The sequence below is a fragment of the Balearica regulorum genome, chromosome 6 (assembly GCF_011004875.1).
Source record: "Balearica regulorum gibbericeps isolate bBalReg1 chromosome 6, bBalReg1.pri, whole genome shotgun sequence".
NCBI classification, from domain to species: domain Eukaryota; kingdom Metazoa; phylum Chordata; class Aves; order Gruiformes; family Gruidae; genus Balearica; species Balearica regulorum.
Window position 1 is genome coordinate 6,439,949 of NC_046189.1, and position 144,179 is coordinate 6,584,127.

The following is a 144,179-nucleotide window of genomic DNA, read 5'->3' on the forward strand; positions in this document are numbered from 1 at the left end:
TATTATACCATAACGTTCAAATGCAGGTTACCGTCTTGTTGCTATGGTTTCCCTCTGAGCTTTTACTAGATAAAAGTTCACGTTTTTTCTTGGCATTGGAACAAGAATTGTTAGGAAACGAGCGGTGCAGTTCATCTCCCCAGTAGAGTTACCTCTAAAGCAACTGTCACAGGCTCAGCCCATTCTCTCAGCTGCTTTTCGGCCCTTTGAAGTGCTTTGTCACCCAAAACAATGAACGGCCGAGATGAACTCTTTCACTTACCTGATCTCATTGTAACATGAACCATCATTCCTGACATCTTCCACTTCAAAGACAGGAATGGAACCAAATCCAACAGCACAGACTGTCTCCGGTGTTTCGCTGTACCAGGCACCGAAACGTTCCCATCCGGTCCTGCTGACTCCGCTTGCGCCGGGATGCCTCCGAGTTTTACGCTTTGCAGCATCCTTTATTTACACGTGATGCCGCAGCTGGACGAGTTTGCTTCACATACAGAGTGGAAAACAGGTGACACCTCGGATGGAATTTTTAAATGCAGTTCTGAAGTGTGCGAAATACGATCTAAATTTAATCCCTGAAGTGTCAAATAAGAACTCAGTTACAAAACGGCCTCAGAGTACCTGAGGAACGTCTTTCCCACTTTGCTGAGCGCTCTGTGATCACCGCTTTCAACTCCTCTTACCTCACTTTTCTTTTCACTCCTCTTTTGTATCATCACCATTAGCATAAGATTAATTTACAAGTGCATTCTTAGTTTTACTTCTCTTTCCTTTGCGTGCCTATGCAAGGAATGATTTCACTGTTGCTATCGTGTCCCTGCTGTTATTAAACAGATCATAATTTAATTCGTATTCAGAGATAATACCGCTCTCGCCAAACGCGAGTCTTCTGTTCTCTGTGCTGGCTGCCCATCGAGTTTACCTCGAGTTTAGCCAACCTCAAAGGCTAAGGACAAGGGCAGGGAGGGCAAGAGCAGAAGACCTTGCAGGTAACGGGCCATCACGCCTTCCCCACCTTCCGGCTGCAACCCGGAGTACCGACAAGACGTGAAATCACGGTGTTCATGGCCAACGCACTGGATTTCCTAGCGTCGGGGGCTGAAACGTTCAGCTGTAATAGCTCTGCAGCTCGCATCCGTACCCAGGCGGGTGCGGGTATTCGTTATTTGTGAGCAGGCACTTTTTAAAGATTACTATTATCACGAATGAGGCAAGGGCCTGACAGGCTACACAAGAAACGATGCAAAGCCCCTCGCTTTACGCTAAGCTCAACTTACGCTTTTGATTCCAGTACCAACATTTTCTGTTACTGAATTGCGAAAGACACGCTGATGCTCTATCCAGCGAGCAGGTCGTTTTGACCTAGTAGTACTAGAAACAGCATGACTAATAGCAAATTAGATAAGGTTTTGGACATGGGTCAGGGGGCCAGTTTGATGTTGTTAGTACAAATATTTACAGACTTTACAACATGACAAATAGCAAAAGCACAGCGGTCAATTCAAGTAAACAAAACAACTTCTGCCATTTCAGGGGAAGATTTACCTTTATCATAAAAATGCTTCAAAAATTGTACTCAAAGAGAAAAATGGACAGAACTTTAGTATTTTTGAAAACTGGTTATGTGACAACCTCATCCACGAAACTAAATCAAATGTGCGTAGCTGTCATTTAAATTGCCTTGCTTTGCACAGCCAGCCGTGTCGGCGTTTCAGGGCGAGCCACGAGGATTGAAATGAAAGCAGTTTCCCCTGTATTTGTCCTTCATTTATCAGCCCAGTTTTGTAGTGAATGCAACTACAATAAATTACCTCTACAGTATCCAAAATGTATTACAGAGTTAAAAGATCCTTGAATTTGAATGCAAAAACAATTTAAAGCCTACGTGTAACAACCTCTTTTATTGATTCAACAGGATGATTGGCTACACTTAGAACCTAGCTTTATGTTTGGTTCAGCTTGACGGAGCGATTCACCTAAAAGTTACAGCATTAGTTCAGACTTACCCGTTCTTACAGAATTTATAATAGTTACTGGTAAGTAACTGAGCGTTCGCTCTTTAATATGAACCACAATGCTGAATCCCAGGATCAGGGAAACTTTTGGCAAAAAACCAGTTTCGAGGCAAGGCTTATTTACTTATGATCGAGCATTCTTGAATCTGGAATGAGTAAGCTCTGAAGTCACACAAGCCCACAATGACCTGCTGAAGGCGGCTCGTATCTTTCCTCAAATCACCGGCCCCATTTCAGCATTTCCTGGGGTGAATGCCATTCTCCAGTGCATCAAAACTAGTATGCTCCAAGTGTCACAGTTTGGTTTCCAACTTCTTTTCCTATCTAGAAAACAAACTGCTACAGCAAAAAAAGGTTTAACAGTAGCCATTATTCTCAATGGTAATCTTTTGTCCTAATGGAGACAATTTTTAAATTAAAAAACCCCAAAACAATAGTTTTCTGGGCAGCAACAGGACATTTTTCTTCCATGCTTTCTCCCTCTCACGAGGCAGAGCCCTCCTCCGCAGATTAGGTATTTCCTCCAAGCTGGCTCCATATGGGACCAGCTCAGCCGTCTGCGCTTCATCCTCCAGGAATGACAAACGCTTCCAGACACTCACAAAGCGCCACTTGAGATGACTCAACATACAACGTTAACAGTTGAGCTTACTAAGTTGTGGACATGGGTGTTGCCAGCTCCAGAGGAGGAATTCCTTCTCTACCTTCTTCCCCGCCAAACTCTTCGACAGGCTTATACTTACGGTTTGCGTCGTACACGGGCACAGGTTGCCTTGAGGACCACGCTTGATGTGCTCTGCCTTCCACAAGCAGGCTGAACCCTACAGAGCTTTGTGATAGCTCAGCTGAAACCAGAAGTAATAGAAATACAACAAAGAACAAAGCAAGGACACCCTCCCACTCCCACCCAAAACAACCCACTCCAAAATCCAATCAATACATGGACGAGTCCGCGTAATTCCTGCCCGATTTCCCCGTTGTTTGGTTTGGTTCTGAGGTTGCTCTGAGTTCTGGCAGGAAGGGTGGTTAGGAAGGCACCAGCTCAGGCATTTGGGTGCCAAACAGCACGGCACAATCATGTCAGACTCAAACTGCTGAATCTGAAAGGTTCGTGACTAAATCTAATCCCGCTGCATCGGAAGTAGCTTCTTGCAGAGATAATGCACTCGTTAGCTGTTTGTCAGAGATCACCCATTTTCTAGGCTTAGTGCAGTAACACCTCAGACAGCGGAAAGCTGACAGGGATCCGAGGTGAACTGCCAAATATGATTGCTTCGTACTTAAAAAGATTAAAGACACAACATAGGTTATTTCTTAAACTTGAGTGTTTCAAGAGTCAGTCTTGAAAATAGGCATTGTTCTTCCAGAAAAGGCTACTTTACAATCAAAACCTTCATTAAAATCAAGCCATTTGAACGTATTTGATTACAAATATTACAGAACAGAACTCTTAAGTCTCACAATTGCCCTAACTTCTTTATGAACAAACTTAACCGTTACGGTACTAAATTATCCACTTAAAACCAGTTCCATGGTTATAACGTAAAATGCCTAATGAGGAAAAATATAGATGTACTGTCTTACTTCCTTAGGACAATTTTATTCCAGTACTTTCTTCCTCTGGACAGAGGAAGCTATTGTAACTGAGCACACAACAGCTCTTTCATAATAGAAAAAGTTACCAGCGTGCACATAAGTTGCATCGAGAACAGGGGCTCTATACAATGTCCAGAGCCTGTTAAGAAACACATAGCTTTTATACGCTGTGGATTAAAGAGCACAACCATCTGGTCAGCTTTCAGGCTAAATGAGCCAACGCTATCCTGCACGCCAATTTGCACGACTGATAAAAAAAGGCCTATTATATATCTGTCTCAGTAATGTCTGATGTTACGGTTTTAGCAACACTCTCCTGTTTTATGATTATTTCGAGTTTTATACTTTAACAACATGCTTATTTCTATGGGTACAACTGGCATTGCTACGTACTACATAAACGCTTTTCTGGTTGAATTACGTAAAATTAAGATTTAAAGGATAATGGCACTGAACTGACACTTTTTACATTGTTTTTAATTCCTTCTTCCAACTTTTTACAAGATTCACTATCGCAGAAGCCAAAAGGTGAAGGATTAAAAGAAGTCTTCACATAAAAGCTCTAAGGATTGATATTTAATGAACTGTGAGATGTAAATCAATGCACAACAGCACAGTTTAAGCTTAAAATACTAGGATAACATTTATATTAAAAATAAATTCACCTACAGATAATACAGTCTAGTGTTTATTGTATGTTATGGAAGGTACACTTGAATTTCAAAAATTTAAAACATATAAAAAGTGGTTAAGGGCTAACATTTTATCAACATGTGATAAATGTGTAAGAATGTTTATTATACAGCAGGGTACAATGGTAGTGTTAATGCCAACAGGGCACCACAGAAGTTAGTTTAAAAAAAATTTCCACTATGCTTTATACAAACAACACCACTTGCTGTTGTTTAAGAGTATCGGGAGAGGATCGCTGTCTGAAGGATAAGCAGTCCTATAACATTTTTAATGTTAGATAGTGTCATAGTATGTAGATCGGTGAATGTTTCAAAATAAAACTAGAAATGCTGTAATTACTTCACAGAAATGCACATCCAATATTTGTTTTCAATAAGAACAATAGGTACAAGATTATAACTCTCCCTATATGAAATAATTTACACACAGATGAAAGCTACACTATCTAAAATAATCACTAAATACATTTTTTTTCTTCTGGGAAATAAACAAGCAATTTTTGTTTTGCATGATCAATATCAAAAAACATATAGCAGAAGTAGTAATTTTTAAACATAACTGATGCTCTAAAGTAAAAAATAAAATTAAAAAAAAAGGAAGAAATGAGAAAAAAAGATTTTTCCATGAATGTGCAACCTAAAATCAACCAAGCTTATATTGTAGTACAACCATATTAAGAAACCACTGATCAGAAATACAACTTTATGGAAAAAGTTTAGAATCCACAAAACTGTTCATCAGGCCATAAAGTAAAAGAGCTCCACAGTTTACAGATAAAACTGAGGCCACATAGATGCGTGCTATGTCTTATCTCCAGTAAGTAGATACTTAGGCAGAGGATGTGACACTTTGTTTGTAGACAGCATGGTATGCATTTCTCAGCAAGACGTAAGGGAAACAAGACTCCAAGAGATCCATCGTCAGGAATGGAGACTCCTGCACAATCTGAAAAATACCAGAAACACAAGGTTTTGCAGAACACCACCTACTGCCCGCTGCTGCTAATCTATTCTGTGGAGATACTTCTGGTCTGCACCACCACCACACTCACAGATTTCCTAACAAAAAGAAGTAATGCCAAGTTTAAACATTGGGGAGAAACACGTTTAAACTCACCGCTTCTCAAAGCCAGTTATTTAGCTTTCCTATATATAGCCATATAGCAGTCCTACTGCTTCCAAAAGATACAGAATACTGAAAAAACCCCTCTGAGCAGAGGGGTTTCCTCACACGCACACTCTGAACAGTGCTGCTTTAAAGTGAAATTCCATTTTAATATGGCACATACTAAATGATCAATGAAAGTGATCTGAACAAAGTGATACAATGTTCTAGGCAACGAAGGACAATGGTACAAAATGCACGTATGTCTTTGGGGAATGAAAATAATTAATTTCTGACATTAGAATGCCAGGAAGGATGACAAAAATTATTTCCACTGGTTGATGAGCTACAACACACAAGGCGTCACCCAAAACCCCCTCGTTGAATGACGCAACGTGAAGCCTATTCCTTAAGTTAGTGACACATAAAATAGACAAAAGCTTACCATGTCTAGTAGTAGGTAAACAGATTCTCTGTTCCTTGTAGTAGTTTTGTCCGTCTCCTGGCCAATCTTCAGTAGACTAGATGATGCAAGCTACATAAAAATGAATATTTCAAAGCAATAAATAAAACAATGCATCGATCGACTTCTATTTTGTTGTACACGCACACAAAACCCTTCTGAAGGAATCAATATCCCAAGGCAACAGACACTGCGGTGCACTCAGAACGACACAGGAAAGCCAGTAATCCGGAACACACGAACCATCACTGGGCTTTAGTCTCAGTGAGCCATTTGTGGTTATTTCTAGTAGTGTTTTATAAGCAGTATGTGCTGTTTTAATACAAAAAGTAAATTAATTTATTGCAAAGAACTTTTGGCTGTAATTATTGGTTGACCATTATAAAATCTACTGAAAATGACGACAGAACTTCCCTGGGCTCAAGATCTTACTTTCTCTGTCCTTCCCAAAACACATATAAACTTAATGTATTTTGGTAAGATTGAAAGCGATTGGAGTTTTTATTGTTTGAAATTATACCCATTTTGCAATAGAAGGACAAATTAAGTTTTACTTCCTAAACCATATTTTTAATTGCAAAAGTGTCATCCTAAATGCAAATGAATAGTATTTTATCATACCATGAGCAACCCCACAAGTTTTAAAAGGTACCCTAGGAAACTTGTAACACATACTTAGGTTTTTACAAGCTCAGGATGACAGAACACAGTAAAATACTTAATTTGCAGATGCAGTGATAACCCATGTTGTCATGCCTTACAGAAGTTTGAAAAACAACACCTCTTTTCAACTTTCAGATGTACAGTCATCACTTACGCCCTCACACCAAGCAATAACAATGTGCATAACGCACGTTTACCAGAGACAGATTTTAACTTAAAATGTTAGCTTTAAAATCTAAATCAAGATTCCTCCTGAACAAATTCCATCATTAATCAATTTGTAATATAAAATGAATGTGCATACTTCAAAATAATTTTAGCACATACTCATCAGTATTAAACAACCTAGTAAGTTTTTTCCGTATTTAACTAACTTTGACCGGAAAGCAGATCATCCCCAGCAGTACATTTTCTTCTTAAGAGAAATGTTTTTCTTTCGGGCTAAAACTAAGTGATATATAAAAGGTGTTAGAGAAGAAAAGATTAACAAAATATCCGAACCATCAAGTCATGGTCTGTGCAGTAACAGCAATGGTCTGAAACCAGTTCATAAACACTGAAAAAATGCAACCCTCATACCAAAAGTGGTTTTATCACATGAAACCATACTGGTTTCCTTCACTTGTCAAGTGTATGCAACTTGACACAACCATTTCTCTTTCATCTTTTACAGCCAGCAGTTGCATTAGACAAGGTCAACGGCCAAAGGTTTTTTTCTGTTTTACAAAATGCGATGAACTTCCAGAAGTGAAAGATCCTTTTAAGGAAAAAAAAATAGAAATTGTTTCTGTGGATTTCCAGTTGCAGAAAGTTCCCATTATCCCACCCCCATAAGTGTGTAAGGCACCTAAAAGAAGGGGGAAGGGGGATATATTTTTTCACGTTTCAAGGCCAAACAGCAAAAATCAAGAATCACTCAAAACCGGTACTAATTTTTAGAAATTAAAGCTGCCGTTTTAGCCTTTAGTTTCCCTTCAAATATTGGCTAATTAAGAGCCACTTTAAAAATTCTATTTCTACTCAAGCAGCCCAACAAAAATGTATTTCAAATGCATCACCACCACCTAAGGGCTTTTGATTTTTTTCTAAGCATCACTAAGGATTCGAGAAGCTTTGATCTTCAACCTACTCTGCAGCATAAAACTTCCTCTTCCCAAACATCTCTGCAGCACAGCACTATCAGGCAGTTACTGTTTAAGAAAGACAGGCATGTCAAAAGGTACAACTCGAAAGCCACTCTGGAGTTACCTCCTTTGAAAAGATAAACTAAGGAGTCCAACACATCATGGGAAAAGTCCGCTAGACAGATTCTTGGCTTTATATACATTGCACATTTCTTTTTCCAGTCATGGATATGTGCTAAAATACTAAGGATTATACTGAAAAAACAATTACAACATGTGTACTGATTTACTACTGTTACTTTCCAACGTCACACAGAGCTGACTATTGCTAAAGGACTACTACTAATTTTGATCTACATATAGACTTGTATTAACAATATGCTTTTCTCTCTCGGCACCAAAACCAGATTTATACGGAATCAATTGCATTGCATCCCAAATTAAGATTACATTTTCCACCTGAATTTGAAAATACTTCCTGAGGTCAATCAATATTTTTCTTGTTAAAGACATGAATTTTAACATATTGCTAGACTTCAAAAAGTAACTAACCCACACCTGATTTTCTCCTAATCAAAATCAACACTGTATTATACAATAACTTTAGTGTCTCTGCAATCTATAGCTACAGGAAAGTAAGTAACATTACAAGCATTATGAAGCAATATTGCTATTGGAATAAGTCTTGGTTAATCAATACTCATCCATACTGATCTAAATCTCTATAGTATGCCCTCATGATTAAGATTACTCATGGCTGATTGGCACCGCAAAAGGTAATGCAATGACAAACACATTGATAATTTCATGACAGCACTGCACAAGATACACTGTATATCAAACGGATTGAGGGGCATTAGGGGGTGAGAGTTCCCCTCTTTTTAGAGGCTAAAAGACTCTAGAAATGAAGTTATACATACGGCCAAAAATTCTTTAAGACGGTCTTCAATGCTTCCCTTGTGGATGGTAAATAAAGCTGCAGCAATCTGGTTGATAGCTTTTGCCAAGCAATGAATGTTGTTGCAATGCCCTAAATAAAAACATACAAATTACCTCAGCATCATCTTTGAAAATGACAGTATTCTTTGGAAAGTATCACCAAAGAGTAAACAGACTTGTCACAATAAAAGATCAACTTTTAGCATCTTACACAAGGGGAGCAAAGCACTCTTTCCCACTGAACTAGGTATCAGGGAAGCCACCAGAAGTACAGATGTCCCTTCCGAATGCTGTAATGGTCACAACAACCCGACAAAGATCCCTGTGGCTTTTGGAAATAAGGAAAAAGAATATACTGGAAGTTTATTTGGTTTCTACAAAACTCGAGAATATTCCCACTTGACCAGGCTAAAAAGACACGCGCAAGCAGGATTTTTTTCAAGCTATTTGGCTGTTTTTCTCTTCTCTGAGTAAACAAACAAGTCATCACGCCCAGACAACATTCACCCGAGACATCTACAGGAACTCAAGAACAAGTAATTGCTGTACATAACATCTTGCCTGAAATTCACCTAGGCTTCAGGGGCCTGGAAGGTGATTAAACGACACCAGTCTGCAAAGAGAGCAGAAGAACTGCTGCTCAGTAAGCCTGATATCTCTTCTAGGCAAATTAACTCAAATGGACCACTTTAAAATTAATAGACACGTGGGGAAATACTCTGGGAAAGCGCTAGCATACGAAAAGGAGGTGGTCTTTGAAGGCGTTGGCAAGCATTCAAGCACGCAAACACTGCAGATTCTTACTGATTCTTTTTGCCCATTGCTGAGCACTGAGGTAATTTTTTCAGTCATTTATCATAACTCCAAGATCATGCCTGAATAATGAGGTCAGCTAGACCCCATCACTTCACACGAGAAAAATTACTTTCCCCTCATTTCTTACTTAAAATGAATTTTCTCTGTCACTTTATTGCCCAATTTACTCAGTGTCATGATACCTATCTGGAGTTCTTTACTCCTCTGATACCCCCAATAACTTTGCATGATCTGAACATTTTCTCACCTCACTCTTCACTCCTCCATCTGGGTGGTCTATGAATATACTGACTAGTAGGTCCCAGCAAAGATCCCTGTGGATCTCCACCAGCAGGCCCCCCCAGAGCTGATCCTCCACCTCTTTTTTTTTTTAATTAGATATTGTTGCATGAATATGCTTGTCCAAAAAAAAAAAAATCACCACTTTTCTTGAACACCAGTCAAGAACAGCTGTTCTGCTTAATTCTGCTGATTTAAGTTTATACTTGTTTTTGAAGTGACTTCATTTTTATGTCTCAGAGACTCGAGAAAGCATCAGCAAGGGAATTCAACTAAGCAATTATCTTCCAGCCTATGACGGCTTTCAACTATTTCAACGTCTCTTGCAGACTAGTCTTCTATTCTAGCCTCTAGACAATAAATCAGTCCTCTAGCCTGATATTTGACTAGCAGTTCAGATTTCTTGCTGGGAACAAAAGTAAAGGCCTGTGAGAGTCTGAGCCTTTATCTGGAGCTAGTGGAAGGAACAGGCTTGATCTTGCAGTGGGCAGAGAGAATGCAGACATTGCTACAGCTGTCCAAGAACTGTCTGTATTTGGCAGGTATGTCTTGCCAGATTAGAAAGCTGAAACTCCTTCAAATCTGTTACTTGTTGACGGATAAATTCAGGATTTGTCCAAGGAATTTACTTCATAAAAAAATAGTATTTATTAAGTTCTCATTCTGGAAATAGTATCTATATTAAGCGTCTAAAGCCAGATGTTCTACAATAAGGACAGAACACAAGGAAAAAGTAATATTATGCAAGGATTGACAAAGTCTATTCTGTTTGTTCAGTTATTTTTGTAGAGTGAACACATTTTATGTATTCGTTTTGCCAGACTCTCTTCCTCTCAATAAAAAAGAGCCCACTCAGTAAAGAATTACATAATACAGAGGCCACATCTCATAAAATCCGTAGCAACTCCTAATACGGGCTTGAGTTCTAGATGTAATTTCTCTCCAGTCACAGTTTTAAGAGATTAACTGTACTTACTTTAAGAACCCACTTTGAAACAAGGCTTTGCCTGGCTTCACTTTAAGGGTTACTGAACGTAAATGAATTCACAGAAACTGGAATATTTAAGCTACATGATATAGAACAGGCAGAACATAAGAATTATCTGTTGCTTCAGCTTGCTGAGTACCTAAGGACTTAAGAGGGTCTTTGGAAGAGAGGAGAGTTCTAGAAAGGCAAACCTGCAGGAGATCTAACGTGGAGAACCTCTAGCTAGCCTCACTCATGTTCTCAAAAATAAACGTGCAGAGGGGTGAATGTGAAAATATAATCACTGTTAAAAACTTTTAGTACCGTCCCCCTGGCAAACAGTATGAGTTTTGAGACTCTACAGTAGGTAAGATGCTTTTGAAGGAGAAAATGGTACCAGAAAGTTCTTCCAGAGTTTCTTTTACAAAACTATAAACAAGTAATATTTAAGAGATGTGGTCTTAAGCACACACAAGCAAGTTCATTTGGACTGAGTTAAGAGAACCATCCTGATTGTCCTTTAACAAACAAGGTTCTACCCATGCCCCTCACCAATCACCTTGGATATTCCCTGCTCTTGCCTATATTCTGAGATTTTCATTCAGCCATCATGACTTTGAAAAAGCTTGCAAAAAGCTGTAGAAATGCTATGAGAGCAGATAACACGAAACAACTCTGCAGGTTACAGATTGTTCTCCCTAGTCATCAGAAAAAGCTGTTAACATTAAAATTCATAACTTTTCAAATCAATGTTCAAGTTCTACTCATTGCATCAGAGATTTATCCAACTTTTTCACAATTGGCAAAAGGCTACACTATTAGTTTAGAATGAAACTAGAGTTAACAAATCCCTAATCTCTCAAAACTGAAGAAAACGTTAATTAACCCAATTTAAAACAACAATCTTAAGTCTCTTAAAAAGATGTGATCTGCATGCTACACTAAATGACATAGAAGACTTTCAGAATCTTTGGTCTTTTCCTAGGACTTTAATTTTTCAGAAGTCAGTTTAGACATTCTTTGTGAGTTAATTTTTGACTGGGTTAAAAATAATGCAACTTTAAAAAAAAACCAAAACACAAAAACCCCAGTGTGACCAGTAAACGGACCAGTAAATGGATACAGAATAAACACGGTCTTTTATATGAGCCATGCTACACTTCACAAAGGGAATAGCTTGAACAGCTGAAAGGTGACTTTTGTGTGTATTGGAACAGTTTTGTCAGTCTTTTTTTTTTTTTTTCAACTTAATTTTGTCTGAAAGGAACTTTTTTTTGGTGGATTACATGCAAAGAATTTCCTTGAGGCAAAGATTTTTTTTTTTTTTAAATAAGTTCAGCTACTGCGTAGGATATAATTCTGTTCACAGCTTACACCTTCCAGATTCTGTTTTCAAAATTTTATGCTTAGTAACATAAACAGCGTGTTAAATATAGAAAAGACACCTTGTATGTGTGGCCCAAAGCCAATGTAAAGATTACTAAAACATCTATACTATTAGATAAGTCTTTCACTAATTAATGTAAATGTATGCTCTAACAATTCCACATACTAGGACAAGATTGCCCCCTACAGTATCTGAGCTGTTATGAAAATCTCAAGTAGAAGATTCATTTTTCACAGAAAATTATCTGAACAAGAGTTAAGTAAATGCTTTTTAAAGTAACTAACTTTCAGAAGAACTTTCCTGGATTAGGACTAACTGATTTTTAAATTTTGTCCACTAGAAAAAAGTAAATAAATGTTTAAAGCAAAAGTATTCAAGGAACTACCAGGACTATTATGAAGAAAGCATTCACAGCAAATATTTAGGTGACTTTACATTACCTTCAATGGCGGGGCTATACTGAGACATCACATTGCTAGCCAAAGTCGGCAAGGAGACTGCCACGAAGACCATGAGAAGGCAAGCAATTTTATATTCTTCCTCTGGACTTATGTTTTCTAAAAAACAAAACCAAAGTTCTTTAATTAAAAAGAAGTCATCTTAAAGTATCTCCTTTCAACTGCAGGTAGCTTAGAATATAAAGTGTTTGACCAAACCGAAATTTAAACCCATCAATAACAAAGTCAATGTCTGTATTGTGAAAGGAGGAATATTATGTCAGTCCTTGCCAGAAGACACAGGGTGGAGCTTCAAAATACCCAGCTTGTTATCCACAAAAATGAAGGTGAGCCGCTGCCACCCTATTTAGTAACTAAGACTTTAATATGCTGAGCAGAATAGTATTTTTACGTGGTGGTGTAAATCCAGTTCTTGCTCTGAGGTGAGGAGAGCTTCTCTTGCACTCGCCCTTTGGTAAATGAGCAGAAGGCAACGGGCACTCACCTCAATTCACACTAAACCCTTGCGTTTTCAAAAACAGCGGCATCACCACACCTTAGCGTAAGATTAGTTTAAAAACAAGTCAAAAGTTGGTGAAATACAGTACTTACATCTGTGCAAAATGAATTACTAAAAGCAAAATACTTCAAAACACAAGGATAAGGATCAAAATACAAGATCCTAACCAATCATGAAAATAGACAAAAATTCCCTGTCTTGTTCACCCAGCTTAAACATTTCACAGCTGTACCACATGATAATCATCTATTTAAAATGCCATTTCAGATAGTAGCTATTGTCCAAAGATATACCAACGTATATTATACATATAATGCCTATAAAACAAATACACTTTTTTTTTTTTTAAGGTACATAAAGAAATTGTGCTTGACCTTTAAGTTTGAATATTAGAATGCCCCTTGGAATTAACTATTTTCTGCTCCCAAAATAACTACTATTAAAGCAAGAAAAAAAAACGTAGGTAGCATTTAAAGTATTCACAATCTGATTATAACATTAACTACCCATTACACACAGGGAAAAAAGAAAGGGCAATGAAGCACTCAGTAAGGAAGATGGGGAATAAAGCTGAAGACTGTCAAAAAGCACAGAAGAGTCCTAATTCATGCCTTCAAACCTGCCAGAGTAAACAAAGTGAAAACCTTAGACAGCGGTGCTTTAAAGCACATAAGACGAAGCACTATACATTCTAGAACATTAACATGTTTATTTTACCATGTTTCCCCTTGTAAGCTCCACATTAACACTTGTATAACACACTGGTAACACAATGTTGTGAAATTCATGATGAAGTGCTTTATTCAGCTGGCGTTTCAGCTGCTCACGCCTACTTACGTGGCACAGGTTCGTTACAGACCTGTACAGCAGAACCGATCCTGTCCGCAGTCGTTCACAATCCACTCCTATTTTCATTGTCCTCAAATTACAGCAGTTTTCACCATTAGCTATTAAAGTACTCCAACATCTAGTTATTCTTTTCTGAGTCAACAAGTAATTCAGATGTGGTTGAAAAGATTCTCAAGCTAACACATCAGTAGGCAGCAGGCATAAATAATTCACGTTCTTATGCCATTTATGAAGTTCATTGAAGGAATACAAAGGACTCAAGATACAGAAGTCTCCTAGCACTTTAAACACTTTCATGCCTGGGTGCATTTATTTTTTTGCTCCCTTTAGGGCTTTTTGGTTGGGGTTTTTTGTTGTTTTGTGGGTTTTTTCGGTTTTGCTTGGTGGTTGTTTTGGTGTTGGTTTTTTTTTTTTTAACACTTACATTTTTTAAGTTGTAACTTCTTACCTGACTTTTGGGAAGACAGTGCTACGACCAAGGCAGGATCAATCTCACAAGGCAATCCAGCAGCTGATGACAGTTCATATACATTCATTGCCACCTGAGGACCAGAAGAAAGGCAATTACAAAAAAGACAACATTGAATGCTTTTTGTGCCAGCATGATGAAGCGCATTTTTGCTGTCATGTTTAAAATGTTCATATTAGAGTTTGAGGCGCTAAGGAATTTCAGAGACTTGGCTAAAACAAGATAAAGAGACTAGATTTTTGTTTGTTTCTAACCTCCATTGAACAGCTGGGTCAGTACTTTGTGTGCTAGATTATAATTTCTTTTTGTCAAGCCAAACAGAGCTTGTATACTTTTCTACATTACCTCCAAAGCAAACATCCTGGCTTCCAATTAGCTGTTTCTACATTCTTCTTTACAGCTCAAAATAAACCAACAGATTTTCTCTACCAGCTCTACAGTATCAGCTAACATCTGCAAACAGCATTTTTAGACAAAAGCCAAAAGTCATGAAATATTAGAGTAAGGCAGAAGAGAAATCTTACAACAGTCAGATTTGATACAGATTCAGTGTGCAGTGATTCCAAGTGCCAAGAATTAGACTTTAAGTTCCCTCACGCTTGCAGGAACTAAGAACATCTTGAAATATATTCCATTTTCCAGCCTGTCCCAGGCTGTACCTTCTATTGCCATTAAAAAATTTCCAACAAGGTTGTCCTCTCTTTTCCCAGTTTACATTTTGGACAACATATCTGAAGCTGTAGTTCAGATGAATGTCTGCAAAAGCAGGTTTATATCAAATACAGAGGACTACAGGAAATGCTAAAATGTGTCTTACTGCCATTAAAAATTGAGGAGTTTCACACTTCGCCCATAAATTCTCACATATAGCTGCTCAGCTGCACATAGGGGATATCGTGCAGATTATTCTTATTCGTGTGCTCCAGCCTGGCTACCCGATGGCAAGTTCTGATATGAAAAGCATACATTTTGTTTGCAAAGTGCCATGTCGTCAGCAGGACAGATGACAGTAGCTTCTGTACAGTCCTGCATGAAAAGAATTACAGTGCCTCTGGATGGGAGCTGGTTCACTACAAACTGGTTAAGGTGCAACAGTGGAACAAATGCAAGCCTGTTTTTAAAAGCCTGTATAGACATCCCAACAATTTAATATTAAAAAATAACCAAATAAAATAAGAACAATTCCCCATTTTGCCAGTCATCCTAAATCCTAAGTTTCAGGGACACTAAAATAAAAATAACATTTCATAACAAGTATTTATTTCATCAGCAGCTTTAAAGCTATTTATGCTTTGCTTGGTAAATTCAGTATAGAGGAAATTACTATGTTGTTATGCCCTAAAATATGGCCAATTGGACAACTGCACAAAGCCTTGTAAAATCCATCTGTTGACATGCCTTCATTTAAGAAAAAGAAGTCTACCTTATTGTCCCTGTCCTGGTTTTTGGAGAGATAGAGTTAATTCTCTTCCTAGCAGCTGGCACAGTGCTGTGGTTTGGATTTAGGATGAGAATAACGTTGATAGCACACTGATGTTTTTAGCTGATGCTGGGTAGTTGTGGTGCCTCCACTAAGTCAAGGACTGTTCAGCCTCTCATGCCCGGCCACGTGCAGAAGAAGCCGGAGAGCACAGCCAGGACAGCTGGCCCAGGCTGGCCAAGGGATATTCCCCGCCATGGAATGTCGTGGTCCGGATGGAACCGGGGAAGCCAGCCGGGAGGTGGGATCGCTGCTTGGAAACAGACTTGGGCATTGGGGTTTTTCACGTGTGGTGACCAATTGCAGTGGTGCATCACTTGTTTGCTATATATTTTATATATCTTATTACTGTATATATAGAATTTTATTATTATTATTCTTTTCCTTTGTTATCCTATTAAACTGTCTGGGGTGAGCGAGTGGCTGCCTGGTGCTCAGTTCCCCGCGGGGGTTAAACAGTCCCAAGAGAAGCCCTTGTTGCCTGTAATTGCACTGCTGTATGTGACAAGGCCAGGAGAAAGCTCAGACAATGAGCTGCTGATTGTCCACAGGGCTTAATTGTTAGCAGGCTCATAGCACAGTTCTGGCCCTTCCAACAAGCTGTTTCAAGACAAAGCTCTGGCAGAGTTGCAGGGTAGCACATGCCAGAGTTCCCAGTATTCCCAGTAGGCACTATGGGCAAGACTACACAGGTTTGGCTCCTTCTCCACGCACAGTCCTCCAACATCATCCATGAGAGCTATGTGCTCTAAAACAAGCCTACATGGCATCATGCCACACCACAAGACGTGACATCTATGGTTGGCTTCACGCAAGCACCAGCATGGTGGACAGTACCACAGCACTTAGAATTTATTTCAGACACTTTGAGCTAGGAAAAACACACACAAAACAGGTATATTTAAGAATCACAGCAGAACTACAGTAGGCCCAGAGAAGGCCAACAGCCAAATATTAGGTGAAGCTCATGGAACTAGGTGGTGCTACGTGGCATGAGCCAGAGAACAGTCCTCAGCATAGTTCTATTTAGCAGCAAATAGCTTTTTTTGCCATCCAATTATTCCAGTGACTACAAATTACTCCAGTGACTTCCAGAAGAGAAGCAGCAAATACTATGCTTCACTGTATCTGTTGACACAAACAAGTTCAGTGATGTCTTTTGAGATCCATTGAGATGTTTAAAATGATCCGTTATCATCAGCTTAAAAAATATCAGTGGTAAAATACTGCTGCAGCCTTGATCCTACCCTATTTTTCAGCACCCCTCAGATACCAGAGGCTGTAGGATGCTTTCTGAAAAGATCAGGCAAAGTAAGTGGTGAACTTCCCTCCTCATCTGTGTGCTGATTTCTCAAGTTCAATAATGGAACATGATACTTTCATGATCAACGATTTTCTCTAACTATTGGTGAGACTTTTAGAAAGGCTTTTCTTGAGAAGCGCTAAGGCAACATACATAATTTTTACACAATTTTTATCATGAGCCAGTATTCTTAAAGTTAATTTTCCATAGCATTTCCATAGAATTCCTCTATTGTGGTATGAATGTCAATGTTTTCTGGGACATCAAACATTCATGGCTGGCTTCTCAGCATTGCAAGTTTCAGAGAGCATGTGATTATATTTTGGAATGAAATAGCATACATATGAAATTTCAGTAATTTATGTTCTTCATGCAACCTCTGACGCATTGTTAGACACTGCTAAACCACGTCTTCTGAAATCATGAAGCCCACCATAACGGACTCTGAACTGTTCTTGCAACGTACTTTTAAAAAGAGGAAGGATATTTTTATTTATATAGTGAATCTTTATACACAACAGAACTTAAGTTTCTTTTTCCTCAAGAGTAAACAGCAAAATGTAAACTTCAAATTCAGAAACAATGTATTCCAGCCCTCAAAAACCATACTTTGCTCAAGAGCAGATTTCTAAAAAATTGTTTCTGTAAAAGTGAATTCAGAGTTGTGCAGTGTATATCCCCCTACACATTTTGTGCAAATCAAATTGCCACAACATTATTAAGAAGCTTGCAAATCTTTATGGGCTCCAAGCTGCAACAAGAGATTAAAAAAACAGCTATGCTGCAGCTACTGCGCCTATGTGCCCAGAAGCCACATGATGTACCGACAAGGGGTTTTGGGTGGAACCATACTGCCATTGAGAAGCAAGACACCTTACTTAAGCTGCTAACTTTTTTCCAAGCATTTCAGATGGTGGGTTCACGAGAATTCTCAATTTAAGGTAAAAATCAACCTCGTAGCTATTACATACATAGAGTTCCAACCACGTACACAGAGTGGTTGAAACATTTAGTTCTACCAGTTATGCTGCTCACACAATGAAGCAGCTCAGTATTCTTCCCTTCATCACTTATTCTTAACACTTGATAAAACATCAGAAGGCTGCAGATGTACACCTACTTAGCTCTTCGAAAAAAAAACAACCCTGCAAAAAAGGGTGTTGTTTCTGGATTTTTCACACTATGAAAGTCTTGCCCTTACATATTTTCAGCAAACTCCAAAAATTACTCCATCACCTTTTGGGCCAAACATTACCTTCATGTCAGTCTCTCGCGGAATGTGATCTTTAAAGTCCTCGATGGAACTTACAAGGAAAGGAATGTGGTAGGATAAGACCTAAGACACACAAACACATACAAAATGAGAAAAAATACTTCCCATTATTTTACTGGACTTACAGAGTTTTTATTTTATGCATATGATTTTTTTTGCAGATTTAAGACATTAGAGCCTAATATACTCAAAATCAAGCTGTTTACCAAGTGAAATGTAAGCTTTTAAAATGTACTAAACACAGAAAACATTGAGAGGCATGCTCAAATTAAAACCTGTATGTTTTATTCTAACATTTCTCTGAACAGTACTCAAGAGAAGTAGATCCCCCCCCCCAACTTGCAATTCAAACTTCAGTTATGACTGAGTATTGCCATTTCATCCATATGCCAACCTTTCAAGAGGTAGCGTTTCTAAACAGTGAAGCTTCAAATACCTTATAGTTCCATTAAACTAAATACAAAGAAAATTATTTAGAAGATATTCAGTTATTTCTTACATCTCTAAGCGCTTCCTGTGCCAATGACCGAAAAGACAAGATAACACCAATAATCGTCATTCTCTTCAAAACACTGTCAACGGCTGAAGAGAAAGGAGAAGAGCAATAATGAACAAGAACCTGTTTACAAGCTCAATTCTTCAAAAAAGAGAAAGAAAACAATCAACAAAATACTGCAAAAACAAGGTACTGAACCAATGGCATTCCTTAAAAGAGCCAAAATAAACAGTGCTGAAGCAGGTTTTTATATCTAAGCTGACAACAGGATTTCCAGTAGAAGTAGTATCCTGTTAACCACTTAGTGGAATGAACCCTGTTAGCATCCAGTATTGTCAGTTGTGTGTAATACTAGTACTGTGTTTTCTTAAGGCCACAAGTGTGTCTCTATAATAATTATTTTTGTTAAAAACAAATTCTTATGCTAGTTACACGTAAAAATCCTTTTGAAGAATGCAGTAATTTACACTATGATGGAATCAAATCAGAAATGTGCATCAAAAGAGCCTGTATTTTCTATTCTACAGCTACGCACCCAGTTTGCAGATTACTGTTGCTATAGCTGTGTGTTATCATCCCTGAAAAGATGCACAAAACTCATCACCACTATAGTGCCCTGAAACACTGAAATCTCATTCTGCCTGTACATGAGAAGACTGTAAACTTTTGAAAAGATGCATCAGTTTATACGAGCTCACATATATTTTCCTGCTTCTGTATACTTAACATAAAGAAATTATTTTTTCCCCATTTTCTTTACAATAATGAAGTTAAAAAACAATTCTATATATTTAGTAGGACCTTGCTAGTTACTCACATGATAATCTTTTAAAGAGTGCTGCCATCTGGTCTGGCTTGTCAAAGCTGGTCCTCATTTGCGTTAGAACTTCAACGTTCTCCACCACAAGTTTCTAAAAAGAAGCAAGGAGTCAGGTCAGCTATTGATTTCAGTATGTTAACAGGATAAACGCACGGCTTAGGATATTTCAGTCCCGCAGAGAGGCAATTAAACTCATGGAATACAGATGTACACACTGTGTTCTTCATGGGACTACAGTATCAGTATTATCATTGGGCCTACTCTACCCAGAAGCGAGCTCTGAGTCAAAAAGCAGAGGGTTAGATACCACTTGGAAAATGATTTTTATATGGAACATGATTTTTATATTTGGCAATGTGTACAACTTCTTAAAACAAGGGAATGAAACTCAGCAAAACCAAACAATAGCTCTTCATGGTATTTAGCTTTTTTTTCAGAAAAGTATACATATATAAATAAAAATGGAGATTCACAAAGTAATCCATTCTTTTGGGTTGTTCCTTTCACTAGTTATGCTGTAAGGATTAGAAATTTAACGTTGGTAAAATTGAAAAATGGAACAAAGAGTGTAAGAGTCAGACTGTGAAACCTCGGTGCAGTTTACTTGAAATTTTCTTCCATTACAATATAAAATAAAACCAAAGACATTCATTCAAGTCCCAACACCTTAGCCTGAAATAGTTGAACTCAAGTTCAGTATTTTTCATGTCAGTTTGAAAAAAAAAAAAAAAGAAAATGTGTGTCTGTTTCTGTGTTTCTAATTCGTAACAGCTCTCATACATGCAACTTGCAGCATTAGGGTAAATGTAATAACTTTCCTGCAATCATTCTCCAAGTATGTATCAGATTTAAATTACAGAGATTGCATAATCATCTCTATGAAATGTCAAATTCTAAAAGTGTTTCTTGCTAGCTGAGGAACTTAGGTTGTGCCAAGTAGTATTTTTAAACTCTCTTCCAGCAAGAAATAGGTACTTCACTCTTACAAAAAAAAAATTTTTTTTGCAGTCTGAGTGCAAAGTACCCTATTTCAGAAATGGAAAATATGATTATTATCTCTCTTCAGGTAGACGACACCCAGTAGTTAAGAAAATTTAGATTATCTTGTGTGCTTCTGAACATTAAATGAAGGAGAGTTTCCCTTCTTTTAAAGAAGACTTTAGTGCTTCGTATACTAAACAATATCAAGGTAGAAAAGATGAAAGATGGAGGAAGAAAACAAGATATTCTGGATAGGGGGTGGTCTTCCAAAGTGATTATTAATTGCTCTATTTTTCAAGTGGATGCATTCCAATCCACCTTAACTACTAGGCAGCACAAACAAAAGGAGCAATGAGGAGGGAGCAGGAAGAACTACTATTCATCAGATGCAGAGGCCATTATAAGCCTGGAACATAATTTAAGATATAACATATAAAAAAAAAAATCTAAGAGACATACCTTCAGGAATCTACTGCTAAGGATCTGAGAACATTTGGCCTTTGACAGTTTTGCTAACTGCTTTAGTAGTTTTACTTTATTTTGCTTCAGCTCACACTGAAAACAGGGCAAAACATAGCAACTGGCAAGCAGGGAATTTAAATTTCAGAGTAAGTATTCCTGTGACCACAGGAGGAGAAAAAACCCAACACAACTTAAACTACAATGCTGCTATGAAATAAGCGGTGGTCTGCATTTACTCCCACCTCCTAGTCAAATATCCTGCGCAAAGCGGATCTGCCCAACAGCTCAGACCTCTCAGATTCAATTACATTGTGTCATGGTCGTGCTATTTCCATAGCCTCAAGTCTATCCATAATCCACCCCGTCTTCCCACTTTCTTTCTTCTCATCTTCAGTGAGAAGCAAGAAAGAAATAAGCTGTCCAAGATGTAGCCAACTAACCACCTCCAAGAACGCGTGCTCACACATAGGCACACAAGATGTACTTGCATGCTGAAAGCCAACGCAAGATTGGTTTGCACTGAAATAGAGATGGGCGATTTTAAACCGACTGATGTATCAGAACTTGGCAGATGTGTGACATTTTCATTTAAATCCCTCAAAGCTCTCCAGAATGCAAGACTGAAGGCAATAGCCCACGCACATTGTTATTGAGTCAAACTTTCAGCTTTACAAAAAATAACCAGCATATTAGTTTAAGATTTAAAAGGAACAGGCTGGAATACAGTTCAAATAGTTGCTTAGATGAGGCCAACTTCCCCTCCTCGCCCCAACCTTAAACTTCAGATATAAAACCACCACCTGGTCCCACTGCGGGAAGCAGAGCAAGTGTGTTGAACCCTACTCTTAATAAATTCCCCATTCTATCCCTCTTGTTGCTTCCTTCCCCCAAACACAGATGTTTCTTAGTGCTCTCTCGCTAAGCCAACTGCATCTCAGCCAAAGAGATGAACATTTTATTACTTTCTTTCCTCCAAATATGCGGTCATGTGCATGTGGATCTACGTTATGTTCTGCTCATCCTTAGCAGTATCAGCAAACAACAAATCTCAGAGACAATTTGAAGTTGCTTTGTAAAAAAATACACAGAGCTACAATAGCAACGGTGCTGATTTTGAGGAAGTATGGCAACTCCACAGTCAGCGGACAAAGACAGCCGCGACCAACAAACATCTGCCCAATGGCTTTATGTTTTACTTGAAATGTGACAGATGTCACTTTGTGCATAGCCAGCAGTTGCAGAATTTAACCTTAAAATCATAGCGTTCTCACCTGGAAAGGCTCGTCCTAAAACTCAAAAACTGGCACGGGCATAAGGAATCAATTACCCTGCCCAGCTGCTCACTCAGGTTTTGCTGCGGCAGCTTGGAAAGCAGGAGCAGCCCCTCTCCTTGAGCTGCCACACTGAGTAAAGGCTTCATATCTTTTAGGGCATCGTACAGCCTCGCAACTCAGTAGCACCAGAATTCACAATGTTTACAGAGAGAACAAGATCTTTGAAATTGTACCATGGAATATATTAAAAACACACACTTTTAAAGGCCTAGTATGCTAATAATAGTAAAAATTTGTTGTTTCAGGAAAAAAAAAAGAAAGTTCCTTAGATCTCTTAAGTATTCATGTGCATTTTTAAAAACACAGCATACATGAATAGTTACAAACCCCTCCTTATTGTAATTAGAGATTAAATAAATTGAAGATGATGAGATGTATTAACAACTTGGAATTAAATTTGGAAATGACACTAAAAGAGTAAAAGCATATGAAAAGCAAATATATGCCAATTAGTGGCATTTTAATAGTATGACTACCCTGGGAAAGTAATACACCTTATTAAATTTATTAAAACCTCTTTCCAGAAAGAGTTAATTACACAGGCACACCAAGTGTTCGATGTTTTGAATATACATGCAACTCTTTCCTTGACATGCCCACATTTCCAATTTTTTTTCATGACATCAACTTTATGGTTTGTTTGTGCTGCTGTAGTTATCAGGTTTATTCATCAGAATACAAACATTTACAATAAACGGATACTGTTCAGCTAGAGGAAAAGATATGCCTAAAAATGAGGAAAACTAACAAAGAAAAAAGACCTGAGGTCTTCCATCCATGTAAACTGAACAATAGACGCTAACACACATGGTAAAGAAAGTAAGTCCTTATAGACGACTAAGATACATTTGAGATTTTCATGCTGAGTTTTGAGAGTCAACAGACTTGGGTAAGCGCCTCGCAAGCATCCGGAGACCTTGAAAAACATTTCTTCTCCCATTGATGATAAAGAGAGACTTGATTCCTTACTTAGGGTATCTAACATAGCAATCAACAGAGCCTGCATAAAGTCCTGCCTGTTCAGCTGTCGAAGAATGTGGGATACACACGTACTACGCGTGCAAATGTGCTACAAAATAAGAGTAAAATTTGAGCTTTATCAGTTTGTTTGATGCAGTCATTTCAAAAAGACGGCATACAGAAGCATGGTTATTAAATATCCTAAGGGAAGCTTCAACAGAAAACTACCCGCCTTCCCACCCACGTGTTTCCCAAGGCTACCTTAAGCTCAGCAACCTGTGAAGAAATGTGCCACATCAGACTTTCACTTAGGAACTTCATGCCATATGGTCCCAAAAGTTCAGAAAGGGCTCTCATTTCTGAGAAGAAAAAAAAAAAAGTTGTTCTACTTCAAACATTCCTTCTTCAGTTATTTGATGCCCATCATGTATCTAGCAATAGCGTTTTAATTGCAAAAATATTTTACCACAAAATGGAATTTTAGCTATGAGAACTTGTACTTAAAATACTACTGAAAGTTAACAAATGCTGTCTACAATAGAACACTCTAAGACTTGCTGTTATTCCAATTACTCAAGCATACAATAACTACCCCTCACAAACACTCAGCAGAAACATCAATGGTTACCTGATATGTCAGAGTATTCCTCAGCATTAAATGTCAATTCATTTTCTGTAGGCAAATTCACAAATGCCTTCATGGCTGGAAAATAGGCTATGTGACCATTGCTGACTTGCCGTAGCAAAGTTTCCAAATACCTTATCAGAAAGAGAAAAAGGTTTAGATGAAAAGACACGTGTTCATAGGTACTCTATACCTATGAAGTATACTTGTGTGACAAGGGACAGCAAAGCCTATAGACTAAAGTTTTACTTTCGTAGTTCAACTGATATCTGTGTCTTACTCTACAGCTCCATCTCCTCCCTATAAAAAGAGAATTTCACAATAGGCAAACCTTAAATTGCTTTTAACAGGTACTGGGAGAAGTAAACTAGTGAAGTCAGAAACTTAAAAAAATTGCAAACAACTACACTTCTCCAGTTTCAGATTTTTAAATAAATAAAAAACAATATAAAAATCTTGTCACAAACGTTCATGTAATTACTTACCAATTTGTGTACAGACTGGTAATGGTTGGCTCACCATGACTATCTAAATGCTGAGTTTGCTGAAGCAGAACATTGTTAAATACTCGTGTAATGTCAATCTGTACATAATTTTCTATTGACTGGAGGACTGTCATATAGGCTCTTACACTGGTTAACAGCTCTGAAGGCTTTGCAATCTCTTGTGTCGCTTGGTTATACATAGTCATTCCAACAATTGACCTTTTAGGGGAAAAAAAAATTGAAAACAAATAAATTGCATTTATTAGTAAAATTAAAAACAGAGACAAAGATGCAGCTATAAAGATGATTTTATATTCAAAGCTTTTATCTGAATACTTCTGCAATCTGCAAGTATAAAACTCTCATCAATGCACATGCTACACCAGCACTTTTAAAAATAGTTCTAGATGCCAAAGACAACTGTATTCACGGTTCCAGGAAAAATATCATGAGACTGTAAGATTACTCACCAAACATTTTCAAAATAAAGCATTTTTCCCCTCATATATAAGGGCAATCCACAATGCGGAGGACTAACGTTAATTTATTTACCAAAATAGTTGCAATATAAAAGTCTTTTTAAAATGCAAAACTTCTGGGGAATGCAAGAGCAGTGATGTATTAAAAGTGTTCAAAGCATATTAACTAAGACAAAAATTCTTTGAACAAAAGGTGCTGTCATAGTTTAAGTTTGAAATCTCTGTAAAAAAGATCACAGAGCTATAATTAAGTATGAATTGAAAATATTCAAAGTAAAACTTCTATTCTGTGTTGCTTTGCTTAAGAATCTAAAGTCATACCTGATTATCTTGTGATATTAACTATCCCTACTGTACTCAAGTGCATAAATTTTGTAAGACACAGACCATACCATTTAGTGTCTCTTCCTTCTGCCTCAGCTCACGCAGTATTAAAAAAATCTCAAAGTTATCTTGAAAGATCTCATCTCTCTTGCAAAACAGATAGCTTTCCTAGAGCATACTTTAAAAATTACATTTTAACTGTTTTAAATAACTTTGCAAGTTATCAGAAGCTCTGCTTTCAACAGGTAATGCCTCTCAGTAACTATTGTGTAAGTAGATAAAAGAAAATATTTTTATATCATTTAGTAGGTAAACTTCAGTTACATTTCTAGACACAAATTTAAAAAAATGGGTATATGTTAAGTAAATAAATAAATACGAATCTTACCAATGAAAAGCAAATCTCCCTTTAGCTGTCACAGTGATTTCTATCTTTAATCAAAAAGTCAAGAAATTGCAGGACATACTTTGCTTTGTTCAAATTCTCGCTATAAATAAAACCAGGCTTCTAACAATAGATGTCCTATACATCAGGCTCGCTTTCAAGCGGGATGAGAACCGCACAAAGGAATGTATATTCCCTTTTAACACAAATGGATGTGGACTTGACTCGGATTCTCACGGACACCAGGCCCTCAAGCAAACTGTATCAGGGGGTCCTTAAAGCAAAGTATTCTTAGTGAACAAGTACTTGGTGTTGTATTCATTTTAGGCTCTAACGGTCTCAGACTTTCAGAGCTAAGCTTTTGAGTGGTATGTACTTTTCAAAGGCAGAACAGCAACAAAAAAAAACCCCAAAGAAAGAAATTGGTAGATTACTACCTTCATCAGAGGTGAATGGAATGAGTTATTCTGGAGAAGAACATCAGCTTAAGTAACTTTGTTGTTGTTGCTTGGAAATGTGTAAATAAGCCCATTTTCACAACTTTACTTCTGAGGCAGTCTCTTTTTTGTTTTAAAACCAATTCAAATTTGGTATTACTACAAGTGACAATAATAAGCTCCAGTCTAATCATACACGAAACAGGGCAGGTTAAAACAGTAAACAAAAAACCTCCTATCACCGAAACACCAACACTTTAAATAAAGTTAAACTGCAAACCTCTGGAAGAAATACCACTTAAATATCTGAAAAAATAATTCTAAATTGAATATTTATTCCATTTGGCTAACAAGTCTCATTTCTTTCGTGAGGCAAGGAAAAGGAAAGCAGACACTGAAAGTCATCTGCCTGTGGCTTCAGCTCCAATACAGAAGCCAAACCTCCCCAAAATAAAATAAAATTAAAAAAAAAAAAAAAGACAACTATGACCTGCATTGGTCTAGGTTCATAAACCCGAAGATTACAGCTGATTCCCTATAAAGTCATGAAGTTATCTTTACTTTTATACCACCTTGTCTTACTTTAAAGATGGAGGGCTCCAGAGACCTAATATTATGTCTTGATGAGTAAAAGTTTTATTAAGTCTTTAGACCTTGTATGGAATATATAATTAGCAATCCTTGGCACAAAACACAACCAGGATACCTGGCTGTTTTAATATGAAGTCCTCTCCCAAAGTTGCCATCTGCCTGTTTCTGTAAACAACGACGGGAAGATCAAGGCAGGGACACACATGAATATCAAGTGGCAATACTTTTTATTTTAAGAAAAAAGATAATTAAAATATCTTTTCAATTGGCTTTGTCAGGTCTTGAGTTCTGATTTTTAGATTTCCCTTTCAGCAAGCCAGCAAACTCCAACACTTGAAACAATCCAGCTCTGTGCAAAAGAACAGTGGGAAGACAGTCTTTATACATGCCTAAAAATAGGCATCACCAACTCCTACAAAATACACAGGACTAGGAATGCACGATTAGGCTATTATATAGGTGATATTCATTTCTAATAGATTTTCTTTTAAAGTAGGAATGAACAATTGTGTATGTCTGCATATATAACTTGTCATTTCAGTCAGAATTTGACTTACGAGTTTCGCAATCCATCCTTTTAAAAACTAGTTTTCCGTAGTAAGTACACAATACTTCCAGTGTCAAATCAATAAAGGCTTATCTTGTATATGAATACATCTATCTTTACAATATTTCTTACTTGGTAAAGCGGATTTCCAGGTGAGACGTTAAATATTCTCTTGGGGTAAACGTATGTTCCCAAACCACCATGTTTGGTACGTAATTGATTGAGAAGCAGAGCTCAGAAAGTGCAGTGTGCAGTTTGTCCAGGCTTTAAGAACAGTCAACAAGAAATTTTAAGAACAGTCAACAAGAAATTAAGAAAAACATTTAATGTAATATAAATACATATTATCATGGAAAGCATACACTGGATGGAAGATGCCTCAGGAGCAGGTACAGCTCTAACTCTTCATTATCTTTTTCTGCTTTGAGACACTTTTCTAGCTTATTTAAAAAAAACAGTATTTTGGGTAAGAACACATCCTACAACTGCATACTGAACTGCATCACACACAGTGATGCGACAGATAGATCTATTTATATATATACATATACTTTCTTTTTTCCCCTTGGACAGTCTTAAGGAAGTTCTTTCCTAGCTGAACTAAGCAACACAAGTAATGTTTGTTACTAGTCAGTATTAAAAGAGAAAAAATATTGGGGAAGGAATCTTAAGCTACGAGTACGTTCTTTGGCCTCAACTTCTCTAATCTTTACCACATTCTGTGATGTTCGGTTGTTGCAATTGTAGCAAACCCACTTCCCTTTCAGCAGCGTGTGTTTAGCCACTCAAGCCACAACGCATTTATTGTTTCCTTCGCTTAGCTTCCTTCCTCCTCCTCCTTTTATCACTACCCTCTTTTGTCCTGTGATCTTTCCTAACAATTACCTGTTTTCCTCCTCTATCATCTCTTACACCCCAAAGTGTATTTATTAATCTTCCCCTCATATCTCTTTCAAGGGGGTTTTTAGGTTTGATTTTTATTTGCATTCAATATGTAAAATGCACGTTTTGACTCGGGATTCAAGGTGAAAGGAACAGAAAAGGCAGCTTACTTTGTCACAACCAATCTGTTTTTCCTCATGCTTTCTACTCCTGGTTTCTCCCTTTCAGGTTCTCCTTTCTTTCCAGTCTGTTTTTTTGACTTTTTGTTCACTGCTTGACTGATGGTTTTGGCACAATGCTTTGGCAGCAACTAGTAAACGAAAAGAAATAGCCCCTCCAAATTAAAATCCAACTTTTTAGCATCCATGAGATACAAAAGAAGCTTATGGTCCAGGTGGAGACTTCATCACGCAAGTAACACATTCTTCCTTTGACTGCTAAGTCAGTATTAACAAGTCTTCTTCAAATCACCTTCCATTTAATAAACAGAAAAGTTCTCCAAAACAGGGGAAGCGGGGTGGGGAAGGTGAACAGGATTAGAACCGTAAAAATTCAGAAAGCTGAACAGATAAAAATCTCAAAGGAGAATTACAACAGACACAACCACACTCACCTGATCGCTCAGCGTACATTGTTCTGTGCAAATGTCTGTGATAAGATTTCGAGCTTGCTTAGCCATTTCATCCAAGAACATGTTACACAAGGAAAGACTACGATCTCCAATATGATGTCGCTGTTAAAGAGCAAAAAAACCCCAAGTCTTACTTTCAATTTCCTGTTAGTCTTACAATATTCAGACAACACACACACTGTACTGCAGTTAACAGTTCACTAAATCATAGAACTGGGGTATGAGAAATAATAAATTCATTGGTCTTTAATAGTCTCAGCTCCAGGGTTATATTTTTTTTGGTTTTTTTTTTCGGAAGCAACTTGAACCATGAAATGTTCAAAGTCAAAATGGCATATTATAATTAAAAATATTTTGCAAAACATCTTCTGTAAAAGGAGGCAAAAATTTTAAAAAGTAGGTTTTCATGTTTAATTCTGGAATAAATCTACTTTAAAGTGCCCAATTCCCTAGGTTTCTGTGAATCTCCTCTTCCTTCCTTTGTACCACTACTAAATCTAAGAAAAAAAGAGCATGCAACTCGAGCTATAGAGAAAGCACGGTGTCATTCATACCACTGCCAAAGCCAATAATGAAGCTCTGCTGCATTAATTTCTGGATTCAGCCCCTTTGTCACTGGATCTGCAGAAGCACAGCCTTCTGTCTCAATGAAATCCTTCTTTCACCACTAACGTTTACTTTCTAACAGACACACTACCACACATTGTACACAGTACAGCAAAGATTATTTTTCCAAAATGATAACAGTTAACGAGTCATCCAGTTCAGATGTTGAATCCAAAGTTCTGCTGGCTGTGGCAAAATGTGCTCGCTGCAGCTGAATTCACAGTAACTACTGTACAGCGGACTTTGGCTACTGATTCCTTACTGTTACTATAATTGTTCTGAAAGACATCTCTTGTCCTGAAATCAGCTTTCCAGCTTTCCTGGAAGCTTTTTGGTGTTTGTCTAGTATAAATAGAGTTTGCAGCTGTTTAAAGTAAAGTATATACAGGGAAAATAATGATATAGATATACTGAGATGAAGTTTAGCAGAAAAGGATTTAATGTTTAAGTAAGAAAAACCCGCATTGTACATATTACAATAGGTCTTATTCATCTAATTGTTTCAGATGAGCACTGTTAAGAATGAAAATACACTTTCATGAGCACTACACAAAGTTGACCAAGTTAACCCCCGGAGTAATTCCGAAGTCAATGGATGCACAGGAAATGTACTGAAGGATCTATTTCATTACAACAAAAACAGAAAGAATTTGCTCAGAATCAAACTACTCCCTTTAACAAAGGGTCCATTTCTTTAAGCAACATTCTGCATTTTTTTCATTTCTAATTCTAACCAAAGAGGGCTTGCATTACCCAGTTCTGACCAAAACAAATGGCTGCATTATACTGTGTATCACTTCGGATTTTTTTTTTTAATCTTACTGAAGAAGCACTATTTCTAACAAGCCACACAGAACTCCCAACTTCCTACTTTCTTTTTTTTTGTTTTTTTTTTTTTTTTTTAAGACTATGAGTTCATAAACCATTTGAAAGAAACACTGCTGCTTGTAAATTTTAATAGGCATACAGGCCTTATTAGCATCTAAGCCTGAATGACCCTGGAAAAGTCATCTAATCTTTGTACCTTAGTTTAATCCCTCTTTAAAACAAAGATAATAATATTTACTTCAGAAAAGGATTTTGAGATCTATGGGTGAAGAATCCCCTAAGAAGGTATCTATTTGTTTTACTTCCCTTTTTACCACTCTCCTCCCTCGAATCCTACGTGCTATAATAAACACCTTGCAGCGTTCAGCTCTAGTCTTCTTTACTTTAAATGAGAGACAAAAATAATTAAGACAATGTATTTAAAAATTACCTCTTCTGGGCATAGTTCATGGGTGCAGCTCATAAAATGAGTACAAAGCAGTGGGAATGCAATTGAGTATCTTGACTGAGAGGGAAGCTCCAAACACTGCTGAAACATCTTCTCAAAAGCACGACTATAAAAACTGATTAGAAATAGACATTTAAATAGAATACATACATAATTTCACTGCAAATAAAGTCTACTTCACACAAATCAAATACGCTGTTAGTGTCAGTAGGTATAACTTATACCAAAAGTTGCATCATGCTTTCAAAAGAAGTTTGTTTTCTGCATTCACTTCTTATGCATTTTATTTGCATCTATTATTATTATTACTGTATTTTAACTCTGATGTTTGCCACCTAGGCACTGCAAAAACTTGCACCTTTTGCAAAAAATGCATTGAGGAAAATCAATTGTGTGACTGCTTGAAGAATCCCTCTGACAGATCTTCAGAAATACTTTTATCAAACTAATTCAGATATAAACCTGAAATTCTCATTGATTCTCCCACTGGAGAATCCTACAAAGGATTCTTCCTACAAAGTTTGCCATTTAAAAATTACACTTGCAAGGACAAATCAAACAAATAATAAAAAGCTTCTACAGTCAGGTTAGTAACTTACCAAAATATAGAAAGATCTGAGGTTTCAACCAACATCTCCACCAAAGAATCTACCATTTTTGTGTGGAAAATGATTGTGTTCATCATTTTTCCTAGTTCTCTATGGTCTGCAAGACTAAGTGAAGCTTTAGAAACACTGGTGTAAGCCTGGAAAGACACAGGAAAGAAATTATTTTGTATCTACGGCTGCTTTTTTGTGAATTCCATTGCTATTGCCCAGTATAAAGGTTCAATACTGATTATGCTACGTGGAGGACACCTGTGGGGCTTAAAGACTGTGGATAGACGATTTTATCTTTCCACTGTAGCTTAAGAAAAGCAAACTGCCTTTCAGTGAAGTCTCTAAATGTCATTTGAATACGACACCAATTCACAGATAAACCGTAGAACAAATGCACTGACAAAACACAAACACGCACTTGTGAGCCTCCCCTTTGATAATCAAGTTTTGGAAAGCAAGAAAAAGAATGTGGATTTTGAAAATATAAAAATAAGATGTCTGTCTAATCTTGAGACAATTGATTTACTGTCTAACCAGTACTCTCGCCTTTATTAAGTCAATTATTAAGGATACTAATATTGCAACGCACAGAAGTGACCTCACTGAGCATTATTTTCCCACTGAACAGTTCCTACCTTCCCTGGCTGGGCAGGCTGAATCACACTCCGGACAGTTCACAGCCGCCAACAAACTGCTCATCCTCAACATACTCTACTTCCCAACTGTTACCAACACCCCAAAGAATGATTTGCAGAAAGCATGCAATGCAGACAAAGTTACATCAAAACATGGCAAATTATCTGCTTAAGTATTTGCCTGATTCTAAGAGAGTAGGTTATCCTTAGATAGCCTGTCATCCATTTACAGTGTGAGAGTAATCCAGAAGTAATTTACTAAGTATTTTGGTTTTAAGTTAGCATCACACATATTTACAAAGTCTTACCTGCAATCTAAACCAATCTAATCTCATTCCTCTGAAGTCAAACACCTCTCCATCTTCAACTGCATCAGGGAAAAATACAGAACATAAACCCTTTAGTTAAACAACTACATGTTCAGATATACTATATCACACCTTCTAAAAAATCCCAAAGTAATCAAGAATTACTTGGGTACTGAACCTCATGCTTTTACCTAACAATTTCAATCCAGCACAGCCTTGCCAACAGGAATTAAAATATCTAGATGAAAATATGGATAATATGCTTTCTAAATTAAAAGGTAGAATTACTTCCCAATAGCATTCTTCAAAAGCTCTACCTGTATAGAGCCGCCCTGGAAAAAGGACACAAGAAGACGCAGATACCGTAACAAAAGAAAAGCAAGGGAACAAATTCAGATTATGCAAGTTATCTGCTTCTACTGATTGCATGAAACAAAAAGCAATGAAGCTTTCTAGAGGAATCTGTCATTCTGTAACCATTTTCCCAAGTTCATTTAAACTTACCTTGTTTCACACTTAGTGAAGTCATTGTGTTTACAAAAGATGACATGATGATTGATTCATCCTCTGGGCACACTGAAAGATTCTAAAATAAATGTTGTTGCTATTATTATTTCAAATTTGATTTATAAACCAATGTCAATACCCAAGCCCAATTATCAGCTATACTCTGAAAGGTACAAAAATTTACAAAAGGTAACTTAATCGATGGAAAATTTCAAATAGTGCTATTTAACAGCTTTCACTTTTTAGTTCATTGGTTGGTGACAGATACCTAGAAAAGCTTGCTTCCAAACCAACATCTGCTCAATACGGAAAAATCTGTCAGCAAACGTGCCCATGCATTTTCAGGCTGTAGTCATTTACAAAATGGACACCAAGTATTTCTCTGTTATACAACAGACATCAAACATTTTTCTGACCTCTACAGGCATCTGATCTATCTGCATGGAAAAGCTGACCATGACAGGATATAATGGAGCCCACATCAGCATCGCTTTGCAGCCCACAAAACCCTCTCTCAGTAGTTTTTTTACTAATGTTGACTTCAACGATTGATACCACCTGGACGATGGGCTATGGAGTTTTCGAATTTTACAAAACGCAACAGTTCACGAAAAAACAGTTTCAGCAACTGATAAGATCATATTTCTATTAAATAATACAACACAGAAGTTTCTCGTATTTCCACCTATGACTGACATTTTAACCTAAAGGCTCAAAAAATCCAAATTCTCGCTCAATCATTTGTCTAGTCTTGTGCTTGATATTTGCTATGAATTAATTAAAATTCAGGTCAACTTATTTTGTCCTCATTTCAGTTTGATCCTAAGGATTATCCTATCTAAACACAGAATGTTTGTGCCACTTGTACAGCATTCAGAAGTCATCTAGGAAATAATTTCCCAGGAATCGATGACAAATGGCAAAAAATATTTAATTCTGTCACCAAAAAAAAAAAAAAATCTGTTAAAATGTAAGTACATAGAGTTATAAGCAAAAAGCCCTAAATACAGGTACTCTGGTATTGAAAGTAAACCCAAGGACTCAGTTACATTTAATAATTTAACCAGTGATACAAACAAGTATTTAAACTGTTTAAATAGTTCATTTAAACAAACAGTAGAGTATGTAAGTTCCACCTTCTGGTAATTGATGTAATGCTTGAAGTGTGAAATTAATTTTTTTGAACATGACAAAAAAGCCTTCAGTACAGACTTGCCAAGCTTGAGGAGCTGACCTAGGCACAAAATTTGGGCTCCATCTAGTGGTCACTAGGGAATAAAACCAAAGCAGTTCAGGAAGCCTATCATCTCTTTCTCAGGCTAAAAAAGAAAAAGGTTTCTGTAACACCCCTTCAGTGGCAGTACTCGTTTTACTGTCTCCAAACAGAACATCGCTTAATAACACTTAAGTATGCATATAACAACCAAAAGTACAACTCTAAATCCCAGAGTTAAACAGCAAGTTAAGTTAATTTGCCTTATTCTGTAATGTTCATCAAAATCCTCAAAACAGGATGCATTTCATAAGACATTTTAGACAAAAAGGCCTTTTTAAAGTTTGCATTTGAGAACTCAAAACCACAGTCTTGCCATACCTGAACAAGCTCATTTAAGACCACTGCATCAAAGCCGGAGAGATACTGTACATAATATCTCTGCATCACCGGTCCATATTTTCGCACGTGTGCTCTGAGCTCCTCCATGTAGAATATTAGCTCTGCTATGTGTCTAGGCAAGAGGACAAGGAAAAACTTATAAATAAGAAAGCATCCAAAAATAGTAAAAACAATTTCTACCAATGCGTCTCAAGGGGACTTCTTCTGATACCTTCCTTTTAAAAGTATTATTAACAGGTAGTTTTTGTATGAAAATATTTGTTCACATTGTAAAATGAGTTTACACACGTAATTTCCTCTGCAAGGTAAAATCCACTGAGCAGGAGATAAATTAGCAGGATGCCCTCACGGCAGTCCTCAAGGGTTTGTATAACCAGCCACTTATTTTTTGAAGAAGCCCTTCTACAATGCTCAATTTGAAGAAAAAAATTCTCAAAAAGTGGTTAAATCTGAAAAATATAATTGTAATAACTGCTTTTCTGTCGGGATGGTTTTGGTTTGTTTTTTAAAACCGTAAGGACAGTTAAATACTTGCTCAGGTTGTTTCAGAGAGGGAGTGGGACCTCCACATGCCTAGCACCTAGTCCAGTGAAGAAAACCCCAGCTTTTCCTACTCCAGCTGTACTCCAGCTTGTGATTGTCACTTCTTATTTAAACTCCTGCAGTCAATACAGACTTTCAGCTCAATCTTGCGTTTAATAAACTTGAGAACATCTCAAAGACAACTAGCACCCTTCTGCCTATCCATATTCATAAAGCTCTTAAACCCATTTCTCATTTTTAACTTCTGTTTATGTTGACACTAACGCTGTGTTATATAAACAAATCTTAGCTGATTTAAAAGACAGTGTTGCTATAATACAGGAGACATTCTATAGATCAACAAATCAAGCTCTTCGACAGTTTCCTCACCCCCACTGATTTGTTCAATGCAAACCAGTAACACTGAAGAGACAATAAAGCTTTTTTTGTTTTGCTTTCTCAAAGGAAAAAATACCTAGAAATTTTATAAATTTATTTTTTTTTAGAAGTTCATTTTCTATAGAAAACAAACTTTCACTGGTATGTTTCAGTTTCTGGGATTCCCAGGTAAAGATTTTCTGAACAGTCCCAAATCTTTCATGTAGCCATCCTTTCCCAAGATTCCCTTGCCTTCCAATGCATTTCATCTGTGAAATTCTCATAAACACTGAAGGTATCACACTAAAAATTGTTAACATACTTATCTATGAAGTCATCTGCGCTCTTCTTTGGCATATTATCCGCATGACGAAGAAGCCAAATAATTTCATCACGAGCAAAGGATAACGCCATAAATACAAAAAGTGCCTGAAAAAGAAAAAGTTGTTCACAAGCTTATAAACATATACAACAGCTGGACATCTTGTGCACTCAAAGAGGCAACTATTGTCTTAAACCAAAGAATTTTAAAACTTAAGTAGGTTTTATCTCAAAGTAAAGTGTAGGGTTTTTCCCCCCTAAACAAACTAAATGGCACATTACAACTGAGAAACAAAAAGTAAGATTGCATAAATGCAAAATGTAAGAAAAGTAATTACCTTGGGACCCAACAGGCCTGGCTGATCAGACAGGACAGTAGCCAGTTCTTTGAGTGCAGAACGTAAAAACTTGCGCCTCTCTCTATGCATTGAGCCACTGCATCAAAAGAACAAACCGAAACATCATCCACTGTGCTAACCACAGAACATTTGATTTTTCCAAACACTTAAGTCCAAGCAGAGGCAGCTGATGTCATACCAACTTCAGTATCTTGAAGAATGTGGTTCAATTACAACTGGCATCCCCATCACCGATGCTGCGTATTCCTGAAATACGGTTAAGTTTAAAACCCAAGTTCTCTGCCCCTGTTCTGTGATTTGCATTTGACTCCACTAAAACATTCACATTAAGTAATTAGACAAAAAGAAACTGGAGAGTAAACTAAATGCTTCCATCTGGAAGATTTGAAAAATAATCTAAGATCTGGGAAGTTAAATTGATAACGGCATTAAGCACATCCAGATTTAAAAGAACAATCACTATATGATCTCATTTGAAAATGCACAACTAATTCAGGATTCAACAAATGCTGTTTATACAGTCTTTATAACTTTGTTAAGAAAACCAACACTAAAATCTGCCAGCAAAACTTTGCAAGACACTTACGCGTGTGAAACAGCAGCTTCTTTGCACTCTCTGATGTCATTAATACGCTTGTTGTACCTGCAAGCAAAAAACAATCCAATATGGTAAGAAGTACCAGTAGGAGAGTTTAGCAAGAGCTGAGCAGGACTTGCCACAGCAAGCAGGAGACAGCCAAAAGCTCACGCAAGACTTATTCCCCTGATCAGAGCTAAATACTAAAACTGGCTACCCAAACCGAAAATACTCGCTACTGAAGTGCTCTGGTGTTCGCTGGTAGAGGTCTCAACTTTGTTTCTGTCTGAGTTTTCACACGATATATTGCAGAAACAGTGGCAGACAGATGCAACTTTTCAAGCAAACTCTGCATTCATGACATCATTTCTCTTCCCTAGATTAAGATTTGTGGGCGAGATCATTAATTTTAACTTTTGCCATTTGAAAGACTGATTCACCAGACTTTTTCAGAACTGAGATAAAAAAAGGCACGATGGTTATGAAATCAAGCTCCTGGAAGTTATACACTAAAGAAACAGTCAAGATACTAAGCAAAAATGTTTGTGCACTGACTTTCCTTGAGTAGAATTTATATGAAGTAGTAACATTTTCAAAACAGTCCTTCAAGAAATTCAACATTTTTAACAGAGGTTCTGAAAGGAGAAAAAAGAGAACCAAAACTTACCCTCGTATGTTTACAAACAAGTCTTCTGCAGCTTTGTGAATATGGAATACTTCATCCCGAAACAGAGCCAAACAAGAGCTGCTTTGAAGTGCAAGCTTCCAAAGGTTCAAAGCCGTAGCATCACTATTGAGGATTCCATGGCACAAAATAAACCCAACTTCAAAAGTCCACATTGATGTATGTCACCAAGCAGATGCACAAAGACAGTAAGAAAATAGTGGGATTATTATGCATTTTCTCTTAAATTAGTTCAAATAGTTCATTGATAAACTGTTTAATGAAGAACAGTTTCATATACAAAAAAATACCCCACTGTTCTAGAGAAGGTATTTTCATAATATTTTTGTAAGCTGAATTATTTAGTCCTGATACTACTCAGTTATTTTCATCAGAGTTACTAAATCTCCCACTTTTAGTCCAAGTCTGGAATAAAATGGTGACAAACTCCATTCCAGCACATGCTGAATTCTAACTTCGCTGCATCTAAAAGTATGATACATAGAAATGAGATTTAACCAAGTTCTCTAGCATCTAAAATCTGAATACAACAGCTTTTGTACAGTGCAGAAAAGCAAGTAGTCTTTTAAATGTTAACTAGTTTGGTTTTTTAATAAAACCACGAGCTGTTTCAGAATATTTTACTCACAAATGATCCATTTTTCCATTGCATCCAGAGAGAGGTATTCACATGGCATCTGTTGAAAAAAACAGTAATCTGTAGCAAACTATAAAAGACAATACATTTCATAAGAAGTACTTTTTAGAAAAAGGGACAAATAAAGCCTCGAACGCTGATGAGTCATGGAAGACTGCTGCTGATTACTAACAGGACATTGTTTCATCCCTCTAGAAACGGAGGGTTTGAACATTAAATGAGCTTCTACACCCTCCAATACCTTGAACAAAACAGTGAAAAAACATTTGACAAATGTTTAGATTTGACAGAGATTGTATTTAAGAAAATTAAAGAACTAAAGGCTTTTGATATACACTAATCACAACCTGACAGCTGTTAACCCCTGAGTTTTTTTAGGAAGATTCGTATCACAACTGAGGGAGCGAATGCAAACAGTAAGCATTTTAAAGGAAGTATCAGTTCTGATTTCCAGTCTGTGGCCCACAAACATCTAAGACCATACACATGATTCCTTCCTTCTACACTGCAGAAGTTAACATTGCTTCCCTTCATCTTTTCAAACCTGGAAATGAAGGCATGAGCTAACCCAAGAGAAGCTTCAATTAACACAAGAAAACTTTTCCCCTGTACTAAAGTATTCAGCTCTCCCAAGCAGCCTATTTACTTCTCTGATTAAAAGCCTCATAGAGGTAATCAAATAGAGAATGAAACACCCCTACCCTATCTTACGGAAAAGCTTGCTTAACCTTAAAATAGAACGCAAATTAAAAGGCCGTACTGTGTCAGACTGTGCAGGATTAAGCATTGTACTGGGGGCACTGATGAGGCTCAGTAGTTGTGCGTTTCTCCACTGGTCAGCTGAGAGATTTCTTCGAGGATAGACCATCTGGAGTGAAATCAGAGCGTCTGAAAGGGACTAAAAAGGAGACCAATGATCAGTTTGAAGATGTCCTTGAGGCTCAGTCTTGGATAAATACCCGAGTTTTTTCCTTCATTTTGTGAACTGTGTATTGACACTGTCATACTCCAAGCACAAGAGACACTAAGTACTATTTTATCAGTAGTGCTGTTTTCTCTTATTACTAACAATAACAAACATTTTACTGAACTAGTTCCGAAATTAAACTTGAGGTTAAAATGCATTGCATCTAGTTTACTTCACATACATAACACTATTCCAGGCTAAGGGAGGGATGAAGAGAAGCATGAGGTTTTGATTTTTTTAAATGATTTTTTAATTAGAGTTATAAAACTCTGAGTTCAGAATTAGAGGACATGAAAAAAAAAATCAATAGGGGACAACAAATCTGTCACGTACAACTGAAAGTTGTTCATTATTTATTCAAGCATCCCAATTATTGTGTTATTCCCTTCTCTGCCACTTCGTTTAGTATGTCCTTCCCTCTTTGCTAGCAAATTATGATTATTTTGAGCAGATACTGTTTACAGGAGCATCTTCTTGCAGGTTAAGCTTATCTGAGTAAGTGCTGTCCCACACCTCCCTGTCTTTTGCATCAATACTGGTGCTTATATGAGTCCTCAGGGAGTCAGGTCTAAGCTTTATGCCAGCAAAGAAGGTCACTCCAGCAAAAAAAACCCAAAGTCATCTGCTGAAGCTAATTTAAAGGACTAAACAACTGCTAGGTCTACTGCAAAGTAGAGAGATGATAGAAGGACAACTTAAGTGTGCGGTTCCATGAGTGTAACCTAAGTATCTGTTTCTATAGCATGGTGCCTGAAGGGATCCCTGACCCCAATTTATACCTCTAGCACAGAATAAAATAGAGGTATAAGCAAGCAGAAAGCATAAGCAGAAGAGCAAAAATCAGAGTGAAAAATGGCTTTACAAAACGTTTCAATAGAAAGCATTGGTCCACTGATACGAAAGCATAAAAAAACAAACCTGAAAAGTAAAGCATCTTCGCTAAAATGTGTCCAAGAAAAGGTTAATTGCAACTGAGATTCTTAGCTAAGTAAGTCTTAACAAGACAGGAATCGTGCAGAAGAAAGTATAACAAAAATAAGATTACAGATTATGCAGACATACGAGAAGTATTAAAAACTATTTCACTTCAGAGCACTTTGAGGAGTAGCTGAAAAACTCTGAACTTCTGGTGACGATCTTCAAAATTTTAAGGAAATTAAGAAAAATCTCAAGAGGCTTGGAGAAGGAAAACATAACCAGTATCTAGACTTCAAAGAGCAAAAAAACCCCTGCCAAAGATTCCAAAATAAGTAGACAGGCAATCAAATTGCAAGTGCTGAGAAAATAACACCTTTATAAATAACAGTCAGTCAGTATTGATCAAGCAAATCTAGTTGCCTTTGTCAGAGCAGCAAGACTAGTGGACCAACTGGAAGTGATAAACAGGATATACATTGACTTGGATGAGGCTTCCGTCACTTTTCCAAGGTAGTCTTATATGAAAATACAGCCTAGATGAATCTTCACAGAACTGGCGCACAATCAGCTGCATAAGGATGCAAGCTTAAAAGCATTGGTACAGAAAAGGCTTCAGGAAGTGGGTTCATTTAAGTTAGTGAAGTCAGCCAAGCAGGGTACAGAGTGTCAGCTTTTGAGGACAGAAGCTATTATTAAAGAGGCAGTGGGTATCTCCAGGATCTCCAGTTTAAGGACAAGCCAAAGCAAAACCCTTCAGGTTACAAAATAGAAAAAAAAAATCTAGGATGGTAAACCAGTAAAAAACTGGTTTCATAGAAACATTAGCCATCTCTTTATTTCAAGCTACAAACCAAACCAGAACACAGATGTAGCTATTCTCACATGATCCACAACTGATTTTTAATCAATTTCTAATCCTTAGTGAATAAAATGGAACCTTACCAATGGGTCTTAGCATTCCTGTATTTCTATAGGTTCTGTTATCTAACATCAATCCCCAGCCCATATATCCATTGTAAGTAAAATCTCCTGTAAAATTTATACCTAATGGCTTTTGACAAAACAAACCCTTGTATATTTTCTTTTTCATCTCTGCTTCTCCAAATTAAGGTTACTGTGTGCCTGTGAAAAGTAGTTACATACTTTACTGTGAGGTACAAATTCCTCCATCATTTTCTTTAAAGGATTTTCATAATCCACAATCATCTGGCCAAGGCGTGGATATTCTCTGTCACTAAAAGCAACAACAAACAATTCACTCAGGTATAACTGTTATTATTATTATTATTATCGTACACATTTCTTGTATGACAGATTTTTACCTTGCTCCATGTGTCATTTCATGGGCATAGTTATACAATCCAATGATAGCCTTCCTTTCTTCAATTCGAGACAGCAATATCATTAGAGTTGTGTAGGTTATAATCAAATCTAGGTAGTTCTTTGTTAAATCGAAGTTTACAGTCTAGAGAGAAAAAACCCAGTAAATTATCTATCTAAAACTTTTAGAAACAAGCACAAAACTTTTTCCTTACCTTTCCACCAACTTTCACCATTTTTAAAATACAATGGACTCTCTTGATTAAAGTTATTGTTCTGGTTGCATGCAGACTTTGTATAATCTGAATTTATTCACTTGAATCCCCAGAACTGTTCACATTCATGAAAGCAAGCACGCAAATAAACCTTTCCAGACTTAACTGTCACAGGTTAGTTGACAGATAGGAAAACTATTCTTGGATGTTACTAAGTGATCAGCAAGTGCTTTGCCTATAAATTATATTTTAATAAGACTCTGTGATGTAAAAAGCTAGCACATATCCAACTGGCCTGGTAACATCATTCCATAGGATATATACCTACTCCTCTTTCATATTATGAACCTTTGTCAGCCAAGCTGAATTTAGAGTCATGACTAAAACTAGCAAGATGACATTATGAACATTAAGAAAGCAAGCTGAAACCAAGAGGAAAAGGTGTTTGAGGTTTTCATTTGGGGGGGTGGGTGTGTGTGGGTGTGGGTGGGTGTGTGTGTGTTCGGTGTTTGGTTGTGAAGTTTTGGGGTTTCGTTGGTGTTTGTTTTTTTTTTTTTTTTTAATATAACACCTTTAGCTGCTTTTGTACATGTTTTAGCCAGCACCAGAAGTGACCTCCTCAGATATCTTAGGTGGACACCAGCAATATTCCTGTTTTGTAAGCTTACAAGGCTTAACCACGTAGATGACAGTGAACCTCTAAGAATAAACTTGCAGATGCAATACAGCAAGAGTTACAGAAAGATTTGTATGCCTGGTAACGGACAATGCTGTTACTGCTGTGCAGAAGTAGACTGTTGAAAATAGTCTGTCTTTTGATTTCAAGCTATTTATAAAGTCAGGGATCTGAAGACTACAGTATTTTTATTTCTCTTGCATTTGTAACTAGGGATGTCATATTTCTTGGGCTAACACGAACAATTCCTTCTAGGACTCTTTTTAGAAACACTAAGTAGCATTTGAAAGTTTAAATACAGAAACTTACAATATCAAAGAAGACTTGGCAGACATCAATAGTGTTCAGCAGCTCACAAACATGGTCCTTGAAAAACAAAGCAGTAATTTCAGTTTAAAAAGACATAAGTAAATCACTTTACTATGCTTAGTGATGGAGACTGATTTTATGATTTTTTTAAAAAACAGAGCCACGAGTTCAGCTGTTTCATTACATAGCATTATTTCTTAAATAAAGAAACAGAAACCTAATGTGAGAACTGACATATTTGCAATACCTTACCTTAAATTCCATAACATCGACAAACGTGAAGTAGTATAATGCCAGGTTCTTCAGAATCTCCGATTTTTCTTTCTGGAGCTGAGCAAGCTGTTGCTAAAAGAGAAACATAAACATGCACACTGTTTTGAAAAGATCTTGAGAAGACTGCTGAAAAATAATACCTCTGAAGCGCAGAGTAACCATCGGACTATGCAAAGAAGCCTTAACACGGTTTTCTAAGACTGAGGTTCTGTGCATCTCAATACACACAGAGTTCTCAAAACAGATGGTTTTAACAGCTGCCGACTATACTTTGAAGATAAAAGTCAAATTAGTACACATTAGTACCAAAGTCATATTGCTTAGCTCAGCTAGAGATGAAAATGGGCAGTTGTTAGGAAAACAGCGTTATCATGTGTATAATTAGCAAAAGCAGAACAGTACGTGAGCACAAATCAGTACGACAAAAAAATAATGACGTTACTTGAGGTGGGAGAAAAGAAGGTGGCAGGTTACAAACTTTACTACAGAAAAACATTATGCTTTTAAATTCTGAACTTACCAAAAAGAATATCCAGGCAAAGCCACGTTAAGCATGCAAAATAAAATGTAGATACAAACATAAAATACAGTAACGGTTCTTTGACCAGTTCCATATAAACACAATAATACATTCAAACAAAAGCAACAAAATAAAGAAACAAAAAAGAAGCAAAACACTAGCATTAGACACTGGTGGAAAAAATGGAAGAGGCAAATGTGAATACAAAGGCATAAAATAGTTCACATGGATTTTTTTTTTAAAAAAATCAATGAAATATCACTTAATTTCCATATTTTTCAAGATTTTCTGGAGGAACAAGACAGATCACTTTAACTGTAATTAAGAACACCAAAAAAAGAAGCTGTTACTGAACAGCCATTCTGTTTATCTATGTATTACAGTTTCACAGCACTGCAAGGATCCAATTATTTAACTTGCAATATTCACTTACTCATTAAGTCTCTTTCGTGATATACGAATTGAGTTAAAGCAGTCATAGCACTCAATATAAAAAAGTGCCCTCCGAGAAGCTGCAAGATTTTAAATTAAAGACTGATCAAGTTAAATAGGATTTTCTTCTCAGCAGGAACAATCAATTATAAGAAAGATGAAATTAATTATTTCAAATTGGTTAGCTTATTTTCATGAGAGGTTAGAATTGAATACGCTGCTTTATCTCACGGTGTTTATAAAGCTGTTCTGTGTCCTCAGCTTTAGGTAAAGCACTAAAATTCCTCTAAATTCTAAAAACAGATTGCCTGGACCAGTGCTCCATGTCACACGCAGATAATTTTTGCTTCTTTCCTCTGCATTTTTAGAGGTGATTACGATTTTTAGAAGACCTGAGCCATGAGACTCCCAATACAGCCAAGATGACAGGCACATAGAGAGTTATGAGCAAACTGGAAGGGCTACATTATAAAATACTCCTGCCTGCTCTTAAACCAGAGCAAAGGATTTAACTTTCAAGGTCTGAATTTGAATGCCTGCCCTATATAACATTTAAGCGTCTTTCACATAGTCATCAGCTGGGACTTAAATGAAAAACGGGTGTAAGCACATGTTTATTTTGTAACTCCGGATCATCTCATGCACTAGGAAATAGGTTATTTCCCTTTAAACTACTGCATACAAAATCAGTTTTCAAATCTAAATCCTATGAGCTGTATTCTGACCGTCAGCGTGAATTTGCTTTCCCAGTGTATGCCTTTAACTGCCCCGTGCTCAGAGAATGACGCATCCAGCATCATCCCACGCGGAGGCTGGAGCTCTTGCAGGTACGCATGGCTCCAGCCAGCCTTCGGGCCAACTTGCATCTATACTCGGGATCTCCCCGGAGGAAAGAGCGCTGCGTACGCTTCGGGCTGCTTTGTCACTCAACTGTTGTTACATGATGAAAATTCATCACCAAAGAGGCTTGGTTTTAACCTTCGCCCTGGCCCTATCATTTCAAGTACTTATGGCAAGTGATGTAACGCACGAAGCAGAAACAGGGTTTGTTTCTGTGCAACTAACACAAGCATGAATTGGATGAACTTGAGGACTTGTTTCACGAATTTTCAGGAAAAGACCACGATACCATTCAGAAATAAGACTAATTCTAGTGCAAAGAGAAGACAAAACCAAAGCTCACATTACAACTGCACACAAGCCTTAACAACGTTTTCCAATTGCAATCCTAACTCCTGCTAAGCAAGGTGCAATACTAAGGGAGAGTACCAAGATTACAGGCTGTTGTACACCACACGCGTTTTGTGTAAAAAAATAGCAGTAGCATCCACTTCTGGAGGACAGGACAAGTTCAAGTATATGAAGTGGGGAGATATGGCAAAAAAAGGAGATGATGCTGGGAACTATGCTTGCAAAAGAAATAATCTTTTCTATTCTGTGAAGCTGTACATTAGAGAATATATGGAGGTATTAGTTACACTCAACCAAGAATTAAGGAGTCACTGCTGTGCATTGTTAACTAGTTACCCATCTTCCCAGAAATATTTAGACTTAAATGATGCTAACGCTTTCACATGGAGTTAAGGTGATCATTCTTTGAACTCCAAGTGTTAGCAAACTGTTATTTAAAATATTCCTATCAAAGTAAAACAACATATCAACTGTAATCACTGTTAAATCGGTATGGTGCAAACAGTTCAATGCGTACAGCACTGCCGGAACAGCGATGTTTAAAGTACAGCTTACAGCATGTAGGGTCTTGGATGTTTATTTGCATTTTTATCACTCAGGAATGTGGGCGTAGCTCTTTCCACACCCACTGCAACAACACTTTCCATTACTAACTTCCTAACAGCTGTTTAGAAAGAGCTGGTGCTGTATCATTTTGTGTTTGGTTTGAGGCTGTCTTCCTCAGCCTGCAATCCTCATTGAATAGCAAACATTTTTGCTTCCAATAGTCAAGGAAAGTTTTATAATAGGGTAAGCTGAAGAAATAACTCTTAAACTATTACTAACATCAAAAGATTGTTTTCACTATAGCTAACCATGCCTCGTGGATTGGTTAGACATAAGCGTTCTATTTATTCTTAAACAATTTGAAGTACAAATTATACCAAAGAGAACAACAGGATTTTTACTGAACAAGATAAGTTGAATTTAAGATATATGAAAAGCTGTAGAAATTTTAGCATAATATTGCAAAATTAAAAAAAAAAAAACCTGAAGTAATTTAGTCTATTAAAAAATACATCTCCAAACATATTTGAATATTATTTATAAATTAGGATTTTAAGGACCACAGAGTGAAGCTGACACTTTATCAAGTATGTTATCTACAAGAGAAGGAACTGACCTTTACCAAGTTGTCTTGTGCCTTTCATATTAAACCCCCAAAATTTTTACATGACTGATAACGTACACAGAGAAAGTACATTAAAAGAAGTGAAAAACAAATCAGAAAGTGAAAGACAGTCTCACTTAAAGCTTACATGAACACAATGGCTCAGAGACAAGAGAATGACGACACAGACGCTGGCATATTAACAATGTGAATAAATACAAATTTAATATGAAGGCACAGGAAAAATATGAGACAACTAGAAAAAGTTGCTCAGAGTTTTATGTGTGGAAAACCAGAGGATAACTGCAGTTCTCTACTTCATCATATTTATTGGACTGGCAGCAGTAGTGTGTGAATAAGTGTCTTATTTCATGATCCAGGAATAGATGGTAGGTAGAGGAATTTTCTCCTTCTTCTATCAGTGCAGTATTTTTCCTGCAAGTATGATCATTAAACACTCGTATTCGTTTTCTACAATCCAACACCATAGATACTACAATGTCCTCAGAGAAAACATCATCAAGTTAATCTTACTAGATGGAATGTAAGCTCCCAAAAGCAGTATTACAAATTCTGACTGTTAAAATTCTGAGGTAGGGGTAAATAATCACCGTCAGTATTCTTACTGTTGTTTATTACACTCACTATGCTTGCCTCCTGTAGAGGCTTTAGAGGAAGATTTTAAAAATTCAACTCATGTGAACAAAGTTCTGTGCCTACAAAATCCATAGCAGAATGGTGGGGAGAAAGTTCTAATCAAATGAAGAAAATTAGTTTTAAATTCTGTGAACTAACTGTAGAATGATGGATGTGTTTTCTTATTTCCAATTAAAAGCAGCCTCTGAAGCGACATGCTGCAAATAAAAAGATGTAATGGAATATTTAACATGTTTACTAAGGTATTTCTACTGCAAGATCTAGTTTTGGTTTGTTTTCAAGTTTCTAGCACTAAGTTAACTCTCTTGAAAAGGAAATGGGCACCCACGACCCTCCGCAACTGTTTCTGTCCCCAGGGTTGACCATATTATTAATAGTGGCAGGTATCTACTTTCGGAGCAGCGAGGCTCCTCTTTAAGAGCTGATCTGCCAGCCAGTCATAGGGAACAGTTTCCCCATGCTCTCACTTTCTTTTACATAAATTCATGCAGTAATTCCTACAATAAGCTCATTACATACTACCATATCACCCAAGCCTTGGCCATGGATCTTGACATCTCTGGGGCAATGATTTACAGAACAAAAGTCTGTGCTATTCTACAGATAAAAATGTTTTGGACATATGTCTCTAGGTGCTTGCATACTTACATTTATGTCACAAAATCATGAAAGAACTATTCATTTTAAAACGCATGAAAATTAATTTGGAATTGCTGTCTCCGTAACAGCGCTTAACTAAAATACCTTTTAGGTATTAACGAGTGGGGGTTCTTCTTTCTTTCTTTGTTTTGGGGTTTGTTTTTTTCTTTGTTTTAAATTGCCAAGCTCTTAAGTTGTCGATCATTGTATCAGAAGAGGATTTCTACCTTAACAGACGAAGCAAACAGGTTAAGTATTACACACATTCACTCCTTTGCAGGTACTACATACACTATTCAGCAACAAGAGTGAGCAGTGACTAGTTCGGTTTACCTTGGCAAGTGATTTCACTTATAGCAGTATAATACAATGTTTAATTACAAATAATAAAATGATATTTGGATCCTTCTCCATCCCAAAATCATATGCAATCAAGGGTTAAGCCATAAGTATAAACATCACTGCTGACTGCATTTAAGATTTTAAAAAAAGGTAATTTACACTATGACAGTTCTGTTTGGTGAAACGTTTTAAAGATATTTCAAGATTTCACATTAACTTTTGGAATTGCTATGAAAAAAATAAAAATGCACAATTTCAAATGATTGTTAGGTTGAAAACTTTTACAGACTATTCTCTGATTATATCATAGCCTAAGTCGTTTTAAGCTGCGACGTCAGTCTTATGCAGGTAACAGCTGAAGACATCAGACCTGCTACTGCGTACAAAATCAGAACAGTAGGTATAGCTGTTTCAGAGCAAGGCATTAGCAGAGCAATTTCAACTCTGAATGATTTTTAGCAAAAACGTAGATAAATTTTTATTTGTTGCAGATATTTTGCAGTTCCTTCTGTAATAAACTATCATTAGTGCATCCTATTCTCAAACATAAGAAACCTCAACTGCTCGTACAAAGCTGAACAGAGAGTAGTTACTCATTGGCTGGCTTTACTCATGCAGGGGAACTCCTGTATATTAAATTATTGCCTCAGTGAGCTCTGAGGAAAACCAATCTCATTTGCAGTCCCTTCAGCACTGTAAGTTCCTTGAGCGGCAGCGAGAAGAGCTGAATGGGCAACCCTGCGAAGAAAGCACGGCATCCTCTTACCTGGAAAAGATTTCAGTCTTCATGGCCACCAACCCAGTTAATTTTGTGGTGGAATATGAAGAGTTGGGGTCTTGTTGTTTAAGTAAGCAATAAGATATCTGAAAAAAATCGAGTCTCCCAGACAAGAGATCTAGAACTCCAGAAAGCTGGGGAAAAATATTTAAGTTTATTGAATTTGGGGGCTTAAGTTACTTTGCTTAAGATTAAGAAATCTGCTGCCATAGGCGTTAATTACTCTATCATTTCCTCAAAAGTTTTTTAGAGAAAAAGAATTACCAACACACGAGGCAGCACAGCTGAGACCCCAATTTTTCCTTGGAAGAGAATTTCTAAATTATCTTTGCTAGCACTATGCAAACTGCAATATTAACAGCTTCATTAGAAACAAGCAAACAAATGAGTTTTCCCTTTTGGCACTGTACCCCTTGCAGGGGCTGAAAGTACTTCAAAAAGCAAATGATTATTTGTATTTAATGTAAAGTGAACTATTTCATATCTACAGATGCTAATCCAGGTAGGCTGAAAATACTCGCACTGCTTCTAGTCTACTCTCACATGATTTTATTTCCAGTCTCTGCTGACATAATACAGTAGAAAATTATTACAATTAAATCAGGGAAATAACCTCCAAAAATACTGTCTCCTAAGAAACTGAATGTGTAGTCAATACAAAACACAATGGGATTGATAAGAACAATACTAGGAAGACAGCTAGTAAAAGATGAAGATTAGCAGCATGTGGAAAACATGGACGGTTCTCCCACTAACCACACACTCACAAACTTCTGAGTAATACTGCACTGGCCTGCTTACTGCTAGGCAATGACTAAGCCTCAACTTCTCCAGTAGACATGTAAAAATATAGTTTTTCTACAGTGAAGTTGCTGAGGAGCAATCTGAGTAAAAGGAAAACATATGTTCAAGAACAAAGGCAGGTATTATCACTACTTCCCATATGTGGTGTTTTGGAAAGCAGAAAGGAGGCTAGCTCCATCACACAAAGACACAGAGCTTTACCTGTGCAGACAGCAGGTTTTTTCAGACCCTACCCACAATCGACAGAAAATCTACATCTTTTCTCCCTGCATCTCCAGTTCCTCATCATGAAGTATTTTATGCTGGTTTTACAATGGCATTAAACATTAGCGTTGACTGAGAAGAGGGTAATTTTTAGGTCCCACTACAATTTTTTTCAGAGTTTGGTATGTTCCCTTTTGACTTCTCTGCAGTGAGAACCTTGCCAGTATGCCTTGTTAGAGGATGAGGGCTAAAACACCCTCAGAAAAATCAGGCTGCTTCTGCATCCCTTACTTTGGAACTTTTCTTTTGAAACTAGTCAAAGAAATTCAGTAAAAATAAATGTTATCCTGCATCAATACCAGCATAATCAGATCACTGATCTGACCAAGAATGTTGGTGCTATAAAGCTTTTTGGAAGGCTTTTCCAACTTAGAAGGCTTTTTCAAAACAAAGCTTTAGTTAGTCATTTTAAAATAAATATAAATACTAAACTTTCCCAAACACAGAAGATACTTTTTATTATTATAGTATAGTTTCATTTTCAAATAGGACTCTGAAATGTTTTGTTTCTCACTCTGTAAATCCCTCATTTTTTTTGTTTACATACACTCCCTCCTTTGCAGGCATTTCATACGCTATTAGGCAATACTACACTACTTGCCAACATCACTAACAGGTGATTTAAGAGCTCAGTCTTCAAACTGCACATTTTCAAGGTTGTATGGTTCATGATGGTGATCGGAGAAGAAAGGGCAGGTGTAAGAGATCACAAGGACTGCCCTCAGGCAACAGGAGAGAGTGAGTTATGAACTGATGAGGTCCAGAGTTATCTATAATCGATCCTTTGGAAGATGAACTACTCCATTTTCTCTTTCAGCCCGGTCAGCAAAGATTCATCAGGCACTTCATTCTTTGAACTGCTCATAAATTTCACTCTCTGTACAATATTGAAAATCAGCGATTGTCACACATTGCTCTAGTCTGACTCAGCATGCCAAACATTGAAGGAGGAACAAAACCAAGACCTATATTTTTTTGTGAATAAAGATGTAAAAGCTATCAATAGCAAACATAGCAGAATCACTTGTTTCGAAAGAATAACAATGCAGGCTTTTCAAGTTCAGGCACCCATCTGATTATGGTAGACACTGCTCAGTAAAAATAATTCAATAAAATGAGGTGTTCACTTCTGAGACACAATGCACTGTATGTAAATGATGTCACCTGAGAAAAACAAACTAGCAGCTAAGAATAGGCCAAAAAAAAAAATCCAAAAAGCAGGCACTACCGATTCCCTAATGGAATGCAAGCTTGTTCGGCAATACCTACTGACAGGCCAAGAGTAATTACTGTGTAGATGCACAACGGTAAGCAATGGCGACTGCTGCAGCTGAAGGTACAAAATCCAAAACCCCTCCCTGGAAGGCCGTCCTGGAATTTCCCCTGCCATAATCCTTTGTAATATTTCATTAACTGATACGTCCCTGTTCCAATAAGCTTCTTGCCCTTTCAAATCTCTCGTGACCCATTTCCCCACTGAAGGAACTCACTGGTGTGCCCTCCTAACACATGGCGAGCTGGTTGTTGGCCAGCACGAGGAGGGAGACAAAGAGCAAGGAGGAGAACGTCTTCCTGACCATGAGCTAGATGCTTACACCTTTTTGAAGCTAAGGTTTACAACCCAAAATTTATCTTACATCAAACTAGAACTTCCTCTGCACATGATGTGGCTTTTGTCTTGTCAGATATCTGATATGGGCAAAGGTTTCTTTTGGAAGACACACCACTCTACAGGAAAACATCTGTAAATAACTAAGACAAGCAAACTGCCATCAGCTCTGACCACAGGGAGGGAAACCCCAGCTGCCTATTGCTATAACTCAGAATCCCTCCTTTAAACTGTGCTCATACATAAGGAGGATAGGCTTTTGATAACTGTGCTTAATAAACACAGGCCTGGCTGCTCATGGTAAATAAACACAAGGCAATGACAAAACATTGTCAGTATGTCCTGTTTTAGAAACTGTGATTGTCAAAATATATCAAGTTAGCTTTGATCTCTTTCCATAAACTTCACAGTACCAAATCCTTAAGTATCTATCATTAGTTAAGCTCCAAATTCGTAGTCAACAACCAGAAGATGTATAGAGCATATGTGCAACTCTGCATGAAACAAATTCTATGTACATCATCTTTTACTTTTAATAGATCTACCACTGAAGTTTAGAGAATACAGAAGCACTTACCAAACATGGTTTAAAGGGATAACTATTTTCACATAAATTTGATAAAGAATTTGCCATATTTGTTACTAACACAATCAAATTCAACACAAGGATGAGCAATACTAAACAATACAAAACATGTGCAAGTTTTAAAGTAAGAAAGCACAGTGTTACTGAGATTGTTTCCTCCATAAGGGAAAGTTTCTCTCTTTTTTTTTTTTCATTGCTATTACTGAAGACATTACACAGAAACTTTAATGGCATTGCAAAGGAAAATTATTCCCACTGCTACTACTGCTACCATTCTGCAGAAACCTGAATGCTTAAAGCAAGCCTAAACCTCTCAAGCATACATGCATGTAGTTGCATGCAGGGAACATGCAAACCCAACACCTACCTCCACTTTCCACCTTTGGAAAGAAATATAAGCAGGTAAACCAAAAATCTTTCCCTTGACTTTCATATTGAAATAGAGAAACAATTGTACATCAGCTGCCAAAACACCTACCTGTAATCTAACAATCTTAATTACCTCTACAATGCTACAAAGTCAAATTCAGCAATACTGGGTGAAAAATAATTTCCTATTGCAACTGAACCCACTGCATCCAAAGAAGAAACAATTATATTTCTGTATCTTTGTACTTCACAAGGTTTCTCCTCACATACTAAAGCACTCTTTATTCCCACAGGGATGACGCCATAGGCAAGGGCACCTGCAAGGTATGAACACCTTGCAAAAGTACAAACACATTTTGCCTCATTGCAGTCAGATGCCTTTTACTGTGATGAGGCCTGACCGGCAGATCAAAGTTATGCAACTTTCATCTTCTGCAATTGGTCTGGTCACCAAGAATTTCTGCTATCAAAGTGTAGCGTGATTCTTTGAGGATTATTTCCTATTGTTAATTCTTTGAAATGGAACAGAAGAGAGTAGGCAAAAAGAAAACCAGAAAGCGTCCTACCCTAACAAAACCGATCCAGAATTACAGTATAGCATTCTCTCTTTGGAGATGGTTCTTTCTAAAGTATCCTCTCAGAGATTTGACTCAACAACTATATTCCGACTGCAACTGTTGGAATCAGAAGCTTTATAAGAATGCATAAAACCTCACAGATTTGGGCAACAAGTGCCGAAGGGTATTGAGAAAAATACTTACATAGCCACTTGGTTACTTACATTGTTGTTGCGTGTTTCTACTGCTGGAAACTTCCTGACTATGAATTTGACAGCAGATTCCAGGTTTTTGTCAATAAGATAGGATGGTTTGGCTTTGGGGTCACCGCATGCCTATAAAAAAATACAATAAAAAATGAAGTAAAAACACAATCATCCATCTAAAGCTAAGCGATAGTTGCAAATCTGAAGACAAACTAGAAAGACTCTTTGTTTGTTTGTTTTTAGTGAGCAGGTGACAAAATGAAAGGCAAAGTGCAGGGACTGTCACAGCTGAAATATGCAATGGCAAACAGTACAGAGATGCTCTTCTACTGAAAAAGATGCATGGAAGTATCAAAGCAGTTAGTGCAGAACAGCAGTGAGGGAAAAAACTCAATCCTAAAAGGAGGAGAAAAAAAATAGTTTCCTTTTAATGCTATTCCTGGTTTGAGGTAGTGTTGTGTTCATCTGGAGTTAATAAACTGTTAGAAAATTCAATCATGTCATCATCTGTGGAGGACAGTGCTGGACATGTTAAATGATTCAACTATCCTTTGTGAAACAAAACTAAAAGCCCCACCACCAATCTGCATTTAATTTTTGTTTAAATTGTTAACTGCAACACAATTTTCTATACCACAATAAAACCACCAGTACTCGCCTAGAGTATCCTATTTCCTTAGATTAAGAACTCAAGTTTTGCTCATTTTTTTTACTCCTACAGTAGCCTAGGCTGTGCTTTAAAAGCAGCAATCAAGAAGCATAATTCCATTTTGATTTGAACAGAAGTCGCAACTAAGCATTAGATCTCTTAAACAACTTACATAGACACATCGGAACAGCTTCTGTGGACGAACGACTGACGAAGCACCTACTTTTGCCAGCTACAGTGCATGCTGTCAGACACACGACTTCAACTACTCTGAGTAGCGAGCCATGCTATACCATTTAGTTTGGAGAAACATACTAAAAGCAGTGTTACTTACATGACAAAATTTGTGCTCAAATTGTATTTTCTCTCATTTAGCTTTATAGCACTCATAGGGATTTGCAAAGGAGTTTCGTGTCTCATGCAAAACTAAATTACATGCTAGGCGTTTCTACGCAACATAGCGAACTCGAATGACAGCTCATTTAAAAACTTTTCCACACTGATTTCTATGACTGAGTTGTGGACTGTAGAGACAGAAGTCATGGAGTATGAGACCGATTCTGAAAGCGGGCAAGCGGGCAAAGGGAAGGTGAAAAGCTTTGCAAACCTTCCAAACTTGTCCTTGCTGGGAAAGCAGTGTAATAAAAAGAGAGAAAAATTACATATAAACAAATTACTCTTAAACTCTAAAATATGTTACATTTAAGCGAACTAATACACTATTACCTACATCCAAGAGAATGTTATGAGCATCTGTTACTCTAGGCAGCATACCTTCTACTGGATGGGGATTACTCTAATACCCACAAACCACTTTACATGTACTTATTATTAGATTTTTACTATCGTGCAAAGGGCTGCGTATATACCGAGACATGTAACTTAATAGTATTTCCAAACTAAGTTCAGGTAGGGAGAGAAAAAAGGAGTTAACAAACATCACATGCAACTACAGGGGAAAAAAGGAGAGAAACTCAGTGAAGTTTTACATACCTGAAAAAGAAACGGTAGCCAAGAAAAAAAAACAAAAGAGTCATTATTGTAAGTTTCTAAAACTCCTACCAGCAGTACATGACCATCAAGATGTATGCTAATGTACTACTCTAATACCAAAACTCTCACATTTGCTAATTTTCCCCACAAAAATACTAAATTTTATTAAAATATCACATCTATAACACTACAAGAGGAATTCATAATGAAAATAAATTCGGCAACATGCCCAGTATCCGTTGGAGATTAAACAGTTGCTTCGATATTCTTACAGCAGCAAACAACACGTGCCACAGAATAGATATTCTGTACACACTGGAAAGTCTTTACACCGTTTCAAAAGTAAAAATTACACTGTAAATAGGTGTCAAAACATTAAACAATGCACGCTTCAAACTTATGAAGTCTTAATTAACTAGATGTCATGGGTTTGTCAGAATCTGTGTCAGTTTGTTTCAATTTGCTGCCCCTGCCACACATTATATAACCTTCTCTACTAAAAGGAGGATTACAAACTAGGAGAATAGCTTACCAGACAACATATATTTGTGGCCTGTTAAATTCCAGTATGGTTGCTTTTATATAGGAGACAAGAAATCTGCCACTCTGGACTTCCTGAATTTTTCAGCCTGAATTCAAACACTACTTCCACGTACACTCCTTATTTTTCCTAGCAACAGATGTTTTCCCGCCTATAATCAGCTCTCCAAAATATTTACTAAAAATGATGTGCTACCCAAGCCCTTACACGCAGATCATTCACGTGGAAACAGATGCCTGAAAACACTAACGTGCACATCCTCGCGTGGCTTCAGGAACTCGAGTCCCAGAGACGACGAATATTATCCTCCGTCTAATGGGCTATCCCCCCGATATATCTGAATATGCGAGAGCGCTTTGCTCCTCCCCGTTGTTTCTTTACTAACATCGAGCAACTGTAATTCTTCCTACTAATAAACTACACAAGACTGAAGCATAGATAAAGAAAATTGCTGCAAGATATAAAAAGTTAAAGGTATCCTTCATACATTTCAAAATTCCAGCTTCTAAGCAGCTGCACAAGCAGCCTACCTACGCGGACTGAATAGAACGAGGTCAGACACCACCGAATGAGTGGGTCAATGTTCTTTTCCTTCCCTCGCCCATATGCCACAGCAGCTCAGCTCCTTTCTAAGAACTAGTCTTATTCGATTACTAGCTGTTGTTGCATCAATACAGTTTTCATCCACAGCGTTACCTGCATTCAGCATCACATGTAAAGCAGTCTACGTACACTAAACCTCTCCTCAAATGGCAAACAGACCTACAAAGCTCAAGCTCACCATGGTTTACTCCAGAAAGCATAAAAGAATGAAAATACATCGCCCAACCCTAGCACTTCTGCATCAAGTACCAAGTGTAAAAGTGCGGTAAGGCACAAAACCGCACTTTTACACTGTAGAAAGAACAAAGACATCGAGGGCAATGGGCTTAGAATATAGATGAGAAAGGTAGCTTTTGCTTTTAATAGTTGTATTAGTCAAGACGAAATCCCTTGTCAGTACTGTAACAGACAGGAACATCGTGGTACGCCATACACAGCTCTCTGGCATTCAAACAGAATTCTGAGAATTAGCCAAATGCAGTAGCCCTTTTGCAATCAGCCTTAGATATCACTTATTCCCCTAAGTGGGCTGCAATAACCTTTCTTCACTTCTTATCTTTAAAAAAAACCCAACAAAAAACCCAAAACAAAGGCTACATTTTTTTTTTTTGCATTAAGAAGATATTCAAGATTTTGAAATGTTCTTACTAGTGCAGCATTCATGGAATACAGCTCTGAGAAGCTGTGGGATTCCAGCTGCTTCAGCCTCGAAATACTATACTGAAAGAATCTCTCAGCAGTCATCTCAATTCCTTTGTACATTACTAAACAGCTGCCAAGCAGTTATGCCGAAAAAGATGATGCAAAGCTACCGTTAGAGACTAATCTAAGTAATTTAAAAAAATAAAAAGGACTCAGGCGCTGCATTTCTATCCAGTTACAAAGCATTTCTTTCCACAGCACTTTAGAATGGTACCCTGCTATGAAAAGCTCTCAACTAGGTAAGCCTATTTTACTGATCTGATTCTGTGCATCCAACTCTTAACAAGAACAACATGATTTCTATAGCTAAGAGATTCATTATTCAGAATACTCATTTGCTATCATACGCACAGGTCATCAAAATTCAGAGAGATCAGACTGCCTGTACTGTTTAGAGATGCTTCACTATGCCATACGTTTGGAATTAAAGCAGTGTTTTCCCACCTAGCCTAATAATCTAGATAACTAGTTTATTATTATTAAACAAAATTCAGACTTCACTTCTTCACTTGATGCTATTAGGTTCTTCTATACTATTTTCACTTTGAAAATGAAGACAACTATACAGCTTCACTTTCTAGGTTGTCCTCATTCAGAAGTGGCCAACAAAAAAAACATCCGGTAACAAAAACCCGCTTAAGGTCTACATTTAATACAAGGAGCCTCTGAAGAACACAGAATCCAGTACAACTAACTGCCTTTGGCTCAGAACACACCAACATTAAGAGATACAGCAAAGAGACCTTCTGCCCCAATATAGTTTCAGCTATCACTGCAAAAACCAAAGCCTAACATTTTACTTCCTACTTAAGGGCAGAGGATGTTGGAGAACAAAAAAACCCATCTATCAACAAAATTACTACATACATCCAGCTGACGTGACATGAACAAAGGGAAGTTTAGGTTCAGGTACAATCGTTGTCAGGAGTCAGTGCCATGGCACAGTATATAGGGTGCAAACTTGCACTTAGAACACCTTAACTTCACTCGTGCCTTTTACATTAACCTGCCGTGCGTCCTTGAGTAAGAACGTTGGGAAGTATTACCTGAGTTTTATCACCAACAGTGTAGGATGACAAAAAAAAGCCTAAATATGTTAACATCTTTTTTATATCCTTCTTTTTGTTGTTAAGCCCAACCTATTCGAAATGATTAGCAGGGCTGTTTCCCAATAAAAGAGAAACCGGGCCATTTAAATCAATAATTTCCTATTTTCATCCCCCAAACCTCCTACATCAGCAGATGATTGTAAAACAAGTCATATTTTGCAGCAATTTAACATGTTTTTATTACTTAGGGATCTTGATTTACTGTTACTGCAGACATGAGATAAAACACTGCTAAGCACAGTTCCACTGGACTGTGACAACATATACTGAAATAATCTTAGTCAACAAATCACCTCACCTTCACGTTTCATTTACAAATGAATCTGTACTAAAAAACTCTGCAAATTTAACGAGCAAATTGATGGAATTTCAACGTCAGCAAAAAATATGCCACCTCCTGAGTTAGTAACTTCCATTAGTAAATGGAAAGACACTAAGATTTCTCGTACTAAAAAATGGGAACAGCTCCTGTACGTACCATTTACGGTTTACTACAGTACATTCTCTTGACAGGCAAGAAAGGCACACGCCGTAAAACTGTTCTTCTTCCCTTGTCATAGCTGCTGGCATTGAAGACTTCACCCTAAAATGGACCTGTAAGTTTGAAGGCCTGGTTTGCAGCTATGCATCCTACTAAATAATACATGGCAAAGAAACATTCAAAGAGACAGGTTCATCATTAACTCTGGATTTCTGTAGGATAAAACGTATTATTTATCCTTTGTTTCTGTCAAGCATCGAAAATAATGAGATTACCAGCTGACAATCTCCAATTTTGAAAAAGCAAAACTACTGAGAAGGAGAAAAAGGTGAATAACCAATAAAGAGCTGCTTTGAATGATGAATCCGTAAGGAAACGGTTCACACTACATTTGCCTTGACAGCTCTGATGAAGCCTACCACAACTGCTTTGCTGTATTTTAGGTTTTATGGAAGCCGAAGTTTAATAATAAACAGGCTGGTCCCAGACACGCTTTGTGAGTGAAGCCTTGTCCCTCTTAATAACTACGCAAGCAGATGCAAGAATTAGTTGGTCACACGTGGACAAATTATTAGTGTATAGTTTAATACTTTTGATGGCTAAAATGTAACTGTCCTACACCAGTATCACTTGGATAATCTCGTGCCAAGTAAGTTACATTACTGGTGTTTGCACTTACATAAATGATAGTCGTACAAAAGGTAAACCTGTATTTTGATATGTAAACTATGCTAGTAGATTCATTCAGAACTGTATTGATCCTGTGAACCAACCACGATCTGGAATGAGAAGAAAGTCTGTATTTAACTAATTTTCAGACAGTCTCTGTAGGCCGTGGACTTATTCAAAATATGGCTCAAAATTATTATAAATTTAACAGTTATTGCACTTTTCACGGAGGTTGAAAAGTTTGAGAGATAATGTCAAAATTTTGTCAGTCCAACGTTTCCTAGAACTAAGCAAGACATCTTCCCCACCATTACTCATTATTTGGTGTGTCTTGAACCCCAGTGTATATGCTTTATTTTAAATCCTAGTGTATCTCTACGCAGAGGTCCAACCCATTAAAATGTAAATTCATGTGAAATCAGAAGAAAAGGCTAGAAAGGACGTTGAGAAATCGTCTACCCTATTTTCCTGTTCCAAAGTGGGATCAACTGTATTTATGTTGCTCCTGGGAGATGTCTGCCAAATCATTACTTACAAGCTACATTCAAAAACATTCTCACAGTCTTTTCCAGTATTTAACAATCTTTTTCATTAGAAAGTTCTAAGATCTAAACTGAACCTTTTTTCGCTACCATTTAATCCATCACTTCTTGATCTCTGTGGCCATACTGAATTGTACAAACTATTCCCCTTCTCTCTACAGCAGTCCTAAATACTTAAAATACTTGTACCACTTATTAATTTACTTAAAAAAAAAAATTCTTCCCATTTTCTTAAGGGGTAAAGTTTTTTGCATCACTGATCTTTCTTACTATTCTGCTCTGGACTTTCTCCATTTTACCCACATCTCTCTTGAAAAGAGTGTCAAATCAGATACATTTTGGATGCGTCTCAACGCATGCCACGTAGAGCAAAAACAACTACTCCCCTTGTCTTCAGACTATCTCGCTCGCACATCTATAAAACTTCGTGTCGTCCCTGGTTTTTTGCACCGAAACTTAGATGGCTCATGTTTGCCCTGGCACGTCCCTAACCCTTCCCGGCTATTTTCTGCAGAGTTACTATCTCATTACTTTTCATTTTGTATTCTAAATTTCACCAAGCACAAAATAGCTTACAATCATACTCTCTCAGCCACCTTCACGTTTGTTAGAACATATCTACAATTTGTTATGCGTAAACTGAATTCCAATCAGCTTCTTCATTATTTCTGTAGCTTCTCCCAGTTTCCTACCTACAAATTTCTTAAACACGCTGTAGTCATCACCTAGGTTGTTACCACCCAGAGTGACTGGAACCAGAGGTAAGACACAATCCAACAAGACCCTGCTGAACCTCGTCTGGCAATGAGATCTTCATAACCGTTCCCTAATATGGTTATCCTTCTGCTTTCATCGCCACTACTTCATCCAGAGCGTACTTCCTTAGATTGTTCGTGAGAACAATCAGATGATGTAACGTCAGCAGCCTTGCTAAGGTCAACGTGTAAAATTTCTACTACGTTGTCCATACTAGGGTGACCTGTCACCTCGCCGATGAAAGAAATATGCTTGGTTTGACACTATCGGTACAGTGATAAATTCACATTGCCCTCCTGTGTTTGTAGCACCTGTTTAGTAAGCACTTGGTTCCATTAATCAAATACAGGGCACGTGAGACAGAAAGGAAAAAAAATGAAGAGAAGTTTCACTGCCACAAAACTTTCCCTAAAGATAATTTATAAAGTAACATCTTAATAAAAGAAAGCAAAGCAATGGGAACGCCCTGCCTAATCTGAATCTGAAATGGAAAACTGTTATGACTTTTTAGCTGTATCTCCTCCTCACATGATCTTAAAAATCTCTTGCAACTAAAACTGGATTTGTTTTTATGTCAACACACGGCAGGGCAAATGAACAGTAATCGGCAAGGCAGGTAATTTGCATTTGTAAACAAAGAAAAAATGCAAGATAATTCTGGGCATCTACACTTGATGCAAAAGGATAAATGCTTGTGTTTATTTTAGAAGATATCATGGGATATTTTTATATTGTATTAGAAAGTCTTACTGGTTTTTTTACAAAATTGGCTGCTTTTCTGAGTTAAAAAAATAATGTGACATGGTATCATCAGTTTGTGGTTGTGTCCTGAGCAAAAGATTTATTTTTTTTTATTTTTTTTTTATTGCCAGCACTGACAGTGAGTTTGTTCGGGGCTTCCTCTTCTTCTTATCAGTGGGACAGTACTCTGAGCCATTCCTCCAAGATCACAGACACAAACAGACAAACATATACTGCATTTTAACCTTTAAAGAACTGCTGACATCTGTCTAGCACTGGAAGTACTACTGCCCCACCCTAAGACACTTCCTGATGACCTGAAGACATTATCTGTTCGTTCCAATGCCAGCCTTACTATTCAAACCCAGGCTATTTGTGAGCTTTTCCTCTCAGCTCTGCACTCCAGGACAGAGCTCAGCATCAAAAGGGTAATCAAACCTTACACCCTTCCAAACTTCAGAGCTCTGCAGCTTGGAAACTTCTCCACGTTCTCACCTAAAATCTCTCCTTTTTCCAGAAGAACCACTCTAGTGCCTAAGCAAAACAGTAGACTTTATCGACTGGTTCTATTAACCAATTGACTGGCTTGTACAAATGTCCTCTGCAATGTTTAGACTTTGGCAAGTCCTCTCCAGCCCAGTTTTGGAGCTTTCAGGATCTTTGTCTTCATCCCAATCTCAAAGCAGCATAAAAGGCTGGCAAAGAAAGATATGAGCTCTATTCAGCCTTGGCTGATCTGGCAAACTTGCCGTTGTTTCACCACGGGAGACTTGATGCACTCCTCCTTTTTCCCTCACAGCATACGCCTTCTCTTGCTCTTTTGAAAAGAGTACGTACTTTAACTGCTGCAGAAGAGAAAATAAATAGGGAAAACAAAAAATACTCAGTTTTTAAAATGGCTAACAAGTAACATCCTCCATACAGGTAAAAATCCAATATTCCCACTATTGCATCTTTAAAGAACTAACTGGCAATTAATCACCTGCTAAATTATTTTAAAACTGGCTTCATACTAAGCTACGTGGTGCTCACAATAGGATTGGGACCACATTTTTAGTTTGGAACAGTAAAGATAAAGTCAGCTACAGCCCCTGCAAATATTTCTTCTGTTCCTTATCTATGACTTCAGTTTGGTTACGCAGTTCATATCTAAGAATTGGTTGAGGATTCTCATTTTTTAGATGCTGTGTAATCATCACAGTTGTGAAAGTCAAAAGAATTTGTTTTGCTAATGACATTTTAAGAAAAAATCTTGCATACAAATGTAAAACCTGCACCGTGAAGAACAACAGAATATTGCTAGCAAAGCAATTAATGCTAAATAAGAGACTCATTGTGTTTGAATAACATATACTCTAAATAATTCAAAACCTTAACTTTTAATCCCTAGCAGTTCTGTGGACAGTATACTGCTTCATTCATCAAAAAAATCACACTCTTGATTTGCTCTGGACAAATCTATACTTCAGGTATTTTAAGATTAAATCTCTTATTGTAAATACTTCCCAGTATCCAAGGGTTTTATAAACAAACAAAAGATGGGCCCACAGAAAACAAGATTATTTCTCTGCCACCACTCTTGAACAATACACTTATTTGACAGTACCGGCAGGATTACACAAAGGTTACCAACACAGTCTCAGTCCGCTCTGAAAGGCAACCACAAAATCCAAGCTTCACCTGAGCCAGGATGGCATGAAAAACCCCTGCTGCCCTTGACTCACAGAGCTTTAGTTGTAGACAAGTAGTGACAAAAGAGCTACATGGAAAACAACACTACGACTGCTAGCCTGGATAACTGAGGATAAATTCTTAAAATGTAGATGGAACAAATCAGGAGAGAAACCTGATGGTAACGGTAATGGTAAGATTTCCCAGGACTAATAACTGGTCCTAATAAATAAGACAGCTGAAGCTAGCAAAGGGTCTTATGTCAAAATAACAACAGCACCAAAAAAATCCACCTCTACACAGATCAAATGTGACTTTTGTCTCATCATCCACTATTACCTCAGTAAGCCCACTTTTCATATTTTCCATGTCACTCTCAAAGGCAAGAAAACATACATTCAGATACTCCGTTTTAAAAACAACACACTTCCAACTACTTCAGAAGACTACAACACAGAAGGTCAGTAAACAGGAAACGAGGAACATTTAACAGCTATAAGCACAATGACGTCGAAACTTAAATTTATAGAGCAAGATAAAGTGTAAACATCAAGTTTCTAACTGCTTTTAACAGCCTCTGTGACTCCCTGGGAAGTAAAATTTTCCTGCTTTGTTTCTAACAGTCGAGAAAACTCTTAATCATTTAAAATCTCTACGCCCTAGACAGCATCTACAGCAATCTGTAAGGCAGCTACGAATACTTCACCTCTCACTTCCTCTTATTAAAAAAGGCTTAACCATTTCCTTTAACCGCAAAAACCGCAGATTGTGTGGTTCTCTCTAGTAACTTCAGTTTTGATATCATTTCAATGCAGGAAGCTATGAGAATCTTAAATAGTAGTTTTGGAATCAACTGTTTTCAAAAAGGGAAAAAGTAAAAAAAAAAAAAAAAAAGAGGAAATATAGAAAAATAGAGGGTTGAAAAGAGATCCACAAAAAAAATACCGTAATCAACCCCAAGGCTTCTGGGGCTCACCATCAGAGCCAGCCAGCTACCACTGTCCAGCAGTACTGTATGCAGCTTAAGAAAACTACTATTTGAATCCCAAATCACTGTGTGAATACACAGATATGTGTCTGGGACATCTCCAGATATGCAAAACTACACGTCACACAGTAATCAAGCCGCTTGGTCACGCCTCCTCTCTCTCTGCATGTAAGACCTACGCAATTTTGGACTCGGTTCATGGCATTTGCAGGAAAAACTGGTGTCACCTCTAGTGCTGATGCTCCCCTACCGACAACCCATCCACTTGCATCACTTCACTAAGACAAGTAACAGCAGAAGCTACCACCATATGGGCAAACGTGCTCAGGCCTCTGCCATCTAGACGTGCCAGCAGAAACGCGTCCGTAGGCGCTGGACCGCTTCGCATGAGTTCGGCGCGTCCCCAAATCAGAACACGGGTAATGAAAACAGAGTCCGCGCTCACAATGGTGAATGCACAGCTGTACGTCAAGACGAGGTTTAATTTTTCCTGTCTCGTTTCCGGCCTTCTCCCCCCAAAGCATGGCTATGCTCAGCCGAAATTCCCCTAGCCCGTTTTTCACCTGGTGCATTTCCCTCAAAGCATAACAAGCGCACCCACAAATGACTTCCCCATTTTGCGGCTTTTCCCCATAAATAGGGAATTTCTGTTTTGCGTTAAAAGTGTGATTACATCGTTACCAAGTTGAAGCAATTTTCCCACGTACGAAACTGCAAACTACAAGGAACTTCACTTCTATTTCAGAAAGATAGGAATTTGCAACAGTTTAGTTGTAACACTTTTACTTATGTCAGTGAATATTTTCAGAAACATTCAAGTGCACGTTACCTACTGACACTGCTTTGGATCAACGCTGACTCCTGAACAGTTCCAGTTAAATAAACAAGTGACTGAAGTAACACCTTAATTAAAATCAGCATTGCACCTGGTACAGTCAAGCCACCCTTACCACTTCTGGAGTACACATCTCCCATACGAGCAAAACGAGTTGACAGAACGCATCCTTCAGCTCACATCCGTTCAGCAGAACCACTGCTGACAGAAACCTGGGTTCTGAAGTCAGAGCGATCCAGAAAGCACCTAAAACTCTCAAGCTCCCTCTGCGATTGCTGCAGAGCAGGCCAGCTGAACCCAGCACGCAGAACGGCACAGAAATTTTAACACGCGAAACCTGCAAAGGTATGCTCCTTGCTTGAATGTAATAACCAACGTTTTCGTCAAAATAATTAAAACTTCTCTCAGAAATAATTGTGTTGGAAGCAAAGCAAGATAATCTTAACTAATATTCATTACTGGAAGGGGATTGAGCAGCCGTGCACATTCAGACGCTATATCTAGTGCACGTCAGGAAAATTAACCTGAGGCGACGGCACACGAAGCACCCGGAGCAGGAGATGGCCAGGAACCACGCTCTGCCATCCAGGAAGGCGCAAGGATTTCCTCCAGAAGCGAAATCGGCTCCGCACGGAGGCGTAACCCGTCCTTTCCCTCGATACCTACCGGGAGCTGCAGCTTCCTGCACGGCCGAGCCACCTCACCTGTGCAAACACCGACACTTATTTCGTTTCGGGAAGGCGGGGAGCAGCCTCAGCACCCACGACAGCTTCACACATCTGCTCCACGGGAGCTGCTAAGCAACCGCGCGCCTCGAACTTATTGAAATTAAACTTACTAATTTTACCCCAAACCCTTCCCTTCGGTAGCGACAGGTTTCGCAACTCGGCGTGGGAAAGCCCGTGCGGAGCGGCCCACTCCCGGCTCCCGTGACTCACGCACGGCGGGGCGGGAGCGGCTCCGGGCGGCACCGGCTGCCGCGGGGGCCGCGCCGGGCCTAGGCCCCGCGGCGGGGGGCGCCGGGCCTGCGGGCGCCGCGCAGCACCGGGCCTCCTCCCCTCCTCCCTGCCTCCCTCCAGGTAGCGAGGCGGCGGCTGCCGCCCGGGAAACCCCGGCCCCCCACTCCGCCCCCGGGCCCACAAGCGGGCGCAGCGCCGGGCCGGGCCGGGCCGGGCCCGGCCGGAGCGCCCGACCGCGGCGGCGACGCGGCTCCCGCCGCCTCCCCGCCCTGCCTCTCGGGCCCCGCAGCTAGGCCGCAGCGCGGCCGGGGGAGCCGCAAGCCGCGCGGCGGCGGCGGAGCGCCGGGCCGGGCCCGGTCGGGCAGCAGCGGGGATCGCTCCGGGGCGGTTCCTCCCCCCGCCTCCCCGCCGGGGCCCCCGCACCTTCTTGATGTTGTAGAGCCGGGTGAGCATGCCGACGCCCCGGTCGTTCAGGATGGTGAGCTTCTCCGCCAGCTTTTGCTGGCTCGGCTGCAGCACCGACCGAGACATCCTGCCCCGCTGCGCTCCGCGCCCCCGGCTCGGGCCCCGCCGTTCCCAGCCCCGCCGTGGCGCGGCCGCCGGCCCGGCGCTGCTGCCTCTGCCGCCTCCTCCTCCTCCTCCTCCTGCCGCCGCCGCCGGCCTCGCTCGCCGCTGCCTCCGCGGGGCGTGGCCACGGCGCCGCGTCACGTGGCGCGGCTCGCGGCCGCCCCCTGCGGGCCGGCGGCGGGGCTGAGGAGGGGGGTCCCGGGGCTAGGGAAGGGGGTCCCGGGGCTGAGGAGGGGGGTCCCGGGCTGGGGAAAGGGGGTCCCGGGGCTGAGGAGGGGAGTCCCGGGGCTAGGGAAGGGGGTCCCGGGGCTGAGGAGGGGGGTCCCGGGCTGGGGAAAGGGGGTCCCGGGGCTAGGGAGGGGGGTCCCGGGCTAGGGAAAGAGGGTCCCCAGGCTGAGGCCCCGCTCCCCGCCGGGCTGTCACCGCGGGAGGCGGCTCCGCGTTCGGGTGCGGAGGGCAGCCCCCCCCACCGCGGCCACCCCGCTGGAAGCCGCGGGGTGTCGGCGTTAGGTCCGCTTACACATGGTGGTGGGTCCTGCTTTTGCTGTCGTTCTGAATGTCGGACCCCTTGGGCTGTGTTTTGGGTAGAATCCCAAGGTGTGCTTCAAAACCATGAGGAACATTCAGTTTTCGTCAAGGCTTATAACAAAACCCGTTTTTTTTTTTTTTTTTACTTAATCACCTGAAGTGAAGAACAGAGGCTCAGAAAAGCGTCGCACGGCGTATATTGACACCCTTATCATCGCCGTGACCCTCATTTTCTGAGGGCACTTCTGGCGGCACCACAGAAGCGCACCTGCGATGGGATCCGGGGAGCAGAAAGCAGCCGGGGCCACCCGGGGAGCGGGGGCCGCGAGGGAGCCAGCCACCCCCAGCCACCCCCAGCGCTCTCGCCAGCCCTCTGAGCCGCTGCTCTAGACCGACGCACAGCAAATTCAGAGAAATACCATTTCGCCAATTAGATGAGTCACATCGCTGCTATTTTTTTTCTTCTCTTGAAGCCACGGGAATTAAAAGCGTATATTTTTAAGGAATAGCGAGATTTCCACGCCATGAATGTCAACGAGAGGCTTCCACGAGAGCTCTCCCTCACTGCAACCTGTTACTGGGAGGGTTGCGCTGCGGAGCGGCCAGCACAACCAGCTGGGATGCAGGGCTCCCAAGGCTAGTTAATGGGAGATAGGCTTAAGAATTAACCTTCCAATCTTTTTTTTTTTTTTCTCCCCATAATGGCACTACCATCTGTGCCTTTTTTGCATATTAATGTTTCTATTTCATTTTCAGTTTGCATTTTCGCATCAGAAATCAGAATCAGATGATCTCAGTCTTTTAGTGGTTTTAAACGAATAGATTTTAGAAAGAATAGAAATGAATGCGAGAAGCCTAAATGTAATTAAATTGTTACTGACCTCCATCTTCACTTTAGCAGTTACAAGATAATTTATGATTCAGAATGAAACCGGGAAGCGAGAACTTAGAGTTCCAATCTTAAGTCTGCTATTGACTCATTCTTTGGCCTTTATCAGATGATTTTCTGCCTCAGCTTTGTGTCCAAGAGTTGGGAATACCTAGCAACGATGTTGTAATGATTAATTAGGTTAGACCTGACCTTTCACTGCTGGAGTCTATGGAAAATATCAGAAACATTCAAGTCGGTATTTAAATTTGTAAAGCATAAGATTCTATGTAATTTCAAAGTATTTAATGGATAATATCTATAGTAATATTTTTACACAAAGTATCTTCCTTCTATTATCGAGTAATTTTTAAAAATATCAAAGAATATTTCTAGTTGCAATAAAGATGTTTTCTCATGTACAGCTAAAACAACAGCAGCCAATTTTTAATTCCATATTCAATTCCCTTTCAGTCCTATTCAGTCTTCTGGAAGTTTCAAACATTAACAATCACAGAATTTGTAATTTACATGTAGCCAAACAAGTGGAATATCATCAACATTGTGACAGTTCGTTGGGAGTTTTGTGCATCATATTGAAAAATCTATGATCTAATAACGCAATCTTTCTTCTTCTGGAATTAGTAGAAAAACTATGGATTACAATGGAGTCAAAGTCACTTGGTTTTGATAAAGTCTGCGCTTATAGAGCTCGCTGGAGAACTTTCAGGCTCTCTGTAACTACTAATGTAGTTTTCAACAGGAAAGCAATCGCAGCCACTTCCACGCCGCGCAGATAACAGGTTGAGGCACAGAAGGGAAAAACGCCTGGCGCTCTCCTTCGTAGTAATGGCAGAGCATCCTGGTTTTAAACTCCCACACTATTCCTGAGGCTGTTTACAAGATCCTATTATAAGGAGCACCTCTAGTTGCTATAATTTTTTTAAATGCAAATGGTGCTGTTAGCTGCATTTCTATAAAACATATTTAATATTAGAATAGAGAAAGGATCAATATCAGTAAACAAGAATTTCTAATACAAGGAATTTTTACTACCGTGCAGACATACAGACCTAATATTAAATAGAATATTATCCAAATTATCAGCATAATGTGGTTAGTCAGACTTTTAACAATATTCTTCTAACACGGAAGCAGCTACATTAAAATGAAAAATAATCTCCCCTTGAAGTAGAGCCTGCCAAAGTCGACCAGACATTTTCAAGTACCACCCTCTGCAAAACGAGGGTTTTTCAGCAAAGGTATCAGCGAGGTGCCAATACCTGATTAGGGAAAGAAGGTATCTCAACTCAGAGAAAGACTTGAAAGGAAAGTACAAAACTCAGTGACAGAAGATGTTACTGCCCACGCAGGCAGAAGATGCTGCTGATCACATAACTGGCAGCATCTCGCTAATCTGAGCGTCAGGACTGGTGTAGAGTTTGGAACTCCAAAGCATGCATTTTTTCCTCTGGCTTTTAAACACTTACTGCTTATTAGAAAGAGAAAACATGCACATCTAGGGAAGATACAGTATAGCTGAAAAGTTAGGTTTCATAGAAACCACATCAAAACCACTTGGAAACCTTTGCTACACGTGACTGAAGAAGTCACAGTAACAGAAAGCAGACGTCACCAAGATCAAACTTGGTTAACATGAATGCATGTACTTAAGCAGTCAACAGCGCGCCATCGCTTTTAATGGCTGCAGGGTAAAGCCCACGTTGTCATAGTACTTTTGCTGCAACTTTATATAGAAACTACAGAAATATGTATAGGTTTGACAGGAAGATTTATTGCATATTAGAATATAAAAATGTCTGCATTGTACAATCTGAGTTCACCAGTCTGGCAGCAAGCATAACAATAAAGTGGAAATACAAGCTTTGTCAGTAACAGCATAGCTCTTACAGGTGTGGCAAAATTAAACGAAGGGAAGAATTAGGCTAACAATTCTTTTTAAAAACATGCAACTATTTGCTTGATGATTTATTAATGATTAACATTTACACAGCTTTCTATATTTATTCCAAAAGTACGAGTTATGGGGAAGTTTCAAACAGCACTTCAGATTTGGCTTGAGCTCAGCTCTGGTCCTTTTAAAGTCAACCTTCTGTTCACTTCAGGGTTTAATTCACTATGGGGCTTTCAGACAGTAATGAAAGCGTTGTTTGAGAAGCTTCAAAACAACAATCACCAAGTAGCTCCGTATATATCAACTCCACCTGGGGTTCAATGAAGTACGTAAAGAGTATGCATACTTTGCTAGCATTGCTACTTTAAACATGTAACAGTTTACTACTGCAGAGCAGACTGTATTGCCACCTACATCTTTGCGAGACTCCTAACGTACATTTCTGTAGAAGTATTTCTATACCTTGATTTTCTTTCCTGCCTGCATTTTATTCCTTGGTTTAACGTCTTCTGACTTAGAGATTATTCAAAACTCCATGAGCAGGAGTTTCAGCGAAACCGCAGCTGTCAGGAGCTGCGGTCTCCACAAGTGATCCAGCACTGCCCGCTGCATGACTTCTGCCCGTTTGGCCAACAGAAGCCAAGAAGCAATTTTGACAGACTAATTTCATTCAGTATTTCCTTTTCACGTAGAAACAATTCAAAACACAAAGCCAAACTGTTATTTCAACCAACCAGAATTTTTAAGCTGTCATCATAATCCGAATTATTTGGGTCATGCCATAGTATTTATTTGTTAATAATACATAAATATTTATTGCATTTTTAAACCTGCATGTAAAGGCACACAAGCTGAACACTTTACGATACTAAGGCTATACTATGGTTTAAATCACCTGTAAAAATAATAAATAGCATCAGAGTTGCCTTTATCTGACAGACTTTTATCTGAAGAAGCAACAGGTTCAAAAGACCTATCATCCTCACTAAATCAAGCTGACAGATTCCCTATGTTTTAATCTATAATTTTCTTAATGAAGCCAAACCTTTTTCATTATTTAATCCGTCATGAAGCCAACAGGTCTGCAATTTCCCATGTTCTCTTTTCTTCTTCTCTTTAAAGGTATTTGGGCATTATTTTAATCTATTCTCTCATAACACGCAAGTTGATGCACATGCCAGATCCTTGTTCAATTTTGTGCATGTGCCTAAGTCCTTCTGGCCGAGGTTGTATACAACACACAGCAGTTGCTCAGAGGTACTAGGCCTTGGGGCTTACAAGAACATGAACATTGGATAGGGAGGACGTAAGAGGCATGCAAAGCCAGTTTGAAACAGATGATGAATACTATAGCAGCTATTCTCTCACGTGCTGCAGAAACCTGCCAGTTTGAGAACGCATGAGCACTTCTGCTCATACTGGAGGGACAAGCATGATGACCCTGCTCCAGAACTTCTACTCTGACACTATGTGAAGGAGCCTTAATGAGTAGAAAAGCAGGTTGTTACCAACATTTGAGAGCTAGCTTTCTCAGGGGGTCCCAGGTCCATGACTAACTGGTAGTGCTTAACTGGCAAACCAAATGTCAGCCTGGTGGCTATGGAAGTTTGTGACAGCAGGAAGAAAATTAGTTATGTGTGAGCTATCAGCACGGCTAAACACAATGAGCTTAGAAAGTATTGGTGGGCTAAGATTTGCCTTGCTTCAACCTGAAGCACTGATTACTTTTAGAACAGAGATGGAATCAAGATGGTAGGTTAGATCCTATTGTATGCATGCAGAGTTAGAATTACAGTTAACTCTTGCAGAAACCATTGAACAAATAGATTAAAGAGTTTTCTTGCTGGTTATCAAACAGAGCTTTGGAGGGCTGTCAGAATGAGTCACCCAACTAAATTAAGGTCTTGAACTACTATGGGTGCAGACCTGGAGTTAAGTTTCTAGGCAGGGGTTACATCACCAGCTTTAAAAACATCCTGGTAAAAACTGAAATCAGAAAGGGTGCTGGATTAGGAGTCCACCTAGATTAGATAAGGCATTTTATTTGCTGTTTCCTTACAGGCTGAAGAGTCAAGAAGAACCAGCAGTGATCTCCAAGATGTCTGAGGCCACTAAATAGAGACAGAATGCCTAATGGGCTTGCAGATCTTTACCATAAAGATGAGTTAGCCTATGCTAACAGCCCACTGACTGGAATAAATCACGAGTGATCGGTTTGCAAAGAATGATCTCTGTCCTCTTTGAAACTGGATGTGGTCATAGAGTTGTGCATTGACACTGGAATACAGATGCTAGCTAGTCAAACAGGACCCATTGAGGTGGTCCTGCACACAGAAAGATTGTGGGGCTTCTGTTAACCCCACATTTTTCAGTATCTTCACTTACCTACAGAGCGTTCTTCAACAGGCACGTTCAAGCTCACGTGCTCTGACCTACATTCTTTTGCCTCTGTTTACACTTCTCCTGTCCCAGATAAATGGGGTAGCACCAGGGACTAATATGTGGCTACAGTTATAAATGTACAAAAATAACCTATTGGACATTTCTTTGTCTCCTCCCTTACCCTGATTAGAATCCAGGGGAATAGCACACACCTCTTTAAATACTATAGCTTTTACAGACCATCCAGCAAAGACTAAGAAAGAAGCCCTCTGCCTTAAACTTACCCTGCATTTAGGGGAAGAAAATTTTAGCCAAGGAACACCCAAAGAAAGAAGGGTTTTCTCCCACTGTTTCTAGGAATCACATTTACCAGTCAGTGGAAATCTTGAATGCTGATTATAGTAAATACTAAGCTAGAATGTTCCTTTTAAAAGTTTGGAGGTTTACATATGACAGAATAGTCCAACTCTAGCTTTTATAGATAAAAGTCTGTGGAGAAAAGCACACTAGTGGAGAAGGATGACAAGCATCACTCAAACTGTCACACCAGTGAGCTACAATCAGACTGGGGAAAAAGCCTGAAAAACTACTAGTTATCTTCCACATGCCCATCTAATGTTTTCTCCATTTGACAAAAAAAAAAAAAATAGGAGTCATTTGAGGGTATAAAACCCCCCAGTTTAAGTTGTATATTTCTGTGCTGTGTGAAAACAGAAATGGAAATAATACTGTGATAGATGTGATAAAAGTCTATCTCCAGTATGCAGTGTGAATCCCTATGTGTAGAGAAGGGTAGCAGGACAGGATAAGGCTGTGAACACTGAGGAGTGCTCATACTTCAAATAATTGTAGCTCAGAACTAAAATTCAGTGGTTAAGATTGCTACAATAAGAATTATACATGGTCATCACTCCAAGTTTACATTACTAAAAAAAACCAGACAGGATGACTCTGCATGTTAACATTTGCCATTCAAATAGCCTAGTTTGTTGAGCTGCTCTTTGAAATAAGATGCAGAAAATTCTGCTTATGAGTAAACCAGGTATGGTAATTTTACTACAGGGAGCATAAGTACTTTGAAAGTACTTATTTCCGAATGGTTTGTTCTCTAAGGAAACACTGCATGATTACCTTCACTGAATTAGAGGACTAGATATCAAAGAATCTGCTTGTATAGATTAGTTGAACAACTAATAATTTGTGTATTTTAAAATATTTTTTCATTTTAAGTAATACTTAAGAGTTATAAAGCAGAACATGAAATACAATTTTAAGGATGTCTAAAAGGTGATAAAATCATTAAGGATAAGACCCATACCAATTATTCCTAGCAGATCTCCTTAGACAGGTTAGTTCTACTTCATTTAGAGCTTTTCACATACATTTCTTCGGTGATAAAATTTTCAGGGTTTTTTGTTGTTGTTGTAGTGTTTAGGGGTTTTTAATTTTATTATTTTTTAAAGGATGTTCCCCTAAATACCTTTTAACATGTTTGAAAAAGGTTTGGCTTTAGGTATAACTCATTCTATCTTCCTTTTGGTTTTGTTTTCCCTGCAATATTTTGTGACATTGATAATGAAACTGTTAATGATCTAGCATGTGCTACTCAAAAATAATCATCTCTAATCCAGGAAAATCTTTTCCCTTCATAGATAGCGCTCATGTCAGAAATAGCCTCTTGTTCAACTTGCTGAATTATGTTCTAGTAACAAGGGATGGCATTAGCAAACCAGCATCAGAGACTTCATCTGCTTGAATTAATGAAGCTCATTGTTTAGGGTTGGACAGAAAACAGCCTTTCCATCTTATGAAAAATGGTGATTTTTTTTTTAAATTAAGGTGAAGCCAAGAACTCTCAGTGCTGCTCAAGTCATCATTGACTGGTACTCTAAATACTGAGTAGCCTTTTTGGTAGGACACTTGTCCTGACAGTCAAACTTGAATGGAAATGTTTCACATGCAAGGACAATGTTATTCAGTAAACTTTCAGTAATTTTGAAATGTGGTTAAAACATGTGGGGGGAAAGCAAAGTGCTGGTCATGACTTGTTTTGACAAGATAGGAAGATTTCTTGCCTTTGGGACTAATTAAGATGTTATCAAACTTCTAAATTAATTACATCAAATGTATTCATATTGACATCCAAATTTGTCATTTTCTACCATTAGTCTATGCATAATTACACTTTTTTTCTGAAGTAAATCAGAAAATATTGCTACATCATCTTGAACTTAATCTACATGTAAAAAGAATTCCATATAAAAAATCAAATAGTTATTTTTATAAGCAAACAGAATGGAAGCTTTTGGCCTCTTTGAAAGTAATGTTTAGATAAAATAAAGTTAGAAGTAACTTTTGAGTTGAAGCAAAAGGGTTCTGTACTTTCTCCTCACTGAAATATTCAAAGGGAAGACAGTTAAAAACCCCTGACCTTCCAGTCTGTCTGCTTATTGAAGAATAAAAGAAAAGTATTAAACACTAAGAGACAATTTAGGTCAATCTGGGTCATTCTTTGACTCTGCAGTATACCAAAACCAATTAGTTTTTAAGAGTGACTGTGCACCTATGTGTATATTCTAGGATGTCACCTTTTTCTAGAAATGTCTTTCCTTTAAGTTATCAGTTTTCTTCTTGTTTTTGAAGCCCTTGTTTTCAAATACTTTCAGCTATCCCCCAAATATTCACAGGCACATCTATCTTGGTCCTCACAACAAAAACGCATCCCAGCAGTATCACTGTTTTTGCTGACACATGCAGTATCACATCAAAAACTTAGTTACAATGGTATATTCCATCAACACTATTGACTAGTTAGGCTTTACTCTGTCACCTGCAATTTGTATTCTCTTGTATATTCTCACAGATATGGCCTCCGGGGTCAGGGACTTCATGTAATTAAAGTATGAAGTGATTTTATGGAATGTTTAAACTTTCTAATCCTAAACTTACTCATTTTTATTATGTGTTTATTTTCTTTCTGGTCAAGTGAACAAGAACTTAGACCAAAAGCCCATCCAGCTAAGTATCCCATCTCTACCCCATGGCCAAAGAACAGAGCACTAACAAAGAGTATCAGAACACACTAAGCACGTACCACCGCTTCTGCGGAATACACTCCCAGACTCCAACAGGTTGTGGCTTGGGGACATTGTGAGCCAGATCTACTTCTCTACGACCATGCCCATCACCTTCTGAACCCATGCAAACTTTCAGGATTCTGTAGCAAAGGCTCACTTAGCTTTACTGTGTCTTGTGTACAGCAATTAAAAAAATAATGTAGGCCAGCTCCTGCCTCAATATATTTGTATTTTGAGAGGGAAAAGCAAGTTAGATGTCTCCTTGTTAGTGGGACGGAAGTTATTAGGAAGCTCTGGGCTGGGTGGATCAAGCTATAGACATAGAATGAGATAGGGCAGAGAGCATCATTTTCCTTCTCTGCCTGCAGGGAACTTCTTCCCACACACAAGCATGCAAGCACAAGGCAATATTAGCAATATGCTAAGGCAAGAAAAAGGCATGCAGAGAAACTGTTTGGTTTTTTTTTTTTTTTTTCAGGAAGTGAGATGCTATGCTTATGCATGTTCCCTTTCACCTTAACCCCTACTTACAGAAGGCATCTCTTCATGGTAAACAGTAAGAATAAGTCCTACTTCCATGTCTGATTAAGCTAATCTACCAAATAATTCTCCTACTGTATTTGGTTTGTGATCCTGACTAGAAGCTATAATGGTTTCCTTCTTGAACTCTGTGAAGCTAGAAAAACTTGCTACACATCCTGGTACAAATTGTAATATTACTATTTTATTATGCTTGTGGAAGCTACACATAGGCAAAAGCTACACATAAGATGCTACAAGAAGTCTGAGATAAATTTTGATTTTACCTTCTTTAATTGTAACTTGCCAGGCTGTAGGCTTGGTCTTTGCTGCAAGAGAAACTTTTGTTCTAAAGTAGTTCTCATGTCTTTGACCACTGAAATAAACCTGTAGAGAAACAGGAAAGTTGGGAGACAGATTAATTGCATTTATGCAGACGTAGGCTGCTACAAGCTGAGGTGCAGAATGGAAATTGCTCTTTTGAGTGTTCTGATAAAAAAAACAAAAACAATCTTGAGTAGTCATAACAGTCAGCCATTAAAAAAATAATTTTACCTTTTATTTCACCCCTGCCCCTTAAAATGCAGAAAAACCCCCATGCTTTGGGTTTCAAAGGATGTGAAAACATTACAGAAACTCACCTAAGTTAACATTATCTCTCTCGAAAAGCTCAGATTTTCTCTTCTCTTTTTGAAGGTCCTGACCCTTACACGTTCTTTTCATGCCTTACTGCAGAGGTATTCTTGAAATAACACACAAATGGTGAAGACCAACTGCCTTGGTGACTGATGGGCTGCGCTAACTGTATAGTTAACCATCACTCCTTTGCAGAGCAGCTAGCCTGGATGGAAGGTGTTTTGTTTGTGTACATTTTTGCTACTATGGTCACATTTTTGTAGTCTCTTAATAGACTGTTCCTTTCCCCGATTAACTTTGTGTCTCTACGACAGAGCTGACATACCTGGTTTTACACCAAGGTTCATGAACACACGAACATCTTCACTCATACATGACTGCACTGAAGCAAGGTGAAATGCTCCTGAAGAAGAAACATGAGGACAAATGGGAGTAGAATTCAAATCCTACTCATGTAACACAGACATGGGTTGTGCTAGATCTTCCTTACACCAACAGGTCCCCAGGAATACTCCCTATGGCTATTAAACATGTCAGCTTTGCCTTCTACCCTATTCCTCAGCACTCATTATTCAGTATAATCCATGACACTACAAAAATATACATCTGTAGATCAGTGAATCAGCCTGCTCATTTGCATGGATTGCTCACAAAGCACGGTGGAAGCAGAGAGGAATGCCCTGATAAGTGTTTATAGGGCTGTGCCTTTGGTCACGGGCATGGCTTTGCTTCTGGGGAAGTTTCCCTGCAGCAATCTGAGGAGATACACCAGTGGAAACACGACTGCCCAGCTGCATAAAAACCAGCAAACAATACTGCTTGAAATAAATCAATAAAATAAAGAGAAGCTGCCTACCCTTCAGGTCAGGGATAGAAGGTAGTGTCTGAAGGAGGTCCACAGACTTACCTATGTTATTAGGAGCAACCCCACAGCCTCTAATTATTCACAGTCTTTTGCAACATGGACTCTGCTTTCATATGCATGTTGACAAAGTCACATCACCAACTCAGTCTCCCAGGCTACAGACACAAAGACTTGAGGAACTGGCTCTATTTCCAGGCTGGACCAACACGCATCCTTTGCTCTCACCTGAGGAAACACTACATAGGTAAAGCTGGTCAAAAATGATGTAGCATCCATTAGAAGCACAGCTTTAATGCATGGTTTGATTTGTATGTTAAAGGGCTATAAGAAGAGAGGATATGTAAATGTGTGCTTAGGATATTACTACCCCTTATAACAGGAAACCCTCCGCAGCAGTAAACGTGCACCACAATTATGTAGAACCAGAGCACAAAAAAATTTCAGGATGACTCCCACCACCTCTGTCCTCACCCCATTCCCACTCACAAGTAACTGCACATTGTTTACCCAATCATGTCTAGTGCTTCTACCGCCTTACAAACTGGCAGAGCCAGAAATCCAGAAACAAACTAACACCTTACACTGAAGCTTGGCTCGCTAACAATCAGGTCACAGTATGTGTAACTGCAGCAATATGTGTGGGAATGCCCTGTCAACTTTCTGTTTTGATAACTTTCTGTACACAGCCTTCAGCATGGTCCTGCTTCCCATAACTTCCCCACTTGGACCAACTACTACTGCAACACTTATTTTAAAATGCCATATACTTAACAATCTGCCCCTACCTTCACCCCTTCTTCCTGCCATCCTAGAAGAAAAAAACCCTACAATAACTGGCAAACTTACAGTTTCTTAGGCTTATATGACTCACCTCAGCAGTGTAGTGATGTCACTACACAAAACTGAGAATCCTTGTGGACTTTTCACTCTTCACTATATTCGGTTACAGACACATGCCAAAGCAAACGCCTCTGAAAGGAAAAGTGGGTTTTTCCCCCCCTCTAGCATGTTGTGCTCCAGCCATCCTCCCATGTCGCATCTTGCCCTGTTGCTTGGGGTGTGAACGACCATGAGCTTGTGCCTCCAAACTGCTCGCTTCTTCAGAAACAGGAAAGACAACAGGAATAGGCATCATGTCAACAACTTTGCAGAAACTGAGACTCTGCGTCAGGTAAGGGCCTCCAGGCTGTGTGGGGCACACCATGCTGGAGCATAGGAGGCAGACAAGTCCTAGCTACAAACGCTTGTATGTGCATTGGCACAAGTGGTGGTGAAATAGTTACTATGCCGGGGGCTAGTCCTGCCTAAGTACGGACAGGAGCTGCCTCTCCCAAGGGGTCCAAGTACCACGGACAGCTTTGATGAGAGCCTAACATATATAGTGCGATTTAAGCTTTAAGCTATTCTTTACACTTGTTTCAAATATGAGATCATCTTTCTTGAATACAGTCATCCCCAAATAGCACATGCACTTCAGAAAAGCCTTACTAGAACTTTATACAATAGCATTATTATTTCCCACTCCCTGTTTTAAATACCTCCTGATGTATTCTAATGGTCACGCTCGCCTTTCTCATCACCACACTACGTTCATGATTCACAGTCATCCTGTGACCAACTGGTACACACAGTTATTTTCAACTTCTCAGTTATTTTCAACTAATGAATGTACAATCTGCAGCAGAGGCTTGTATTATTAGTTAGAAAAATGGGGCAAAAATCAGCTAATATCTTATTCCTCAAAGTCATCTGTTTATTTCAGTTTGAAATGTGATGTAATTAGTGTGCTAATTAGGGTTTGATTCTCTGCTTCAGTTACATTACTGACATAAGCAATCGACTCAATCTTGGGTGCATTTTACAATCAAGTTCAAACCTCTAAGATATGCATTCTTCAGAGTGCAAGGCTGGTTTCTCAAAGTCAGCTATCTGGAATGTCTGGTTATCATTTCTCTGATAGAAGCTAGCTCTCTTGCATTGATAAGTCCGGGCAGTGCCTAGACCAAAATGACTACTGGAGGGAAACATATACATCAGAGATGATGTATTGTCTTATGAGCTGTCTGAATAGATACAAGCTGCTTTCTGTAATAGTTAGTGTCTATGTTACACATTTTTTAGTTTATACCCACTAGAGCAGGTTCTACTGAGTTTCTTGACAGACAAAACCAGAAGAACCATGAACTTAAAAATGACTTAGAACTCCACTGCATTTGCATTGGTAGGTAGCTTATTCAAAACCTGAAGATCCAGCAATACCATAAATGCATTCAACCAGTGGAGACAGCACCCAGCTCCTGCCGTATCTTTAGAGAAGTCTTCTGCCCTCAGCAAAGCGTGCACAACGAAGTGTTCACCTATGAACTGAGATCCCAATTTTAAACTCTAATCTCACAATGATCTTCTATCTTGTAATGGAGATTATGTTTGAACAATTTGACAGCAGCATGTAAATGCAAGCATCACAAAAAATAGCGTCTGAACATTCAGGTTAGATCTAATGCTTATATGGACACACTAATTAAATAATAACATACTATTTCTGCATATAATCATCTGCAAAATATTTGTATTTCAGAGCATTAGTAGAGATTTAATGTCCAGTAGTGACCCCTGGTGTTTAAGGTAGTTATAACAACAATAAACATTCTTAGTAGAAAATGACTATTACTTGGGAATCAGCCGCCTTTCTGCGCCACACATATTGCAGACTCTTCCTCAGAGGTTAAGGAAGAACGTGTAGTTGTATGAAGTTTAACTGTAAGTATCTTACAGATCTGTCACAGCTCAGCCTTACAAACGCTTATGCAACATGCCCCATACTTGTACAGGGCAGAAGTTGGTTACAAAGCACACCCTACAGCCTCGCTACTCTAACAGCAGGCTTCTGGGTCTGGACTGCAAGCAAATTTTGCTCAGGCCTTGGCAAATTTCTTAACACGTGAGACTCTCTGCATTCTTGCGGGGTACCCTACTGTTCTTGGCCTTTCACAGAGGCAGCTGCAGCAAGCCAATGCAGCTTGAAAAGCAGTCATGAAATACTGTGCAATTGCTGGCTTAACCCCCAGATCTAGAGCTCTCCATTGCTTTCTTCTGATCAATTGCATCAAAATTATTGATTGGACCTTAAAAATGAATCAACTTCTACATTGCTATTGTTTTAAGTTAACTATGAGCCACAGTACACTTTCAGAGAAGCTACTGAATACACATCTACCATGGAGAATGCTACAGAACCTCCTACTTGTATTTAAAATTTAATTTTTGTTACAGAAAGTGACTGCTGAGAATTATATTTTGTCCTGGAACCTTCTGTTTGGCACCTTTGTTACCTTGATCTCTGATCCAGCACAGATCTCTGTTCTGCTCCTTTCCCTATCATAAGCATCTTTATCTTCCTGGTTTAGACTCTTGCTTTCCCAGACAGTGTGTGGGGTTTTCCACCTTTTTCAGACAAACTTGATTTTATGTCTTATTCCTGTCAGAAGATTGCCTCTGTCATTCCTAGGGAAAAACAAACACTTATGCTCTTGCAGTTCCTAACAGCATTCTCTGTTTCTTGAATTGACAAGGCATTTGTAGAGCTCTTTGTCTAGAACTAAGTTACTTTTGTTCTGTACTGCATTCTAGGGAACTACCAGTAAGATCTTTTCAGAGTCATTGTATCCTGCCAGCATAGGTTAGAGGAATACCATAACAGCAGAAAGGAAGTACTGCAGTAATACATCCTTATTCTACAAACCAGCACAGAAGATTATTAAAAAACTGAAATGTATTTCTGGCACAATTTAACAGTATTGCCATTTAACTTCACAAACAAAACCATCATATACTTATGTACTAGCTGCATAACACTATTAGGAGTACTCTATAGAGAATGCATGAAAACATGGACATAGGACAAAAGACAGCCTCACACTTGCTTCCTTTTTCTTCCTATTTTGCCTCTTTGGTAATAAGAAATAAATAGATTTTGTTTAGCCTTTGGTCACTAGCCCAATGACTCAGAGAAAAAACCCATATGTAATTCTAACATTTTCCATTGTATTGCTTACAGCATTTTCCCATCCTTCCCACAAAACAGGTCACGGTTACAGCCAGCCAGGCTTTGCTGCCTGATTTGCTGTTTGAAACGGGAACAATTACATTGACAACAGGCAGTTTCAGTCGAAAGGCTGCTTTGCTTACACTTGCTCCAGTCTTCACTAGCAGACCAAAAAGAAGACCCTCAAAAAAAAAAAAAAATCCCCAAACACCAAGATTTTAGGTGCTGCCAAACCCTCTCCTAGGCTGTGAACACTGAAGAAGCCGCTCTGGGAAATCACCCGTGACCGCCCCACGGGCCGCTGTGGGGACCGAGCAGCCCTCACAGACGCGCCGCCACAGCCGCCTCAGGGCGCAGGGCAACCTTTAAAGCGACTGCGCGCCGAGGCACCGCCCCCGCGGGGCCGGCGGCCAATGGCGGGAGGCCTGGCGCAGCGGCCGGAGGAAGGCGAGGGGCGGGCGGCAGTCGCGGGGCGAGCGGCGGTGTCCGGGCCATGCACTCCCTCACCCAGGAGATCCGCGGCTTCTCCAGGGCCAACCTGCGGAAGCAGCGCACACGCGTGACGACGCTGACGGGCAGGAGGATCATCGAGACGTGGCGCGGCGCCTGCCTGCAGGTAGAGGAGGAGGAGGAGGCGGCGGCGCCCGGCGGCGGCTACGTGCAGGACCTCAGCGCCGACCTCCAGGTCGGCGTCGTGAAGCCCTGGCTGCTGCTGGGTGAGTGGGGCCGGCGGGCGGCGGGAGGCCCCGGGGCGGGCGGTGGCCGTGTGCCGTGTGCCGCCTCGCCGCCGGGAACGCGAGAGGCCGCGGTTGGTCCCGCAGGGGAAGCGGTTGCGGGGGCGGGGAGGGGGGGGGGAAGCGGGTCCCGGAGCCTCCCGCGGCGGCAGAGCTGCCGTGGCAACCGGCTGGCTTTCCCCTCAGGGTCGCAGGATGCTGCTCACGACCTGGAGACGTTGAGAAAGTATAAGGTAACGTTACACGGCAATAAAAACGCGTCTTGCGTAGCGCTTGCTGGTGGCTTTCTTTTTTAAGTTAAAAAGGCTGAAGTACTCTCGAGTAACTTTACGAAAAATTATATGACGTTTGCATTTTTAAAAGGCTGCTCCATGGATGCCTGCGAGCTTCGCAAGAAGCCGAAACACCGTGCTGCAAGACTCACGGTTGTTGAGAGGCGTTGCGTGGAAGGGGCTGCTGCGTTGTTGCCGTACGCGTTTCAGTCTCAGGCGCTAAGCTGCGCTCCCTTGCCTTACGGGGACCGGTGAAACGAGAAAAACAGAGCAGCAGCTCTAAGTCTGTCCCAAACTTTGGTCTTTTTACTCTTCTCTGTTACAGTAATGGGGTGATAAGGCCTTCGGACAGTGGTGCTTCTGCAGGACAGGGAGTGCACCAGTCTGGCATCTGGTGCCATCTAAATGTCACTGCACTGTAAGTTAAAATAACCCACGACCTGGCCGTAGCCTGAAGAGAGCAAAGATGGCAGGAGGCCAGACGTGGTCTCGCCTGCTGCCACGGGCAGGTATAGTTTTACTCTGAAATCCTTCTGCTCCAGTAAATGGCACCGGTAACTCGGTAGAAGGAACGTTAAGCTGATGGGTTAGGGCAGGCTTGAAATTTGGGGGATTGTCGGGTGGTCTGTGCTCTCGTTCCTGTTGCTTTCTCTTTTATTCTTTATCTGCTGAATTTCTGTTGAAAATCCTTACTTTAGTCTGTGTTTGGCTGAGCACAGATCTTTTCATTTCCTCTCAAAAAAAAAAAAGAAGAAGAAAACTGAAATTTATCACAGTATATTTTAACACGCAGTAAAATTTTGCTTGGAGAGTAGCACGCCGTAGACAGCATATGTATGCAGAACTGAACAATGCAGTTGTGTAAGTTACAATCCGTGTATACGTAAAGAATAATTCACCTTTGCTACTGCCTATTTTGCTTGCTCGCTTCAGAAAATGCCTTTTTTTTTTTCTTCTTTTTTTTTTTTTTTTTTTAAACTTAGGTTACTCATGTTCTAAATGTGGCCTACGGAGTCCAAAATGCCTTCCTCAATGACTTTATATACAAGACCATTTCTATTCTGGACCTCCCAGAAACTGACATTACTTCCTATTTCCCAGAATGTTTTGAGTTTATTGAGAAAGCCAAGATCCAGGTACAGTATATCAATAATTAATGCTACTTGTTATCCTGTTTCGATTAGTTATTACCCTGTGCTTTAGAGAAATGCTTAATACAGCCGGACCAGTGGCTGACTTTGGATAAAGAAATCCCATCGTAAGTCCAAGTCAGTACATCTGACAGACGGAAACTTTCTTACTTTCTATAATTTATCCATCAGGGATGTTGTTTTGGATTAGAAGAAAGCCTGCCAAGGCTTTGACAGATCTGTGTGCTTTGTCAGCAGCTGCCCACCATCCTGGTGCTTTTCCTTGATCATCCATTGAAGGTGCAGCATACTGAGCTCTGCGTCCACGTGCAGTTATGTACCAAGACTGTCAGAGAATGCGTTAGTAATCTTGGAGCCAGCCAGTGATTTAACTGCTAACAAAATCCTGAAAAGACATGACATAGGAAACAAGGTGAAGGGACTCCTTCTGGGGTCGCTTCGCAGACTTGAGTGTAACCAAGATCATCCCTGACTCATATTTGTTAAATTCAGACTTACTATATAATTTATGACGACCACTGCTTTCGTATCATAACTATGACATGACAACCAAACATTACCGCATGTTATTCCACCATATCTACCATATGCATTATTTACGTAGATTGGGATAAAAGAAGGTGATCTTGCCCCAGCTTTCTTTGTGTCACGCAACGTTCTTTCCTTCTCTCATTTATCATTTACAAGCTATGTGATACGCGTTGTCACTTAATGACCTTTTCAAGGTTTCTAGTTACAGTTCCCACTTCATTTCTAAATGAGACTTGTCATTCATAACTGCGTGGTGTTGCTTTCCGCCTCTGGTGTTTTACATTCCAGTTACTATTTTGTAAGCTAAGGAGCTTTCCTGAAAGCTTTTACAGCAATATTAATAGTTTTCTAATGGGAGAGTTGGGTGAAAGAGCAGGTCATTGGTGGAACAGATGTTCTCTAGGATCAGTTCACGAAGCATGTGATAGTAGTATGCGGAGACAGAGCTCTGGATGGTTTGAATCACTTTATTTGCTTTGTCTAAATAGTGTTAAAAGAGCGTATGATAAATCGTATCATGAAGTGCTCTTCTGCTTGAGTAATCACAAAGAGATACTACTGTTTCATCTCCTAACGTGGAGGAGGGAGAGATGCTCACTGGTGAGAGAGCATGATACATGAGAAATTATTACTAGAACGTGGTTAACTTAATGAAGGAGTATGAAAGTGCTTGAGTTTGGGAATGGAAGTAAAGCCTGCACTGTGCACTAAGTTGCTGCCAGCTGGTACTTGTAACAGGATTGGCTTTTCTAAAACTAACTGTTCCAGTCTGCAGGCACTGCATTACAAAGTCTGATACTGATCAGAGCTCACCTTTTCTTCTAGGCTCCAAATTGGCAGGAGATTTTCCATGACATGTTAGGTGACCCATGTCGGATCATACAGCTATGAATGAAGGATTTTTTTTTTTTTTAATCTTTCTGTTTAATATCTAATTATATAAAACCCTCTAAAATCTTGTTGTTCCAGGGAGGAAATCTTAGCTCATGCATGAACATCTCTCCTTATTTCTCCCTCCGTCCCTCTGAAAGAGAAAGCCCTGGCACCACTGCAAAGTAAAGTGGATCCCTAAGGAAATACGTTAGCCTGTGGCTCTTCACCAAAAGCTTTATGCTTCTTTTTCATTTCTTTCCTCAGTCAGGCTTTCTTACCTACTGTGTATAACCACTGTATAATCACCATTTCTCTTGATGGGAGGGGGTTCTTTTGCTTCTCCCTGTATAAAAAACAATAAAACACCCCCCTTGTTCTTGATTCTTAAGAGGTTCTTGCACGACCATGGACCATTTCTGGGCAGGCGAAGGTTAGACTATGAGGATCATAGCAGGGAGTTCTTAGTAAATAAAGATTAACTTCATACCTGCAGTCTGTTTTTCACTTTTCTTCTGTATTCGTATCTAATACAAATTCAGTTAAGAATTACATGCCAAATTTGTCTTTGTATAAAGAAACAACAGGGTTTAGCAAGGAAAGATAAATGTTCTCAGTATTAAATTTGATTTAATGTTACTGCCCATGCTCACTCATGATCAGTAGTTTTCAAGTCTATTCCGTGGATATCACTATATAATTTTTAGCAGTGTACAACAGAACAGTCGTTAAAAAAAACCTTAAAAGAAATGTGAAAGAGGAAAATAAAGCATGAACTCAAAGGAAAAAAAAAAAAATCACTTTCCTCACTTTTTACCCTCAGTGCCACTGCTAGATATTGATCTCAGTTATGGTACGTTATGTCTGAAAAAACTTCCATTAAACCAGTAAGAACTACTCCAGATCTACAGTGGATAAGCTTCAGCAATTGCTTCATTAGCAGTGGCATAAATATAATTTTTAACATCATCATTTTAATGTCATTTTTATAAAGGAGATAATGGATTTACAGATCACCACTGGCACTTCCTCAGTGAGTTGAAATACATGTACAAGTGTGCTTTACGCTCTGTGATCAGGAAACATGCTCCTGTGAATGGGAGAAAGAGAATGAAGATCACAATTTCCAGCAGACAATGCAAAGGGGATGTGATTTCTATCGCCAAAAAGGGTGGTATTGTGATTCATTGTGCTGGGATGCGGGAGCTTAGATTCAGTTCCTAGCTCTGCTGTAATCTTGTTGTGTTAACTTGATCAAGTCATTCTTCTAGTCTCAGCTTGGCATTTCTTCAACGAGGATAACGACACTAAATTTCATACCTCTTTGTCTTACTTAAACTGGAAGGGTTTTGGAGCAGGAACCATTTTCCGCTCTGTGCGTTGATTAACATACCGGATAATTGCAACTCCCAGGCCTGTAACGTAAGTCATCATGTTCCTGGAAAGGAACCCTGGTGGTTATAAGCTCTTTTTTTTTCCTCTGGGTAAAATGCCCGTTGAGTAATTTGTGCTTGTTAAGGGCAGATGGAGCAGGCTGTTTGTATCTAGAATATATTTGTTTAGCCTCAAATATCTGAGCACATTGTGTTGTGTTTCAGTATCTTTATTCAGCATGTGGAGATGCTAGGGTCTTTTTTTTGGTGAAAGTGGCATTTGGCAGACAGTTTGGACCGAGCTTTTTCCAGATCATAGTCTGACGTACAAACGTCACAACATCGCAAAGCCTGGGCGTTGCAAATGCTGCCTAAGCCACGCTGGCTTGTTTAGTTGTCTTTGTGTTAACTCACACTCTTTATTTCTTAACAAAACTTGCAGTTTCTTTTTAAAGAGTCATTCAGGTGTCTCACTGCTTTTACGGGAAATATGTAAGCAGGATAAACCCATTAATTTTAAATATAATTCAGGATGAGCCTGAATTTAACCCCCACAAGTCACATTTTTGAATTTACAGGAGGTTCAGTAGTTTAGGGTTTTGCACCTTTGTCCCCCAGTGAAAGGATCTGAGTTTGTCCTGGTTCTGGCAGCGTGCTGGGGAGGTAGAGATTTGTTGCGAATCACGCGATATCTTTTCTGATTTTTCTGTTCGTATGCATGATCCTGCTTACCCAGGATCTTCACTGAAGAACTCCAGACTACGCAAGAAGCGTGCGACTGAAACTACAAGATGTTCTAAAATCCGCCTCTGTGCCTAGCTGTTTGGTGCCTTGCTATGTTTTTAACCTGGTAACAAGATAGAGTCAGTTTCCTTTCCATATAGCAAATAAAAAGTATTCTAAAATTGGCACCCGATTAGATCAGATATCTTAGTATCCCAGATGTCTGTGACGTTGGTTTTTACGTGAGGGGGCTGCTGCAGGGTCTTGGGGAAACGGACAGCGGAACATTTTTTAGTTCTAAGGTATGAGTTAGGATTGAAGTATTTAGTAATTATAAAGTGGCTTTGGTGAGAAAAATATTTAATTTGGGGCATATTTATCTGTGTTTGGAGTTACTTATATGTGAAAATACTTGCTTTGAGCTTAGCAAGGATCTTTTAATAACTCTTATAGATTTGTATATAAGGTTTCTAATACTTGTTGCTATCTAGTTAATGAATATCCCAACTAACGTTTCCTTTGTTTCTTGAAGGATGGTGTGGTACTGGTCCACTGTAATGCAGGAGTCTCACGTGCAGCAGCAGTAGTCACCGGTTTTCTAATGAATTCAGAAAGACTGAGTTTTGCCAGAGCCTTTTCCTTGGTGAAAAATGCAAGGCCTGCAGCTTGTCCAAATCCTGGCTTCATGGAGCAGCTTCACAAGTACCAAGAACAGAATATAAAGGCAAATGGAAGCATAAACGATCACGACTGATCAAAAGGGAGAAGTGAAACAATCTGTTTTGACTGTACAGTAATGGATGTTGGATGTACTTTAATCTGTCATTTTGCAGTCCCCTTTCACATGTGCATTTTGACATCTCTCTATACACAGCTTTTTGCCGTGTCCCGCCCCCGCCCTTGACTCCCTTTTTTCCGTATGTAGTGTAAAGGCCAAATGGTATTCCACTGACTTCAGAGATTATTCTGCCCAAGAATGAGCTCTTCGTAGAGCAGTAATAAAAAAGATAAAGTTATATTTTCCTTGCAATATTAAAAACCCCCAATTTTTTATTGAACTATGAGAGAATGCAGGCAGTAGAGAAAGGAAATAACTGAGATAAGTTGCCCTGTTTACTTTAATACTAAACCAAATCTTTATGGATTCTAGTTGGTCATAAAATCTAGATAATAAAATGTTCACATAATAAAGTACCTTAATACTGGATTTTAAATTTATATTGCAACTAAAGAGGATTTTATTGAGTTTTGTGGGCTAGCCAGCCATTAAATATTTTCGGAAATTAAAACAGATGGTCTTTTGATGGAAGTAAAAACATGTAAGATGCTTTAATGCTTCACTTCTTTCTACTGTTTCTCATCGAGGAGTGAGTTGAAGGGCACTAACAATGTTTTCAAAGTGCTGGAATCAGGCTATCACAGGTTTTTTTGTAGATCATTTTGGTGGAGATATGGAAAATGTTCATAACAACTTATCTCTGACCCACTGCTACTGCCTTTTCTTTGCAGTCAGTCCTCAGTTGCCGTCCCCTTACTCCATTCCACATCATGTGTAAAGAGCAGACATCATAGGATAGGTAACTTTGACTCTCCTGACAGATCTCAGGCTGGAATAGCTTCAAGGTGGCATGTTTAACAAAATCTGTAAAAGATTTTAATAGTCACTTTTGTGGCCTTCATGCCAGTTCTAAATGGTTTGATATATTAATATAGAATAAAATGAGCACTGTGTTTGGATAAATCTTGTGCTGAAGTGATTTGAAAGGTTTGGTTTCAAGAACTGATAAGAGTATTCTCTCCTCATAGCCCTAGTTAGAACTGCAGCACGTCATTGCGTATGAACTACGCTCTGTCTAGTTTTCAATATTACTTGCTCATGCCAAATGCTACTGGAAGGTTTAGGTTACCCCCTGGCCTCTGACTGCGCTCTGTGCTCACCGTATCCCCATTTCCACGGCGGAGCCGGGCACTGCGCTGCCATTTTAGATGCGGACGGATGCGTGTGCTGTCAACCCCTGCCCTTTTCCCTGGTGAGTAAGCGTTGCCGCTTCATCTCGGCGGCGGGTTTATGAGTTCATAGCCCATAGAAATAATCCAGGACAAGCACCTGTAACGACAAATTCGGTTTTTAAGTTAGCGTGTGCAGTTGACGTTAGCTGACTCGTAGTGACTAACACAGCGGGGCCGTGAGGCGAGGACAGCCGGCGACACGCCGGCCCCTCTGCGGCCCAGCCGCGGGGCATCAGGGAAGAGCCGCGGCCGGCGGGGCCTTCCCCGCAGTGAGGTAATACCCCCCGCCCCGCGGCGTGTGGGCGTGCCGCGTGGTGACGTCACACACTCTCAGCCGGGGCCGCTCATAAGATGTCAGGAGGGCGGGTGGGAAGTGACGGCGGGAGGAAGTTCCGTCTCGTTTGAAAGCGCCCGGCGGAGCTGCTGACGGCCTTTTCCCGCCGACATGGCCGCCTTCGCCATGGAGCCGCCGCCCGCAGGTGAGCCGGGCCGCCCCCTTGCCCTCTCTCTTCCTCTCCCCCTGGCTTCGTGCCCCCTTCGGCTTCGCCCGGCGCCGCCTCGCCCCGCGCGTGCCGTTCCGTGCGGCGGTTGGTCGCGTGCGGGGCCGTTGGTCGGCGCGAGCCGCCTCAGAGTTCGGTGGTGCCCGGCCATGGCTGCTCGGCTCTTTTCCCCGACGCTGCCCGCGTTCTTCTGGCCTGGTGAGGGGATTGGGGTCGGAGCTGGTCCCCTGCTCCGGCTGGGGGGACGCGTTGGGGGAGCCCGGACGTCGCCGGGCTGAAGTTGGTGATGGGAGACGGGAGACCGCACCGGAATGAGCCTCTTCCTCTGAGGGAAGGCGAAAGGCAGCGCGGGGTTAAACCGGGCAGCCACCGCCCCGGTGCTCCGCGGTGTAAGATCCGCGCCTCAAGGGCCGCTCGGGTGTGGCGAGGCCGGCTGTGGCGGCAGGGCTGTGGGGAAGCCGCGGTGTGGCTGGCGGAGCCCCTGGTGCTCTGCCGGAGGACAGTCTCCGGGCTCGGGTGCGGATACTGGCTGGCAGGGGAGGAGAATCCAGCCTTGGCGTGATTGCTTTTACATGGGAAACGCCTTTAAAATATCTTGATAACCAAAACTGCCCTCAAAACCAGAAATCCAGTCCGAACCAAAGCATTATATTTTAAGAATTAAGTCTCAGCTTGGCAGTTCTTGCAGTTGCTGAAAATGCAAGGTTGTGATAAACTTTGCTTGCTTGGAAAATAAATGGTTAGAACAGTCTTAGTCACTTATTGTATATTGTTTTATGTTTCTTTGATAGAACTGCTATTTAAGCTATGGAAAAGGCTAGATCACTAGGTTTTTTCCGTGTTTTTACATTTTGTTTTTGTTCACGCAGGAGCTGAGCCAATGACTCTTGGTTCCCCGACATCTCCAAAACCAGGAGCTAGTGCTCAGTTTCTTCCTGGGTTCTTGATGGGTGACTTACCTGCGCCAGTGACTCCACAACCACGTGCTTTAAGCGGCCCTTCAGTTGGTGTGATGGAAATGAGGTCTCCACTACTTGCAGGTCAGAACTTGTTAAATGCTGAAAAATTGTCCTGAAAGTAAAAACGTGGTATGTCTTATTGCTTTGTGTGACTGTTGCAGACTTGAATTCTTGTAGTTTTATAACTTGCTCTAAACAAACTCAACTCATTGACATGGTGAACTCAAGTGTATTCAGTGGAGTTTGGCTACATTTGTCAAAGTAGACTTAAGGTTAATAAATGTTTTAAACATGGCAGTTTTGGTAGCAGGGAAGGTTGCTTTTATAGGGGAAGTAATTTGCACCTCTCCTAATATAAAATCAACTTATATAACTCTTTACAAGTCAGTTGCACATACGGTCATCAGTGTTTTCTTTGTTTGAGACAGAGATGTCTGCTGGCAAACTAAATGCCAGCTGGTGATTTCTCTGCAACTGATGCTAAAAAAAAAAATCACAGATTGTAAGACTTCTAAAAACTGGATGGAGAAAAACTAAAAAATACTCCTTGATTACTGTCTAACAGTTATATTTACAGTCCAGATGTCTGCTGTATTTGGGCTCGAGTAGTGACTTTTCCCAGCTGTAGATGCTCATCTCTTTCCAACCACCTAATTGATCTGACTAGAAGGTCCTTACCTATGTTTCCAAAATGGTGGTATTATATGTCTGTTTTCTTCTCTGAGAAGTATGAATGAGTAGTTAACAGCTTCATTGATTTAGTTCATATCATGGGTGATATTGGCTTTTCTATTAAATAAGTTAGTGTAATTAAATATTTGGTGCTAGTGTGCTAGTCATTTTGAAGGAGAAATTGAGGAATAAAGTACTGCAAGATAATTTTAGATATTCTTTTCTTCTGATTTCAAGCACAATTGGACTTGATAATCCTTATGGGTCCCTTCCAACTTGAGATACTCTAAGATTGGTGGTCCGTTGGTCTCCAGTTTCTTGCTCTTGTCTTTCCTGCATCATGCAAGCCTCTGAGAAAAATATTATGAAATTGAAGTGTCATGTGAATTTCACCTAACTGTTTTTAAAAGGGTTTGTAACAGCCTCAGAGTATCAATATTAGAAAAGGGGGAATAAGTAAGATAACACAGGCCTCCCAAAATGACTGATTAAATATATTGCTTAAACTGAAAACCTTGATGGGAGAGTGCTTTATATAATGTGTATTTGTATAATACACTGTAATAGTTCTTGGATGTGTTAAACAGTTCAGAGAGGAGTCTTGAAGCTCAGAATTTAGGATTGAAAAGTACTTAGGAAAAGCTTAACTTTCAAATCTTTTGCAGGTGAAAACTGTTAAGTCAAACTACTTGTTCCTTCCCCCCCAACCCCTGGGGTAAACCCATGCAAAGTGTTCTGAGATATGTCAAGATCTTTTAGTCAGTTTAATTCTCTGTTATACTTGAAGTCCCAAAGTTTACAAAATGGGAGAGCAGCTGGCTTAACTTCATCCTGTCTGAATGCAAACCAGTTCCTGCTCTCAAGAGTTTACGTTTTTATTTAACATGAAATAATGTGGAAGGGAAAGGAATTTGCACAATGGGAATGTGACAGCATGTGCAATGTCTGTGTGCATTTTGGTATGGTTCTTCAGCATGTAGAATGTCTCAAGTCTTAAAAGCCTTGCTTTTGCCTCTCTGCTACAGGGAAGGTAGTATCTGAAACAACTAAAATACACTACTAACTTGCCTTAAAATGGGAGAATGTAGCTATGCTCAGAATGTCCTGAAAAGAGCAAGTGCATGTAAGTAGCGAATATACTGGGTTAATAAGAGGTCTAAAAGTTTTAGATGATACTTGTGTAAGGAGGCAGTTTCTGACACATGTGATGTTCTTGTGTGGAACATTCAAACCTGAACAGTTTGATAGGCCCTCAGTGAAACAATCAACAGTCTTTAATGGCTGAACTTACTGTTAAAGTTTCAAGAACAAGTAGTAGTGGAGTAAAATTACAAGTTTCTTGATGCTTTTCTTGTTTTCCTTTTAATTGCAGGAGGATCTCCCCCACAACCAGTAGTCCCTACGCATAAAGATAAAAGCGGTGCTCCACCAGTTAGAAGCATATATGATGAGTTATCTAGTCCTGGACTTGGATCAACACCTCTAACCTCAAGAAGACCAGTAAGTGCCTTAGCTACTGGCCAATTAGCAGAAGATGTGAGGTAGCTTACTGCTTCAGTGAATTCTTAACTCAGGTGTATAAACTGCTGTAGCAAAATGACTGGTGAGTTCTTCAGATCATGCTGTTGCTTAGTCTGGGTGTTTGGTGTACCTGTTCCTGTGTAGTCTAAATGAGAGCTGCAGCTCTTGAGCTGTCTCCTGTTGTTATTGATTGTTGATATTGCAGAGAATGACAAATGCAATTCATGCCTCTTGTTAGGCTTAGTACATGACAAATGAGGGCTTGTTGCAGCTTTTCACCTTCTTGTAAATTTATTTTGCTGATTGCCAGAAGGGTCTGAATATGCATTATCTTTCTCTTAGTGGGCAACAGAGATGCTTACTGAAACAGAAGGAATTTTGTGCTGAGTAAAATATCTAATCAAAATTTGGGCAGGGAGGCGGGGTTAATTCTGAAAGAGTAACAGTAAAATTTCTAGAAGGTCATTCTAGTAATAAGCTTTGCTACTTACCTCAACTGAGCAGTCAAGCGTTAGTAGGTTCTTTTCCAGTGAACGTGATTCTTTCGATGCAAGAACGCCTTTCACTCTTTATTGAGTGTCTTCTGAAAGTTCACATTGTCTGTGAAGGACAGAATCCAATACTGTCTTAAAGGACTGGATATTTTTTAAAAAAAAGCTGCTATCAGAATGCATGTTGCTAGGTCTGCAGGTGCTTCAGTTTGATCTTGTATCTAAGAAATACCATGATTCTGGCTAAAAATACACCAAAATTGTTTTGGATATTGAAATCCTTCTATGTTAAAAAGAAAATAACTACTGGCAGCTAAAACTCAAAGTGTACTTGCCTTCAATGCAGTTGCACTAAGTAGTTGAGAGGGAAAGTAAGTCTAGAGATGAGGAATACGAGTGGGGATTATGCTCCCATGATTTCTAAGCCCTTTAGACAGTGAAAATCAGATGCTGGTAGCTTATGATACTGGCATCCTTTCCGTCAGGATGCACGTGAATGTGTGAATTATTATACTACAGCAATAGTGAGATATCTGTTTTGAAAAAGTTAACCTATAAGGTTTCTGAGTATTGATACCTAAAGTTACATGCTTTTACGAAGCATATGTGGTTGGTATTAGGTAACAGATTGTTCAGTTCCTGGTACCTAAAGCTCACCCTAAGCCTAAATAAGCTTTCTTCTACACCAGTAGCTCTTTCTTGTTAGATGATGAAACATTGTAGACAGACCCTGAATTCTGTTGCTTGTGGTGTTTCCCTTCTGTCCTTTGCTCTGCATTCCTGTACTATCTCTGATACTTGCATTTAAGCCTCTGATCAGCAAAGTTAACTGCATTCTCTTCTAAGGCTTAGTAATCAGCTGGAGAATGCAGGATGTTATAGTTGAGGCCTACTGGATGTCCAGGCTATCTGCTTATCTGTGTGCTAGAATGTAAAAACATTGTCAAATAACTCTTCATTAATAACTTCTAATAATCTTGTGTTAAATATACATGTAAATGTCTGTTCTTACTCCTAAAAGTTAGGAGTAATTTAAGGCAAACAGTTAATATTCTTACCTGGAGCTTAAGTTACCTGAAAATGATCTCTTCTCATCTGAGAAGTGTACTTGTAAGAATGATTTGTTACTTTCTGTATTTTAATGCAGGCCAGCTTTTCTCTAACACAGAGCCCGTTGGTTGGAACTATGCCATCAACTCCTGGAACAGGTAGATGTCCTGTCAAAATGTATAATCTATTTTCTTACAGCTTTCCTTAATACACAAAAATTATCACTGTTCAAGCTACATCAATTCCTTCCTGCTAACTTGCAAAGGAGTTGCATCTTTATGTACTAGCTTTTCAAAAGGTATGTGGATGTGAATGGGAAATACTTTTCCACTCTGAGACTGACTGAATTTCAGTCAACTTTACTTATTGTTGAACTGAGTGCAGAGGTGGCTGTACTTGAGTGAAGCAGCTGAGATCGATGGGTTGCCTTCCATCTTCATAAGGTTTCTTATCTGGTGTATGAACCTGTGGCTTCTTGCTAAGCTTGATTCTGCTGTCTGGTTCCGGTATGGCTTCTGTATGAAGCTGCTGGTGTTTAGAGGTCAAGCAGAAAGCTAGGTTGCTAGTCATAAAACTTCCTCGCATGCTTGCAGATGCAAAGTTTGGATTGACTTAATATTTGTCTGTGTCTGCAAATCTCCATCAAACTCTTCCATACACAAGTGAAATGCTTGATACTGGATTTATTCTTTTGCTATAGGCTCTTAAGCTTATCTGTCTTGCAAAAGTAATTTGTTAAACAATGCCTTTTCAATTTAACAGCTTCAAATATGTTCAGTCCTGCAAGTATTGGGCAACCTAGGAAGACTACTCTGTCTCCTGCTCAGCTGGATCCTTTTTATACTCAGGGTGATTCCCTGACTTCAGAAGATCAACTAGATGACACATGGGTAACTGTATTTGGGTAAGTTGATTTCCAAAGTATAACATTCACTGCTTCAAAAATGGCATTAACACACTGGTCTCTTGGATTTCTCAAATCCCTTTGTAGGGTTGTATTTTAGCACCAGAATTCTTAAACTACTCATAATTTCTTGAGTATTTTTTTGTCTTGCAGATTTCCTCAAGCATCAGCTTCATATATTCTTCTACAGTTTGCTCAGTACGGAAACATATTGAAGCATGTGGTATGTCTTAGTTTGATACTTATTTCTGAAAACATTCTGGCTCATTCTTTAAAAGGCTAACTCTCACATAATCTCATGCAGATGTCCAACACAGGAAACTGGATGCATATTCGATATCAGTCTAAGCTTCAAGCTCGGAAAGCCTTAAGCAAAGATGGAAGAATCTTTGGTGAATCTATCATGATTGGTGTAAAGCCATGTATAGATAAAGTAAGTTAACAGCTCCCCTTAAATATAAGGCGCTCTGCTTTTGGGCTTCCTCTTTATTTGCCTGGACTGCTGTAATTTTTTTCTTTTTGAATTGCAAAGCATAGGTAGTTCACTTATATAGGTAAAGGTTATACTTTACATGAGTTTTTCTTAAGTATTTGACAAAATTTCCTGCTGAGAAGGATCATTGAGAAATCTGTGCTTCTTGGAAGTTAAAATGCACAGAATTATATTGCTGTACAAGAGATGAAGTGAAACCCTAATGTATGAGAGCAAAGAATTTCCCAGACTGGAGTGTGTGGGTTTTTTAGGGACTGCAATAGATATGTGCTGGTAGATTAAGACCACTATTGCTCCTAGTTGTCCCTCTTCTTTTTTTTTTTAATGTGAGTATCTGATACTGGCTTTTCAGTTTATCTTAGTACATAAGACTGAAAACTTGTTAGCAAGACAGTCCTGATCATATTCTCCCACTTGCCCTCACAGAAACACACCCCTTATAAGTAATGGCTGGGGTAGGTGTGGCTGTATTCCAGTCTAATTTTATCATGAGCTATTAGTTTCTAGGCATTGACAATGCCCTGACCACTAATTCTTGCAGCACTTTGCATTGGGTACTGTACGTTAGCTTAAGCAAATGACAGTCATTCTTTGATAGTTCAGAGGTTATTTTTAAGGATATGTGATGTTAGCATCAGTAATGTGAGCTTTCAAGTGTAAACGATTCTGAGAAGGCAGCCCTAGAAATTTGAGCTTGCAATTACTTCAATTGTTATAAGTTCAAAACCTTGCTTATAGTGACTAAAATTCAGAAATAAATGTACTTCAGTGCCCCTTTCTTCTCTGGGCTTCAGATGGTAGAGCTTCCAGTCTCACCTTATTTACTGTTTTGGTGTCCAGATTTTATAAATGACTGAATTGCCTATAGGCTGAAACTCTAGAAGTAATTAGCTAAGACCTTTAATTGTCAGGCATCTGATCTTTGTTGCTTTTGAATTCTTGTTATGTCTTTTGTAGATAGTGTCTGCTTTTTGGAGGCAAGGAGACTTCTACAGATTAATCCATTGAGGGTTTGGCATTAGCCTGTAAAACTCTTTGTTGCAATTGAAAACTAAATGTGATGGATAGGACCTATTTTGGATAGCTTGTCTTGTGCCAGACGTGATTCTGAATTTCCACCGTCTTTAGGCTGGTTGAATGCTGTGCTCCACTGGAGTCTAAATGCAGCAAATCAGGTCTCCCCAGGCTGGTTGTCATTTCCCATCCATCAAGTCACTTGCTGCCTCTTCCATTCTACATGCATTCCTTTCTAAACCTAAGCTTACAAAATGGAACCTTCTGATTCCTTTCCTAGCATTTGATAAGGGGATTGAGTGAAATTCCTTGGCACGTTGAGTCTGTGCAAAAAGCAGCAAGTTGGTAAGGGCTTGGACACTGTCCTGTATGGATTGGGTAAAATACTTTAGACGTGTTTAGAAAGAGGATGCTATGCTACTTAGTCCAGCTGGGCCTGAAAGAAGTTACTACTTGAAGTTTGTTGTGAGTCTTAGAAACTGTTTCAAACTTGGCTGACATTTAGTACGTACAGTGAATAGATTACAAGCTTCTGCTGCTTTGCAATGGCATCATCTGACATATAATGATTGCAGCAAGGAAAATGCTTTGTGATAATGTGTACTTGTGTGCTCTGTACTGACAGGTAATTTACCTGTGGTCTTTGCTTACTTTGAGCTGTGAACATACTTTTATCAAACAATTCTAGATAATGCTAGATAATTTTAGCATTTGTTTACATTATATTAAACTTCTTTTAAAGAGTGTGATGGAAAACTTTGAAAGAAGCTCTGCATCCTCAATGTCTTCAGTTTTCACTCCACCTGCAAAATCCGTTGGCACACCAGTACAACCCGCAAATAATACTACGAGGATTTCTACAATGAGACCTCTTGCAACAGCATACAAAGCTTCCACTAGTGACTATCAGGTATTTTAGGGGAAACAGAGGCATGTGTTTCTTTGTGTTATCTCCCCTTAGTTGTATGAGGCTGTATGCATGTTAACTTCAATGTGACCTTAGCCTTTATCTTCTCCTGTCATTTCTTTAAAGATGTGGTTCAAGTACAAACTCAGTCTGTTCAGGCTCTAAAATAATAATAACTAAAAAATTAATAACTTGTCACTTTTCCAGAGGGCTTGTTCTGAAAATCTTTCAAACATATTTTGTCAAAATATAGTAGCATTTAGGAAATGAAAAGAAAAACTGGTTAGTATAAAAAGAATTAACTACATGTTGACTGATTCTCTTTATTTTCTCTCTCCTTCTTTCCCCCTGCCTTCCAGGTGGTGTCTGACAGACAAACTCCTAGGAAAGATGAAAGTATTGTGTCTAAGGCGATGGAATATGTATTTGGCTGGTAATATACAAGAGGAAGTAACACACTAAGTTGGTCAGGGTTTGAAATAGGCTACTGACATCCGTGGTTAGTTGTATAACTACTGGTGGCAGTATTTTAACTTACATCTCACCTTTTATGCCTTCAGTTGATTCAGCAGACATGTAGCTTGCACTTTAAATGATGGCAATGTACACACGGTTTTAAAAACTGAGTAAGTGTAAATACAAGTGTTTTTTCCCATTTGTGCTCTGATTGCATGATTGTAGAAAAATATCAGCACTGACTTTTCCTCTGTAATTACTTGGCGAATTACTTCCCAGTATGTTTTAAATGTTAAAAATGGCAGCTTTATTTACTGATGCCTTTAACTTTATTAGGTTTTTTTGCCTGAAAACATGGTAGGCTACTTGCAGGAAGAACACTAGGCACAACTGGCTCCCAGGGACAGGGACTGTTCTTAGTATATGCGATTTTAATTTTTTTATTAGGATTCACTGCTGTTTTATAACTATCTCTCTGGCATTGTGTTCTAAATGTTGTAGCAACCGTTTAACTTCTTGTTTTATTAATAAAGCTAAATAAAGTTAAGTTTTTCTTAGGTTGTTCTTAAAACAAGTGTGAGTTCTGTTAGGAAAACCTATTTGCAGTACTCTTAACTGTTAAATATGATGCTGCCTAATGCTTGTTAACGTGTTACCAGCAGAGCAGATGCTGCTGATGTTTACTGAAGTAGCACCAACCAGCGTTAAAACTAGCAAATGTATAAATGTTGTCTCTGTGGGTATTTTATTGCAGTGTGCACTTAACAGGTAACAAACCGTAGTATTCTAAGCTATAAAATGTTGAGTTGAAATAGCTGAATAGAAAAACACAATGTGTCAGTGACTGGAGCTGCTTTCATTTCAAGACTCTTCGAAGAAAATTTTCTCCAAAGTATTGGCTGAATGATGATTTTTTTTTTTTAATTGAACTTCTTCCCCTTGAGGTTTTCTTCTGGAGGTGAGCCTCTCAAGTAATGATGTGTGTCATGTAAGCTTATAGTCTTCTAGATAAAGGCCTCTCTTACCTGGGAGAGAGCAGTTTTTTCTCTAATGCTTGGGAAACTACATGTAAGTATTACTTTAATTTCATAGCTGTGTTAGTGTGGGTCACATCAGTATTTTAGTTTGCGTCAGTAGTGTGTTTGTGAGGTCAATATCCAGTCATACCTATTTCCATACTTTGCTTCACATTGCAGTGTGGTCTCATAGTTCTTCAGCTGCACTTCTCTGATAAAATTAAATTGACAGATTAGTCGAGCAGCATGCTTAATGTTCCTCAGATGCTAATGGGCATCCAATTTACAGGATTAAGCTAGTGATGGTCCCGAGTAAAACCCCTAAAGCACTTAGTGAGAAGTCAGATTTCTACCTCAGGGCACTTTGTGCTTCACTGTACGCTTTAGAAGTAACCTACCTGTAGGCAGATTCAGAGATTTTTGAGATGCATTTTACTGTATTTGCTGGCTAATGCTTTTGGGATATTGGTTGCTACTCAGCCATTTGCTTTTGATCAAAGGGAGCTGCTCAAACCTAATTGATACCTGAATGTGTTTTCTCATAATACACCTGGCTTTTTGTTGGTGAAAAACACATCACACAGATTACTTCAGAAAGAAAATGGATAGTTCAGCTAAATTCTTGTTTTCTAGTTGCTTTGCAAAATACACTTCTGGTGCGCTTCAGACTTGTTATCATGTATGTAGGACTTAGTTTAGTGAAGTGATGAAGAATAAGATAGAACTCTGTTCAAGTAAGTCTGAAGCTAAATACATAAGGAAGGAGTTGGAGCCAAAGTCAGTAGATTGGCTTGACCTGTTTTACCAATAAGTACCATATTTGGAACTGTGCTAAGTTTTGTTTTTTCCCAGTTGTTTATGTTAATTTCTTCTTTCTCATAGCTTTAGGAATGATTTTACTAATAGGTTGCTGCAGCTTCCTGTAGGTTAAAAGCACTTGGGAGTAGTGGATGTTGTTTACTTTGCAAATAGGAGGAGAAGAGTTTAGAACACATAAATCTGTGTGCTTCTGGACAGTAGCATTAAGAAAGTATGTTCACGTGGCTTCTGCTGGTAAAGACTGTTGTTAAGACTTACTATGTTGTCTTAGTGTTGACCACTAGTTAAACCGTGGCGTCAATGATTTGGGCTTATTACGCGTGCAGTCCCACACTGCACGAACCACCGTGCAACTTTGTTGCAACAACGTGTTCCTGATAATACCATTATTATGAGTGTACAGAGGCCATGTGTGAAAGGGCGGAGGATATTGAGAACTACATGTGTGAAGCATCTCTGAAACACTTGGAAGGTCTTCAAGAAACCTTTTCAAGGCTAGCTACTGTGATTTAGGTGGCATTGCGTTTAAAAATCCAATTCTTCCTGTTTTGTTAACTGTCTACCTGCTGCTTTGCAATAAGGAAGGCTTCTCTTCTAGCTGTAACTAGATGTGCTTTACATTAAAACCAAAGTTACGGACTTCAGCTAGTGATGTGTAACAAACCAGAAGTAAGTTTCATAAGTATCAATTGTATGGGGTTTCTTGTAAGACTACAAACTACATTTTTCACAGGATTATGGCTTTAGTTTAAAATAAAACTGTCATGAATACTTACTCTTCTGTTGTCTGCCTCAATCACAAGCATGTTACTTGGGAATCTAATTCACTTACCTTAGTATATGGATGTGCATGCTTTTAAATTCTATAAGGGGTTTGTTGTATTGTTTCAATGCTAATTTCACTACAATTTTAACACTTTTGTGGTAAAGACTTTTATAACTTGGAGATAGTGTGTATTTTTGTCCTCCTCTTTCCCTCCCATCCCTCCTCAATGGAGCTTTCTAGTAACTTGAGTGATATTTATTTGGCTAATCCATGTATACTAACATAAAATGAAAATCAAATGTTAGAGTACATGATGCCTGCCTCTCAAGTTGTGGGCATCTACCTCCACCGTGTGGCAGTTCTGAAGAACTTTAATGAGAGGTTTAACTGGTATTGAATGGAATATGGAGTCTTAATTATGCTTTAGTTAGAAAGTGCATAAACAGTTAGGAAGTGCATAAACAGTACTGTGAGAAAATAGCAGTGCTCAAATGTTATAGTTGAAGTGTTTTCATAGTAAAGGACAAAGATGAGTTTAAAATATCTTAATTTGGGAACAATTCAGACTTCTAAATATTGCTTCAATGAAATGCTTCTTAAACTCTATTTAAAATCTTACTAGTATTCACTCATGTCCATTTTGAGATGGATAAATTGACCAAATAATATTTTAGCAGAATATACCATGAAATCCATTTTGTATGAACACAATTGCCTTTTCTGATAATCTGATATGTGTAAAAATAAAGACTTGCATCAGTTGTCTTTAATTTGACTGCAGATGACTAGACCACAGATGAGTTTGCAAAAATGTACTAGTTAAGTATGTTTGGAAATAGTAAGGTGTTCAGTTGAGTGTGTGGAAACAAACTAAACTGGCTTACAAACAACTTGGAATCAGGAGCTGGCTTACTGAATTTCATACTGAAGGTGCAAAGACTCTGGAATAAACATTCTAGATCTTGAGTAAAAACATCAGTCCTCAGGCAAATTGATGGCTTTGTGGTAAAATACTTTTTTTTTAATTGTTTGGACCAGAGTAAAAGGTGTTCTTTTGATGTGGTATGTGTCTCGGTAAGTATCGAAGTGCAAACAGTACTGACGGGTGAACTTCTGTTAGTGCTTATAAATTAGGGTTCAGTTGGTGAAGTTACCTTTAAAAATGAATGCATAATTAATAATTTTGTAAAATGTTTTTGGCCTTCTATTAAGGAATCCTTTGACTCAAGTATGTTTTTGTGTAATGCATATAAACTGTGCTTCTGTCAACAGTCACATTTTCCACTTTTCTGCAAGTAAAACACATCTTGAAATTAAGAGCACCTCTGAAGCTGTAAATTCTTATATCCTATATAATATCATCAAATACCTTGATTCAAGGTCCTCAGTTTTGTAAGTGAACTTCCAGCTTAAAGAGTTTATTGCTGATGTAAGCAGATGCAGCTGAAGTGACCCCAGAATTCTGATCTCTGTAGATGAAGTGCTGGGTTTTGTTCATGAGTCATTTTGTGCATGAAGATGGAGACTCTCCTTACTTTCATGCTGTTTCTAATAAGAATTGCTCTGAACAGTCATTGTTTTATTTTCCTCAATTGTTTATTGCATCAGATTTTGGTATAGCTTACTGCAAAAATCAGTTTATGACCATATCCTTTATTGTAGGAGTGAATTGAATTTTCAGTATGAAGAGAACTTTTCAATTTTTTTCCTTTCTGTTGTGTATGTCAGCCACCTAATTAACATCTTGTTTAGCTGCCTTTGGAGTCCTGTGTGTTCTGTGAGAATCTGTCCCTTGCTGCAGAATTAAGGTCCCAAAAAATGCTGTTGTCTTTTTCAAGGATCTTTCAAGCCCCTGGTGTTAAGGAGGTAACCTTGAATACATGAAGCAAGGATAACCTGACAAATGGATGTCTGTGGAGATCTGGGAAGTGATACTTCTGTAGTGTGGATTATCCAGTAGTTATTAATAGACTGTTTGTTTTGAAACTTGAAGGTAGTCCAAAATTGGTTATCTGATAAAGTGCTGTAGCTGAGACTTTTAGTTGGAACCCAGACTCGGGGAGGGTTTTTGAGTGCTAGGTTGCTAACTGGTGGTTGTTCTGCCAAAGCTCCTGTCTTTTCCTGGCAACTAAACATATAGCTAGCTTGAAAGAATCATGGTTGTAACACTAGCTGTCATGACATAAAGCACTGTAAAATGAAATTAAGCTGTTTAGATCTTTTAATCAATGAATAATATACATTATTCATTGCACTAGTGTCAGTTTCTAGTTACCTGCACAAAAATGCTCAGCAATCCAAATTACAATGGAAGTCAGACCTTGCTTCCATACAGTCATGAAACTTCACCGTTATTTAAAAAGATAAAGTCTTTTCTGCAAAGTAACCAACTTTTCTTTCACAGCATGCTTTCTCAGCTGGCACGTAGTTTGACTTACTGGGCTTTCTCACTGTGTGCTCTTAAATCAGATTTTCAAACTTTAAAAAGCTGTTTGCTGTGTAGGATTGCACCAGTGGATAAGATCATGCTGCTTAGTGGAATTGAGCGAAGGCCTACATTATTTTCCAAGCATGCAATATGACAGCATGTAGTATCACATTTCAGTAGATGAAATACAGTGAAAATTGTCCATCATAGGATACTATAATGGGCTATTGATTTTTAGGTGCTGCAGTTTCTCTTTCTTCGTAATTGAATTGTGCTTGTGAACATATGAAAATGTTCATTCGCAGATTGAAGGGCATAAAGTAAAAATTGCACAGAGGTCGACCTTATATGGGCTAGACAAGTGTTATATTAATTACTTTTTTCCGTAGGACTGCAGTAACAATGAAGCTTGTGTATATATTGAATGGCATAGGTTTTGATCTGATGATACATTGGAAAAAAAGACATAATGGTTATTCCTATGCACTTATTTAGACTTGCCTGCTTTCCAGTTTCTAGCAAATGCAGTGGTACTTTAGAATGAGAAGTATCAAACAGCTTTCACATAGGATGAATATACATCTTGACTTAAAGTCTTCAAGCATCTTTCTAAAAATCTAATGATGTTCACACACTTGCAGAATTAAGAATTTAAAATGTACTTTTAATTATATTGTTATGGAGACAACTAGCCTAAGAGATATAATGACAATGTTAGTATTGTAGTGGAGTAGGTGATGGTGATGACTGTCTCTTTCAGCTTTGGCCATTTAGTCCTTGCTGAGTATCTTACTAGTTGAGTCTCTTAAAATGTGGGGTTTTTTCCCAGCTCTGGAAATACTTGCCAGTGGAAGAGGTCCTGAAAGATATTGTAGAACATCTTGAGTTGGAAGGGACCCATAAAGATCAAGTACAACTATGGCACTAATACATGTTATAAGTTATTACTAGTTGCAATACAGTGGTGGCAGCTGGCATTCTGTGCCCCAGGAGATGAAAACAAGTTTATTTGGATGAATTAAAGCTGTAATAGCATATCAAAATGTGATGCAGGAGCAGCTGCATAGCTTCTTTATTTCTAGGAGACTCTTGTGGCATCTAACTCTTGATGGGCATATCATGAACCTTGAGAAATGGTATGTGCATATAGCAGATATTTGGGGTATCATCAGTGGAACACATAATATGGCAAAGACCAGGTCAAGTATAATTATTTTGTCAAAAATTAATAATAAAATTTGTAAGGCTTGAAGAATAGTCTGAAAAAGTGATTGGGAAACTTTTCTACTATATAACTATTTATCCTCAAATTACTGCAAAGTTCAACAATATTAGTAGCTTACGTTCTGACTCTTCTGCCATTTCAGGTGTGTTTGAAAAGTTTAAACTCTGACTTTAAACTAAACTTTGACTAAATTTAACTGACACAAACTATAACAATGGTGCTGTTATCTCTGAACCTTAACACCTTGCATGAAAAAGCTGGTTACATGAATTTGTCGCTTGCTTTCAGCCTATCACAGCACAAAGAATAAGAAATATGGTTCAGTAGCATTTCCTCAGTATTCTTCCTCTGCCGTTTTTTTGTGAAATTAAAGTAGCATGCTAAAAACTGCCACCTCAGTCTCTGAAAAAACCTGCCACCTCTTCATTGTGTGAAGTGGGAAGCGCATGAAATACAGTCAACATGGCAGTGCTGTAAATGCTTGTGGTGAAAGCACTGCATGGTGTTTTCTCTACCTAGTGTGTCTTTGACATGCTGTGTCAGGTCTCTGCTGGATGAAGGATTTCTTCCTAACAGCTAGAAGTGGTTTTGTGTGTATCGTTCTCTGACCATCTGGAATTGCTGACATTTGAGTCCCTGTAGGATGGACTGGGAACAACTACACACATAGTTTCTATGAACTGTTTGGGCTGGAAAAAAAATTCTGTGTAGTGATTTGATTCTGCAATCTCTGTGTTAGGTTCTGTTAGATTTTTTTTGTGTGTCAAAAAATATCTGCATTGTGAATTGGGAGAGGTTGGTTCCACTGAAAGCTTTGCCAGCTTTATTACAGAACTGAAGGAGATGAGATCATGCTAGCTGTTGTTCAGACACAAAAACACTGTTTCTCTCCAAAAGAAAGTGATATAGTGAAGCTCTACAAGCTTCCTTCCAGCAGTATTGCTGCACCAGTATTTTAACCTACTGAAATTTGAGCTACCAGTGTAAATAACATCTAGCAGTTGCTGTTAGCTTCAGGTCAAATACTGTTAGTGGGCATGACTGATGCTCCCCATAATCTTACGTGGTTTTCCTCTAATTCTGGCTGTATCGAATAATTTATGGATGTAACTTCAAAGAATTTTTTTTCATAATGCATGCAAGGCAGAAAAAACTGAAGATGTGGTATAATGACAGGAAGGAGTTATTGAAGATAAATTATTAAAAACCTGAGGAACACTACCATGAAAGCTAGTCAATAGGGTAGAAAACTTACTCTTAAATAAAGCAAAAAAACCAACACCCAAATCCCAAAACTTATTTATTGCAAGCAGTGTTTATAGACTTTGATTTTTGGGTAGGAGTGATCATTGACCAGATAACTTACTGTTAATTGCATTTGAAATTCCAGTTACAGGGTATATTGTAATTGTTCTCTGAAGCCACTAAAAGCCAAAAAAAATGATTTCAACTGTAAATCTAATTATTCTGAAGCCTTACAATATTACATTTTATATTCTGTATTTTTAATCAGAAGGAACGTTTTTCTCAAACTTCTGTATCCTAAAGTTAGTGGGAATCTTAAAATTGCAGTCTCCAGCAATGTAATGACAGGACTTAAATAGTTGGTGAGTTTGACAGTATGTTAAATGAATTGTGGGTGTATTTTATTATTTTAATAACCTCATACAAACAAATGTACTAATGACATAAAAGAAAATTCAGTAGAAGCAGGCTAAACTTCTATGCAGCACACAAGCTATTGGAAGAGGCCCTCAAGGTTTTGACACTACCTCTTGAGTTGTCTTAATGTTCATGTGAAATGTTTTTCTTTGGTTGTTTTGCTTTTGCAACAGCAGCCTGGTGCTGTTAGAGCTAATGATCTAGACTTTCTTTGTGTTCAGTAATACAAGGAGAACATAAACCTAGCCATTTTACAAGGAAAAGAAATTAATATGGCTTACTGCTGCAAATTCAAGCAGCAACCTGATCTGGCATATTAGGTCAGAGTGCTTGCCTAGACAGGATCTAGAATTTCACATATATTGGTATTAAATATGAACATCTTTTCCTACAGCTAGTTGCAAAATGGAAGAGGATCTGTTATTAACCCGCAGGCTATTGTTGTGAATGTTTGATCACGATTCCCTTCTATCTGGTCCATTATTTTTATCCAACAGTTTTCTTCTCAATTTATTGCATGCTGAAGTTCAAAAGCAATAGTTTTGCTTTGTGGAACACAGTGAATGTTCTACAGTGGAAAATGTAGCCCACCGCTGCACTGCCTTTATCCCTTTCTTAAGGGTACTTCAATGGGCATATGAAGCCTTTTCCTTTTGCGTTGTGTCAGTCTGCAGAGATTCACTGATCGCATCTGTTCTTACTGTATCTTGGCTTGACCTTGGCGCAGCAGGAAAAGCCTTCCTGGGTGTAAGGAGACACCAATACCTGGCCATTCATGTGATAAGCCAGTGAGTTCTTTCCATGTTTTTTAACTGCCGAGAGTCTAGGCAGGGAGAAAGGTGCGTGATCTTTGCCATGTGGGGAGAAAAAGTATGGGAATAGGAAATCAAATAAAACATGATGGGTTAGAAGCTTTAGGTTACTATAAACGCATATGTTTCCAGAGTCTCACTATCACATGGAAAGGATACTGCTCTTGCAGGAGGATCTCTGTCTAGAACCGAAGGATCAAATCTCTTACTGAAGATTGTCTTCAGCAAAAATACCCAGAATTGTCTGGTAACTTAAGTGTCTCAAAGCTTGTGTGGATGTCTGGGACCTGGAACGCAGACTTATCTGTTCTGGTGCCTGTGCTCTTGTACTGGTGTTAGACTCGACTTGCCATAGTGCCTTTTGTAAGCGCTATGTAGACACTCTGTAAGAAGTAGGTACCGCTCTGCAGGACTTCCAGCCTGGAAATGTGAGATTGATGGAAACTGGAGTCTTCCTTTTATAGATAAGGAAACTGATGACTGACTCCAGGGTTATGTGGTAGATCTAGAGCAGCAGAACATGTGTAGACCAGAGTCTGATTTAGCACTGTAACAGGAAGAATTCTTTACTTCCTGTTGTTGCTAATGTCACTGCAGAACTAGAAAATTATTTTTTAAAAGACCTCAGTATTGGGTAGCTTCTGCTGGAAAACTAAAGTGGTTAAGGCTGTATTTATGCAGCAAAAGAAAAGGTGTGCTAATATACAGAGGTGGAAATGCCTGCTCCCCTCTCCCCTCCTGCTTTTGTGCTTGCTCTGTAATTGTGAAGAGGAAGCCAAGTTTGAGAAAGGTAGAAGTAATGCCCTCATGCTACTTTTTACTTTGTCATCTTAAAAAGCTATAGTATCTCTCATCAGGTAAAGAGAGAACTGTACACAAGTGGTGTCTCTTCTTTGCTATTATTTCACAAAAATAGCTGCATTGCAGTGACTAGAAATAGCGAAGGGAGGCTGGTATGTCGCGGAGCGGTAGCAAATATTATGCACGTGAAGGTTAAGTCCTACTTTCGTGCAGAAACAATAGAAATCTCAATAAAAAAGAACAAAGAAATCTTATACTGCACAAAGGAGAGAGGAGAAAATACATACCTGAAATATTAACTACATAATACAGCTTCTATAAGTGAGGGGAAAGAAAGCTTGGGGTTTTTTCTCCCTACAGAGGCCCTGTCAGTTTGAGATTTAAAGGCCCAAGCTACCCTACAAAACTGCTGTATATCCCAGTATTTGCATAAAAGATTTATTAATTGTTTGAAAACCTAAGTTTGGTAGGAGAAATGAGATGTCACAAACTTTCCTCCTTTTTTCTAGTGTTTTATAATCTGTATGAACTGCTGTATATATTTTCTCCCAAGGGTAAAAGAGTATAAACTTAAAATTAGCATCTTGGCAGTAGGAACGAACGTATCTTCTTTATTGCCTGTACAAAAGCAGAGTGTGTATGTGTGTATTGCAGGCTTTGCAGGCCTTTACCTCTGGAAAAGGTAAAGGAAAGTTTGGCAGAGATGATTGCAAAAAGGAATGAGCTCATGACCTGGCATTTCGAAGCAGTGCAAGAGACTCTTGGCTATTGATCCAAATGTGTATAATTGGGGTATCAGAAGTGTCTGCTGCAGCTAAGATTTTTGCTAGATTTCATGTGGTCTCTCTACTGGCAGCTTGGTTTAGAGCAAAGATCTTGTCAAAAGATTCCCGGGATGAGAAGGAATTTTGACAAATGTAAAAAGGATATTAGCGCTTGAGGCACCAATGCTGGTTGGGGTAGTCTTAGCAACTGAGTGCTTGCGCTGGCACACTTTCCCCTTGGCGTTTTCTGATCAGACGTGTAAGTCTTGCTTCTAAGCTTTGAACCACTAGATATGAGGGACAAAAAGATGTCACTTGGTCTGATAGTGATTTCAATAAAAATCTGATTCACTGTACTCTAAAATTACTGTGACTTCAAGGTTTAGGTTAATAGCAGTGATATTAGGTAGATTTTTTGAATTGCATGTCCTCTATCATTTAGAAGAGGCAAATAACGGAATCAACTGAAACTGACATTAAACCCCCCCAAAATAAAAGGAAATAGATTGGCATGGGACTGATAATCAGGGTATCTGCTGTTGTGTTGAAACAAACTAACTTTTTACAAAATTGAACAAAGGAATCTAAACTGTGTGTCCATCTACCCCTTTAGTGTGATCAGTTGAGTGATTTTATTTAGACTTGTATTTTCTTTCATCAGATGTTGGCAGTGTAAGCTCTTGTTTTGCTTCTGTATCGCCATGAGGGCATGATGGAACCTAGTTTTTCAATGGACTAAGTACTTTCACAGGATCGCTCCTTGGGTAAGGGTGTTTCAGTAAGCAAAAACAAATAACCCCCCCTAAAATAGAGCAACAGACAGGCTATCTGATGTTGGTTTACAAATTCTGTGTCAAGTTAACTTAAAAGAAAGGAAAAGTTGGTTTGTTTTGATGGTCTTATTTTATGATGATAGTCTAACTCTGTTTTTATATTAGCAAAGTTGAGCAAACATTCACAGTATTATTGGTGTTAGAAATAAAAAAAATATTATAGTTTAAAATGGGAAATCTGCTTTTGGCTTGAATCTGAAGTCAGATATTCGATTAATTCCTAACTGTTCGTAACTTTCCCCTTGTGAATCCTTCCCTGCCAGACAGAGTCTTGCTGGAGAAAAGTAAAGTGGCACTCACCTAATAGTCTGTCAGGTTGTCCCATGTCACATAATGCAGTTGAGCAGCTCATTCCTTAATTGGCTGTTCTTTTAGAGCTGGAAGGAGAATCCTTCTATTCATGGAAATATGAGGTAAGTTTATCAAAATAAAGTGTTCATTTATTAAATTTTTAAATATTTTTTTTCAAGAAAACAGAAAACCTATAATTCAAAACATGACTTATATTCTGTTATCTCACGTCTGGTTTAACCAGTTTGCAAGTACTGTGAGTCTCAGGCTGGTTTTGTGGGGGTACTGTTGTCCACCTGGGATTAGTGTCCTGCTGTGTTAATCCAGGTCAGAAGGGAGCTGGCTTTGCATGTTCATGCTGTGCTGAAACTAGTGAGCTGTTGTGGTGCTGGGCTTGCAGGGAAGCAAGGTGCGGAGGCACCCAGTCCTGTGTGGGTGTAATGGAGTATCTAGTCTTGATTTATCCTGGTTGCCTGCTACCCCATGGGAGGGGGGTAATCGTATAGGTAAGTAATACTACATGTCTTCTACAATACATGAAAAATATATTCTATATCTATAGTATAAAATTCATTCATCTACATGTAGACACTTATGCCCTGCTCTATGGCCTGAGAAAACTTAGAGCAAAAAAAAAAAAAAAACAAACCCAAAGCAAGTTGAAGAGAAATAAGTTACAAAAAAAGAGGGAGGTGGCACAGAGACTTCTATAATTCACAAGGAAGGCTGTCATGGGGAGAGAGCAAACTGACCACCCAGCTCTATTTCAGTTATTTCCACTGAATGCTTCTGGTTATTAAAATGCAGTGTTCTTGTGTCTTACTTTGTAAATTCCTTAAGCATTTTCTTATATATTCTTGTATTAATAAAATCTTTGGGGTATTTATACCTTAATACTATTGTAATGAACTGTTGACTGCTGCTTACCTGTTTCTTATTGCTTGTTTAAACCTATACTATAGAACAGCCTGACAACAGTCCTCAACAATGCTGTCTCTTGACAATGATCAGCTCAGGTTCACGTTCAGCTAGTTGGAGGGTCCCAATTCGAGGAAGGAATATGTAAGTTTTTAAGATAACCCGATTTAGCAAATTACTCAGGGATATGTTCCATCCATAAGCCATGTGCTTAAATAGTGTTGACTTAACCGTAGGCTTCACAGGAAGCCTAGTGCTTAGGTTTTGCATTGATACCTTGTTGAATAAAAAACAAAGTCAGAAATATGTTAAAAACTGAAATATTATTTGGTAACGAGAAAGTACACATAAATCTTAATTTTTTCATTCTTTGTGCTTACATGCATTCACATACAAGATTTACCTGTTCCGTGGTTTTCAGGTGTGAAAGGATGTTTGTAAAATGTGCACGGAATAGAGATTTGATTGCAGTTAGTGAAAATTAGCAAAAAGTTAGTGTTTTATGGTGAAATGCAAGGTTGTTTTTCTTTCTTTTTGCAATCTGAATGTGAGGTGACAAAGACCAAAACCTGTTTTCATTTGATTACTTAAGCAATGTTCTGGCAATACCTAACCTATATAGAACAGATACATTCTTTTTAAAATGCATCCAGCAATGGTTTAAACTAAGCAAGGTTAGACTGTAGAGGTAAACTGTATTCTATCATTAGCACTTTATGGTTCATTAGTTTTAACATTTGGAATTGGAATGCCACCTGGGTAAGAATGCATTGGATTATTTTCTGCAGTGCTGTCGATCTTGATAGAGTGCTGACTCTGTTATTCTTGCATCTAACGTATTCGAGTTGGCATGAACGTGAAAGACATAATTCTCATTACATGTGCTAAGCCAGGCAGCGAGGGAGACAAGCTTGACTAAATGCTTGGATTTCAACCAATGGTGCAGCAAACTAATGTTGGTTCTGAAAATGAAAACTGTTAGTGTATATTCATCAGCTGGAAATGCTGTGGGCTTAAAGGATCAAAATTTAAAAAAAGAAACTGAGGACACCGTTTGGCAAGTTAACCCTCTTGAGCTTAAAAGCATCAGAACAAAAATTTCTGTGAATAATAAAGGTACTTGTTATTAGTAACAATTCCTGATTTTACGTTGAAGGACGTATTATGCAGCACTTTTGAGTTGATGCACTCCTTGGCAGCAGCAGACGATAAAAATGGATAGACATTTTCAGTACCAGGAGCTGCTTCAAGAACTCTTGGAGGTCAGTTTTTCAGAATATACCTTAAAGTTAAGAAAGTTGCATCAGCAGACTTCCAGTTGTCCTTGAGAGCTTGATTCCAACTTTGAACTCCTTGCTTTCACTGCAGTATGTAATTGTCCTGCTGTGTTTGTGGGCTGGCAGTACTCTTATTTAAAGCACTGCCCTGCTCCTGGAAGCAAGCTATTCCTGCTTACACAGCTCAGTTTTTCTCCCATAGCTTAAAAGCTTTTTCATCTATTTTTTTTCTTTTCCAAATGCCTACAGAGTGCATAGCTATTTATTACTGTGTGTGACAGCTTAAATGGCTCTTTGTCAACAATTACCCATTTAGAAGAGTGGCAGTCTTCACTTGTGATGCTGCAAGGAAAAAGATCTCTAAAGAAAAGTCTTGTGTGTTTCTTAAAATATAGAGTGATATCTTTAAAACATATTCTGTGAGGCTGAAAAAACAGTTCCTATTTGTGCTCCATACGAGATCAACATGGAATACAATGTTAACATATTTTTTAACTTATCTTTGAAGACCAACACTTTCTTGTGTCTACCGGCAAAGTTATGGCCCCACATAAATCCTGGTGGTTAAACGATACTGTTTGAGAAAAGTAGTCATGATATAGGGTAAAGGGGGTAGCATTATAAAAACTAAAATATGTCAAATGTAAAATGAAAGGAAAGAGAGAAAAGGTTTTCATTTCTAGCAGTTCAGTAATTTGTTTCCTGGAATATTGGCTTTTCTCAAACTGTTAATGTGGTGGTGGTGGTTTTTAAAAGAGCAAGAAATTCTATCACTGCTGAAACTAATCATTGGTAAAACATTGCTCCTGTGCAATGAGGGTTTGACCCCTAGAGTCCTCTTATGTTGCTGATTGTGCTCTATGGAGAAATCGTATCTGCAACATCTGAAAGTAGAAATTTGCTGCTGTTCTTGCTAAATAGCTTTGTGAATAACTACCAAAATCCAGGATGGATTCAAGATCACAAAGTGTTCAGTAAAACGAGGCGGGGGAAGTGAATGGATCTGCTTCCAGAGTGTTTGATATGAAGCTTTAGTTGGGAAACGGAGAAAATCGTGCTGTGTGACAGTCATGCTTCCATAGTCTGAAAGCATATAAAATAAGTAGCTGTGGCCCAAAGAAGGTGAATGAACAGGCAGCCTTTTCATGAAGAACATAATCTGTATGTGTTTGCCTCTCTCTGTAATACCAACCACCTCTCAGTTACATATGTGTGGCTGCAAGGAGCTCAGCAGTATTTCCCAGACACAAGTAACTTTTTTTGGTAAAAGTTTAAGTATGAAAAAGGATTACTTGAACAAACTTTTATCCATCTACTTTAATGTATACCTGTTTGGTATGTGCAGGTGAAATCAGCCTCGAACCTATTCAATTTTTCTCACACTCTTACCATTCTCTCACTTGACAATACAATTTCAAGCTAATTCCAGTGCAGAGAAATACTTTGCTTACGTGGAGGGAGAGCATGCATACTTAATTGAGTATCTGTCTTTTTGAAGCAGATAGAGCAATTAAAATTATTTAATCATTATAATTTATGTGCATAGTTACATGCATAATATGTGTATAATTTATGTGTAGACAAGGGGGGAAAAAATCCCTTTACTGGGGACGTAGGACTTAGAAAATTGAGAGGTGAGCTATGGAGATGTGAGATGACTGCAAATTTTAATTTCATGCTTTCCTGTTTCATATTAATTGTTGCTATTTTATAAGCCTATTTCTTGCAGAAAGGTTAGTCCTAACCAAAACTGTTCTGAGAAGAAACCTGAAAGCGAGAGTGGAAGTATGATGGATTATGTGGGGAAAGAATTTGAAATGTCCTGTGTATATGGTACTTCTTACTGTATACCATATCTTCCTAGCACAATGACATGTACTTGATTTACTTTTCTCTGGTTTATTTATCAAAACTTAGGGATGTCATTCCTGATTCTTGTAATAGTAGCTTAGTGTTAGCAGTTTACCAACCAAATACATAAATCCATGAGATCAAAAGGTCTTATCATGGCTCTGTAAGGGTGTCCCTATCCTGGAAGTTTCTAGACGCGACTAGAAACACTACTGATACAAAGCTTTCATGGAAGTCCATAAATTGTCCTGTAAGCCGTTATTAAACTGCAGGAAAAGGTGACCTATTTCATGAATAAAGAATAGACCATACTGAGCAGCCTGGAAACAGGTCAAAGAAAGCTATAGCTGTTGTTTTTAACCATATGAAAATACTGCCCTTCAGCACTACTTTATGCTACCCTGTAGCCCAGAATTAGAGCAATGCAACATCATCTCTGACCCTATTCCGTGCCTCTTTTATTTCTTAGGTTTGGTTTCTTTTTCTGCAACTTCTTCCAGGGTCTTTCAAACAATGCAAAAATAGATTGTAGGTAAACTGAGAATCCATTCTAAAGAACAAAGTATTGGATTAGGAAAATATTCAAGAGGTAAATGTATTTAATTTCTAAAATGACTTGTCTTTTGGTCGAGATTAAGGGCTATGAAGAATGTTATTTACTGTGCTTCTTGGGTTTCAAGTAACTTTGTTTTAAAATAGGGTTTAAAATTGTTTTTGTTTTAGTTGTTTTCTAAAGGATACTGACATCCCAAAGTAGCTGCCTTAGGTTTAATAAATATACAGACAACTAGACTGCAGATATATTTTAGCCTTTATCTATGGTAATAGTTAATATCTAGTGTGTTAAGACCTAAATTAGTCTTTTGTGCCACTGGAATTTTTTTGCTTTAATGAAACACCAATTCATCAAGTCGCTTGGCACTTTATTAATGGCCACTATTTTTCTTTATTTCTAATGAAGCAAAATCTTCCAGAGCTTTTTTTTTCTGGTATTTTTGGGGTGTCATAGTGGCTTTGAAAACCAATTTACTTCACATTCCACTTCTACTGCCAGCTTGACTAAAAAGGACTTATGTACAAAAATATAATAAATGCACAAGTGAAAAGAATCATGTTAAAGAACATGCGGATTACAGTAGAGTGTAATACAACTGAGTGAGCAGAGGCTGTTGTCGGAACTATAAGAACGGCTGTATTTAGATGTTTATAGTTGCAGTTTTGGTGCTTTGTGTCTTGGGGGGGAAAAATAAGTGACTTCTGAGATGAATAAATACATTATTCTGTCTCCTAGTCAGAATACCCCTGTTAGGATACCTCTGGTCCATTTTGAGATGTATTTGGTGGGGATGACCTTACAGAACTAGTCACTCTCAGGTTGGAGTTTGTCGCTATTCTGTATGGTACTAACAGTAGTAAATTGGTTATGTAATGCCTAAGTTTCTTGCTGTTACAAGCGAAAGAAACTTGTATGCATTGTAGGCTTGAAAAAGTTAGAGCAATACACTTTCTTAGAGGAGTTAACTTTCTGCTTTGATGGAAAAAGCTCAAAGAAACTGTTTAAGAGACAACCGATCTATATGCTTTTACATGTGACGTGCTAAAGGTAAGTCGGTATAATAGGAAAGCAGACCAGAGGAAACTGGAGAATTTTCATCTGTGCCACTCAATATGGCTCTATTGCACTGGATGGAATTATGACAATTTATAACAAATTAGGCTTACCTTGGAGGCACTTCTTGGAAATGTGACAAGGTTGTTCGAAAAGGTGTGTGTGGATGACTGTGAAAACTAGAAATATGAACTAAACATGCTGGTTACAGGGGTACAGTGAAGAATATGGATTTACTTACAATGGAGGAAGGAAGTCCCTTAGGTTTTGGCCAGCGACTTTGCTTTAGGATCTGATTCTGTAAAATTCAGAGTAACTTCTAGAAGTGCTAACAAAACTTATCTCCCACGTGAAGTCTGTGTCTGAATCACCTTTTGACAATTTCCAGAAATAGTTCAACAGCTTTTGCTATGAATCCTGCAATAATCAGTCTCCTTCCTCCTTTTGTTTGAGAAGGAATTAAAGGTTTAGCTGGGTTCTTATGAATGTTACTGATTATTGCACTGTGCTGCGATTACTGTTTAGTTGCTGTGTTTGCCAATGGTAGGATACTTAAACTTCAGAAGTGCAGTGCTAATGACCTTCACGATGCTTTTCCTTGACCCTGTAGTGAAAGAAGCGGTTTCTATGTAGTGGATGAAAGATACCGAGCGTTGCCAAAGATTAGGCTGTGTACGGCAGAATTTGCCTGATCCGTGTGTATAATAAGTTTGCCTGTTTTTATGGATACTGTGTCCTGAAGAGCTGTGAAAACAAAACAAGTTACCACAAAGTATCGGAGCCCAACAGCTTAAGCACCAACGTGTTTGAGAAGACCAAAACCTTGCAGTGGTATATGACAGGAATTATGAGGTGCTAAACTGATAGAAGTAAACAGTTATACTTGTGTGACTATTGCTGATAGAGTAAAACTCTCATTTGGTTGCAATATGAGCAACAAAACTGAGCTTCTCGGTGTATCCGTGGTGAAGTGCCTTTAATCTTGGATCGCTAGTAAAGAGCGGAGGATATGGTCCATGTAATCAGTCTGTTGTGTCAGAGAATATCAAGGGTTAACAAGAAAAGCAAGGCTGCATAGGCATTTTTCACAATAAAGATGCAACTCTAAAACTAACTGGATGGAAACTAAGCAGTGTATCTGGAGGATAATAAACTCCAGCTGCCACAAACGTGGAATTATTTGGAGTGGTGGTAGATGCAATCCCATAGCCATTCTTTTTGAAGCTCATTTTCCCATCTTGGGCATGTGAACAAACATCCAAATGCTTGTTCTGCAGAAGCATGGGTGCAGAAAACAGGCAGACAGATTTTAATTAAAAACTTTATTACACTTTTAAATAGATGAGTACAATAAGGCATTCTCTTTTGAAGTTTGACCTCAAATGATCTCATGATTTTTTCTAGGTTAGGAGTAACTAGTTTATAATAAGGCTAGGAGAAACAATCAGCTTTAACATTGAGGGCATCTACTCTTTTGTTCGCTGTACTGCCTACTGTTTGATGAAGATTAATCAATTCACCCCATGTTCTGTGCTGCAAATATAAAGGCCATGAAAGCCTCTTAATCTAAGTCTAAAATACTCTTGCTATTACTGAAATTGAATCTGCTGTGACCTGTCACCGAGTGGATGCACTGGACTCATTCTTTTTCACTTGATAACATCTGCAGCTTTCCCGTTAGCTGAACAGGCCAAATGGTTTGTGGTGTTAATTTGCATAGAAAGAACTTCGCGTAGTATGTGAGGATCGAGTGAACTCCTTCCCCTGGATGCTCTCCCACCAGTCTATACAGGAACTGGAGGTAGGTGGGAAGGTATTGGGCATGTGCAGTGATAGCAGTTTGAGAAAGATGAAAGCACTGGTGGTGGGCATCTTTCCCTCGGGATTTTTCACTGTAATAATCCACAGCCAAACCCAGTGTTCAGATTGTAAGACTTTCAATATTTTGGCATAAACCACCCTGGAGAAGGTGGAACCTTCCTCAGATTTAAGCTTTGAGATGACTGAGTTTCTTCACGGTATAACGCGATCCATAAATTCTTAAGAACCATAAATTCAAAATCCAGCAGCTATAGCTTGCTTTTTTCTCCAGGCAAAGTAGGTAAAAGCTTGTGTTGCTTGTTTCTTGGTCAGACTGGAGGTTTTCCGGTCTTTTTTTATGTATATCTGTGTGTGTGAATTTATATATCAGGGAACTACACAGGTTTCATCCACAAAAAGTACCCTTCTCCATGACCTGCTCTAATGTGCTTCATACTTGCTGTGTTACAAAAATGCTATTCATCACTGGATCCGTAGGTTGCTGCTGTTCTGGGGATCCTTTGAACTGAGAGATGGTGGATAAAATCTCAGTGTTGAGACTCTTACTTTCCAAAGAGCATTCAGGAGGAGCAGGGCACTGCCTGCGCCTGCAGTCACGCTGTAAAACCAGGAGCTTGCTGGAGTCCTGAAGCGAGCAGCAGAGTCCTGAGCACTCCGTCTATAGCCTCAGGCCTCTCTCAAACAGGAGAGGAGAGCCCAGAAGCAGCACAGCAGTCTGGCAAGAGTGATTTTTTCCAACAGCAATGATGGAGTCTTTAAAAAAACAAACAAAGACCCTGCTTAAAAAATAAGCTTGGAAAAGCTTTTTGCTAGGCTAGTTAAAATTAGCACCGAAAGTACTGGGAGGTGGGCATGGTGGTGGAGGCAAAAAGGCTTTTTGCTGCTTAGTTTCATTGTGGTTAGAAATACTTATCTGCGAAGGCGAGACTTGCCACCAGGATTTTGTGTGTGTCAGCTTTTTGAGATAGAGACATCAGCTACAGAAAGACCTCAGGAGAGGGCTGTTGACAGTGAAACAGTATTCCCCCTTCTCTTTTCGTAGTTATCAGAAGTTTCAGGTCTGTCACTCTGCAGCTGAAGAGCTCATGCTTCACTCCTTCCAAAGAGACTGTAATCAGTAGTAGCCCATTGAGCTAATTGTTTGCTTGTTTGAGTGTTTTGAAACAACAAAATGAGAAGAGAAATAGAAAGAGGCAGGCGGCTGCCTTAACAAAATCCCAGAAGTAAGAGAGTCACTTTCTGTGTGCTGGGAAAGCCTGCAGCCCCAGTCTCTTTTGGCTGAAAGTGACATACTAGTCTTCGAGAGTTCCTTTGAAAAAGAGGTAAATTACTGACCAGTGGGGCTATTTATTTTTGTTTCTGTGTGTTTAAGGGAGAAGAATCACAGTAGCTGTTGCCTGGATCAAAATGAGTAGATCGCTATACATTTCTTCCTCCACTGCTCCCGATTTGAGACAACAAATACCCACAGTGATATTTTAAGGATGCCGTTCTGAATTTTGTTGCCCTTCCAGTTATAATAAAATATAAACTTTTATAACTGCAAAGGAATTTGATATATATAACTCCATGAAATAACAGATTCATGGTTGAATTTCTCTTAGCTATTTCTTTATGACACTCAGGGACTCAGCTGCATACCAAAGAGCAGAAATTCATGTGTAGGTTATTTTTTGACCAAATTTCCTCCCCTCTACAAAGAAACCTGCAAGTCAAAGTAGTAGATACAATTAATGTTGGGTAACAGAGCAATGACTAAAAAGGCATTAAACTCTAAATTTTTAATAACTCTTGGAACAGTATAAAAAGGCTGGCTGAGAAGCCTGTTCCTGCTCTCAGGAAGCCTCTTGTGGTGCAAATCCACCGATGCCAGGAGGTAACCTAAAAAGAGGATCTGTGAGGAGAACTTCATGGCTACCGACTCTTACTCAGTACCAATCCTGGCAACTAGATTGCAAATACGTATTCTTTCTGATTTTTGGTTATGACTATTGTAATTTCTAAGCAGTCCTTTTCTACTTAAAAGCAGCAAAACTTAGACAAATATTCATATTGGGACAATCACTCGTTTTGCTGCCCGCATATTTGCTTTTGTAATAACTATCATTAGGAATTACTTTTTTTTCCCTCTAGTAGAGCCTGTCAGCTAAAGCACTGAGGGATCCACCATCCTTCCACCAATGGCAAAAATCAAAATGTGTGAGAGGAACAGGAGAGGTGGGAGAGGAAAAAAGTGAAGTGGTGAATTACCCTGTCTCAGACAATACAGTGGTAAAGCTGGACTAATCCTCGAGATAGAGTAAAGATTTAGGGCTCATGCTCACTGAATGAACAGCTATAGCAGTTGGACATGTTATACCCTTCAGCAGAGTGTTTCCGTCCCCACAGCAGACACGATCTAGCTCGTAGTCCTGCATTTCGATGTCAACTGCTTGAACATGTCCGTAAGGCTCATCCTTCCTACTCCCAATGTGCGTTTTCTATCTGTATTAAAAATAACTGGGATCTAGAGAGCTGTGAAATTCCACAAACAAATGAAAAGCTTCTGCTATTAAGCAAGTTATATTTGCAAGAACTTTCCTCTGCTTTGACTTACCAAGCTTTCTGTAATTAGTGGAGAAATCCTCCATTCAGTGTACACGTGAGGGCAGTGTGCAGAATTTATATTCTTCTATTTGAAAACCTGTTCTGAAGTCGCTGAACTTGTAAAACAAGTCAGTGGAGCAAAATGGCTTTTGTGGAATTATTGCTGCAAACAAGATGAGAATCAAACCTGCTACCTGGAGAGTTAGATCTCGGAATAGGTTTTACTTTGAACTTGCACTCTATTTTGCAAAATCTGGTCTAAACATGGCTAAAAACCCTCTCTGAGGGCTGGTATTCTCCTAGATACTTATGAAAAGCAGTCAGTGAACAGTGTGTACATATCTAAAAGCTGATTTAATCTTTAGGGATGCTACATCTATTCCTGAATTTTCAGGATGTGCTCAAAGGATTGTTTTCTGTTTTGTAAAAATACTGCAAAAAAGAAAGCAAAGAAGGAATTTCATACACTCTCCTTCCAAGCTCCTCCTCAAATGATTATGCTGGCTAGCAAGTTCTGCAATATGCCTAAATGCAAGCCTGGAATCTTTTAATGCATTTAACCCACAAAACAAGGTGCTCTTTGGTGCAATCATATGCAGGTAAGTACATACATCCTCCTGCATTTTGTAAATCCTATTTTGGTGTAGCTATGGCAAGCATTCATCCATTTCTTCTGTATTTTTACAATCGAGTTCAAAGGACGAGTGGGCAGAGCACCGTACATAGACAGAACCTTGCTATCTGTCAGTACCTGTTCTGCGCTGGAAGCACCGTCAGGGATACACCGTTAGGTGTGGGGCATAGCGGGGTGCTCCGTAAGGGGCTGGGAGCACGATCGCCACAGGCTTGTTTTGTAGGGCAGGCAGTTCCCCAAGGTCCTGCTAGGTGGTCAGGAGACTCGGTCTTTAAAGATGAAGGACAGCCCAGCTACTGCAGGTAGGGCTGTGCTTGACTATTTCTCTATTGGATGTTCCCTGGGGGATTTACGTAGAGCTCCCCCTAACACTGAGACTCCTCTATGTGTGCATGAATGTGCTAATAGACATCATCAAATTCTGCTGTGCTCATTCTATAATATAAGGTGACTGGTGGGAGCAATAGCTTACAACATGGCCGGTCTCTCACTGCAGGAGATGAAGAGCACCATATGCCTTTCCTGGAGCTCATTGTGCACAGGGGGAAGCTCCTGCTGGTGAAAATTGAGAGTGAAATCCAGATCTTACCATATTGCTTGTCTAGTCTGATCTACCTTTCTGGATGTGTAGCAGCAAAAACTCCCTTTTGTTTCTCTGATTACTAAACACCTTACACTTGAGGAGTGCAAAGGCTCTGTTTCTAGCTGCTGTCTCTTGGGCTTCCTGTTCTGTCTTCTCCCTCTCCGTGATACGAGAGGAAGGGCAGTCTCCTGGAAATCAAATATTAAACTACTGATGAAGTCACAGTTGTTACCACTTCTTGACATCAGCGGTTCTGGTAGAAAAGAGACTTCCAACAATGATTGCCGCTATGGCTGTTGTGTCCCTTAAGATTACATAAATTGTGCGGAAAAAATTCTCCAGCCTCACTAATGTATATTTAAAATGTGTTATGTGCAAACTGTGCTGGAAATTCTAAAAGGAACAAATGGTGAGCTTCAACAGAAAGGGTTTCTGGGGGAGGGATTATTTTGGGGCATTTTTTTAGTATATTTGTTTACTGATCTAAATATGAAGAATTCAGACCATGTTAATCATTTTCTGAAATAATTCATAACTCCTTCCCATGCTTCAGCAAAACTATAGAAAAAGGACACTTTTCTAAATCTGTAGGTTAATTTAAAAGCTTGCTAGAGTTTCTGTTAAAGCAAGCAAAGCCTAACTGTTCACAAGACCTGGCTTTTTGGTCAGGGGAGAGTGGAGGGGGGCTGGATTCTGCTACTCTTTTCCTTCTTTATCTTTTATTTTTTCCCTGGAATCGACAGCAAGATTCTGTCCTTGTCCTTTGTGTTTATGAGTCTCAGGAGAATGGCACATACCATTTCTGTGCTATTTTTATTTCTTCCTCCTGGTAATCTATTGGTACTTTCAGCCCGAATCGGGTCACCTTGAGGATTAAATAATGGCAGTATGGGAAGCCATTTCTGGAAGAAAGTCAGTTGGTTTATTTAATTTTATTTCTTGTTTTGCTGGATGAGAAAAGGGAAGTTTTTTGTCCTCTGGAGAGAATTCTTGAGTAGCCTTTTGTCTTTGGTGTTCTTAAGCTATAATATAAAGGTCTGGGACACTGTCACGCTAACAGAATAATTAATCTTAATTGCATTGATTGTTTTGCCATACTTTAGTGGGTAAGTGATTAGAAATGGCTTTATAACACAAGAGAGAATAAGGCATCTTTTCCAAATGTCTATGAGTTGGCCAAAAAACCAACTACCATTTGGTGCATGGAAAATGGAATTGCAGCAGCTATGTTGCTCTAGCGATACGACCTTCCGTCTGCATCGTTCTTCAGGCTATTTGTGTGTAGACGTTCCCTCATGAAAACAGTAGATGATTGGTCGTAACAGCATCTTTACGACTCCGCCTTCCTAGGCTAGAGACAACCAAAGCATGACTGAAAGGATTCAAATGATGACTCTGGTTCTTGGCCATCTGTCAAGAGTGCAGCAATGCACACATGCCCCAGGGATGAAACAGGGTCCAAACCTGCTGTTCCCTCACTGCGGCTGAGCGCTTGGTACATCTCCTTCTGTGGAACCGCTTTGAGGTTTTTCAGTATTTCAATGGTCTTTGGGTGCCTTTGAGTATAATTTTTATTTGGAAGAATTCAGCTGATGAGCAATTTTTCTTTTGCTACTGAGAATACCAGTTCTCTGTGTGTGTGTGTATATATATCCTTCATCTTTAAACACCGTGGGTCTCCTTTGCATGTATTGCGACCTCTGGAAGCTGGCTCCCCTCCAGGTCTCTGCTGATCACACTCCAAACACCTTACGGAGTGCACTGAGACATGATATATATATAAAAATATATATATAAACAAACATAGGAAGTCTGGAAATCCATGTGGAAATTGTATGCAAAGTCTTGGCAAGCAGCCAGAGCAAATGTGAGAGAAAATGAATACTTTTTTTCCAGATAACTGGGCAGTGTTTGGTACTTGGGTCTCTCCTGGGCAGTTAGGGATGCACTTATGTGTGGGAGAGCTGTAACTCTCTGTATTTCCCCATTATCCTTTGCTCTAAATTTGTCTTCCAGCAAGCGTGCTGCATGCAGAGAGTCAAACGGGGCTTTTTACACCCATATCCACTATGATATCTATTTTAATGAAATACATTGTGTACTTAATACTCTTGTTTTACAGCATGAAGTCGTTAGCGGGAACGGGGAGCCCGGTTCTCCAGCCTCCTAGCTGAAGTCCTTAGTTAATAAGCCCAAACCGATGCTTTGTCTGCTCAGAGCAGCCAAAACTACTTTGTATTTTATTCTGTCTGGCTGTGATTCCTACCTGGATCATATCAGTGTCTAAGCTGTACCCGTGTATTCTGATCGACACGTAAGGGATGTCAGGATGAAAGATGCTTGAAATAATAATCACTCATATTTCTATCCAGTTTACTTCCTAGAGGTCCTGCACTTGCTGACTGCTGATTCATTGCTGTACAATTTTGGTTGGATGTCTAAATCCCTTCTGAGTGCCCTCAGTCTTGTAAACCCTGGAAGCTGTTTTGTGCTTGCAACAGCAGTAGAGGCTTCCAGCCTCTAGAGACCTCCCTGTATATGCAGCTGGTGTCAGGACTAAATTATGGAGAAGCCAATTAGGACCCATACCCAACAAATTCTCTGCTGAGATAAAGCAGTTGGCAGAGAGGTCTTGTTGTTTCTGCTTACGGAGGTGTTTCTTAATAAGCTCCAGCACTAGGAACAATTTGATTACTAGGGAGTTTCTCAAGGGGGCACTTGAAAAATTACGGAAACCTGAATTTTCAGGATGATTTTCATGCCTGCCTTGTCTGCATGAGGCAGGGCAAGCTAGGATTTCAGTTTTTCCTGGATGCTTCTTGCTTTAACCTCTCTTTCTCTGCCTGTGAACTTGGTGCAGCTAAAGGAGGAGAGGGCAAAGACACACAGCAGAAATCGGTCAACTACATTAAAAATACAGAAACATTTTCAAGCTGGTTTTACTGCTGAGACTGGAGGGAGGAAAGGATTTTAAAGTGTCAGCAGGGCATAAGAGTTACTGCAGAGTCCAGTTGTCCCTGGGTTTTGAATTCCCAAACAGATTTTTGAAACAGTGTAGTATTTCATGTTTGACTTCAGCCATTTTAATCTCTAACAAGGAGGAGGACTTCAGGGCAATGGTGGCAGCTGAATTGTAGGTGAATAAAATTACAGGCTGGGACTGGAAGAGATTATTCTCAGTGACATCTTCTAAAATAGCCTGGGACCGCCAGGCAGGATGTTCTCCTGCCCATTCAGAGCCTCTTTCACCAGAAGCAAAGGAAATGTAGCTTTTGGCTACTAAATTTGCTGAAAACTGGTGTAAGAGATTACTTAGCACTGTTTGGTTATTTGGCCAGTACTATACAGAGCTATTGAGTTATATGCCTGCGGCTTTGATGGAAGTGTGACTTCCCCATAGTCTACAAGGGGAATAATGGGGTGCTCAAGCACAAACTGAACTTCTTTTTGAGTCACTGACTGCTGGGTTAGGGACAAGAAAGAGAAATTCAAGGAAGAAATGTTGGATGAAATTCCAAACGTACCAACCATGACTGCTTTATCTGTAGCATCAACTGGTGTGATGCCTATACCATCTTATGGGAAATCTAGTCTTTATGGTGTAGTCTTTGGGAGTTCTTAAGCAGGTTTTTCTGCTCCTCATCCTCGTTAATTGTGTTAACTTTTAATACCTGCTTCTTAAAGGTCCAAATTTAAATGTAAAACCTGTGAATATGGTAACTGCACTTTCTTCATGTCTTTTCAGACTTGCTGAGAAAGCATTTTGGGCAGAAGAGGCATAAAATGAACAGGCAGGAGATAGGCACACTTTTATGGAATTCAAAGTGTGATGGTTGCTTCTGTCAGTTGAAAAGTTGTCTGAAGTGAACTGCTAGCCAAAATGAATCAGCTAGGTAAATTGAAATGGAAAACTCTAATAATACTCCTCCTTCGCCCCCCCCCCCCCCCAACTTTAAAAAATAAGATATTTGGGTGGTTTGGATGGATTTGTGTAGTGTGTCACTCTCAGAACTGAGAGTTTCAAGCCCTGTAGGGTTTTTCTGGTTAAAAACCATCAAAATACGGACTAGAAATCAGCTGACTTGTTATCTGGCAAAACCAAACCAGGCTCCATGACAGGAGTGGTTTTACTCCTGGAGTCAGACTGTATATCCATATAGCCCATTTAGGATTCACACAGCTTCAGTCCAGACAGGATCCATTATCTCCAGGGTTTGAGGATTAAATGTTTTTTAGGACCCAGGATTTTTTGTGCCATGATCATACTAAAAGTTTATATAAATTCTTGTAGACCTGCCAGGGAACTTGTAAAATTAATTTCCTAAACGCCTAGATCTGAATAATTTCAGATTTTAAAACCTAGGCAAAAATTGTCTGCCACCTAGTAGATACATTGCCAGCTGCTACGAGCTGCACATACAAACCTTTCAAAGAGATGGGGAAATGTTTGCAGGGGTTGGAAGTATGGCAATTGCTTTCCTCCCCTGAAAAACCAGACAACTCCCCCCCCCGAAAACCCCACCAAAACCTCCCAAACCAACAACAACTTGCTGCAAGCCAATCTTCTGCTTTGCAGATGCACGGCCGAACGTGGTTCGGAGAGCTTGCTCATCCTTCTTCTTACCAGGCTGTATATCAAACCAGCAAGCGCTCAAAGCGTTACCCTTAGTGCTGGTAAACTCCAGCTTCGCTCTTTCCTTTCGCAGAAACCCTGAATCTCAGGGTGGGTTTCCAGGCTTGCAATTACCGCATTTTGACAGCGTGCTGCTGCCTGAGATCAGGGTATGAAATGTGCAGCCTGTGCCCGCGGGCAGCGGTTCCTTTTTCAGCGCTTTATTGGAAGTTCCCAGCAGATGGTGCGATGCCCTCGCTTTTGGCCTCAGCACCGCTTCGCTCCTGAGGCTGCCTTCGGGTTGCGATTAAACGAAGTCCTTTTACGTGCTCGGATCTGAAGTTAACACTAAAAAATTGAATTTTAGAAAGAAGTATACAGATTCTGTATTTTTTTTTTTACTGAAGAAATAAGTTGAATTTGATATGTATTTCTGTAATACCTCCCCTGGCCTTAGAAACACTCCTGAAAGCAGAACCAAATTTTTAGGGAAATCATGATTTTGCTTAATCTCTGTAAATGGAGAAGTGCAGTCTGTCACCCGTGGTTATCCCAGCATCCGACAAAGTGGGGTTTGGCACTCTTGCCCCCTGTAAGAAACAAGAGTTGCCCACAGGAGGTGGGTCAGTTCCTAGTATGGTAGGTTTGCAGTTTAAAACTGGTTGGTAGTTTAAACCCAGTTACTTTCTACCCCCAAACAGTAATTTCTTGATGTTTAATAATCAGTGCCAGACAAGATGTCTCTCTATTTCCACTTAATAACAATGAATTACAATTAGAGGACTGTTGTTTTGCACAGATAGCTAAATGATCTACCTATTTGTTCTTGAAGCTGGCCTTTTCATAGAAAATCACAGGGTTAATTTGGTGGTAGAAATTGCAGGGCAAAATGCTGATGACCAGCTTTCTACAGAATTGCCTGAGATCTCACTTCTGGTTATGAGCAGAGTTGATTACATCTCCTTTACAAATCTTACTCAAAAACCCCTAAAGAAACAAAAAAAAATCCCTGCATATATATACACACACATATGTATGTATGTTGGGATCACAACAGGAAATATTAGTAATGGAGCAGTGCAAAGATGATATGAATTAGTTTTCCTTCTCTGATTCTCTTACAATGTGCCCACCAATTTGTCAAAATTTCTGTGAGGCTGTGATGTTGAAAAAATATATGCTGAGGAATGGAGAGAAGTTGTAAAGATCTGTCTACAGAGGCTTGAATCCTTTGCAACAGATGCTTCTATGTTCTCTTTTACTCCATTTCTCTGAGTAAGCTACACAAATTTGGCTTTAAAGCCAGAAGTGATGAGTAAGGAGAAAATAATGTCATCTTTGGAGGTAAGAGTCAAACTATCTAGAAGAGCATGCACAAATTCCTTCCAGGGTTATACGGGCTTGCTTTAACGATTTGCTCTTAGTGTTTAAAAGAACTGTTAAATTACTTGCCAACCTCCTGTTAATAATGGAAAAATCCTCATAGAGCTGAAGACCTGAACAATGGAGATGCCCCACAAGTGCAATAGGTTTTATTGTAATCATGAAACCACAGTCTATAAATATTTTAAATCTCTTAAAATTGTGTTTGTAACTCTCTCCCTTTTGTGGGCTCCTGAATGCAGTGTTAATGTGAGTGAAATGCTTCTGGGAAACCTGGGGAAATGCAATCAGATTCAATTTGATACCAACATATCTACTTTCTTATGCCTGCTGGATTTCAGTGGAAAATCAGCCACTTGGCCTTTATTTTAACAGAGGTGAGTTCTGGGGTCCCAGCTCACATCTAGAGTTTAAACACTAACTTTTTAGGCTGCTATGAGGTAGAAGCATGGAAGAAGCAGTGAGCTTAGTTCTGGTAGGAGGAAATACAGCTCTCGTTGTCATCTTCTAGATATCTTTTAATTTAGCAGGCATAGATGCAACTTTTCTGGTTGACTGACGAGTCACGGAGTATGATGTACCTTATCTGGAAAGTCTCACTGTGGCACAGCCATGACGGAGCATAGTGGTACATCTGCCACATCTTGTGGGCTGGTACAGAATATGTGATGCTACTGAGTTTTGAACTGTTCTTTAGCCTTTTAATGCTGTGACTATTTTTGAGTTAGGGAGTTTCTCGTTTGCTGTACTGGAGGTTAATTTGCAACATCACATCAACTGGCCTTTCACTGAGAGGCAATGTCAAATTTGCTGACTGATGGGCTTTCTGAAAGCGCTTCCCTGCTAAACTGGTCCTGATGAATAAAATATACGAAGGTAAGAGAAAAATTAGTCCTCCGTAGCTTTTTTGTACTTATGACTAATTTACACGTATAGCACCTTTAAGATGGTCATGGTCCTTTTTTGGTTTTTTGAGCTACACTTAGATTGTTCTGCTTCCATTTTAATCCGTTCAGATGCAGACCTGGTCTAAACTGGTAATGCTGTAGTTGCATTAGCACAAGGCTTTGTCTAAGCTAATAATTCTTGGTGGGAAGCAGAGTGTTACAGCAATACAGGTTAGTGACTTTTTGATTGGGGATGTTGAGGGTCTGATTGATTTGGAGGGTAAGCTCTTCCACAGTTGCAGCCAAGAGGCAGTAGTCCGTAATGCTGGAATTCTTTTGAAATCTATGAAAATATTTTAAAACCTAACTATGTCTTGTCTACATAAAGGCAGAATCTCAATACCCGATGCCCCTAGTAAGCAAAATCTAACTGTTCTTTAATAAAAGATAAGTCACCATTTTCTTTCCTTCTATTTTGTCTCTAGGCTAGAAGCAACATTAGAACTTATGTCAAGGGGAATGATGTGTGGCTGGTCTGCGCGGTCTTTGCAAACAGAGAAGCACGCTCTTCCTCCAAGCATCAGGTGTCTTCCTTGGAAGACCTGCGAGCAGATATTCAGTATAGCTGGAGTTTCAGCAGTATTTGAATAGGCGAGCATCTTCCTCTCACGCAGCATAATGGGGCAAGGTTAATAAGGAATAAGAAGGTGATGGGCAAGCTTGGCATTCAGTACAAGTAAGAGTAGAGATAAAGTACCTAAAAATGGGCCGTCCAGTGTGTGGGTGAGCCTGCCTTCACTTCTTGGTTGTTCCTTGGGAGACATGTCCTGTCTTCCCTTGCTGTTTTGCCCCTTGGCTGGCAGTCCCCATATTTCTCTCCTGGGTCAGCATTATGCCTGCGTGCCTGTGAAATGTAGCTGCTGCAAATGGTCTGGATTTCTTGTTGGAACGATTGTTTGAGGAATTGTTTTATTTCATGCTCCTGGGAATTTGGGCACGATATATTTGGGGAAGTTGGCACAGACCCATTAGTTACCAGACCCTTGCTCTTCAACTCCTCCCACATGATCGCAGCAGGTGTTCCTTGCTTTTTGAGCCCACCGGATGCTTATGGTCTCCTCTACTGCTCAGGCTCTTTTCCTCTTCCCATGCTTTGCATGGGAAGGCGCTTGCTGTCTTACACGCAGTGCAACCAACATGGATCAGTGACTGCAGCAATTGATTTAAAGTTAGTCAGGAGGAGTAAAACAAGTCAGAGGCTTGCAGAGTTGTGCTACTTATCAGATACTCTTCTAATACTCAGAAATCAAGTCTTTTAATCTTGCATATTAAAGCCTCAGGCATTACTAAATTAAACAGATTATTTACCTATTTGATTTTGAGGCTTAGGAACAGCACTGCTGATTTTATCTGCTCAGCAAAGGACAGGGATATATATGGCCTGCTATTTCCTGAAAAAAATCCTTATGCACTGGTGATATCTAAAGCATCTTTATGTTTATAATTCTAAGCCTGTCGTTGTCACTCAAGCTCAACTTTCTACCATACCCCGGTTATGGTTAGGAAAGCATATCCAAGATTTCACTGTAAAAAAGAAGTAACTTAAGAGATAGTAAACTGCCAGAGTTTTAAGTGTATTTTATATCTGTAGAGCAAAGCTGGAAGCAGGGAACAAAAGTAATAGCAGTGCATTATTCTCTCTTTGCATTTAACAGTCTGATTTGAATTTTGAATGCTCTGGCAAAGCAGCAATGCTGCAGGACTAGGACCCCCTCTGTCTCTTTTTAAGGATTTGATTTAGAGTACTAATTTTAAATTACTTTTCTGATGGCAACTGAGTTAGCCTGGTAATTATTTTAAATAAATCTGAACTAACTTTTTTCAGGGGAAATATTTTAAGATTTTCCCCTTCTGAAACTCTGTATTTTTTTGTATATCGGATTTCTTCCAACTGAAATATCTACTGTATTCACAAAATCCCCTTCCCTTTTTCTTCCTTCCCTGGCTACAGGAAACTGGCATTTTCCATATATCCTAGAGCAGTAAAGTTATTAATGATCTCCGTAGGTTTTTCAAAGATGATGGTTGTTTGTTTGGCTCAGGACCTTTTCCCTTGTATCATTTGTGTGGCCTTCACTGCGAGCGATAAGGTGGCTCCTTGACTCCTCCAGAACGGGAGCAGGGATGGGATGGGCAAAGTGCTCTCACAGGCTGGGTCTTGCTTGAGACTGTCCTCTCCTTCGTGTCCTGATGCCATTACAGAACCTGGCAGAAGCAAAGCAGAGGAGATTTATTGAAGAGGCTTACAGTTAGGGCTACACAGATTACAGCAATCATCGTAATGAATTTGGTATAATGTGGAATTCAGAGAAAAGGGCAAGTATCTAATCAAAATAGCATTGAGTCCCAAAGGAAAGAGAAAATCGGTGAGATAGGAGGTCCAGTTTGATTTTTAAAGATTTATCACTCACTTTATTCACTCTAATTCAGACAGATTACAGCATAAAAGCCAGCTATCACCATGCAAATATCAACAGGATTAAATAATATGATCTTTGGAGACAAGTATTTAAGTCAAGTAATTTAGCCAATCGGTTAAACTTTTCCTTCCCAAACATGTCTTTCACCTCCCTTATCTGCAATGCAGATCACTTGTGTGCAGTTTGGTCTGCATGAATAATTTCCAGTAGGAGTTCAGGATGTGAAACAAGGCGAGAATGCCTGTAGAGCTCTGCAGTGGGCTGAGGAAATCGGAAATCTTTTTTGAAAACGGGCAGTTCTCTACCTGCAGTGATCCTATATGCATATCTATATGTAAAAATTAAACCCCTGTATGTGTGTCGCTTGTTCCACTGAGGAGTTATCTTGCCTATTGCTGGTTTCTGTGGATTGGAAGACAGTCAGCCACTTCATCTCCAGTTCCAGCCTCTGGCTGTTTCAGCCTGAAGACATAACTACCAGAAACATCCCGCCCGGGCAATAGTTTGTTAAAACCTTTGCCAAACTTGGGAAGAAAAATGTTAATGCAGTAGCAACAGAAACCAGGGGACAAGTGAAGCCTTTGTGACCATGTGTGGCATGTTCAGTCCCTGCCTCCTCGTGACTTTTGCTTAAGGGTCAAGCGATCCCATCTAGTGAGCCAACTGGCCAAGTTCTTTTATACCTGCTTTATTTTTTTCCCAACAGGTCTCTTTGTCAACCTCGCTGCCAGTGAGGCTGCCCCAGGGGCTGGGTAAAGGTGGTGATTTCCATACGTGGCTCCTTTACCACGGCCGGGCGATGCGATGCACGTGGGGAGCTGCAGGTTTCAAAGAAGTCAAACCAGTTGCATCTTCTCATCCCAGAACTGATGTTGGAGGCAGCTCTTCTGGCTCCAGCCTTTCTGCTTCTCCCTATCTTCATCCCTGAATAACCAACTTCCACTTTTCAGAAGAAACCAGCTCCTCTTAATTGTCTTCAGAGTGTTGCAGGTTTTGTTTTTTCCTTTGTTATTCATATTGCTGCTGCTTGGGTTGGCTTTGTTATTACAGCTGTTAATATTGCATGATAAAATGAATTGTTAATTGCTAAACCGCTGAAGAGCGGGCAACGGGCTTGCTTACACCTACAGTAGACGCGGGAGGCTGTCAAGGACTGTTGGGACCTTGTGTCAGATCAATCATGCGCTGGAGGTCTACATCAGAAGGTAGTTTTGAAAGTGAGGAAGAGGCTCCAGTGTTAAGAATATTCCTCAAACTGATCAGTGCCTCCCTGTTGCTGAAAGGTGCTCCTTGAAGTGTCAGTCCGGCTTAGCTATAAATTACTTGCTGGATATAACTGGTACTAGCTCATGTCAGTACTGCCAGAAGCTGTGACAAATCATATTTTCTCTTGATGTAGGAAAAGTTGGAAATGTTTTTCTATCATAGGTTTGTCTAAAACCGTGTCTGGCATTGTAGGAGCTAGAGATGTTTACAACTTACAAAACCAACCATATCAGTACTCAAGGATGCTGATTTCTGGTTTTTTCTTCTTCCCCTCCTTATTTCAATAAGGACCAGCTGTCTCTGCTGCCTGCCATTGTGTGACTGCTGTTATTTAAGGAAAGTTGATGCCGATTTGTTGTTTTCAGTTATTTTTATGAACATGTGAGGATATTTTGCCTCCTAGGCAACACACTCCCCCCTCCCAGCTCATTTTTAGCTCTCCCAACAATATTAGGGAATACTATTTAGAAATGCAGAAGGGAAAATTGGAGAGCAGCTTGATGAGTGGGTCCTTTAGTCTGAGACTAGACAAATCATTCCATATGAATTTATGATGTGATATGATAGCATAAAGAGCAAATGTAATTTCATGTTGTATTATTATTTATGGGATTTATAACAAAACTGCAATTGCAGGGGAGCCTTGCTCATTCAAATGTGCTGAGACATGATCAGCATGCACGCTAGTAAAAGTTTATACTATTGCAATGTAGTTGCTGCTAGCTCAAAAATGGGTTCTTTAGAGATAGAAGTGAGGTTTTACTCGGATATAATGAATCTGTGACTTAAAAATGCATGCATTTAAGTTTCAAGAAACTCTTGTGGTGGCAGCGGCCCCAGAACAGTTGAGGTGGCAACTGACCTTCAGCACAGTGGCATTCCTCTAAATCTCTTTGAGTTACCTCTATGAATTGAGGAAATTCTTTGTCTACAGATGGGTGTCCCATCTATTCTTTTGACTTCTGCTTGTGACAGAATTGGTGACTTTTCAGAGCCCTTTCTACCTCTGCCAAAAAAAAGTCTACAACATGTATGTGCTGGGGTCACAGTTAGCAGAAATGCAAAATATTAGTAAGACTGTTACAAGGGTGACATGAATTAGTTTTTCTTCCCAGCTTCTCTTAAAATATATGCACTCATTTTTCAAGAATTGAGAGACAACAATGTTGGAAAATGCACAGGCAAATAAAATAATTTATTCTTGTAAATACAAATCTCTACTGCCTTCTATGTTTCCTTCAATCTTACATCTTGGTCAATAGGTAACAATGGAGGAAGGGTGGAGAGAACTATGGAGAAGGATCCTGGAGAAGATCAGTCTAGCAACCTACTTGCCTTTTAATCTGTATTGATTCTATTTCAATTACAATTCTTTCATCTACAGAAATTGAAATTGCACCGATCAAATACAACAGTGCTATCTGACAACTGGCTTTTGGGAAGATAGTCATTCACATGCACAATAGTGGCATGACTGTAAAGAAGGAGAAATCCTTGCTTGTCCACTTATTTTACTTCGAAAGGGCTACAAGAGAAAGTGATCATATGCTCTGGTGTTTGGTTTATTTTTTGGTTGGGTGGTGTTTTGTTTTGTTTTTTTGAGAAATTGCATGTGAAGAATAATTTCACTTGGAAATTAAGATAGTAAGAAACTAGAAGGAACTCGCAGAAGGCTAACAAAAAATTTGGATAACACTAAGGTTATCCAATTCTCTCTTTTTCTCACAAGATACAGTGCTGTTGGATAGCTAGGACACGGACAAACGCAGTGGACAGTGGATATATAGGATCATTCCCGTGTTCAGCTGACAGCTCGCTGCCAGAAGTGCAGTGCTGCTGGATGGACCTTGGCAGAACACTGCGCACACCGGTGCCTCTGATGAAGGTGGGGCCGCTGGCATGGGCTGAAAGCCATGGATGAATCCTCCTAGACCGGAGTGGATTCGCATCCAGACAGCTCGGAGCATGGTTCGTGTCTGCAACCAGACCAGATAATACTCTCTGGGCTTTCATTCTCTGCGGTTTTGTTCTTGCTAAAAAAATAAGCCCAATGGATGTAATGGAAGAGCAGAACATCAGTATGAAGGAAGAGTGAGTAGGCTCTGCTGAAACCGGTCCATATTTTGTAAGTATAAGCTAATGATCAAATGTGGTTGTAGGGAAACTCATTTTTCTAAGAGCATGCATTTAAAAAGAGATATTAACACTGTAGTGTGGTAATCAGACACTGCAATATCCGTGGTAAAATGCCAATGTTCCAGAGATCTGACAAACCCAGCATTTGTTATTTACCTATCCAAAATACTTGGCTTTGAAAAAGCGGTGCTGAGTGCCAGCAGAAGGGTGTTCATTACAAATTCAGCACAACATGCAGTCAGCTTCAGCACGGAGCTAACTGTAGGGGGTTTCTTTGGCTCCACTTGTAAGGTAGCAAATATACTAATTGGGCCATAATTCACGCTGAAATAAGGGAAGGAGAAAGATAAGATGAGCTGTCAGGGGAAGCAGCTAGATTCTCTGGTGATTTTTTGGATAGTGAGTTGAGGGAAAGGAGCACTTACCCTTGACAACTGCACAAAATCATTTGCAAAGTCATTAGTCTTATGAATTATTTTGACTGTTATTGTTATTAATTATTTGTACTGAAGTAGCACTTGGAGAAAAGAGTTATGCTAAAAATCCTGTTCTACTGACTTCTGCAAAAGCACACAATAAAAAGGCAATCTTTCCCCTGAAGAGCTCTTAATCTTAACACCACTCTTCACACTGTTTTGTCTTCTCATTTTCATCCTTTCATTTGGTATTTCCATCCTCTTTTATTCTGGTACATGGCACCTGAACCTCTTCCACAGAGCTGTGTTGGTGTTTGGCAAATATGAAATTCATGCATTTGCACTGTCTCTGACTATCCTTTGGTGGTGTTCCTCTTCTCCACATGTGGCTCCTTTTCTCTCATTTAATTTCCCTTGTCTTTTATTTCCTTGTTTCCTTTCTTGTGACTTCTTCTGTTGTCTCAGTCTCCATTTTTCAACCTTGCTCACACTTCTCTCATCTTCTCCATGCACTCTTTTTGTCTGACACTTTCCCTATTGGTTCTCTTTCCAATTTTGGGGGGAGATCTGGGAAGAAGTAACTCTTCATTTGGCCTAGCTGCACGTTATCTGATGAATTGTTCTACCCCTCCTCGCTTTCCATATCCAGCAAGAACCTGCCAACAAGAAGGGTTATTTGGGGAAAGCATACCTTTGAACTGAGAAGATGACTCAGGGTTGTGCTGGGTGTTACCGATGGCTGGAAGGTCCAGCTGGGGAGTTCTGGTTCTGGACGGTCTTCAGTACAAGCCAACTACACTAAACTTACTTGGGATATAGCCTGGATATTATAGAGTTTTTATAAACAATAAGCTTGCTTTGTGAGCTCCCTGGCAAAGTTCCACCATTGCCTATAAGGTCATGGGGAAGAAACAGAAACTAGGTGAAAAGGACAAAGTTAACTGCCTGCTGCTTGTCCTTCTGCTCTATTAATTATGGTGGCTTGCCATAGTTTGTATTTGCAATAATTACAGCTATATTGCCAAAAGTAGCCTTTAAACAGGGTTGTTGTGGTTGTCATAACTATTATTGTTCAAGAACTGCATTTTTCAATTAGAGAAAATACATGAGATACACTATCTATAACAATCTCTTTTAATGATAACAATGGCTATGGAAATTAATCCAGAGTATAAAATTAAAGATATTTGAATAATTATAGTGTAATCAAGTCAGAATTACTGATGCCTTTATTTGAGGCTAGATTATGTGGAAAACAGCACAAGAAAATACGTGCTTTGAAATCTGAAAGGCACCAGTATTTGATAGCACATTTGCATATATTGCACCAAATAAGTTTGGTTTATGTCTGTCAAAGACTTCAAATATAATTAACAGTGGCTAGGCTAGTTGTCAGAGGCTTGGGTGTATGGACAAACTCCTTTGCGGTTCAGTTTGCTGGCATGTCTCAGATGTTTAGGTATGGTGAATTTGCAGCAAAAAGGTGAATTTAATGGTGCTCAACAAGGTGGCTCAGAAATGTCTGCATTATAAATGCCCGTTTATTGGATTTCCTTGGAAAAGCTTCAATTTTTGTCAGTTCCCTTCTCCCCTTTCTTATCGGATGCTATACCTACTCTTTAAATAAGATAAATAAAAGGCCAGGGAGCCCAAGGGAGGACAGAGACATCAGTTCAAGGGACAAATATTCATTGTCTTACTGTGTATGTGTGGGGGGAAAAAACCCCCACCCCAACAACAAAACAACCAATTGTGCAAAAACCCCCATTTGTGCAAAAAGGATGGCAAGAAAAAGACTTGTATCATTTGACTTCATTGCAGAAGGTGATAAAGGCTATATTAACTTTTTCTGAGGGATTTAATTCCCAAATGTAATGTGAAAAGCTGATGGCAAAACCCCTCTAAGAATTTTAAATCCTTAAACCAAGTGGTAGATAATTGTAGATAACAGTGGCGAGAAAGGCATTAGAGTTCAGCTACTTCTTAAGATTTAAATAACAGCAGCAATACAAAATCTTTAGGAACGTTGCTGCTAAAGTCAGTGAGCCCTGAGTTTTTTCATGCAAAGGGGAAAGTTGTCTGAACCAATGTGAAAGCAAAAAAAATTTAAATGAGACCTGATGAGCTGGAAAACAACTTTCAACAGTGTTTCTCCTTGTCCTCTTTGGATTTCTCCCTCCTCTTCCCCCCCCCATTTTTTTAGGACATAAACATGTGTAAGTATCACAAGCGAAAAACCTCAGTGAATTCTGCCTAATCAGTAAGAGTATGAAGGACACGAAAAAGATGGCTTCAGTGAGGCTTTTGAGGAAAAGGAACTAGAGACTTATCCTGTTAACAAGTGTAGATCAGTAACACAGGAATCCCCTGTTCATGTCCATTTTCCATGGTAGATGGAAATTAGCAATAAACTAAGAGCACCCCCTCTTACCCATACAACTACACTGCTGTTACCGGCAATGTTGTATCTGACATCAGGCTTATGAAATTTGACACAAATTATAACTGCAAAAGGTAGGAATAAATATGGAAGCTAGTGGTCAAGAGGCATTTTACTGCCTCGTGATAAGCTCTTGCTGCATTCAAACAGAATTTTTAAGCAAATAATTTTGATTGGAATACCAGTAGAAACAAGAATATTGGTTTTAATCCTTACTTAGTAAGGAACAGTAGAGAGTAAGGAAGATTTAGGGCTTTGATTCTTGATGCTTGGCTCTGGTCCAGAAAGCATAAGAATAATTTCTTTGGGGATAGCCAAGCAGAAATTCTTGGCGGTCTTGGGTAGTAACGGGAAGAGATTCTAACTGGCAGTTAAAATGACTCTGAACCGCACTTAGACTTCCTATAGTATTGTCTAATGAAATTTTCACGAGCCCTGTACAGTGATCTCCGTGCGTGGTCTCATGCTGCGTGAAAGGTTCCACCACGGTAACGCTTCATGACTCGTAATGTAGGATCCTCACCTGCGAATCCCAAGAGTACGGAATTGAAAACGAGCAGGAAACGTTATGTATTAACAAAGTGCATGGCCTGTTCTTATAGCAGTCAGAACAGTTGTCAAAAGACTAAGTAGCAAGTTTGGGAAATGGCTAAGAACTTAATAAAGCCGAGTGGTTCATCGGTCTGGCAGAGGCAGCTAATGCTGCGGATGTATTATAGGGCTGAAGTTGATCCAAATGAGGCCCTTGGCACGTGCAACTAATGGGGGGGAAGAAGTAAGTGGCACTTCCAAGTTTAAGAACTTGAAGTTCTTACGGTATTGTATATATTTAATCTGCCTGCTACTAATTTGAGGAATTACTTGTTTAAAATTTTGTTCATTGCCAGTTAAAATAATTCACCAATGAACTCGGCAGTGAATCTACATTGGGCTATATAGTCTTAAATCATGTGATTCTTTTAGACTATTTGAACTAGTGGATATTTAGATAATGCCTTTGAAGAGCAAGTAGAAAATAAGAAAATGGGAGATTAAATTTTCAGAAGTCAAATATTGTTTTTAGTCATTTGTATGAGAAAAGAGTTTGAAATCTCTATTCAGATCAAGTATATCAGGTATTACCAGGCAGTAGAACAAAGCCTTTTCTGAGATCCAAGGAGGTGATCTTAGTGAGTTACAGAAGATCAGAGTGGGACCAGTGCAAGGCACAGGTCCTTGTAACAAACCTTGAATTCAGTTAGTGTTGTTATAACCAGAGTTTCTCAAGCTGGAAACTTATACCTGGGGTGCTGGGACTGTACCACTGGAAACTGAATGCACAAATAGCACTTGCTGAAGCACTAGATGATGATTTTTGGTAACTATTTGAACAAAATTAAGAAGGTCTATTTCTGTTTATACAGTTTAATCTCCCATTTGCCCAGCTCCCCTGCCCTAAAGCACACCACCCCCAGTGTTACACCAAAAATACATTTGTTGAAATCAATGGCAAAAATTAATGTGAATTCATGTGAGAACATAAGCAGCCTCCTACACCTAGACTATAAAAAGATGACGATACAAGCAAACATGTTTGTGGTGAGATTCAGGCAAAGCTCTGCAGACCAGGAGAAAAGGGTTCATTCCCCAATCTACTCCAGTGGGTCTCAGCCCATGTTATAACTTCTATATTTGTGTTACTCTGTACTCAGCCTCTTGACAATACATCAGTAAGAGGTTGGGCTTTTGCTGCCTAAAAAGGTATTTTATTCTAATGGGGAAGTGTTTCTAGTGTGAAAAGTCAAGGAAGAAAGGAAATTCTGTTGTGCTTGTCGGTTTTCCTTAACTGCTGCTAATCCAAGGCAGTCTAGTCCTCACCAAAATCTTACTTTTCTTCTAAAGGAAAGTTGCTATTAACTATTTTGATTGCGTCTTCTAGTATCTGCATGTGGTTAGAGATAGTTGAAAAACATTTTGTAGTTTTCTGTTTTTGCAGAATTCAAATTGATCAAATTTGATTACTATTTTTAAAATGCAACAAACCAGATTCTCTTAGAAAAAGGAAATGCTGGAACAAGAAGGTATTCTGTTTCAAAAAAAGTTTGTTATTGCTTTACTTGAACCTAATTGTCAGTGAAGGAAAACATTTCTCAAAATAATGCTTCAATCAGCACTCTATTTTTTTCTTTTTTTTGAGCTTTGTTCTTCCTTAAACCAAAACCCGTCATTAATTTGAAATGCATGGATAACTTTTATGAAATGTTAGAGTTAAGTGTCAGGTTATCTTGAGAGCACTATGTCACTGTCAGAGATGTAGAGTTCTGTGGAGAATAACGTTGAACCATCTCATATGCAGTGCTCTGCCAAAGAGTCCTCAAGGCCACCACCTTCCTCATCCTGTAGCAACCGCTGGTGAGCGTTTATGAAGTGAACTAATTCAGAATTTACTGTTTCCTATTAAAAAATGTGGTTTTCTTCCTTATAGTGAATGATGCAAATGAGACATCGTTATTCCTTCCCAGGAAGAAAACAAAACAGAAAAATAATGAAACGGACTGACGAACTTGCTTCTCTCAATGTGCATGTGATTGCCAGAGTCAGAAATATAATTGACAGAACAATTATACTCTCATTTCCTTGAACCGTTCTTCCACGTCACTTCAAATCTTACTTTGGCAGGTCAAAGAAAATAACTGTGTGAGCCTACGTACTGCAATCAGGAGTCTGGCACAACCTTCTACCGGGAAGGTACTTTGTAGGGCGGTTTCTGTTCCACTGCCTTTGACAATAACGTGAATGTGAGCTTTGACTCCCTGGTGGCTTACAGTGGTGAGCGGCTCATTCTTTCAGGCAGTCTCCTGTCAACTAAAGATTTACCAAAAAAAAAAAACCCCAAGCCCAACCCTACAAATAGCATATAATAATGTTTATGTAAAAGCTTGCTTCTTCTAGCAGCTAATCATGTGTCAAACACAAGACATTTTTTAAGCAATGCCTAAATAATAAATGAATCTCTTAAAGCTAGGTCATTTTTATTCATTTTAAGTCAATTTCTATTGCTACAAAATGCCTACTTTGTATTGACAGCTGTGAAATAACCAAATGTCAGGTTTGAAGCTTGCAAGCTTGTTTTACATAAATTTTCATATGCCCACGTGTGCTGACTGAAGGCAGTGGGTCATGCACACACAAATGAATCTGGGTCAGACTATTAAATTACTGAAATCCAAATTCCGCTCTCCACTAGAGCTGAACATGTCTCAAACATTTCAAGGGTACAAAATCCAACCAGTGCAGGTGAGTAGTGCTACGTGTTCCCACCTATAACAGAAACTGTGAGTCCTTCCCTGTTTGGGAATTCTTTTTTTGTCCCTTAGACAGACAGACTTCAGCCTTCCTCTCCAAGTACGGCAGAGCGGTGTCACTACAGCTGACTTCTAAGCAAGGCAATGGGCCTTTTGCAAAAGGTACTGAGATGCGCTGGTACCGTTAAGAGAAAGATACAGACCCGTGGTATGCTGAAATGACTTGGAGACGTGGAACAAGCTTTCTCTTGTCACAACTTGGATGACAGCAGCAGTGCTGTAATTACAAGAAAAAGATACTGGTGTGCAGTAAATAAATGTTGTTTCTGTTTAGACTGAACCAAATCCTGCTGAGCTATACACAACATCAGTGAAATGCAGATGCTTGTTTTGCTCATCAAAAATGTTTGTCTCCTAAGTCCAGAAATAAAATTCACTTTCTTTTTTGTCCCTCATCACAGATGCTACTTATAGAAAGTATATACTTTTATGTTGAATTAAATGCAGCAGCAACTACCAATGACCTTTTTTACCCCCTCTTTTTTGCTCCTGGATTATCTTTATATATGTGATTTTTGTATAGCTTTACATTTCTTTGTGGGTTTATTTAAAATATGAATACCTATGTGTACTTATGTTGTCGTTATGTAATTTAAAAAGTAATGCAGTATTTCATTTTTCCTCACTACAATTAAGTGTCTAAATAATAGACAAAGTACTGTAGTCATATGCTGAAGCCATGAAAGTTTTGGTGGTGATCAACCAATTACAGTTGCCACACAGGAAAAGACAGATCTGAAATTCCTGTGGCTGTGCGGTCCTTGAGTTAGGTACCTAACGCCTTCCTTCCTTCTCACCTAGCCAGGCTCTAGCACTTCCCAAATTCAGGGTAGTGAACCTGCTAGGCAGCTCAGGTAAGATTCCTGCCAAGGGGTCCAGAGTTTGAGGTTAATGTTTCCTCTCTCCCAGATCCCTTCTGTGGTGGGTGCTGGGGATGAGCGTGCCTGTGGGGGGGAACATGGATGTCTCCCGGGCAGCTGAGCTATGGTGTCTATTTGATCATCTGAGGAATTTTTTTTATTGTGATCACTGCTTTTCTTCAGCTCAGAAGAATAGCAGTGTGAAGAAAGGCATTTAGCATATACCTAAGTCTCTAATAAGTCAGGCAGAACTTTAAATAATGCCCATAATGGAGCGTGTGGTTTCCAAATACAGATGGTACATTTTATACATTTGGGACCTATGGTATCCAAAGGCCAAACTAGTTTTCTGCAGAGTGTATTTTAAATCTTGGTGTGCCTGCTGGATATTGTGTTCCCTGGAGTCTTTCTGTAAGAACAGCAGGAGAATTTTATTATGAAAATAAGAACTAGGTGGCTCATTACCTTTGTAGTGCATCATTCCCCATAGGATCATCTAATTGTTTCCTGAATGATTCCAGTAGTTTTGCTCCAACACCCTTGCCTAGGAAGAGATGCTCTCTCTAGGTTGATGATTAATTGCATGAATAGGTTGACTTTTTTAATTATACTTTCATCCTAGTTGAAACTTTTTTAAAAGTAGCTTATTGCAGATTATACTTGTGTAAGTGACATGTAGTGAACTTAACTCCTATTACTTTTACCCATTTTTATGCCTTGTAGGCTTTCTGTAACTGCTTCCACTTGGACATTTGTTCTTTTTTAAAATCAGTGTAATTCCATTGACCAGAGTGCTCTCACACCAGATGGTAAGTAAACTTTCTGGAGTCTGAGAAATTATGCTGACATGACATCTGACCAGATTTACTTGGTAACAGCTCATGAACAAGGCATTAATTGGAAGACTGTGTCAGAGACTTGAGAACAGAAAGAAAAGCAGAAATATTTGCTCTTCTCCAGAGAGGCTGAGTTCTCGTCCATGACTCGCACGGTAAGACTATGACCAAGCAGCAATGACACAGTTCTCAGAGCAGTATATACTGCTCCAAAAGAACAGAAACAAAAGGAAAATTAAAAGTGGAGCTGAGCAGACATTCTTGCTCTAATACTATCATATCGCACAATACTTTTCCCAATTCCAGAAGTCACTGTGTGCCACTTGAATCCTGCTGTTTTAACAGCTTTAGTGTTGCTCTAAATGGCATGTGTCCATGTCGGGGATCCTATGGGGCTGTGAGGACAAAGTCTGGTTACCAGGCTTTCACAGAAATCCCAGGGAGGTCCCTGTTGTCTCAGCCACATCCCTATGCCAGCCGTAGAGGTGATGAGTATGCTAAAGGTTAATATACAGCTTGTGTGTTGCTGGAGATCTTCCTGTGTTCACTTCTTCTATGGATGGAAACAATTTTCAGGGTTGTTTTTCTAAGCCTAAAGCAATCCCAGTTCAGGGAGAACTTGTCCCAGAATCCTTGTATCTAAAACCTTAGACTTTTTGAAAACAAAGTATTCTGAGATGACATCATGCTGGCAAAATAAGTCTTAGAAAGATTTTCTAGCTGGAATCTTTTCAGATGAGGAACGTAATGATATATTTATAGCCCATCCATGAAAGATTGACTAGGATAGCAATGGCAGAAGGTTATCTCTAGTGGCAGTCCAAGGACAAAGCTGTGCAAAACTACCTGCACTTGGTTTCTCTCGGTGGGTATCCAGAGTAACTCGGGGTGCCTGGCTCGCACAAACTCGTACAAAGATGTCTGTAGCCCAGCCTAAAACAAGCAGAATCTTACATTAACAGTGTATGTGTGATGAGAGAGAAAAAGATTGTTTTAAAATTATATATAAACCAAATAGTTTTGATATTATATCGAAATATATACGTAGGGCAAGGTTCTGTTGTGCCCTACTCTGGCTGGATGAACTTACAGTAAAGGCAACTTCTGCCTGTAAACCGCCACACACTTGCACGATAAAATGTCTGGCGTTGTTTCAAATGTTTTCCTGACCAGAGATTTTATGTGGGCAGGTGAGATGACAGACGGCAGTAGGGTTGGCATGTTGAAGGGCATGGCCACCAAGCCCTTATGACACTGAGTGTGGTGAGAAGTGCTCATGGCTCTTGGTTAATTGTGTAGGAGTGGTTTCAAGCTTGTTCCTCCTGGTCTTTCAAACAAGCCTGCCTTGAGAAGGATGGCTTGGAAAAGCTATATTCTCTACTCCCATTAATATTCCTCTACCCTGTATTGCTCGCAGGGACAGAATTTTGGCCACGAGCCTTCAAAGCTAGTTGTCTGAGCCCAGGAAATGTCTACTGGCAAACTAAGAAAACTGTAGAAGATATGAGTTTTGGACAGATAGCGCTCCCCTGTCCCTGTCAAATGTTTTTAAGGTCAAATAGTTTGATATTTGTCTTATGAGCAATGACTGGGAACAGGCAAGTATAACTCCCTTTATAGGACTATGTTCCACTATTTCTATGATCGATTGGATGTATTTCAGACAGTTTTAATTCACTTTAAAATAATGCTGCTGAGTTGTTTTCAGCCTTTACCTGTCAAGTCATGGATTTCCTTCTTGCTTTGTCTATAGGTTATAGTGGCGCAGTTGGAGAAAGGGTCCTAAAAGCCCACCTCCGCAGTGTGTTACCTGAGAAAAGAAAATCATTTTCAACCTTGGAAATGCCCAGGTATTCACTTAATTGCACTCAAACTGTTCCATTGACTTCACTGAGAACACTCATGTATTTTAAGTTGAGCATGTGCTTAATTACCTCACTAAATTGGGGTCCATATGCATAAAATTAAGTGTATGTGTAATGCCTGTGTGTTCAGAGCTCTAACAGAAACCATAATAAAATAGAGCTACATTTTACATTCACTAACTGAGCAAAAATCTCATTGAAGTTGGTAGTTATTTTGCTGTGTAAGGCCAAGAGGCATCTGGCCCACACAGTTCACGTCCCCAGTTCTGACTCCTCATGTACAAGAGTTAAAACACAGCACTGACGCATCAGGCTGCAAGCGAGGAAAGAGAGGTCTGCTGCAAAATCAGGCTGCCACAAAAATCCCACAGCAGTTTGCCATGTCTGCGAGAAGTCCTAAAACAAGGTTTTAGAATGGAACAAAATATTCTATTCAGTAGAACAAAAGAAAGCAGTTCAATTCATGGGTTAATATGAACTTCTCACACACATAGAGCCCAACACTGTTTCATTGCAAGCAATGGACGTCTGGCTGAGGGACAGCACAACTGTGACAAAATACATTGAACTCACACGTAATTAAAAAACCCCCAAACACCCAAACATATAAAACAATGTGGGACAATATAAAATCATATCTAGTAAACGTGATTATAATATAATTATTTGATTCTGTAACAGACACTTAAGGAATGCTTGTGGAGGGAAGAGCTCCAAATGTCATTTTTATCTCTCTCCAGGTTCCCCTTAATATGAAAAATCAGTCAAATATTGCTTGTATCAATTCCCTAAATCTCAGTCTTCTGCAGGTACTGAAAGCACAGCTTTTCTGTCTTGCAAGTTATGTTAGTGGGAGAGGAAGGCAAAGAGCTGATTTTTGAACTGAGGCTGGATGCAGAAGTGCTTCAGAAGTTTATTTCATATGAAAAAGAGCCCAAATGGCTGAGGTCAATAGGTGGCACCTTCTTCAGCCTAGTGGTTAACCCACACCCCCCAAGGTGTGGTATCTTGCCCAAAGATAGGATCAGATCTCTCTCTGATTTAGGGCTCTCACAGTTACCTGGAGATGCTGTTGATGGTTCTGAAATATTCAGAGATAGATGTGTCTTTTTTTTCTCTTGTTCAAGCAGTGCTGTGAGAAAAGTCTCCCCTGGGCTACTGGTCTTTCTCTAGGACCAAGTTTGCTGATGGCAATCCTAAAGAGATGGTGGTGTACTCCTCCAGGTGAGCAACAGAACATGAATTCCTCAGGTGGTTAAGGGAGGCTGGTGTCTTATATTTAATTTGAATGGGTCTCTAGTCGGTCTACTGACTTTTGAGACTTGATCTGTAGGTTTCAGTTTCTTTCCAAGTTTTGTAAAGTGATCTATCTAACTTGGGAGTATAGTTTACATCAGGCAGTAGGAAGCCAAGGAGTTGGATATTGCAATGCTGAAGCCAAGTCCCCCTTCTGGTTCTTTGTCCACTTGACAAAGACACGTGAATGGATTTTCCTCAAGAAAAGGAGTGTGTGTTTGTGTCTCAGGGTGGGAGGACCCTGGGGCGTTGTACTGGGCATCACGTACAATGCCATTCTCCCAGAGTGTGGTGGGCTACAGGAAGATCTACTGTGGCATGGTCTGGGCAGAGCAACTGCCAATCCAGAGAAAAGCATCCTTAATCTAGGGTCTTACTGTCTCATTCTTGGGGGGGTGGGTTTGTGGGTTTTCTGGTTTTTTTTCCCTAAATTGTCATGCTGCTATGTATAGAGTTACCTTGTAAGCACTAAGCATACCCTGTTCAGAGCAAGGTGACAGCTCCACTTATTCAGGATAAACCCACAAACTCTCTCTAAACTCAAGACAGGTTTATCTAAGGATGCTGTACGTGATAGCAGCAGCTTGGGACTGTCTCATTGCTCAAAAAGGGCTGCGAAGGAACAACCTGCCTGCAGTGTTAGATATGACTGAGCAGAACTCTCTGCTGATTGACAAACAAGATTTTTCTAGTAAAATAGAAATCAGACCTCTGTAACAGATCAAAAAAAACAAAGAAGAAAACATGTTGTTTGGTTACAGTTCACT

The 144,179-nt window shown here is 39.3% G+C and overlaps 3 protein-coding genes and 1 long non-coding RNA gene across 8 annotated transcripts; 2 read left to right on the forward strand and 2 right to left on the reverse strand.

Annotated features, from left to right (window-relative positions):
• Window positions 1-4,286: 4,286 nt before the first annotated feature.
• On the reverse strand, window positions 4,287-65,499 carry NCKAP1 (NCK associated protein 1). Of its 2 annotated transcripts, XM_075756124.1 has the most exons (32): window positions 65,286-65,499; window positions 53,880-53,897; window positions 52,642-52,752; window positions 42,499-42,591; window positions 42,247-42,303; window positions 41,049-41,191; window positions 40,870-40,960; window positions 38,602-38,739; window positions 37,833-37,881; window positions 37,187-37,343; window positions 36,529-36,585; window positions 35,922-36,018; window positions 35,585-35,691; window positions 34,342-34,474; window positions 32,745-32,826; window positions 32,241-32,299; window positions 31,298-31,443; window positions 30,681-30,813; window positions 28,799-28,918; window positions 28,356-28,495; window positions 27,436-27,567; window positions 24,541-24,759; window positions 24,059-24,189; window positions 23,692-23,789; window positions 19,691-19,784; window positions 18,877-18,959; window positions 18,360-18,440; window positions 14,301-14,394; window positions 12,487-12,603; window positions 8,579-8,688; window positions 5,854-5,943; window positions 4,287-5,249 (listed from the first exon to the last, which is right to left on the reverse strand). In XM_075756124.1, exons 1-32 carry the CDS (start codon window positions 65,391-65,393, stop codon window positions 5,133-5,135), a joined length of 3,405 nt encoding a protein of 1,134 aa, XP_075612239.1. In that variant the 5' UTR covers window positions 65,394-65,499; the 3' UTR covers window positions 4,287-5,132. The 2 variants fall into 2 exon arrangements, with proteins under 2 accessions (XP_075612239.1, XP_075612238.1); XM_075756123.1 differs by lacking the exon at window positions 53,880-53,897 and having other exon boundaries at window positions 65,286-65,498.
• Window positions 65,500-68,609: 3,110 nt separating this feature from the next.
• Window positions 68,610-80,569, reverse strand: LOC142602316 (uncharacterized). Of its 4 annotated transcripts, none has more exons than XR_012836012.1 (5): window positions 80,499-80,569; window positions 79,552-79,723; window positions 75,680-76,455; window positions 75,006-75,105; window positions 68,610-69,050 (listed from the first exon to the last, which is right to left on the reverse strand). It is a non-coding gene; the product is annotated as an uncharacterized LOC142602316 (long non-coding RNA). The 4 variants fall into 4 exon arrangements; XR_012836013.1 differs by lacking the exon at window positions 68,610-69,050 and adding an exon at window positions 69,690-70,220; XR_012836014.1 differs by lacking the exon at window positions 68,610-69,050 and having other exon boundaries at window positions 72,433-75,105; window positions 75,680-76,444.
• Window positions 80,570-80,721: 152 nt separating this feature from the next.
• DUSP19 (dual specificity phosphatase 19) lies at window positions 80,722-87,639 on the forward strand. Its single transcript, XM_075756114.1, has 4 exons — window positions 80,722-80,980; window positions 81,185-81,231; window positions 82,254-82,406; window positions 86,451-87,639. Exons 1-4 carry the CDS (start codon window positions 80,758-80,760, stop codon window positions 86,670-86,672), a joined length of 645 nt encoding a protein of 214 aa, XP_075612229.1. The 5' UTR covers window positions 80,722-80,757; the 3' UTR covers window positions 86,673-87,639.
• Window positions 87,640-88,255: 616 nt separating this feature from the next.
• On the forward strand, window positions 88,256-99,505 carry NUP35 (nucleoporin 35). Its single transcript, XM_075756115.1, has 9 exons — window positions 88,256-88,407; window positions 89,298-89,468; window positions 91,432-91,559; window positions 93,219-93,279; window positions 93,884-94,025; window positions 94,179-94,248; window positions 94,330-94,458; window positions 96,275-96,442; window positions 96,799-99,505. The coding sequence occupies exons 1-9, from the start codon at window positions 88,374-88,376 to the stop codon at window positions 96,874-96,876; spliced, it is 981 nt and encodes a 326-aa protein (XP_075612230.1). The 5' UTR covers window positions 88,256-88,373; the 3' UTR covers window positions 96,877-99,505.
• The last annotated feature ends 44,674 nt before the right edge of the window (window positions 99,506-144,179 follow it).

Coding starts and splice junctions, on each gene's coding strand:
- NCKAP1 (XM_075756124.1), bottom strand. CDS start 65,393: ATGTCTCGGTCGGTGCTGCAGCCGAGCCAGCAAAAGCTGGCGGAGAAG. Junction 19,785..23,691: donor CACAGGTTGCTGAGCTTAAG/GTAGCCTTGGGA, acceptor GCTTCTTTTTAG/AAACTTGTGGTGGAGAACGT. Junction 18,960..19,690: donor ACTCTTTAAAAGATTATCAT/GTGAGTAACTAG, acceptor CTTTCTCTTCAG/CCGTTGACAGTGTTTTGAAG.
- DUSP19 (XM_075756114.1), top strand. CDS start 80,758: ATGCACTCCCTCACCCAGGAGATCCGCGGCTTCTCCAGGGCCAACCTG. Junction 81,232..82,253: donor AGACGTTGAGAAAGTATAAG/GTAACGTTACAC, acceptor TTTTAAACTTAG/GTTACTCATGTTCTAAATGT. Junction 82,407..86,450: donor TTGAGAAAGCCAAGATCCAG/GTACAGTATATC, acceptor TGTTTCTTGAAG/GATGGTGTGGTACTGGTCCA.
- NUP35 (XM_075756115.1), top strand. CDS start 88,374: ATGGCCGCCTTCGCCATGGAGCCGCCGCCCGCAG. Junction 94,026..94,178: donor ACATGGGTAACTGTATTTGG/GTAAGTTGATTT, acceptor TTTGTCTTGCAG/ATTTCCTCAAGCATCAGCTT. Junction 96,443..96,798: donor CTTCCACTAGTGACTATCAG/GTATTTTAGGGG, acceptor CCTGCCTTCCAG/GTGGTGTCTGACAGACAAAC.